A 105,764-nucleotide genomic window follows, 5' to 3' on the forward strand; every position below is an offset into this window, starting at 1 on the left:
TTATAGACTAAACGATTCAATAATCTCATGTCTTGTCCTGCGTTGTTATTTTTTACGACTCTGAGGAAAACGGAAACTATGCAGTTGTCTTTGCAACAGCCGCTGCTGCAATAATAACACCACTTGGAAACGCCAGGGTGGAAAAGTGCAGGCCTTTCTCTGGTAGTTAAGTATTTTCACAGTGTAGTATTAGTAACTTTACCCAAGTAAAGGATCTGAATATTTCTAAGTCAGAGGTGCTCAAACTTTTTCCCTTGGAGGGCCAAAACTGAAACTTAATGGTGGGCCTGCCACTCTGAGATTATCAAAAATAATTAATAATTAGGGTTCCTACTTATTTAAAGAAATACTTTGTTCCTTGGGCCTCACATTGGCCAGAAAATGTTACCTTCATTTATTGTTGGAGGGGGTTTGAATCCATTAGTTTGGGACAGCAGCAGAGACAGGTGCTGAGTGACACAGCGACAACACAGACCACAGCCTCCTCGATGGTGAACAGAGCTTTCTAAATCTATGACGGTGACACACACAGAAGCTTGTGGTTATGACAGAAATACTGGGGCTATGGAGCACAGTGTTCTGTAGAGAGATCACCTGTCATGAGGGCCTCCGAGGAATGCATTGTGAGGGTGGTCCCCAAACTCCTGCTGGAACTCATTGTATCATCTGACCACCAAAAGTGACATCAGCAAGTGCTAAGATAATTCACAATGATCTAATATCTCCATTAAGTTAGAACTGGGACAAATGTAAACCTGCAGGTACTTGATGTTAAATTCTTAGGGAGAAAAAGAAACAAGAGAGTTTGCCAACGAATCTGTTCTCTTTCTCCAGAACCTCATCGCTCACATCGCTGGTCCCCGCTTAAGTGAAACATTCCTCAGTGACAACACAATTGTAAAATGCAGGTACAATAAATTATCCCCAAATCGAAAAATACACATTATCTACCTCCATCAAGCAGACAAACTGGCCATATACCATAGACATGCGTTGAGCATTATGCAAGCTTTACAGTGTTCCATAACAACAGCAGAGGCAGGTCACTCATGTTAACTATGTGCGTTCCTGTCCATTGTGGCGGCTGCAGTTTTTGGAACATGCAGGTCTGTGGGATGACGTGTGGGAATGCAACTGGACTCTCTCACAAGTCACAAATCTAGACATTATTCCCAGGGCCCCCTCCCATTACATAACGTAACATCACTAATCCTTTACTCTTTACTTAGCATCACACGTACAGACTGATGGACCTACTGTTAGCTATGAAATGGAATCAGTTGTTGACAGCTGTGCTGCTTAGAGCAACGTGTTAATACAGGCTGGGGACTGGTTAACATGACAAATAAGTCTGAAATTTTATCGTAGACAAAAACAGGATACATGTGTAGGAGGGCCCTCTGAGACGAGTCTGAGATGGGAACAGAGTAGTATCCATTCTGAGTGCATGAACAAAGGGTTAAAAGCAAAACAAGCATAATGGCTACAAAGAGGGTGAAGATGGGGACAAGTGTTCCACGGACACAAGCGCTCCAGTCACAGACCTAGAACTTAACTTACTTCAGAGACAAAAAATACATTGTGGTTTGAGCAGCACAGTAACTCTGACATTTTCAAAGTCTTGTAGTCCTCACTAGTCCTTTGTCCTCTTAGGTTGTAAACAACATATCTGTCTGGGATTTGGACTGACATTCAGACAAAACAAGACATTTGAAGACATTGCTTGATCTATAGGAAACTGGGATAGGCTCTCTTTAGACCATTGTATGGACCCAAAAATTAATTGAATTACTGATAGAGCCTTAGTGTCTATTATATAGGGATGAATGATGTCCCTAGCTCAATTCTGGCTTTTGACCTTTGCTGAATGCAAAAACACAGAACAAAATGTTAACTCTCCTCCTCTGGAACAAGTTTTAGTGCTCATTTAGCTTTTGTGTACATATGCATGTTTGTTTAATTTAAATACTGTTGGTCCCTACAAGCCATTAAAATTATGTAGTTTTTTCCAACCTTCTAGGTTGCATCCACCTTTTTCTTATACCTGACTTTTTTTTCTGATTCTCAACTGTTCTCTATGTGTGTTTCACCACATTAAATGGTTCAAACGGAAACATTAAGTACAATCAAAGTAAAACAAAAAAATTTTTAAAAAGCAAGAAATATGAAAATCACCATATTAAAAACTCTGTTTAATATTTACTTACTATAAATACATGACAACTTAGGAATGCCAGTTGTGGGGTATTTCAGGTAGCTCAGCGTTCAGAGAAATAGTGACCGTCAGAGCAAAAGATTGAGGTGGGTGGGTTGTTTAATTGGTTGGTTGGTGGGATGGTTGGTGGGTTGGTGGGATGGTTGGTGGGTTGAATGGTGGGTGGGTGGGTTGCTTGGTTGGTGGGTTGGTTTTTCGGTTGTTTGGTGGGTGATTGAATGATTGATTGGTTGGTTGATTGATTGGTTGCTTGCTTGCTTGGTTGGTTGGTTGGTTGGTTGGTTGGTTGGTTGGTTGGTTGGTGGCTTGGTTGGTGGCATGGTTGGTGGCTTGGTTGGTGGCTGGGTGGATTGATTGCTTGGTGACTGGGTGGATTGATTGAATGACTGGTTGGTTGCTTTCTTGCTTGTTTGGTTGATTGGTTGCTTGGTAGGTTGTTTGGTTAGTTGGTTGGCTGGTTGGTTGGTTGGACTTTCTGCTTTGATGACAGCTTTGCACACTTCTGGCATTCTCTCAGTCAGATTCATGAGGGAGACACCTGGAATGGTTTTCAATTAACAGGTGTGCCTTGTCAAGAGTTAATTTGTGTAATTTCTTGCCTTCTTAATGTGTTTGAGACCATCAGTTGTGTTGTGCAGAGCTAGGGTTGGTACACAGTTCAATACAGTGAATAGCCCTATTCGACTACTGTTCTTGTCCATATTATGGCAAGAACCATTCAGCTTAGTAAATAGAAATGACAGTCCATCATCACTTTGAATGTATCTTCAAGTGCAGTCGCGAAAACCATCAAACACATAATGAAACTGGCTCTCATGAGGACCACCCCAGGAAAGGAAGGCCAAGAGTTACCTCTGCTGCAGAGGATAAGTTCATTAGAGTTGCTAGACTCAGAAACCGCAAATTAACAGCACCTCAGATTAGAGCCCACATAAATGCTTCACAGAGTTCAAGTAGCAGACACATCTCAACATCAACTGTTCAGAGGAGACTGCGTGAATCAGGCCTTCATGGTCAAATTGCTGCAAAGAGGCACTACTGAGGAGAGGTGTTTAGGCCAAGAAACACAAGGAATGGACATTAGAACAGTGGAAATCTGAAATTTGGTCTGATGTGTCCAAATTTGAGATTTTTGGGTCCACTCGCTGTGAGAACCACACATGTAGAAACCATCCATGAGCGGATGGTTTCTACATGTGTGGTTCCCACCGTGAGCATGGAGAAGGAGGTGTGATGGTGTGGGGGTGCTTTGCTGATGACACTGTTGGTGATTTATTCAAAATTTAAGGCACACTTAACCAGCATGGCTACCACAGCATTCTTCAGTGACATGCCATCCCATCTGGTTTGTGCTTAGTGGGACTATCATTTGTTTTTCAACAGGACAACGACCCCAAACACATCTCCAGGCTTTGTAATGGCTATCTGACCAAGAAGAAGAGTGATGGAGGGCTGCGTCAGATGACCTGGCCTCCACAATCACCCAACCCATACCCAATTGAGATGGTTTGGGATGAGTTGGACCGTAGAGTGAAGGCAAAGCAGCCAACAAGTGCTCAGCACCTCTGGGAACTCCTTCAAGACTGTTGGGGGATAAATGAAGGACTGGGTCTTTAAGCAACCTAGTGTGTTTCTGCCTTCTTTGAATAGCAATGTAGATGTAAATTAGGAAGGACATGGGATCTAATTTAAGAAGAAGGTCATCCAACAGTACAAACTTGTGGAGCCTAACCACGCCACGCTGACAGGAGGAGGTACTATCTAAACATCAACACAACGGCATCCTGTACTGGGAATCTCCCACCACAAGCCCTCTCTATGTTAGCCTGGTTTCCTCTCCTCCTCCAGTTCCCCCTGCAGTCCAAACCAGGTCAGGGGGGTCAGCGAAGGAGGAAGGTGTCGACGGACAGGCCAGCCCTGCTCGTACCCTCAGGGATTTACATGAAAGTTTCACCCCCCTCTTTCTATTACGGTACCAGCCCTGCTCCACGTTCACTCTCCTCCAGCAATCAACACCTAGAGCTGGGCGGAGTATCCCACGTGGCCTCTGGGATGAAGGCTGACCCTGTGACAACACGCAACAGCTGAGCGAGGTCAGACTGTAAAATCTGAATGTGGAACAGATGGTTGAAATTTGCCCAACCAGAAAATAAGGTAAGGGCTCAGACACACTCATATGAACAGATTCAGTGGCACTCAGAGTGGAATTACAGTTAGGGATGACCCAGAGAGGACTACAGGGGCCCAGTGTGGGGAGGTAGCTGCTGTGATCCCCACCTCTCCCCTCTCTCTGTTGTTTTTCCACTGCAGTCCTCACTCCAAGCATTCACTCACGCCCCAAAGAGCCCGCTGAGCTCCGGGGAGTCGACAGCCACTCAGGGAATCTATGGGAACTTAAAAATACTCACATCAGCAATTGTGCGCTACACATAGTACAGTGCAAACCTGCTCCGTCCGACCCCCACCAGCCTTCTATTTCCGCACTTGGACGTTTCCTTACGCCACTTAATGGCTTTCCCAGACCGCACTCTTGTTTGCCTTTATTTAATCTCTTTTCTCTTCCCCTTTTTATCTGCTTCCTTCTCTTTAACCCAGATTTCTTTCAACAGAAAACATCAGAGAGGGAAGAGGAGGGGAGGACAGATGAATTGTTGATATACTGTCAGTTGTGTTGGATTAATGTTGTTGTGATAAGTCTGGTTTTAGATGACATTGTGTTAAACTGTGCTGTGTTTGGAGCACTACTGCTGAGCCACACGCTGCAACCGACAAGTAGACGCCGTAAAAATGTCAGCTGATGCGAAGCAGTTTTCCTGCGTTAATCAATCTGACAGTCAGTGACATGAATATGTAAGTGTCAACCACTACATCCAGTGACTGGGTCAGGAAATTACAGTAGTTTGGGTCGAGACCTCACTCAGTGGCCCATTCATGACCAGTCAAAAGATCCTTTGTAACTCACTTCCACTCTCAATGCTTTTAAAGCAGTGAGTGAGCACACTCTTAATAGGAGTATGCAGCGTGTTACTGACAAGCATTTAGAGGGGTGGAGGGGACTGCAGAGTAGACACTACCTCACTTAGGTCAGGCAAAAACAACCCCAACCAAAACAACTCTGAGTTATAAAAAGATTGAGCAGTAATACTGGAAAGTGTTATAACATGGCTGATTAAAAAAAAAAAACACACACACACACACACACAGACAAATCAGGTGACTTGATTTAGTCCAAAAAGGGGAAAAAATCAAAGTCTACAGGGTTTAAAGTGTTGGGAAATAGTGAACTACATGTGATCAAAGTAGTAATTTAACTACAATTTGCAGTCGCTTGCTGGTAGTCTAACTGCATTCTTAGGGATTCAAGTGCTTAAATTACTTTTTTACTATTTATCTGTTACTATTTATTACTACAAACAATTTTGGATTAAAGAAAAAAGGATAGGAATTACTTTTTTTTCACCTTTGCTGTAATTAAACCTCATTTGATTAGCCCCGCCCCATTTTCTTTTACCTTCACCCCTGATGTCAGATGTTACAAAACTGATGAGTTAGACAACCGGTCCATTTTTGACACGAGTACTCAAGTCAGTAAAACGGTCTAAAGAGTTGCAAGTTGAATTTTTTATTTTTTTTAAGATTATCTTTGAGCTTTTTAGCCTTTATTTAGACAGGGCAGCTGGACAGGAAATGTGGGGGAGAGAGAGGGGAAGACATGCAGCAAAGGGCAACTGGTTGAATTCAAACCCAGGCTTCTGCTGAGGACTCTGTCTCTGTGTGTGGGGTGCATACTCTACCAGGTGAGATACCAGGGCGCCCCGAGTTTGATATTATTTTCTTGAGTTATAGTAAGATCATTCAAAATCCAGATTTGTCTACAACAAAAATATAACCTCCATTGCAATTTTGTCCTTAGAAGAAGCCCAGTTGGGATTGTTTGTTAGGACAGGTTTAAGTCAGGTTTATGGGTAATCCAGGACACTTGATTGTCAGCTCATCACTGAAAATGTTGGCTGTAATTTTTAATGACTTGAACCTGAATTTGTCATACCTAACGTAAAAATATAAGTTGTCAATAATTCACAAGTATCAGTTTTGCTATTTATTAAATGTTTGGCGAAGTTGTTGCATGTTATTTTAGGAGTTACATTGCTTAGTGAGTAAAGAGAAAGTCAAGTATAAGTCAGCCATTCGTCCCAGAGTTGATGCATGCTTTGTTCTGTGCTGCAGTAGGCAGGTGTAGTCTGATAAAGAAAATAGTTCCTACATGAAACTGCTCACAAGGTCTGTGGATTATCTTGAGAAACTGGGTCATGATTTCTGAAAAGAGACATTGCTGTTGAGTGTTTAGTTAAGTCTGTTTTTCAAATGAATTCAAATGTAAGTATTTAATTCGTCCCAAGAGCTCCTTGTGAACGGTGATAAGGGATAAGAGAATTTCACTACCTGGATCATTGAGGTGTCACATTATTCTTACACAACACTGAAATGCCAGGACCTGGGAAAAGCATTGCATTATGGGTTGATGGTGATTAAAAGAAACTCTCCCGACACCTCAGCAAGAGAGAAAAGAGGATCAAACACAGACCCCCATCTTAGTGAACGTCCACTCCTGTTAAGGCTATGCCCCTAACTTGGTGAGACCAACTGGTGTTGTGGCCCAATCACAAGGTCCGGACTGCAGCCAAGGCAGACGGCCCCAATTCATCTGGCCATGGTTGCCTTGATCTGACCAGACGAGCCAGCCAAGAAAAATACCAGCAGACAATCCTTTTCATGCTTGACTTAAGCTCAAACATTCTCACAATCCTCGCTGCTCTTATTAGAAAGAGCCGAGCATGAGTCTGCACTCGTTAATGCAGTTATTGTTCAGTGATTAAGTCGATTAAGAAAGGGCCCTCCAGTTTGACTAATGTTTACTTGTGGCTCCGACTGCCGTGGCTTAACCAGACAATTGTGCAGTTAGCGGTCACTTTGGGTGAGGGGAAATTCATTTCCTACACATCTAGATAGAAAAGGACACTTCAAAGTGATACGTCTGAGCTTTGACTTTCAACGCTGACACAATGTTGAATGTGAGACCTTTAACTTGGTGTAAAGTGGGACATTATGAGCACCCTGCATCTCCCTCTGCCTGCTTAATTTTCTCTTCCACCGTAATTACCTCTCTTCCTTTTAAGATTTAGGTCGGATAAGGAATGCAGTCTGATCTCACAGGAGCTGAGCTGTCTCCAGCCAAATAACTCGTGACTCTATTGTTAACCGCTTGCCCTTTTGTAGCGCATGAAGCTTTTCCAGCACTCGAGGAGGGCAGCAGAAATAAGATTAGTGGCATTCATATTGTCTGGTTCGGGGGAAACGTGGGGAGATATTGATTGCATTTTTTTGCCAGTGCATTACAGTTGTGTCTATGCTCCTTAAACAATGCACCTGGTGGAAAAATGTAAACCTGTATTTGGCAATAAATGGTGCTCTAATACAGTATATCAGAGGCAGTTAGTTTGTTAGATCAGTGCTGCCCTCCTGTGGCCATCTCAGAAAACAACAAGCCTCACAATAACAAAAGCACAGTGAAAACCAATACTTGTGTCCCCAATTGAAATAAACCTGAATATTTAAAATGTGTTTTGTCTGATGATATTGGTTCAGCTTTTTACCTTTAAAGCAACAATATTTAATTTCCAGGAGAAAGATAGTCTCATCCCTAGATCATCTAATACTGACGGTTTGGGTTTGGCAGCTTGAGTAGGACACCAACCCAGAGCATCAGTATTTGAAAACTGGGCATGAGAATCCACAATCAACTGTCTTCCTCCTCTGTTGATGAGATGTGTCTACCTGGAAATACAGTAGGGGGGGTTGCTTCAAGTCTTATCTCTTGGTGTGCTCTTGCATGTCTCTCCTGTCTCCCTGTCTACTCTCCACGCACTAGTATAGTGCTTCAGTTTACCTAAAATAAAACAGTGAAAACAAAGATTAGTACTTGGTGACACGAACTCAGAAACACACCATGAAAACATGACTTTTAGACAAGTTATGGTTTTTATTTTTTCTCACAAACAAAGTTTGTTTACAAAAAAGGAACGTCAAAAATAAAATTGTACCTATCTATTGCATGTCATGCTGGCAGTTTTAACTACATGCAAAAACAACAATAATAAGAACATTGATAATAATCATTACTGTACAAAAACAATGATGGGGGAAGGTATGAGGCGTGAAACATCATCTCAAAAACAAAAACACTTGTATTGAAAAAATGAGTTCTATAAAAAAGGGTGTTTTTCTTTTCTTTTGCTCCAGACGGAGTCATGTGTTTGTACATGAGACTTAAAACGGGGCACAAGACTCCAAAACCACCCGGGTAGAAAGGTTGTGTGAGACTGCATAGAGGCAGGGGAAAGATTCCCCGCTCTAAAGACAGAGGGGTGAACAAACAGCGAAGGTAAGAAACAAAATGGAAGAGTAAAGATGACAGTGGAGCGTGTGCTTGAAATACACGCACACGCATGCAGTTATCCTATACAAATCGAAGCCCTTACAACATAAAGTCATGCTTCATCGTCAACATGGAAAACGACACAACAAAGAAACTACATGAAATTATTGTTGAACCTTATAACCTCTTCTTTAGATCCCTTACGATTGACTTGCTGTAGAAAGTGAAATCTGAGGTATATGGCTTCATTTCATCTTCAACTACATGAAAGACAATAAAGAGGGATGATTCATGTGTTCACAGAAGGAAAGGTAAAGAATCCCACGGCTAACTTCAACCACAGATATGCCAGGAGCAGGTGGTGTAGACAGAGATGGACACTTCTTTCATGTTTTAAGAATGAGAGGAAGAATAGAGTTGGTCTGCGGAGAGACTGGTGTCAGGGGCTATGGCAGTGGATGCATACATGGTGTTGGTGCGTGGATACAACTTAACATGATATTCTGCGAAGTCAATCGGTGTCCCTTTGGTTTTTTCATCCAGTGCAATAAATTTATTACAAAAAATGAGTGTTATAACATTACGGGTCACTCGTCTACATGAGCAGTGCTTAGAATTTGATGTATGTTGTCGAAGTCGGTGGCATCTGTCGGCATCACATGGGCTGGTATGCGTGTTGTGTGTGTGGAGAAAAGGTTTCCGGTTGGGCTCAGTCAGTGGTGACCTGCGTGACCTGTGCGTCAGCTGTCTGGTTGGTGGACTGAATGAACATTGGTTGGGTCAGCTCCTGTCCTGCTGGCATCGTCACCTGCTGAATCTGATACAACTGCTGTAAAACAGAGAAACAGACAGAGAGGATGATGGTCTCTGTGGAATCTAACTACAAGGTTTAAGATTATAAAATAAACTCTTGGGTTGTTACTAGGTGTTATTTAGATTGTTTCTTAAAAAAAATTGAAAAAATTAAAATCTTTATCTGATTGTATTAGAAATGTCATTCTTTTTTTTTTTTATCTATAATCACATTTTAGTCTAAATCAGATTTGTAACATACTTTGTGTTTTACATCAGATGATATTTGTCTATAACTTATTGTTATTGCTGCTTTCTTTGGCCTAGTGAATGAGGCATTTTTAATACCAATGTGTTTACCTCATGTTAGTCATGTTATATTAATTGTTTTTTTTCCTCAAAGGCCACATGTCAGCTGGTTCACAGCCAGCTATGGGCGTTAAAATGAGAAATGCTAGTAATGCTACCAAGCCAGAAATAATGACATTAAGTCAGATGCCAAATTCAAAATGCCACAGTTACATTTACTGCATTTGTTACCTGTCCATCAGTAAACTGGTTGAACTGCTGCTGTCCTTGCTGCACCTCTGTCTGTGTGATCTGAAAACAAAAGAAGTTACATAAGATTAAAGAGTCAATCATTTTATCATTTTACAACTGGGATGTACAATAAATTTAACAACTGAACAATATAAATACTTTGTTATCAGATCATATGCTTTAATAAAGCTGTTTTTGTTGCTATGGTGATACCTGCTGGGTGTTGGCGAGAGTCTGAATCTGTCCTTGGACTACTTGCGCTCCAGAGACGGGCTGAGCTAGACGAATGTACTGTAGCTGGCCCGTGTTTAGTTGAACCTACACACAGCCAACAGAAGGGGGAGACAGAGTTTGGTTTAGAGCAAAGGTCATTGGAACACAGAGGTCACAGCCATTTTCCTCCTCTGGACAACAACAACGGAAATAAGTCAATTGCCTCTGTTGAATTGTTAACTTTTGTTAACTTTTTAACTTTTAACTTATGATTGCCATCAAAGGATGGATAATTGACTAAAACATGTTTGTGCAATCCCTCCTCTAGTTCCCATCACTTTTTATCCAGCTTGAAACAGTCTCTTACCGGGATTTGCTGGATCTCTCCCGTGTTGGTTATGATCTGCTGCATGACCTGCATGGTCTGGCCTTGGGCTTGAGCTGTCTGAGCTTGACCTTGTGCAGCTTGGACAATCTGTACCTGCTGGCCCTCACTCACCTGCATAGCCACAGGTGCACTCTAAAGGAGATAAAAAGGAGGAGAGAGACAGATGTAACGTATTAGTTGCTGTACCACAGCTGCTACAGGCATGTAGTTTATGATTGACACAAAGCAAAGCACCAGGAAATCACTAATTTCCCTGGAATAAGATTTTAACCAAGAAGCTTATCCTTAAACTTGAAAAGACTGTTAAAAGATCATCAGGCATGTACAAAAGAAGTCGGGACATAAGGTGACGATGCAGGTTTCAGGTCCTCTCTTTCTCTTCCGTCTGTCACACTATCTAGAAATGGCCACCTGATCTCATGCTGCGATCACTCCGACAGACCTCAGTCACCTGAACAGAACAGAGCTCGTAACAAGCACTGGCCTCCGTGGGTACGAGTGTGTGGTTAGTGAACATATAAATGCATGTGTGTTTACCGTGATGGGTGTGCCCTGTGATTGCACCTGCACCTGCTGTAACTGCTGCATTGTGGCACCTTGCAGCATCTGATGGCGGCGACAGAACAGAATGAGAAAATGAGAGAAAGACACACAGTGAGAGAAAGCAGCGACTGCAACAACTTAACACGTGAATGTAAGCGCGTGAAATGTTTGCGCAGAAAAGAGAGCTTCAGTGTTAGAGCAGCGGTGACAAATAAGCAGCAAATGACATTTAATGGTATGTTTATGAATGATAAAGAAGCTGAGGTGCAATGTCAGAAAGAGGTACAAAATAATAATCGTGGACAGGTTTTGGAGAATGTGTGTACATCACAGTGGCATTTACATCAGCTTCAGTAATGTCAACTGTGGTTTCATAAGTGCTTTTGAGAGTTGGTGACCTGAGAGAAAAATGACAGAATTGGTACAACTGCGACAACGAGTGACACTGAAAGCTCTGCACACAGACACACAGATGCATAAATAAAGGGTTGAATTGAGATCTCTGCCCATCATCTGTCCCAATGCTAAATTTCACCATCTTTTCTTTGTCTTTTTTTCCTTCTAGATTCTTAAGCAGGGCTGGCCAAAATAGCCCATGACAAGGTTCGATTTGGCCCGCAAGATGTTAAAAAAAAAAAGTATGCCATTTTAGTGGTTTTTATTTTTTCTGAGCATGGCAGACAGAGTGATGCTTTGAGCAGGAAGTCAGCAAATTAAGAGAACTTAAGGGAATCAAATTTGATTTTGAATCTTAATAATACAATACAAAAATACTGCTTCTGGCCCGTGGTTCACCATTAAGTTTCAGTTTTGTCCCTCCAAGGTAAAAAGTTTAGGCAACCCTATTCTCAAGCATTTCTTGATAACACTTCCCTCCATAGACCAAATCTACTGGCATGCACCTGATGGGTAGTGGCAAACTGACCAGCTCTGTTTTGCACTTGCAAACACTTGTGACTTAAGTACTGACAAGTGGGAAAGGTTCATAGCCATGTGGTAACAACAGAGGGATTGAGATGCTTCCAAGTTATTATTTTATCTCAAAAGCACAAACCAAGTACATTTTTGGGGAGTCAACTTTAAAATGTCCACTTTCTACCTCGAGGTCCACCTTTAAATGTTCCACCTTGTAAATAACCTATGATGGAGTCCACGTAAGGTGAGTGTCAAACTGTGACCTCCCTGCTCTCAGTAGGGACTGCAGCAGCAGCAGCAACGCTAGTGAATCAGGCCAGGTCTAAATGAGTATGACAGCTCAGCTAAAGGCAGTCTGCTGAAGCAGCATGAAGTACCACGGCAGCCCAAGAGTGCAGCTACATGACATGCAGTGGCTGAGCAGGAGAGAGAGCGCTCGGCAGCAAAAGCAGCAGGAGTGAGACAATTAGAAAGAAAGACGACTGAAAGGTGTCCCCTAAATATGCATGTTTGTTATCTTACTGACTGGTGAAAAGACTTTACTAAAGAGAGAAATCGCACTCCCCCCAAAAGTCTGTGAGTGAGTGTGTGTGCAATAAGCAGTGTGTGTTTTTGTATGTGTGCGCTAATGACTTGGTTCCATTAAGAACCAGCTATTGATTTTCAGTTTTTGTTACTGTCAGCTCATTTCTCTTTAACTGGAATGCAAATGACGAGCGAGGATGAGAAACATTAGAAAAAAAACATACACACTTTGATAATCATCCTTTGAATTTTTTCCCCTGTTTTGCTTTGCCCTTCACTTATAAGGCAACACATTAACTGCTTACTTAATGCTTGTAGAATCATTCAGAATCATTATTCACACACTGACACTGTACATGTTATGTGTGTAAATTGTGGAGTCCGTGATTTGCAAAACTGGGACTGATAGCGCGCGGTTACAGAGACTTTCCTTGTGTGTCTGTAAACATTTCATTTTCCATTACAAACCATATTAATTATTACCAGAGAAGGGAATATAAGATTAAATGTTTCCTTTGTAGGGATTCACAGGGAGGGTGTTTGTCTAGTTATGTGCGCTGGGTGTGTTCTGAGGTTCAGTTATTCTTGTCGGCGGGAGAGTGGTTAGCTACTGAATGTGAGCTTAGACTTGTATCAATAAAGTCAGGTGTGATGACCCCGAGTAAATCAGCCTTTCGCAGCATGAAAGGCACTGGGTGGAGTCAAGAATGTGCTGCCTGTAATATTTGGAGAAGGCAATCTTTTCAGAGTGTTACACAGGCTGTATTTCCATCAATGTACTGTATTTTTGTGCACAACTTTAAGTAGGGCATTAGAAAAGGTTGATGTAAACAGCAAAATTCAAAAAAAGCTTTTACACTCGTTTGAGGGGGATTTTGCTTTTACTGAAAAAAAGTTAATGTGCTCAGTGGGATATAGAAACACCTTTTCTGAGTAATTTCTAACATAGCAAACATTTAACTCACTCGCACTGATCAGGTGTTTCTGCTCCTACAAAATAAGAAAAAAAAGGGAAGCAAGAGGAAGAAGTTGTGTAAAACACCAGCCTCTTCCCAGATAACGCCATAAGATTCCCATCTCCAGATGAATTCCCACATTCCCTTGTAGATGTTTTTTCTGTCTTCTTCTTCTTCCTCTTTGGGGTTTGTTGGTGATTGTCAAACAACTTGTTTCTTTCCAGTTTACAACTTCCACTTCCTCTATTCTGTTGCAGCCATGCATAATGTAGCCTTTATCACCGTCTTCTAACTAAAAGGAAATAATTCCTGTTTTATTCTATTTTCTTTTCAAAAAGTTTTCTTCAAATGAATAGATAATTAGATGGAAATTACAGACACACACACACACACACACTGCAAGTTCAGTGTGAACTTCGTCAACTGGTAATTTGTGTTTCTGTGGGGACTGTTAGCTGTAGTCAGGAATTCACTCACTTCTCCACATGGCCTTTATTATTTCCTAAAGATCTCACACACAGTTGTGGTCTCATTTTGTTGTTGCTTCTTTGAATCTTGCTGTGTGTCATTTGCACTCTGTGGGAAACCCTGTGAAAACAAGGCATCAGTAGTACCTGTCCTTGCTGTGGCTGTGCGATGATAATCTGTCCGGGCTGGATGGTCGTGGCCGTCTGTGCGCCGGCCTGCTGGGCCTGCTGTGTGCCCTGCACCTGCACAGCTCCAGGCTGCTGGGCCAGAGTGAAGTAGTACTGCACCGGCTCTGCTGGAGCTACTGACTGACGCATCTCCTCCTGAAGATGACACACGCACACACACATGGAAGAAGGCCTATCAGTCCATTACATCTCCATGAATTATTGTTGCAGGTGTAACGGTAGAGGAGGGTAAGTCTGATAAATAACTGATGGGATGTGGCTGGAGAAGAGTAATGTAATCTGGCCATAAGATCCATTACAAGCACCATACTGGTCAATACCATAGACTGCAGGTCTAGAGGCATGGTAGGCTGAACATGGTGATGTGTTTTACGGGAGAACCACAGGTGAACATCGTTGTTTTCATGCACTGGTCAATTTTGAGATTTGGGGATATTTTGCTGACACAACATGTCGTCTTTCAGACTTGTGCATTGAATATATGCATTTAGGTGTTTATTTTAGTACATAATTCTGTTCTGGACATTTATGTAAACTAGCAGATAATTATTAGATAATGCATCATTTGAACTTTAAACATAAAATATTAAGAAACTTGTAACACATAATTGTCCTAATGATGATCAACGTGAAATTTACATAACAAAAAAACCCCACTATCAAACATCTTTGACCCTACTGTAATATACAGTAGGTATACTGAATCTAATTTTGTGACAGCTATTGATCTATGTGTGTAAATGTTCTTTCTGTCTGTCCTCATCCTGGGTCAGCCACATAACTGCAGCGTCAGAATTTGCAGGTTAGATGCTTGTCGCATGGAGGCTTGAACACAGGTCTAACAATGATCACATATCCAATTATCAGTTAACAGTGACCTGTATAATACTGCTTCATAACTAATGAGCAAGGTTTCATCTTGATGAGGTTTCTCCATCACCAGAAGCGTAAACACCCCTCTCCCAGCTCCATGACAACACAGCTGAGAGTGTAGGATGTTTACATGCCTGGAGACAGTCTACTTGAAAACAAATTTAAATTGCTCACTCCTCCATCTGGTATGGTACATTTATAAGTCAATGTCCTGCTTGAGCAAAACTTCCAACATGATATGATGTTTTCTGTAAGAAAGGGCACTTGACTTTATCCTTCTTGGATTAGTCCCTTGTAGAGGACATGAAGTTGTGCGAGAGTCATCGCTGAGATTACTGTTGGCTGTCAGAGGCAATAAGATGCTGCAAACATCCGACTGAAAGCCCTCGCTGTCCAAACCCCAGCTTCCAGTCAAGGATGTTTACAGCACCTCCGGGTTGCCAACAATAGTAAAGCACCTGGGATTAAGACCCCGAACGATCAGCTCCTTTCATTTGCTAACTGTAAGCAAATTATTTTCCAAACAACACCTTGTGAATCATTTGCTTTCCTGGCAGTGTGTGCTTTCCTACCTGCCGTTTAGGTGGCTTCAGGTCGTCGCGGGGCACAATGTCAATCAGGAAGTCAAACTGGTCAAACTTTGTTATGGCCATGGCAATGTCGTTCCTCTGCAAACACAACAGACACACATGGTCAAATGATGAGGTCAGGCTTTAATTGTGCTAATTCAATATATGCAGGGACCTATATATAACCACGCTTCATGTCCTAAGGTCAACTTTCCCAGAATAGCCACACAAGAGGCTACTGTGGAATTGAAACCAAGTTCCCAGTAGCACTGTAGCAGGTATTTGCTTTCAAAACTGAGCTCAAGGGAAGAGATGATAAGTTTAAAGCTGAATCGACAAGTCAACAAAAAATTTATCACAGACTATTTTAATACTCAATTCATCTTTTGAGTCACTTCTCAAGCAAAAGATACCAAACAGTTGCTTGTTTCATCTTCTCATGTGTGAGGATTTGTTTCTTTCCAGTAGAGGGCGACTGATGGTGGACTTTTAAAGGCTGATATAATGGCAATAGTTTTGAGAAGAAAAAGCTGAATGCAGATTGACTGGCCAATCAGAAAAGAGCAATCTTTGACCTTATTAGAAATCAAATAACTGTGAACTGAACATTTAAGTCAAAATAATAAATACGTAAAAAAATATATTAATCTGTCATATACACAGTCGCAGCCAACGGCCACTATCGGAACCGATAGTTTGTAAAAAGGCCTATCGGTGCTGATTAATCAGCAAAAGCGATAAATCGGTCTTAAAATAATATAGATATTTTTAGGCTATATCATGATATATCCGCCTCTAGTTTCCAGATTAAACAATAGTGAAAACAATCATTAGTTAAAGCTCTAACTATGTTATTTGAGAGTTTAAAAACTTTTTTTCAAACCAACAGTTGCTAAAGACAAATGGATTCATAATAAACAATCACCCTTGCATCACATTCATAGAGCTTGTGTGTGTGTTGGGTGGAAATGAACACGACGCAATGACGTGCTCCAGTCCTCGTCAGCACAGCCTCTGCTGCTTCCTATATCCACAGCAGTGTGCTGTCTCTGTGGAATTTTCCACAGGATATTGGCTGTCAGGACCCCCCACCGTGGCCCTCCCTGCACTACAGGCTATTTATAGTAGCTTGATTAATATCTGGTAACACCAGGTCACATCTACACTTGTTCTATTGATGAGCGTTGCTATGACGACCCCAACTGGCGTGCCCTCTTCACAATAGGCCTCTGCGTGTGTGTGCGTGTATGTGTGAACATGTGGAAATGGAGGTTTTCCCTCACTTAGTCACAAGAAAATCACACATTTGTGTGGTTCAACCGTCACGCATCCCCAATGCATTATCTTTGGTGTAAAATGTAATTAACATGTAAAACCTGCACAGTAAATGAAGTTTCTATTTAAAGCATAAAGTGTAGAGTTCCAACAATGGAGAGTTTCATGGTAAAAAAAAAAAAAAGGACTAAGTCAAGACAACAGCAAAGAGAACACACTTCCAAAGTAGGTCTTCAACACCCCTCTAAGACTGACTGTGATGAGTGAGATAACACTTTTTTCCAGCCTCTTTTTCTACCTGCGTTGGCATACACACACACATATCCATGGGCTAATCTCTCAGAGGTATGTGAATGGATAAAGTGGACTTAAGGGCTTTCATGTTCTGCTCCACAGTTTTCCCTCTCTTGACGTCCAGGTGAGACAAGCTCTTGTCTGATTTTCCCGAACGTTCCCATCAGTACATTCATGTTCTCTGTTTTCCTTTCTCCACTTCACATCATTCCAGAGTCCATCTTATTCAACTTTGGGACAGCAGAGCAGGCAAAATGGCACCGGAGGGAAAAGTGGGTCAGCAGCACCCGCCTAGCTTTGCTTTCAAAGTCAATGGAGGGAGAAAGAACTAAACAGAGGGATAGTCCTCAAGGGGATGCTGGTATGGGGGCCTCTGCTTATGTATTCACACAGACACAGGCACAACAAACAGGCCAATGATGCAAGGGTGTGGGAGAGGAGTCAAAAAGAAAAAGATGGTAGAAATATAAAGAAGGAAGAAAGAGGAGGTGTAATTATTACCATTAACAGATGTGACAATACCAACTAATGGCGCAGAAAGGGAGTAAGGAGAAACGTGATCTGATCAGAGGAGAACGTGTGAAGGAGTGAAAAAAGAACGACAGGAACACTGTTCACACATCTCTTCGAGTGTGTCTGACCTGTAGCGTGCGTCTCTTGTTGTCCTCAGTGTGGATCCACGCTCTGAGGGTAAGCTCTGTGATGAAGATCTGAGCCGCCTTGGCAAACAGGACCGGAGCCTCTGCACTGATCATCTGTGCAGAGGAGATGGAGTTAAATACGCCCACAGACAACAACATCAATCACATATCAGCTATAACGTGAGTCACTCAGGAGTAACAAATGGCCCCATCACATTCAAAAGTGCTGCAAAATGAGCATTTATCTTTAAAAAGACCAGCATTTTATGAGTAAAATTCAAACACATTTCAAGGACTTTAATGGAACGTAAACCAACAATTTCCAGACTCTCGATGCCTTAATTATCACATCTAAACTGACAAATAAGGTTTAAAGTATTTCTTGAACCCATAGCAAACAATGTATGTTGTGTATATTGTTTGTATTTCTTGCAGCTGTTCATGTTAACTTTGGTTGATTGTATGTTTGTATGTATGTACTAGATGCCTGCAAATTCTGGCGCCAATAGACTAACAAATAAGAGGGTGGGATCGTTTCTTTCAAATATTAAAAGTGAGTTATTGTGTAGATGACACACACGATTATGTTGAAAATCTAGCATTTTGAAGGACATCTTTTCTTGTACAAACCTGTTAATAATAATAATGTGCCCAAAACACTACTCAAACAGAGCTATATTGCTTAGTAGGAGAATGTCATCATTATTCACTAAAATACTTGAACGTTATTATTCTTTTCAGTATAATTGTTGGTTACCTTCAAACCTTTGTTTGTTCTCAACAACACCTCTTAATGGCACTCCACTTTTAAATGTAAAGCTGAAATGTACAACATTGACTGTAATGAAACCACAGCGCTCACATGTACACATGCAGTGAAAGCTGCTGTGTCAGGGCTGACAGAAGGGTCTTGTCTTCAGATATGTTAGGGATCTCCTGATCTCTTTACCACTTTAAGCTGCTGCTTAACTAAGGGGATAGTGCTGCTCTTGACACGACACATTCAAGCCACACACACATGTTCCAAGGCTTTCTCTTTAGAGACTATGAACAGTTGAGGCTGATAATCTGTTGCAATAAGAGAAGAAGGGAAAAAGAAACGCCAAATAGTATTGTTTCTTAAACTTAACCAAACAGAGACAGAATTCTAAACAGAAATGGAAAATCAGAAGTAAATTAGCATAAAAATAATACATGCACTGTATCATGATATGTTCCGAACGAGATATGAACCCTGATTTCCTGAGTCATAATAGTCAACCCACTCAGCCACAACGGCTTGCTTCAGATGTGGACTAAGCCGTTTCGTAAGTTGAAATAATGGTCCTGGAGCAACATGAATTATGATGTTCCAGGAACAACACCAAACTCAGAAATACTGGCTTCAGTCAGATTTGTAGTAAATTGAATTTCTCAGTTTTGTAGCAGGAATTGTATTCGAGCTCTGTGGTTCCTTTCACATACTTGCCCCTAATAATAATAATATTTTTTATCAAAATTAACAATTATTTAGGCTGTTCTCTTACCTTGACATCCTCATCCAGCTTCATGATTTTCTTGATTCGAGCCAGAGGTAACTCCTGCACACGAAAATCCTTCTGGAAATAATGGATAGCCGTTGTGTTAGGGACAAACAATAGAACACGATAAAGTTGTCCTTAAGTATTTGCTTGTGTGTGTGTTTGAAACCACATGAAACCAATGAATCTTAAGAGTTAAATAGTGTGTGACAAATGTGTGTGTCTGTTTCAATGGCCATAGCGTACCACAGTCAGGTTCCTGATCTCCTCCATGACTCGAGGCCAGAAGGACTGCAGGGTTTGCTGGGCATCGCTGCCCCCAGCTCCAAACGCATCGGCGGACATCCTCTACTCTGCTGCACCGAGGAATGACAGGGGAGGAGAGAGGTGGAAGCACAAGGTTAGCTTTTAGAAAACACAAATACAAAGATGTGATGTGATGATTCAGACAGGTCAGAGAATACAGTGTCAGTCTGACCCAGGCCTGTGCTGCCCAGAGCGCTTCACGTGTGTCAGAACCACATATTCCATCGCAGCCTATAATTATAATACAGTGAAATCTAAAATAGAGCCCCAGCAGACTTCTATTCTTGTTCTTGTGGGATATTGGCATGTCCACCACCAGACTGGCTACAAACTCCCTGATTATGAATGGCTCTATCACCTTCAGCACATAGCAGCAGCTCGTTTGCAAACACAAGTGTGTCATGTGGAAGTCAGTTGCTGCCAGTGACCCAATACAGTGAGGACAACACTAAAGTTACAGATCTGAGATATGCATGTGTGTTTGTGTCATAGAGAAACAATTTCTTAACAACAGTAATCAAATTTTTTGTGGACGCACACTTCGAATGCACACAGAAAGTTGTACAATGAAGGAAGTCAACTGTAACACACACACGCATGCATGCATGTAGACGTAAAAGCCAGTGCTTCTACAAGGGGTCTGACGGTTTGAAAGAGGATCCAGCAGGTTACTATGGCATGCCAGGAATCTGCTGGGGGAATATTGGCCTGCCTGTCTGAGCATGCAGAGCTCGGAGTGTCTGGATCGCACTCTTTCACTCTCTCCCTTTACTCTCTACCTCGCTGAAAAGATCTGGCAGAAGGGAGAAGAAAAAGAAACATGGAGGAGGGGGGGGAGAACAAGAGATGAGTGTGTGGAGCTACTCAAGAGAGACGGGTTGTGTTTTTGTGTGTGTGTGTGTGTGTGTGTGTGTGTGTGTGTGTGTGTGTGTGTGTGTGTGTGTGTGTGTGTGTGTGTGTGTGTGTGTGTGTGTGTGTGTGTTGTTGAGGGAGGGCTCGTAGTGCCATGTCCAGTTCAGCATTAATCCAGCGCTAAGACAAAGTGCCAAAGGCTTTAACAGGGGGAGGTAAGAGACCGACGGGGCCGCAGTCAGACTGCTGTGCAAACTGGCTATGTGGGTCAAACAAGACAGAAAGACGGAGACGCGGAGAGAGACATGACAGAACAAAGAAAAAGAGTGTTAGGAGAAGGGGGGGTCTCCTCTTTATCTCCTCTTTCTTTTCTCACTCTGGGCCAACAAGCGTGAATGGCTGCAGCTCTGGTCCAGCTGACAGGCAAACACAAAACAAAAGACAGCCTCCAAGTCTAGCCCTCCATCTAGTGTCAGCGTTGTAGGGGATTGTTTTGACTTTGGGACCACATCAGCTCCTTTAGCCGTACCACTTAAGTGCGGTTGTAAATATTTTACACAGATAAATCAGTAATTCAGAAAGCAGGCCTTTAACCCGATTGATTTTTGACAGGAAAGACTGCATCTCTGGCAGTTGTGGAAGTTACTGAATAATATAGAAGAAGCACTGCTGCGTCCTGTTCTGTCATAGGGTTTTGGACAGAGAGTACCCTAAATCAATGAGACAGAATGGCAGCAGGGGGGGTTGGCTTTATATAAATCAATCAGGCCGCTTGTAGCTACGGCATGCCAGGCTAGTGATTGACCTTGACAATGTCTCCCCTTCTCTGTCTGACGCTCCAGTGTCCAGTTGCATTTCAAGGTTGATTGAGATCCTGCAGTCACCAGAACAATCCCAGCATTCCACGGGGCAGAAAGGACTGATGGGAATTGTAGTTTTTCCACCTCTGCCCATCGGGTGAACCAACATCTGGCGTTTTTCGTCACTGCTTCTGTGCAAAACCATGACCATGCAAATAGGGTGAAAAAATAAGAGCAATGAGAGCTTTTTGTTTTTCCAGCTAAACAGCGTTTCAACACCCGTATCAGCACTTGATCTTGTGATCATTTTGAACAAGACAACCTTGTGTATCTCTGTGTGTGTGCTGTCTGCCAGCTTGTGTGGTTCTCTCCTACTGGTAGCCTGATAAGGAGTAATAATTAGGCAATTCACTTGACAGCACTACAGACAACCATCAGGCTAATTACCATGGTAACAACGCAGTTGCCCAGAGGAAACAGAGGAGGAGTTAAAATAGAAAATGATTCAATTGATAAATAAAAAAGATAAGAAAACACGCAGGCCACCCCTCCTTATTCACATGCCCCTTCTTATAACTCCTGCTTTTTCTTTTAAAACACTCGCAGAGGGGGAGCTTGTTATTAAATCACACATACACCCCAACCCCCTCTCTGACCCTGTGACCTTCAATCTAAACATACTGCCACGCACTAACCACAGCAGTAGGAGGAGGGGGGGCGGAGGGGAAGTCAATATATGTGAGAAGAAATGAGAAGGCAAGTGTGGCGAGAGGCAGGCTGAAGCGTGAGAGGGGAAAAAAGAAACAGAACAACGTATGTGTGAGAGACAAGAGAAGGGCTAAGTATCAACACGCCCTTGAGCATTGCTCCTCCGGCTAGCTAACATGTTCTACCTTCAGTACACCAATATTACCATATTTCCCAAGGCTTTGCATCAATGGAAAGTTTGCGTGGGAGCCCTCGGATGTCTTCTGCTGACTTCTGCAACACCTTCTATGGTCTCAGCCTAGACTAGTCAAACAAACACTCTGAGTGGGGCTATCCGCTGCACAGAGAAAATCAATTTTGAAACTCCCCGAAAGCTAATAAATGTCAGCGTTATAAACGTTGTAAAAGGTCTGGAGGTTGATGCAGACAACTACAGAAAGCCAGTGTCAAGATGGCTTATTTTATCTGCAGTGATAAGTCCTATTTGCTTCTGTATAGCTAATCTATAGGAAGCGTTGAAGTGCTACTTAAATGGAAATCTGTACTAAGAATTTGTCAAAGCTCGTTAGTCCAGTTCAAGCCTAGCATTGTAAGTTCCTATAAATAAAGTTTCGACAAATGTTGTAAATGTATTGTGCTTTCATGTGAGCTTCTAGATAATACTGTGCATCATTCTGTTGTAATGATCCTGACAAGCTCATCTGTGCTGTTCTAAGCTGCTATATATGGGGACATTGTGTTTTTTGCGCTATGCATCTCTCCTCTCCTCCTCTTCCCTGCGGTTCAGTTGTCCTTCATCGGGTCATCGAGACAGAGAGATGCCGGTGTTGGGTTTCCTATGAACTCTGCTGCGTGTGAGTCTTTGAGGACAAATGTGATGTCTGTGCTTTGTCGACACTGTCCAACACAGCAACTTGCTCTTCCTCCTTTGAGTGGCTCTACATCTCTCTTCCTGTCTCCTCTCCAGTACTTCCCATCTCTCTCTGTCACTCGTGGGTGTGTGTGCTTCTCTCTTGCTCTGTCTTACTTACTTTCACCTGATCACCCCTCTTCCAACTTCTCCGAGAAAGTCAATGCTGCTCCGCTTGCAGCAGCTGAATCAGCGCTAATTTTGTTCTGCCATCCCCGTACTGCACATATCCTCTCTTGTTCTCCCTCCCTCGTTCTCCCTCCCTCCCTCGCTCGCTCACTGGCACGTCACATCAAGTGGCCACTCACAGCAGCATCAGCGACTCGCTCCAACTCTGACATCACACCACTTTACATGAGCCTTCAATTCCTCTCGAAATAAACCTGATAGCAGCACAGGCAGAAGACCGGAAAAAACAACAAGATAGTATCACTTAGCCATATTCATTTGTACTTTAAGATTGGTAAAAGGGCAAGGAAAGGGCAAAGAGGCAATGGTTCCCGTGTCACTTTCTGCAGAAAGAAATTGCTACAAAAGAGAGTACAATTAATGAATTGGTCTTTGGTTAAAGTGAAATGTTCTGCAGTTAAATGCCCTCTTAATGACCTGATGATCAGTGCAAATTGAGCTTAATTTTGCTGAGTGCAGTTGACAGGTAATGAGGCAGTTTAGGACAACCGGAGGACCTATTTGTGGCAGAGGAGTGAACTTTTCCCTGAGGTGTTTCACTATCACATTGTTGTTTTGCTGAAGAAGAACTCATCTCACCACAGATGTTTCCCTGAAGCAGAGTTGACACTTTACATAGGAACAGATGTGAATTGAGAGGACCTAACCAACACGGAAATAAAGACGCATATATTAAATTAAGGCAAAAAATGTGTTGCAGGTACCATGATCTGCAATGAGTTTGTATCTTTGAACCTCGGTCACAGAGGAACTTAATCTCAAAGCTTGAGGATTGCAGCATCATACCATTTTCAAGGTATACCGTGGTATTAAGGTTGATGATTATCACATCGTGTAAATTTGCTTATATACAGCATTGAATTGTAACCTATCAGTGTTTTTAAAAAAAAATAACATTTCAAATTATATCAGGGTAACACATAATATTTTGCTGAATCATAATTAAGTGTTTGCTCAACCAAAAAAACCCTTCTGTTTCCATTCCACTAAGGGTCATTGTAATGTATATTTTTTGCTACATTACATCGTGATGATCTCATAACTTTGCGGTCCTACACAGCTCAATGATATAATCAGTGCAGCCTTTTACTTGATACATCTGGTTGATTTGATTTATTTATTTATTCACAAAAGAGTGTGAGAAGGCCTTAAACAATACAAAAATTAAATATAAATTGTAAATTAGTACAATCAAAATCCAGATCACTACATTTCTTTTTTATATAAGCATATTTCAGGTAATCCTAGATAGTTTAAATGGTGTTTTTTACAGCTCTCTTTAAATTCAATGACTGCAACGACAGAAACAGATGATTTATTTCTCCCATACTGTGACCTTAAAGTAACTGTCCACATAGTTACTCTTCATGGTTACTAACAGTCAGAGCATTAGGCTGTACAAAGAGCCAGTATGTACCCACATGCAGTGGTTGCCACTTTGTTTCACTATATATGATGAAATCAACCGAAACACATATTTTTTCTCTTGTATATGATATGGTACCAGCTATGTGGTGAGTGTTGCTACACTGATATGTCTTTAGCAAGAGGTCATTTTTCCACATGCTGCTGTGTGAAACTGTCAGTGATGCAGAGTGGGCAGTTCGGCAGGAAGGTCGCTAAAGGTTAAAGTCTGCTGGGTTTTAACTGGCCTCCTAAGCAGAAAAACAAATGCAACTCTGTTTGCAGAACACGCATTAACATAAACCAGGGATATATCATTGGACCACCGAGAAACTGGAGATGTTTAACATTCAGTATGTCAGTTTTATTCTTATTTACTATAACTGTATAGATTGAATAAATACTAGTATACTAGGTAACAAATGTCATACTGATTGGTTTCGAATTATCACCATAAATCAGGTGCGTATTTACAAATTGTAAACTATTAAAGCGCTCACCTCGATGAACCCACTCACAAATACCACACAGAAACAAACTGGCATAGTTACAGCATGCAGGGTTAATGATCTACTCAGGCAAAACAAAAAAAACAAGAAGTTCCCAGCCAGGAATTACAGATTAACTACTGGGACATGCAAAACAATTTCACAGATGTTGGTGCAAATGTTTTGTGATAAAAAAAAAAGAAAGAACAGGGTGATAATGACTGACTGTGACCTGCGATGCAACATCACTTTGGCACGGCTGGACCGAACCGACCAATCAAACGGCCCTGCAAACTTTGCCCTTGGTTCTGCTTCAAGCCAACTCCAGGAAGTGCTAGTCACTGATCTCCCAAGGTCATTCAACAGAGGAGAGAGAGAGAAACCAGAGAGGGAGGAGGGAGAGAGAGAGAGAGATGAAAGAGAGAAGGGGAGGGAGAGGGGGAGGATAGAAAAGGACAGGTTTTTCAACTTTCACTGCAGCACTTAAGTGACCCCAGTGGTTCAAGCTGTGTACTTTCTAAGAAGCTTAATAAAAACATCTGATACTGTACATATTAGCGATGTTTCGTATCCCCCTTTGAGTTTCGCTTCTGCTGTGTCCTCTCATCTCCCTCTACATGTTTCCTTCTCGTTGCTGACAGAGAGACTGCAGGAGCCAATCTCACATTCCTGTGACCTTCATCCAATGCTAGGCCCAGTCTCTGGCGTCAGTGTAGGCAGGGCTAAAGCTACCTGCATATTATATGCAGGAACATAGCTGACACCCCTGGCCGCCCACACTGGCTTTAGTGACAGTTTACACATGTAAAAACACAGGGAGGGGGGGCAAGGGCAAAAGAGTGAACATTCGGCGGTAGTGGTCACCTTAGTGATAAGCGGAAAGCTACGTCAAAGTGTTTAGCGCCTTTCGTTGACTTTTTTCTCCCCCCGGTGTGGCCACGGTATAGTCCGGGGCACAAATGATATTCAAATCGCATGCAGACAGCAGCCAACCCTGGGATTTGGCAGCAAGGGCTTCAACTTAAGAGTTATTTTTAGTCTCCCTCTCTCAATCTCCCGCACTCTCTCTCTCCCTCTTTCCCCAACGGGACTTGGTTTTGTCAAAGGCACCAATGGAAACTTTCAATTAGGGAGCAAGGGAGGGGGAGAGAAAAGGAGTCAGAGGCGAGGGAGAGAAGAGGCGCCCTCCAAAGATTCCATCAGAAGAGATCAGATCAAACTATTAGCCTCCTCTGCCCCTGAAGCTGACAGGCTGACAGTCTGTCCCATCTGGGTGTCTGGCACTGTCGGGGCGGGGGCCTGGGGGGGTCCTGAGGTCACTGCAACCAGCTGCACCTCCGCCCCTGGGGACCCCTGACACCAACAGTGACAACAACACTGAGAGATATTCTCTCGGAGTCCTCCGTTTGCAGCAAATCTCCTTTCAACACGGATGCCATCTTTGCCTCTCAGCTCTGCGTCACTGTCTGGCGCAAGTGTGTAAACAAGGACGTCCGGGGGAAAAGCGGGGGTCCAGGCCAGCTCCGGGAGCCACTGCGGCCACAGGCCCCCCAGGATATCAACACCGCCAAGACAGTGAAGTGCATCTGAGCACAGAGTCTGGCAGCCATGCAAGTGTTGAAGTCTGTGTGCATGGCGGTTCAAAGTCAAAACACAACAAGTGACAGCCAAAGACAGACAGACTTCACTCTGCAGTGTTACTTTGCAAAAAAGCATGAAGAACAATCACAGATTTTTATAAAACCACCGTCCATTCTGTATAAAAGTGTCAACGTGTACTGAAGTGATAACTGAAGGAAATGGATGAGGCAGACGCGCGTGCGCACGCGCACACACACACACACACACACACACACACACACACACACACACTCCAATCCTCCAAGGAGAGTACTACAGGACAGGAGAGGGAGGGGGGACTGAGGACGGCTGTAAAGGACAGACACCGTCACATCACTGCAGAACGTGATGGAGAGACATCAGAAAGTGAACAGAGATGAACAATTTATTCCTAAACTCAAAGCCTAACAAACTTGACAGGTCTTCTCTTCTTTCTGTGTGTGTGTTTCCAGCGGTCGGACTTACCCCTGTGCCCTTCATGGTGAACGGTCTGCCCTGTTGGAGCAGAGCAGAATAGAGGGAAACAGATAGCCCTGTCCAAGTCTCCTTGAGAGCAGCGACGGCGGCAGGAAGAAGAGACACAGAGGTTGACAGAAAAACTCTCTCAAGCTCCTTCACTTCCTCCAGTCCCCCTGATCGTATCAACAGACAAAAGGCACTCTGGCTCCACTGGACGGCTTTAAAAAGGCTCTCAGCCTGGACACACAGAGAAGAGCAAGCCCCCCTTCCTCTACCCCTCCCCCTTCTCTGTATCCACTCTCCCTTTACACATTGCCCCGTCTCCTTCAGCAGCCCCCCAACGTCCTCCTCCTGCCTAAACATACTGCCCCGTCTTTCCTGTTTCTCTTCTGACCAAGTCCCCTCAACTCACTGACCTTCTCCCTTTCTCTGTCTTTTTTCACTCTCTCACCCCTCTCCCCCCTCTCTCGCCAGTGACCCCATGCGTTTGTCTTTGAGCTGACCCCTGGCCCGGGCGAGAGGGAACAGAAAGCCAGCAGCAGCAGCAGCAGGCAACAGCAGGCAAACAGTACAGCGGCACTCCCGACTCACAGACAAAAATCTCTAGCCTCCTTCCCCTTTAACATTCAAGAGTAATCAATCTAGCATGCTACATGATACTCAAACCCCGCCTCACACCCGACTCCCACCTCACTCTGACACTTGCAGCCAATGAGAAGACAAGGTCCCGCTATGCAACTGGATGGTGCACACACCAATCAGCTCTGACACATCCCCCGCTCCTCCCCTTTCCTCCGCCCAACCCCCTTTTACCGACAGCCAACTTCCTGCTCTAAGTTACCTTGAGCTGCAGGATAGGGGTCAGGGAAAAGAAAAGAGGAAGAGAGAGTAGAGAGGAGAATAGGTGAAAAAGAGCAAATAAAGTTGTGGAAAGCTCTTCAGGGAGTGTGCGAGGGCGTGCTATTGGTTGCTTGCCTCGGCATTGTTTGTCCTCAGGCGGTCCCCTGCCTCTCCTGCTGCTGGACGGATGAGAATGGTTCCACGGGCTGCTCTCTGACAACTGCTCTCTGCTTATTTACAATGTCAAACTAAATGTCTCCCTCTGCCCCGCCTCCTCTCTGCCGCTACAGGCTGACAGCACAGTGATGCAGGCAGCCACGCTGGCCCTCACTGGCTGAGGCAAGTGCCAGAATGGATGCCGCATGTTGCATCCACATGATTTAAAGTACAAAAGCATACTAGGCAGACTCGCTGTCTCATACGTGTGCACAGGTATACATGCACATCCACATACACACACACATTTTGTCCTTGCTTTCTCATTGCTCACAGTCACACCACAAACATCCAGCCTCTAACCAGCCTACTTGTTATAATGAGATTCATTGTACTGTTAATATTATGCTAGCAGAGGAAAAAAACAGTCTGCATGCATGATCACCCATTATTCACTTGGAATATGAATTAGTTCAACTTAATTCAACAAATTCTTATGACTCATGGGAACATTTAGTTATGCAACTTACCCTAACCACAACATCAATCCAATGAACCCCAAATTATGGTGTCGATCAAATTTACACACAAACGAATTACTGCACAACAGATCGTTGCAGAGCCTCAGAACAAGGTGAGGAAAAATCAGCTGACTGGTAAGAAGCCACAGAGGGGGGTAAGGAAAGAGTGCATTTGATTCTCCTGCTATTTGTGGATAAACAAGACTTGAGAGATATGGGAGAAAGTGTGTAAACAAAGACATTGTTGTCTTGACCCCAAAAAAGTATGCTCACAGCAGCTTCCACCATTAAAACGTCATCAAAAAAAACGCGTCAGCAATGTCATACAATGCCCTTCTTGTTAACTTACCACTGGTTCAATGTGCATACTTTCTACACAGTAACCTTTACTTTAGCACCAAAGCAGGTCACTGCCACTCATGTGCATAACTTACACAACACCAACTACATCAATAATTCCACATCCTATTTGCAAACTTAATAGGACAGAAAAATAAGATAATAAAGTGTCTAGAAGTGACAGAAACTGAAGGTGTTATTGTAATGACATTCTGGCCAGAGAAGCCTTTAAGCAATCACTTGTGCAAAGGATGGTGGTATGACGTGAAGCTTTATTCTGCATATTACTGCAAATCCCGACTGTAGTGAGGAACACAACAAGCTTAAGTGAGAGAGAAAGAGAGAAAACCTGCCCCATCAATGAAAAATCTAGAGGGGGAGGGGAACCGGAAGGATGGAGAAGGACAGAGAGGAGAGTTGTTACAGGATGGGAGGGGTGGAACAAGTGGAGAGAGGGCGAGCGAACAAGATAGAGACTCAAGAGAAACAAAGCTAAATGTTCCCTTTTCTATTTTTGTGAGGAGCATGGGGACAAGAGCAGGTACTACAGCCATCCTGTTAATGATTAGAGTGGAGCTGCACAAAGATTAATCTCTCCAGCGTGGCTGCCATGCCAGAGCCGTGCTCAGTGTAGATGTATTCTGGCTACCCAAAATGCCTCAGTAATGACACCTGGCAAGGTCACCGTACAAATGAGACCTTCCCATGACCTGTGCCGCCCATAGCAGGGACATGTTTGCTCTCAGTGATGCTGTTTAGAGATAAACATACACCAGCCAGACTATGGGTTTCATAAACAAACAGCACCCGCAGGGAAAGCCAGGCCAAGCCATGCATTCACCCACAAACATGCAAAAACACATGCACACCTGCATGACTTAGGGGTTAGCTGGCTGATTTGCACACTGGTTACGCAGATTAAGCTCCCTAAGGTATGACTGACCCTCATTCAGTCATTTTAAATATAATGTAGCAGCTAGATTAAACACGCACAGAGAACAGTGAAATGAGAACAGAACATTATTACACCTCTGATAGATTAATAAAGCAAACTCAGCTGTAGGAAAGGCTGCAAGCTGTACACAGTATTTGTCTCCAATGCTAACAATGAATAGGACATGCTGAGGCACCTTGGAAATTCTTATATTCACTTGTGGTTATATGGATATATAATATATGATAAGTATTTCCCAATTATTGATGACAAAATCTAACTAATCCAAAAAGTGCAGCGTCAAGTTAGGTGATTTTATTCTGTTCTTATATTGTGGCTAAAACTATTAAATTATTTAAGCACCATATGGTATATACATTAAGTTTAATTAAGAACAGCAGTGTTGCTTACACTGACTTGATTCCGAAAACAAAGACACACTTCATAATTGCATATCGATGTTACAATGCATTTAACCTACACTGGGTGTAAGGGCAACTTTGTGCTTTAAGGCGTTAGCCTTTAATGCGATGTTTCACTTTAACTAGGTCGCTACAGTATGCATTATAAGCCAGTTAGGACGAACAAAGCGGCTAGCAGGAGACAGAAACCAATGCCCCATCCCAGTCACGCAGACGGAAGATTTTAATTATCAGTAAACCTATGGTTGCCCTAAATAAACTTAGTATTAAAACGCAATGTAGTGCGAACTGTGGCATGTCGGCTGCCACACACTGAGGACAAACACAAGAGTTAGCACTACTGGCTAACGTTACGGTGGCCACTGTCACTTCGTGCTAACGTTAGTGAAGTTAACGTTAGCTTGTTGGAGATGCACACTGGCGACTGTAGTGCAACACAGGTGGACATCCGCGGAGTGTGTAATTTTAATTACCACTGGACAACGTGTCCTGCCATCAAATGAAAGTTTGCAAAGCTTTCCAAAGCTAGGAAGAAGCAATCTAACCAATAAAGACAACGTTTGGATCTGTCCTTCAGACCAATCAAACCTCGGACTAGATTCCACCAATCAAGGTTTTTAGGGCTAAGCTCGTTCTGCAACCGACGCCATTCGGGGTCGGTTAGAAATAGCCAGTCCGTCTGACAATCAGTTACATAGGAGCCAACATGGTGGACACCAAACATCAGTTTCCTGACCGCCCGTGATCCCTTCAGCGGGCCACCAATAAGCGCCTCAGAGAGCGGGGAGGGAAATGGCGCCTATGTTCATCTTCCAAAACAATCGTCTATTGGTCAAGAACAGCAAATGAAAAGAAGCGAAGTAATTGCCCCTACTTCCACCCAACACGGGCTCCATTCTTGTAAACGCTCTAGACACACACGATTTTTAATTTCTTACTCACTTTGTTTTACGGGTTCGAAGAGAAGTCCGGCTCAGCGTATTATTTATTTTATTTAGCTAGCAAGGGGAAACAAGATGGCTGCGGCTCGAACCGGAAAGAGTTGAGTGCGTATACGCGATGACGTCGCAGTTACGTTCCCTGAGCACCGGCGTCTCTCCACCGGTTGTCATTAAATTCACTAAATTAAAATGAGATATGGAGAATAATGTGTGGTAAATGTATTAATCCCCCAGTATTATTATAGTGAAACATTAGTGAACTGGTAGAAACTACAGTGACTCACATTTTAATGTGGCAGTGAACGTGAGCCAGTTGAGCAACATACACACTCATGTACAATTGCACTGCATAACACTGATATAAAAAATGAATGCCACTGCTGCTAATTAGCAACAACAGGTTAAACTGACGTGACAGATTTAGAGCCAAAATATTGAAATGTTTTCCTTTGACTTCTACATTAGACCCCATTATTTACAAATGCAGGAGACTCTATAATCAATTAGGATCTGTTCAGTTAAGTTGAAGTTAAATAAATGTGCCACACAGTTAAAGACTTATATTGCAAAAAACAATTAAAGTATTGGCACTTTTACTGCTGGTGATGACAGTGATATGAAGAATTGAAGACATGACAGTTGCAGTAGATACATGTTTTAATGTTTAAGTAAACAGAAAAAAAGAACAGAGTAAAAAGAAAGAATGCAATTTAACGTCAACTAATATTTCTATCCAAGTGTTTCATCAAAAAAAATCTGGAAATCTGTTGATTATTTCCTTCCCACAAGTTCCAGGAGTGTGGAGGTGATTTTGTCCAGGTTGGAGTACCGGGGACGAGGGCCCCTGTCCATCCTGGGTCCTCGTTCCATGAGGAGGGGAGGTGCAGAAGAGTGGGAGTCCAAAAACTCCTCAGCAGCAGGTTGGTAGTCACGAGGGTGCATGGGTTCTTGAAACCTTTCTGGATAACAAGCTGGCTCATCTGGATGAGTAGCAGGTCGCCCAAAAACCTCTAAAAGAAAAACAAACGGTGAGTATGAACTAACTCAATGTCTGGTATGCAGTGTTTTTAAAAAATCAATCCTTTATATAAATATACATTTCACATTTTACCCTCATAACGGCTTCTGTTTGAGTTTGGGTGTCTGGGTTCCCCATGTACAGGATGGTGGTATTCTTGCAGCCGCTCATCAGGTATATACTCATGCTGCTCCCAGCCTCTTTCTCTGTGATCTTCTTGAAAGTAGGGCTGTTCTGGTCGTCTAAGGTCTAAATCTTCTCTGCGTGTTGTCTCATACTGGTATCTGGTAGGCAGCTCTGGATTCGGCTTCAAGTTGTTGTAGTCTTTGGAGATGTCTGCTCTACCGCGGCTGTTTTGCTACAAGAAAAACAAATGTGTCTGTAATTAATTTGTACTGCTTTGCAGGGAATTAAACTACATCTTTCCTGAGAAAGTCTGACCCTGCACAGGGCTACACATACCCCATTTTTGTCTGATTTTTTGGCCTTGAATTCTTTGAGCAGGTCACACAGTTTGTTCTTCAGGAAGTCAGCCTCTTGTGCATTCTCAATTTCAACGTTTTTCTAATAGAGAAAAGTGATGGGTGAAAAAGACATAGTTAAGATCCACCCTGCAATGAATGGTAACATAACTTATAGTACATCACTGCTATGTGCGATCCAGACAAGGATTCATGATCTCACCAGCATGTCAAAGACATCTGCTGACTCAGAGCCTCCTCTTTGGAAGCTTTCAGTATGATGTGGGCTCTAAAAAACACAAACAGCTTTGGCATCACTATAACATATATAGCACATAATGAAAAATATTAGCAGGTTACTTGTTAATTGACTACTTAACTAATTTATCCAATTAATTACCTGTGATTTTGAGTAAATGTCAGGATTTTGTATTCTATGGATTTCAGGTCTCAATGGTGTACCAACTGGTCTTGGACGGCTGCCAAACTTTGGATTTGGAGATCCGTACTCTTTACTGAACCTTTTAAGAAGAAATCAAACACATCAAGAAAAATATTAATAACAATATAACATGTTTCAAAAGTATCAAAAGTAAAAGAAAGATATCTTAACAGTTAAATGACAAGGTATATCGTCACTCACATCTCCTTTGTCGTTTCCATCTCCTCTGCAGTGGCATCAGAGAAGCGACTCTTTCTTTTTCTTTTACCTTGTTCTTCGTCATCAGCGGCCCGTTTCAGGAAGCGCCGGAATGGCTCTGGGATGTCAGGCATGGGCCTGCTAACTTCCACTTGTCTCTGGGAGTTGGGGGGTCCTGGTCTGCTTGGCCCAGGGTTAGCATCTGCCTCCTCTTGATATGGTTCTCTAATTTTGTGGCCATAATCTCTGATTACACTAAACAAATGCTCACGAGAACTGTCACTCTGCATATGTGCGGGGAAGCTCCTCCTCTTGGCCTCTGGTTCACTCGATCCCTGCCTAACTACTCTATCCATACTGTCATGTCTACCAGATTCCCTGTCCAGAGACCAACAGTGGTTATCGCCTTCTGGATATGCCAGCTGTGAGGGCTGATGCTCGGCAGAACGAACTTGCCCACGCCTAACCTCCTCAGAGTAGAACTCCTTCAGCAGATCTCTTTCTGGGTAGGGCTTCCTGTAAGGAGGACCCTCTTCAGGGTAATACTCTTCATGCTGAGCCTGGCCACGGGGCATCTCCGTTTGTGAATCATACCTTGGAGTGCCAACGGGCTCAAGCATGGCTCTTCTTTGTGGATCTTCAACATATTCCTCTTCATACTCCCTAGGATAATCAGGTTCCACATACTCTCGTCTGCACATATCACTTTCCCTGTAATCTGGCCTCCGCAGCTCCTCTCCTAAACGGTCATGGCTGAGAAATTCCTTCCGCTGGTGCATTGGTCTGGCTCGGTTCAACATGTAAGGGTCTTCTGGTTGGAATGGGGGTGCATTTTGCTGCCCTTGGGGATATCTCCCTCGTTGAGAGAACTCATCCTGAAAGTCCATGAGTTTTGGTAGGTTTGATGTCACATTTTGTTTGGCCAAACTCTGAGAGATATTTCGGTCCCTATTTTGCCTCTGCCTAGGGGGAACTAGGAAACAAGAGTAAACATATTTTAGTTACAGAAAATATAACTCAGTATAGACTAATGTGCATATTTTCTGTTAATAGTGCCTTTAAAAGGTGCAAAGGCCCTCAACCTCTTCCTACGTGCTGTGACTCCTAAACTGTTCAACTGCAGGTGATATTTGGCCCTCAAGTATTCTTTCTGATTTACAGCAGAGGTCATTTCATCATTTGTTGACAAAAATTTCAAATACAGCTTGTATGAGCATTTTTTAAAGGTCACATTAGATTCCCTGAACAGTACTTCATGCTCCCAAACACTGAATTATACAGTTTGTGGGACTAAATGAAATAATTTGTCATCATGTGTGAGTTTGTGGAAGAAATTCATAGTTATTATTAGTAAGGCGAGGCCGTTAAATCAGATAAATTAATCGATAATAGCTCACTCCAGATACACTGGTATTGATATCTATGCTGAGTTTATTAAGTGTATAATGACCTACTCTGTACATGCCTTGTGTCAAAAGAATTTAAAGGCATTCTTAACAATAATAAGGTAAAAAAAAAAAGTATAACTGATGAATGATCATTAATATCCACCTCGAAATGCAAATGTGAAGTACATCATCACATTTTTGCAAGGACCATCCTTTAGTATTTATGGTGAAACTCTGGTCCTGACATTTCTTCACATTTATCTATGGTCAGAAATGCTAGAGATGTGATGCTATGTGAGAACACAAACCTCACCTATATCTTAACCATTGTCCATTACTACACAGAATTCACAGTATGAACGTACCTCTTGAGATGTTTGATCTGCCTTCTATTCCCTTTTTCGCCATCAGCTGAAACACAAAAAAACATCAACAACGCAAATTACTCACAATATTATTTTGTTATGATTTTAAAAGTATATATATATATAGTTTATAATATGTGTGGTTGTTAAAATCTGTTATTTCCCACCACTGGAGTTCCTCGTCCATCTTGTCTCTCTATTATCTCTGCTCTGGCTCGGATGATCTTCCCTCCTTGGGTGATAATGTTTTGTTTATCCCAGGTCACCAAGTCTGGTCGTTTCAGTTCCTACATACACATAAAAAGGTAAGGCCTTCTCACTTCATTTCACCTTCTAAATCAAAAAGCAAAGCAGGAACTCAAAAAAGTTTGACTAGAGTTTTCTGAAAATGGTCACAATGCTTACCACATATTTCTGCCGATGTTTGCGTCCAATCACATGACGGACCATTTCTGTTAGGATTGTAGTCTGATGACATAGCCTACATGTATATCTGGGGCCATCTTGTGGATTAATACAAGGCAATTCTTCCAAATAGCTCAAACCTAAGAACAAAAAACAAAACAAAAACAGAAATAATTAAATAAGAATCAACTTAACATGGAAAAAATGGTTCAAAAAATTGGTATCAAGTTAACCACCAATGATGGGCTCCTCAAATTTCATGTAATCGAGATAATGTATGATGTCCTCAAACATTGGTACGTTGCGCTGTCTGACAGCAAGCCCTGAGAAAACAAAACACTGGTAGTTAGCATTGCAACAGAAAGTTAAAGTATTATATGTACAGTGCATAGTATTACCCATGGATTGAATGAATTCATTAATTTCCTTAATATGCACTTGATGTCACAACCATCTCCCTCACGCCTTAATAGTGCATGATCCCATATTTAATGCATATAACAGGCCAAGTGTAATAAGCAAAGACCATTTTCTGTAACTGCTGCAGACGGGTTGAATTCCTCAGAAATCTGGCCACAATAAATGAGTTCCCATATATGTCGTTATGTATGATCTCCAACGATTCACCATTGCACGCTCCCGTCCTCGAATTCTGCTCTACTTACTTCAGCAGAGAAGTCATCTCTTTCAAACAAACGTGGGGTGCAATCTTCTGTATCTCATGATTCTTTGGTGTTGCTGTGTAGATATCTTAGGGTGAAGAAATGTTGACCAAGATGATTTTACGGTATATGAACATTACCTTGAAAAATAAGTAACAACTGATGAGGCGTTACGGCCTTGGACTCCTGTGACATCTTATGACAAACGCAGCAAAATTCTGATGTTGTCTTGATTACTAACAATTGAGGAAAAACACATTTTCCAACCATACAAAAAAAAAAAAAAGAAAAATAGTTGCAAAAAATGCATGTTCACTCCAAGTATGAGCTTGCCACAACTGTCTGCTCAGTTTCAACAAACAGAAAGCCACCTTTCTGTATTTGAGCATACACCACAATCTTCAACAGGTAAAACTGGAACATGCTTCCCCAGGCTGCACATTAGCATAAGTGCACAGGGATTGTAGGGATACATTTTTGTGGCTGTTTCTTTTATATAGACGCAAATAACGTGACGCAACAAAATGTCAGATCAAACAATCAGCTTGTTTGATGTGAAGGGTTGCACAACACATTGCTGATATTTCTTGAACGCATTGGCTTCTCTGGGTTGAACTGCAGAGATTTTGGTGAGTGATGGTGCACTTGATTTGTCATCTTGTCCATCTTCAGTCTGACATTGCCTCGACTCCAACCAATTTCGATGTAGGAATAGGGTTGGATTATTCCAAGCCAATCATTAGACACCAATGTGCCCGCCTGAAAAGAATGTCTTTTTAAGTCCACACAGATGGTTTTTCAGCAATTTAAGATTGGAGAAGAGCAAAGCAGCTATGATGACGGGCAATATTGACAAGACATAGACAGCCTTGGTAGCAGTTTCCATCTTGTCTAAAGTGGTTGCAACCGTTTTCCTTGGTTCCGGCTCACAGCTTGACAATGCTTGACAGTCCAACCAGTGGCGCTGTTTGGCTAATCGTTACTCCCCCTGTGGTGCTTCTTGGATTGATTGTTTTTCACTGAGAAAGCGTTGTTTCATGTCACGATGTCAGACGTATCAGTAAACTCACTTAAGTAGAAGGATTCAAAACTCTGGACCCAGGTTACGATGTTCCAGCAATTTTTGTGGCTGTAGGGATTTATGTAGCTGCCAAATTTGACTGCAAAGAAATTTGGTGCTGCCTTGTAGGCACCAGTGAGCCTGTGCTGCCCAGTTCCGTGCAAGTGCCACCCATTTCAATTAACTCAAAAGGACACCAACAGGTCTCAAGTCAATCTCTTAGAGGAAGACTATCGGTGATGATTGTAGCAAACTTGTGTAAATGTTTAACTGTCCACAAACTGTCCAAGTACAGACTGGTGGAACAGAGCCCCTAACGTATTTCATCAAGAGACTGCACCCCTATGAAAATGAGGTGCTTCCTCTGAGCCAGCCAGTTGTGCCCCCAGACTCCCAACTGAAAACCCAGACTACAAAGCAGAAGAAGCCCAGCTCACAGTGCGCTGAGCACAGCTCACCTGCTATCCAAGTTCCTGATGCCAATGCATCTGAGGCTGCATCCAGTCCAGGTGGTAGCTATATAATCGTTCTCCCGCTGGTAAATGAGTGCACGTGTCAGTCCAAATGGAGGTAATTTCCTCCTAGACAATCAGTGACTGATCACTATACTAGAAGTTTCTCATCCAACACTTTAAGTTAATGTTACGCAATTTTCGTTGCAGAAGCCCAGTGCACATTATGTGATTACAAGACCCGAACTAACAAACTTTCAGCATGCCATAAAAGGTATGCTTATCCATCAGTCAATGAGATCTCTTGTCCCAGAGATATTTTCCCCAGCAAGCTTCAACTGCAGAGAGCAATCATCTCATTCCCCAAGACAAGGTGCACAGTGAAATGTCTACCCTCCACCATAAACAAGGTATAAACACAACAGGCCATCAATGGAGCTGACTATCAGTTCCAGTTAATTACACTCTGACTAGCTTAAGGCTGTTTCAATACCCAGAATGTTGTGCCAGTTCTGGCACTTAATTTATCATGAGACCTGCATCAGTCTGGAAATCAGATGTGCTGGATTTGGACAGCTGTTAACCATTTTGACTATTATTAACGGATCACAACCATTGATCTAAACATGACCTAGACTGAAACATTAAAACCAGGCAACAGATAAGAGCGACCTCTGTTACCTTTGTGTGCGGACTGAACGAGCTGCCAGAAAAGACAGCAAATATACTCAAGGCCAGAGTAGAACAAAATGACAAGGCTGAGGATGACGTCTACTTACCCGCAGCAACCAAGGCATCCTCTTTCTGCCAGGAACAAAGGGAGAGCAATAAAAATTGAGTCAGTCAGTGCTGGGTAAACAGGATACTGGTTAGAGTTCACCACTGCTACAAACAGAGAAAGAGTTATATCATGGAAAAATATTTTTCACACATAATGGTTAACCAGAACCACAGCTCACTTGAGATGCAGCAGAGGTGAGCATCCTTACCGATTATAAATGAGTTTTGTTCATAATAAGTGCATAAGGAAATAAGGTAGTTAAGTAAAAAGGAATGTGTGCGTCTGCAAGTATTTTTAACAGAACTGCATCTATGAAGCCGCTATCCTGGAAAAAGGTTATATTAACTGTTAAAGACCAGATTTAATGTGAAAATGAATCTGTATGCAGAGAAGCCGTATCCAGTTTTCTTCAAGACAACCAAAATGACCAAAAGAGGAAGCAACTTTTGCTTGTGTGCATTATTTCAATGGTCGTGTAGGCAGTGCACTCTGCCAATACTGAAAAGGACTTAAGTGCTACACAGCATGAACAAGGTATCAGTATCTGTAATGCTCAGTTGTCTGATTATTCTCCGTGCTGATGTATTCTGTCGGTGGATCTCCAGTACAACAAGGATACCCGCTTGAAAGGTGTCTTCATTTGATGACCTGCATGTCTTGAGTCGATGAGGTTTAAAAGCACCACTCTCACACTGTTTACTACTGCACTGTGAAACACTTGTTGGCAGCCAGCTACTTATCATCATGGATTTTACAGGCTGCTCTGATGATTTTCCTTGGCATCTCCCGCTTGAAAAATGGAGACAGGGTGACGAAATTGATCTAGTTGAAGAAGAGGAAACTACTGTTTATCCTTGAATGATGACAAAGCTCATTTGATGTCACCGCAACCTGCTTGGAGGCAGTCACGCTCTGACCCAACTATGGATATGGTCTTTCTCAGACACGCCTCAAACTCAACTCAGCAGTTTTATACTGGCAACAGTCATGCAGATCAGCTGGGCATGGTTTGACTCAGCTCGTCTAAAAGGGCCAATGAAAAAGCCCTTCAGGTCTTCCTGTACTGAGTTTCCAGCAGTAAACACTGTATAGACAGTTGTCCAGAAATCTTAAAAGGCTTTGAGGTGACAAATTTCCAAAAGGAGTTGGAAACATTTCTCTGCAGACACAGATAATTTCCAGAACATGTTTAAGATAAAGACTTTCTCAGTATGAGAAAACCACTCAGAGGACTTGCAAAAATAAGAAGATCTCTCACGAAATAGTGTTTCACTGGACAACTAAGGTCGCTTCAACAGATTCGTCAATTGGAGACTTAAGCTTTACTCAAATCATTCCAATGATCTCCAGTATCCAGGATTTCTGGTTGTCGTGTACAAAACCATCAACAACCATTCTGGAAGTAGTCATGGCTATAACCTGTGCTGTTGTAGCCTTGAATCCCAATACTTGACTGATGAGGACCAAGAAAAATGCAAGTTCAGGAACGGATGATGGCCTCCAGAAAACACACGGCCTCTTCGGAATCGAAATAATCAAAACCTGCTGTTCTTGCAATCAAGTTTGCTCCATCATAATCAATTACATATGATGATATGAAACAATGAGGCAAATATGTATCAAGTCATGTAGGTCAGTCGGACCTAAATGTGTTAAAATGTTGTCTTCTTGTGTGCCGTAAACTTAGTCCGTCCCTGTCCAGCAACATTTCCTGCACAGGGTCATGTGTCAACAGGAACAGGGATCAATATTCAGGGAAATATGTACCTTTTTACATTTCAGGGAAAATGCCAGCGCAGCTGTGTTGTGAATGAAAGCAGTAACATTGCAAGCACATGAAGGGTTACGTCCCTTTGAAGAAAGATGCTTTGACTCGGATCAAATTAAGCACTCACAACTCTACTGATGACGTATTTGAATCCGATGTCCAGTCTACTTCTGTCCAGTTCAGCATCCAACGCTCTTCTGATGTTCCTTTTTAATGTATCGAATGCATGTTTTTGAGCCATGTAGATCACGAAAGAACATTAAAACTTGTTGAATATTAAATACATTTCAAGAACACTGCCACAAAACAGCTCCTCACTCGCCATGTTCCTGGAAATAACAAGACGTCTTCCACCACGTACACGTATAGCCGGCCTTGCCCCATCTTCTTCCTCCATTTGAGTGTTATGGCAGTTGGGATCCATTCATTTTGAATTACCCCCATCTGCTGGACTGTCCCTTTTCCTATCTATCCCAGGATTGCCATGGCATGTGTGAAAAGGAGCAACACGGAAGTGAACGTAGCTGCACGTCAGAATAGTGATAAATCACTAGCGGTGCCTGAAAGGTTACCCCAGTACCTAACCAGGAACTGTGTGTGAAAGAGGCAATAGTCTTAATGATGACCAAAGACAAAGGTTGGTAAGCCTTCATTTTCCCTGTGACTGAACACTTTACAGTCATTCAGTTGTGATGGCCAGGATCCAAAATTCAGATGTTGTGAATGACTTCAACAATAGCAAAATATCACTTTGAGATGCTCCTTGTTTCCTGCTTTGAGTTTTTTTCTCTAAGTTGTAGAAAACCTGTGACTGAACAAAAAGGAAATAAACACAAATTATGGTAAAAACACTCGTTAGACAGTAAAGTGCTTAACTACCTTTACCAATAACTTTTAAGTCTATAACTGAGCATAAGTTGTAGACACACAACTTTCATAGACTGTTGATCCTCCTCCATCAGTTAATAATGCTGTGTACCTTTATATGTCCTGGTGAAGTCAGGTGTATCTTGAACAAGGTATCGCCTCTTATGGATTTTTCACAGACCTGGATTAAAAGAGAAAACATGCATCTATCAATATCCTACCCAAGTACGATGTGTTACCAGCTTATTAGGTAAGTTGCACATAATTAAAGTAGTCTTTTTATTTGTTGCTGTACACGGGATGGCAACATGTTAGTGTAACGCAGTTCTAGCAGACAGCATCACAAACCACAAGTAAACTACAGCCTCGGCAAAACTAACGTTAATTATAACCCGTATGAAGAGGAGGGTTTATTTGGCTTATTTCAGGCCGGCTGTGTTATACTGTATTTGATAGCTGTAGACAGAAGTTAATTTCAGCCCATGTGATAACCACACTACATTTCTATCTTGCACCTTGCAGACGTCAACTTCATTAGCTAAGCTAGCTGAGTGCATGTACGCTAACGGTAGCTAGTTTACCGTGCATTCGATGAAGTCAGCCTCTTCGTCGTACGGTGTTTCGAGAGCGTCCATTGCTGGTTGGATGTTAAACGACTTGCGTTACCGGTAATGTTGCAAGACACCACTCGTAGCTTCGCTTAGCTTCGCGACGTTTAGCAAGCTAGCAGAAACAGGGGGAAGATACCGAAGCTACCAAACTTGTGTGAAACGGCAAAGTTAGGCTCGCAATTCGCGCGGTGTTGTCTTGCTCACACTATCGAATTAGCCTATGCGTAGTTTATATTGCATATATTGTAAGGACTTCAGCTATTTCTGTTTACGCCCGACGGCATTATTAAAACAACAAATCATGTGGGCACTTCCTGTACGTTCGCTCATCTCTTCCTTGGACACTCGCATGAGCGGGGTCGTCATGGTAACCAGCAATCAATGTCAAAGAACCAACACGGTATTAAAAACGAGCGCACCCCACAGGAAACACGGAAGACTCGATTAAACCTGATGGGCGTCCGTTTACGCCCCCTGTCGGCCAGGATGTTAGTTGCAATAAGACTTCATGGCACACACTGAGGACAGGACTGCAATGGGTTGTACTTTTTTCTGTTTATTTGGTTCTAAGAAGAGTTTGCTCAGTATGTACAAAAACAAACAGCTTAAGTCTGGCTTTGGAAACTGGGGCGCCTATCAAGCTGTGTGAGGCATCTGCACAGCATGGTGTAGACTTAAGGATCAATCTATGGAGCAGTATGGTACAGTAAACAAGACAACGCACTCCATTGCTCAATATTTCAGTACAGTGGGTGCAGCATCACTGAAAAGTAGTGCCTCAGTAATTTGTCGCAAGCCATGTTGACATGGATACAAATATAAGCACTTACAGGTATAACGCCCATTATATTTACATGCAAATTTGACTATGTACACACACACACACACACCCTCTCACAAAGAGGTTTTACGTAAACAATAATTACATATTTTTGATGCGCTTTCAGGGACATGGCTTACTACTCAGCTTTAGAGTATGGTTTCTGAATGGTTTCACAGGTTCTCTTGAGAAGGCCATATCACACTGCATAAAAAAAACAAATGCTGCAATGATCTATAACCAAGAGTTAGACAGATACAGTTACAGGAATGGTAAAATAAAGTCATGACAGCAATCTAAAATACAGAAAATTATTATGAATGATCATACTAAGGGGATACACTCTGGTGCATAATCTTAAGTCACTATAAATACAAAAATATCACACCAGTATCACCCATACCACTTTAAAACTGATGTGCAGGGGCCAAAGCATGAGAGGCCTGTGTATGGTTGTTGTAAACCTTGATTTACAATGTACTGACAACATACAGCACACTAAGATGAGCACGCAGACAAGAAAAAGAAGACATTTTCTGTTAATAAACGCCATGTGGATAAATAAACTGTTGAGGACAGAATGAGAACCAGAGGTCACCATACAGGGGAACACAGACACTTTCCAAAATCAGGTATGGTAATTGTCATTGATCAAATATCTAAGAGATGGGTTGAGATGTTTCAGTAGCAGGAGGGTAAGGTGTCTGATCAGGAGGTTATACTTGAGTCAGTTTGAAGACTTGTAGAGTCCTCCTGGTAGATTGTTCAGCCGTGAACGCAACTCCTTCCGCACCTGGGTCACCCTCGCCAGTTTGCGTTTGTATTCCTGAAAAAGTCCACAGCAGAAAAAGACCATCAGAACTCAGAGATCCGAAAGTCTGAAGGAGTTTTTTTCTAAAGTCTCAACAGCAGTTTAGAGGAACACAGTAAAAAGTTGTAAGCAATGTGATTAAATAATCTAATCCATTGGTATGAAGACCACATAAAAATGAAAATAAGCTCATGTCACTAATGCATTAACTGTATCGCTTTGTACATTACAGGCTGCAGTGTTAGTTAAATGTCTAACTGAAGTTTAATAACACAATTTTAGTTTCAGTTTTAATTTGGCCCAACACTACCATGAAAACGTGGTCTCATCTGAAACCACCACATATATGTAAAAGGTTGTGTGAGCCTGTTAAATACATATTTTTGGCTGTTAAGCTTACAACCCATTTGTCCTCTTTTTAACTACTAAATGTGTGATGACATTTAGAAAAAAAAAATGAAACCTCAGGTTTATGCTGCCTGCTTTTACTTCCACTTCCATCTGTGAAACACACTAATGGCTGCTGCCAAGAAATACAACTTTTCTTCCTCTAATAGTTTTAAAGAATGTATTAAGCAAAGGGGGTTCATGTCTTTAGCTTTATTTGACTCTTTGTAGTAAATAAAACCAATCACTCAAATGTTTCATCTTCGCTCTGGCTTTGCTGCACACATGTGCTTATTGTACTGACCATGTTTGCCAAACAGCTGATGCAAGTAAGTGTGTTGTGCAAGAACACATTTCCTTGGGCCACAGGAAGCTACCGATACATCACATCGTGTCATCAATACTGACAAAAACCTCCTCAATGAGTTTTGGTTACAGGGGAAATAATCTTGCTTTATACTCAGACTCCTAAAACCTGACTTCTCTTTTCTTGGCTTTGGATTGACATGTATTAGTTTTCCTATTTCTGAGCAAACCTACAACTGCTATTGGACTGAGCTTATTTTAACCTCGAGTGTGAAGCCAGCGTTTACTTTGTGTCAATACTACAACTAAAAAAAAAAAAAGGAATACCATCATTGAAGACCATCTCTGAAATTGAAAATTTGCACACCAGGAGCTGCAAGTTACAGCAAAATAAAACCACTCACAAAATCAGTTTTATTTTTTATTTTCAGTTTGTTTTTGTTTTTTTATTACAAAAGACTGAGTGAATATACAAATATGAAATACTTTTTCCTCTTGGTGTCCTGTGGATAAAGGCTGGACAGTTAAAAAGAATGTCCATGATAAAACAACAACAACAAAAAATCTGTAGTGAAGTTTTTCAAGATCAAATATTTTGGTCCATACTTACCTTGTTGGAAGTAAGTCCACATTGAGTGAAGACTGAACTGAGTTAAATGACAAAGGCTAAAAGGACAAGCATTTCCCAGTGACAGGGGAAAATCTTACTTGGATTTCAATCAAGAATCTTTCTGCTCATTGTTTTGCAAAACTGAAATCTAAAGTCTGATTTAGCAACAAAACAGGCACTCTACAGAAGTAAGCAACATGCTGAAATACATGAAAAGTAATGTTATATCAAAAAGGTTGACAGACAAGAAGTGTGAGCACACATACACAGACGGATGAACACAGAGAATCAATAATGGTGACTCAAAGGTGACGCAGACACAGATAAACAATCAGTAATTAAAAGAAAGAAAAAGTGATTTACGCACTTCGAGTTTCTGCTCGTTCTGGGTCAGGCCGTCCTTCTGACTTTGCAGGAAGACTGTTAGTGTGCGTGTGAGCTGCCTCCTATCGTCAATCTCTGCCGCCAAGCGGCCACTGTAGTCTGCTAGCAGCATGCAGGCCTCTTCCACCAGCCGGGAGAGCCGCTCCCCTGACTCCTTATCTAAAGTACGAAGCGGACAGAGAGCAGGGCATAATGCTTAAACATAACCAGTCAAGGGGGGTCAACTGGAGGTCATTCATCTATAAATCAATACTGGTACAATGTAAATAGATACTGTATAATCACTGGCAAATCAAACATTGTTCCCTGTGGTAGATGGAGACATTATTATCTGTGTAGTTTGAGACAGTTTCAGTCGAGCTCAAGGGCACCTCAGTTTTTTGGAGTTAAGGCAAGGGCGCTGTGCTTTGAAGCCTTTTAATGTGTAAAGTGTCAAATTATATTAAATATACCATTTTCCAAACAAAGATCATTAAAGTTTAGTGAACTATCTCTGAATCTCTAGAAGAATCATTCACCGTTTACACAGCAGTCACCTCTAATGAATGTATGGGTATTTATGTGTGTGGGGTCTCATTTGATTCTTCTCTCAAACCAATCACATTGCAGCCCACGCAATTAAAAAAAATATATTAAAAAAATAATACATAAATGTGAACCCTGGTCTCCTGTATTGAATAGCAGTGTTTCTACTCAGCACCCCACTCTGCTACCCATGAAAACAATTACTGTACTTGATGAACTAATAAGTACGTGCGTTAGTGCGCTTGTGTGTGTATACATTTAGTATACAATTGCGTGCTGTGCCCTGCCTCCTACCTGTGATCCTATGAAGCAGTGACGTGTCCTGCACCTCAGCAGGAAGGGAGGAGATGCGCTGACGCAGCACTGAGTCGCCAGAGGCTGCATTTTCCAGCTCCTGAAGAGCTCGGATTAACTCTGCTGTCTGAGGGAGAGAGAGAGTGATAAGCAGGGATGAGAGGTGAGCAGAGCAAAGGCAGGAGAGGGGTAAAGGAAGAAGGCAGAGGATAGTTAGAATGAGTTTGCGTCAAACATGACAAATATTGGAGAGGTGGCACAGACAGGAAGTATTGCAACACATCCAGCGGCAGCTGTATCAACTTTAATAAAGTATCAGTAAATTACCTCTATGTGGCTAAGAGTTCACCTTGTAAGTATGATTACACTATTTGTCTATGTCAGCACCTGTGGGGGCTCAGCTGGGGAACTCTGGGTAGCAAAGTCCTCATCATCTGGTTGGATCTCCTCATATGTCCTCTTCTTAGTCTTCTTTTCGCCATCTAGGATTTAAAAGAAAAGACAGAAAACGTCACAATGGCGCAAATTCTATTTAAAGGGGCTCTGTGTAGCGTTCAGAAAACCCATTTAATTAATGCATCACAAAATTCTCAGAATAATACATGGATCTTGATGAAAAAAAAGCAGGCGCACTTAGATGGATGGTGATGAGTGAGTACAAAAGGGGACTGTTGGGCCTTGGCTGAGGTATGAGCACTACTTACAGCCTGTGCTGATACATGTTAGTGTTGAGTGAATTTACCTAGGACTTGTGAGAGCTGATCGAGCAGGTTGTTTTCGTACACAGCTCTCTCCTGCCAGATGGACAAAACCCGACCCAACTGTTTCTTACAGCCCTCCTCGCCATCTCTGGACAGACAAAAACTGCTTTGTAACATCACCTTAATATTAAATCGTTTTGAAGGATTATCAGCAGCCTTACAATACTGGCAGGGTGATGTGAATCACATTTTAATACCCTGTTTTTAGTGTTTCTAAAATCACCCTTTGAGGAATCTGTCTACAATTTCTTACATTCATTTTACAATCAAAATTGTATATCAATACATAAAAAATGTCATTATTTAAAAACCAGACAAACAATAAACAAACACATTACCCACTCTTACTCTAACCCACTACTAACTCAACAATACATCTTCTGGAGTCATTTACAGCAATGTAGACAATATAGACGTACTAATGATTTGTAATATGAAGTCTGACCTGTATACATGTTTGAATGCATCAACAATGACCGGTGCAAAGTCCTGGGTGAACTCTGGTCCTTTCTTCTTGCTGTTCTGAATGACGTCATTGGCCAAGTAAAGGAAGGTCAGCTTGCGTGATACCTGAGCTGCATGCAATCAAACGTACATATACACATATTACACCGAGGCATTTGGTTATGATTTACAAGACTGAAATTTAAGCTGAGCACCACAGTGGTAGGAAAAGCACAACAGGTGTGTTTTAAATCACAGGTTAATCATTTTAAGATAATAACTAATGATTCATCAATTAACTTACGAAAACTTAAATGTACTAAAAGTATTACAGATTTGATTCTTCCTCTGAGAAGTGGTTTCAAGGAAAAACAAAAGCAATTTGTAAATGCATTTCCATGTTGTTCGCCCCAAGTCAGACCATTTTGTTTGTAAGCAAACTCCCTCACAGCTATCTTATTAAGAATGAGGCTATTCAGAAGCATTCAGTCATACACCCTAGTTTATTATTCACTACAGTTACATCTGAGCCCACAGGGGTTTGGGAGTTAAGGAATATAATTTCTCAAGTCATTATTTACTTTCTTCTCTCTAATCACTCAGCTTGTTTTGTATGTCTTTTTCCATTTGGGTTTCATCCACAAACATGCACCTCCTACAGTCACATCCTACAAGTGATAATGCATATGTCTTTGTTGTTTTTGGACTGGTCACAGTCAACACTGAGCTCACCATAAAGCTCCAGAGAAATATGTTCCATCTCTTTCCCCACAGTCATTCACACCTAAGACTAGCTCCTAAAATACAACATCCACTTGAGATATCATTAGGTTGTTCAAGAGCCCCCTGAGGAAAGGTGTGCCAGTATTAGCCACAACTCATACTGGCACACCAAAAAATATTCACAACAGCTCAATTATACTGTAACTATGATTTAATGTGGATTGGTCTGCTTACAGTAATCAATTTTAAGATAGTTGCGTATATCTTCCAACTGTCATGCTTTGAATGGCACCTTAGTACACAAATGTGTTACAAATCCACAGGCCAGCACAGTGAAAGACTCTTTTAACGTGTGACATGTTTTTTGATTTAGAAAACTATTATTAAACACATATCCAATTAACATTGCAATTCACTGATCGCACTGTGTTTATTATTCAATCTCGGGGAAAAAAATGTATGTTGCTGTCATGGTGCTACCTACCCGTTTGATGGAGTTAAATATTTACAAGCCAACATATATCATTGATTACTTATTCTTAACTAAATATGTCTGTGCCTGAAAGAAAAACATAATTGAGAAACCACTTTTGACCTGGGTAAAGTGTCTTTGTATCCCACAAGATATTCAGTCCCTCCAAGCAGCTTCAAACAGCAGAAACTATATTACCTAACTAGCATGTGTAACACTGGCCAACTGCTCACATTGGAGGTTACTTTATTTCAAATCCTGATCCAGGATTGTCCGCTATCCCACGTGCCCCGCCTATTTCTGGTATTCAGTGTTGTTTAAGAGGAAAGTGTTTTAAGTACAAAATCGCTGAAGGTGAACTTCTCAGCAGTCTATCAGGAAAGAAAGTCGATGTCAGGTGAACTAAAACCTGCAAAAGCTGTTTTTTTTGGCCACTTGGGGGAAGGAGAAACAAACACTGTGAACCAAACATGGACACATTACCACCTTTTAAGCTGATATGGCAAATTTGGTAGTAAACAGTTGCTCAGTGCAGATCCAGCATATACAGAGCAACATTATCATTCATTCGAGGTTGTGTCCACCTGTTGAATGCATGTCCACTATACAATCTCTTCCAGCTCTGTTTTTAGTGTAGGCCAGTTCCTGAGGGGAAGATCGGGTTCTTTAGCTGCAAAACCTCAGCTGTGTTCACTAGCTAGCCATTAACTCTGTCTGTTGTTTGGTGCTGAGAGGGTAAAGTGAAGGGGGGTTTTGTAGTTCTCGCTGAAGACAGACGCATGATGCACTTTAAAACAACTCTGTGAGATGAACACAAATAGTGAAGTCGCAGGCCGGACGGCTGAACAACGACCTGAAAATTGCTTTGAAGCTGAGTAAACCTGAGCAGAGCTGCAGGTGATAGGTTCGAATGACCCGCTTTCACACTTGTATACATATTTTCACATGGTCATTTTGGTGTATAAATATCTCGATTATAGCCGCTTTAAAGCTGCATTAGTTGATTTATTGGCCACTTGGGGGCAGTAGATGTAAACATAGTTGTAATCACGTTTTAGAGCAGTTATGTCAAACATGTTAACTTATAGTTACAGAGCTCACAGATGGGGAGCTACTTGCTCTGTTTTTGTCTCCACCGACAGTGATAAATACTACAACAGCCTTATATCAGCGCTTAACTATTGACTAGACAGCTGTTATTTTGTTTACTAAGGCGTACATTATCTTAGATCTTAGATAATGTAAGATCTTAGAAATGTATAAATCCTAGGGTCAATTTACAGAGTAATGATATTGGTCAAAACATGGCTAACACATAAATAGACGAACCTAGAGCACACTAGTGGCTTCAGGGCAACAATGCTTACCAATAACTTGTATTACTCGAAAGTTGGCTAGCTTTAGCATGGCTTTGCTAACAACAGCTCACAATCGATCTACTCCAACATTGGCTAAGATAGTTTGTACAGTAACAGCTAACTTTAAGGCTTTAGCCGGAGTTAGCCAGCTCCTGTAGCCAATGGCTAACGTTACAGGTCACTTGTTTGTGACTTGTACAATCATGTTAGCGGTCTTTAATTGTGGGTAAACTAGCTAGCTCACGTCAAACTTACCTTTTTTCAGTTCGTTGAACCAAACATTAACAATGGTCTTCGAGTGTTTTCTGTGATGAATGAGCCACAACGACAACGTCTGCACACTTTGCTGAGAGTTGCTAAGCTCGGACAGTTTCTTTTCTAAAGCCGCCTCAGAGAAAGCTGACATCTTGACGAGATTTAGGAGGAGTACGAGACCCTGGGAGAGGCAGCTTTAAGGTTTCTCCCAGATGTGTTGTCTACAGCAAGTTAGCAAGTCACTAGGGGAAATGTAGCCATCTAGAATAAATGTCAAACGCTACCGTTCCTATGAAAAGACCGGGTGTTTAAGCTAACTAGCTACCGCCGTCCTCCCAGTAGCGTGGGGCGGCTGCCTTGCTGCTTTAGCTCGGGGCGGACCAAGGCAACCTGCATGAGGGGCTTCCGTACGGCAGCTGTGTTGCGTTCACGTCACATGGAATTTACAGATTTAAATATGAAAAAAACTACCTGACCACCATCTGTAACTAACGTCAAGCAATAGCTCTGGTATATCAGATATTTCAAGTATATCACATTCATTTTTAAGTTCAGTTGAACGCAAGCAAATAAATAAATGCATAATAATGTGGCAACTGTGTGTGCACATCTATGGTCCCCTCTCATATCCGAAGAACTTAACTTTTATAACCAAGAGACTATATATCCCTTTTCACCCTCAATGCCCCCTCAGGTGTCATGCAATAAGCGATTACTAATGTAGTCAATGGGTTTAGTGAAGGAGGATAGGATAGCTATATTCAACCTCCCACATGTAAACTAAAATATGTTTACAAAAATCAACTTACTATATCAAATGCTCCCAAATACATTCCTTGTTTATAGCAACATAATATAACTGTTGAATGATGGTAAATTAACCTCACACTGTATAGCAATTGTGTAATGGTCTGAACAAATCTTGTTTATGAAGGCATTAATGGGGGGTCCAGGTTTGGTCAAAGGCTGTGTTAACAGGTGAAGAGGTGCTGTTGAGCTCGGAGACTTTATACAGCAGACTCCAAACACATCACAGTAAGCAGTTGTGGAAGAAGTTGAAATGTTTTACTAAAGTAACAATATCACAGTGTGAAAATGCTGTTACAAGATAAAGCCCTGGATTGCAACAAGATAAAAAAAAATAGTCAGGACTTCAGGGCTGTACTTGTTAGCTTTGTTACAGGACAGTTGACAATTTCATCATTAAGTACATAATGAGCGCACGTAAAGCACAGCATGGCTTTTGACACTTCAATCTGAGTAGGTCCAATCAGCAACACACCTGAGAACCAGGTTAATCTGTAACAATGCATCATAGATCAAGGGTTGATCATATGTTTATGTTAAATCAATGTAGCTATAGCATTTAAGTAAACATAGAAGTACAATAATTCACTCTGAAATGTAATACAGTTGAAGTATAAAGCAACATAAAATGAATGTAATTACTCAGTTACTCCAAATAACAAAAGAAATCAATATCTGATCTCATGTCATTCATACATCATAGTCAACATAAATATACTATCTTCAGTGGTAGACAAAAGAGGTCAAAATCAAGCCAGTAAACATTTGACCTTGTTTCACGACAAGGACATTTTATTTCAAAAGTTGATAAAAATGTGTTCAGGCACAAACCTAAAGTGAGCCGTCACTTATTTAATACATTTTTTGGAGTTATTCAGGCACAGCTTGTACGTAACATAATGGTCCAAAAGAAACAGAAAATGTAAGTGTAGGTAGTTAAATATATTTTGTGACAGCTGCACAGCCTGAGTAAGATTTCAAACTTTCTCTCTTGTTGTTCTGAAGCAATACAATTTACAAAAAAGAAAAAAAAGGACAAAAAAAAATCACTGAAAAACTGCCAACTGTTATACAAAGTCTGAGGTCTGTTTGTCAACCTCACTTGGTTATGATGCATATGAAACTTAGAAATATATGAACGAAATTCTAGTATTGTACATTTCATTTTATATCATCTCATTATCCCCACTTCTTGCTTGAGTCACTTTTACAATTCTCAGCACTAGCTTTTGTTTTTGTAACCAGATGATGCAACAGCTACACTTACACACACTGTATGTCCAAGTGCATCCCAGCAAATATGACAAAATAAAGGCTCATTTCAGTGCAATGGTCCAAAATCTCATCCGTTTTTAAATGTTTGTGAAAGGGAAGGCAATATCAGTCTCTTGTAAAATCAATATGTCATATAAAGAATGTTGAAACTACCAGTCCAAACTGACAAAGCTGCATTAAGGGTACGAACAGTGGCCAAGAAAGTTGTATCATTACAAGCAAAACATCGCTCCAGTAGGAGATTCCCATTTCTGACAAAAAACAGACCCGTTTGTTTTCACAAAAAGCCACAGCTTGGTTTAGAACCCATGCTGTACCATCTGAGTGTGATTTCATTAAAATGGAGACACCGGTTCCTTGAGCAGAAATGTGGTCTCAGTGAGGTGTGGCAATACATTCAGATTAGAACAGGCACGCATAAATGGAGTTGTTCAATCTAAACAAACCAGCAATTCTGAAATTAAGATTAGCGTGAGCTCCATATCACAGCTGGATGAGGAAATTGCTGGTCAGGATTTTCCACAGGTCCAGTATTGTGGTTGGGGTCAGACATCACTCCTTGACCTACTTGCATGGCTTGCTGGGCCGTAGGTTGCATCATATAACTTTGTGGAGCTGTCTGGACATGACCAATGCTGAACCCCATGTATGTTTGCCATGGTCTCTGTTCATACTGAAGAAACTGTACTCTCGGCACTGGTGCAATGTTGCCACTGTGAGAAAGGGAACCTCCTACATGAGGATGCATGTTGACCCAAGAAGCTCCTACATGTGGAGCTAATTCTCCAGACGAACCATGCTGCCCCACACTGCCTGTCACAAGACTTGTGTGATTTTGTGCCATGTACTGATCTTGGGGCTGTTGTTGGCAATAATACTGCATAGCATCTGAGCTCATCTCACTCTGTCTCTCCACTCTTGACTCTGCAGCTCTTGTGTCAACTCTATTCTGTGAAGTTGAACTGTACCACTGCTCAGTGCAACCCTCCCCACGTCCATAGGAAGAGTTATACGCTGGCCAGTCCTGAATGTGGGAAACAGCAGGCGACAGCCAGTTATTTTGTGTCTGTGGACCTTCAAACGTCTCACTTGATCTTTCTTGAGAACCGCACTCTCTGTTGTCATTGTTTTCCCCGTAAATCCTTGGGTCATTTGTCCAAGTTCGGGATTCAGACTGGTTGAAATACTCATTGTCATTGAAATAACCATCCGCCTTTTGATAATAACAAGCACAGTTTCTCTCTGGTCCCATGTATTGACCAGCTTCGGCATCTCCACTATAGAGGTCTTGCTGAAGTTCTTCTGACGTGAGTTCTGCGAGGTTATCTGCAGTGTCCCTGTCAAACTCACACTCCTCTGCCTGAGACTCTGGTGGGGGGGTGAGATCTGAGTCGGATGGAGGCAAGTATCCGGATGCCACAGGCAGGCTGTCCACGGTGAAAGACGTCCTCTCCAGCAGCACTGAACCTTTGGTAATAGGCAGGCTTACCTTGAACACTGTATTTTTAGGTTTCCTCTTCTTCCTCCTCTTTGATGTAATGTTCATCACTACGGCACACTTCTCTGGCATTCCTTGATTTGAAGTCTTGACCACAGTTAGTCCTTAAAGAAAAGTGTAAATTGGACCCACAGAGCGTGAAAGGAAATCAGAAAAATATTCAATTACTTGAGAAAAAACATGTTTTCAACCCCTTTAAGTGTACTGTTGCTTCCAAAGACACACACACCTTTGGGAGCCATTCTCGTCTTTTGGATATTAGTATGTGTCCATCCATTACACAGCATCTTTATGCCTTAAAAAGATGAAAAACAATACAAGGGGTATACAAAGAAAAAAATACAAACATGCATAAGTCAACTGAGGTGAAAGAATAAGTAATGAGTTCAAATAACTGGTTGAATGGTTGAATGCTGGAAAAGAATCACTGAAATGTTTGAACAAAGATACAATGAAGGAGTTAAGGGGTATGAAGAGAAAAACAAAGAATAAAGTTAAAAAAGGGTGAACAGATTGTTTCAAACTTCAGAACTTGTGGAGCATCATTAGATGCACAGCGACAAGTATTACACAGAGAAAACAACCACTGTAACGTGAAAGGCGAGAGTTAATTACGCGTCATACTTACATCACGAATCACTCCTCTCGAGCAGAGATTTGGAACTAAAGATGTGAATGCTTTTAAGGCCAAACAAGAAAACAGTGGCTGGACATGCATCTGTACTTACACCAGTGGTAACTTTTGCCAGTCAGTTGGATACAGAGTAATTCTGGTGCGTTTACCACCTGGAAACATTACACGATAAACATGACAGATGAGTACAAGTGAACTTTAGACCTTTGTGGTAAAGAAAATAAGAGTCATAAGGCAAAGATAAAAGTGAATATGATACCTTCAGCTCTCCTCTGCCCTCATCTTGCTCCACTTCCCTGGCCAGTGATTGGAGAAGCTGACAATTATCATTAATGTCTGCCGTTATTACGTCCACCTGCTCAGGATGAGTTTCCATCTAAACACAGATGTTTTCAGTTCACTTATAGTTCAACCTAGCATGTTCTCTAAAGACTTTGAATGGAAAAGGATTTGCGGTCTTGTACATATTAATGATCCACAACAAACTGACCAAGTAGTTCATGAGATGGGATGAACTGGTCAGGTGATCAATGATGTCCTTTTTGTTGGACCTGATGCGGCAGCAGTGACATAAGAAACAGTATGTGTGGCCAGCTTCGCTTCTGCACTCGACCACACGGAAAAGACCTGTTGCAAAAACATATAAGCGGCAATGGTTTCAATCGAGCAATCGAGTTTTTGGAAAATACAATAATTCACTTTCTACCAAAATTTAAAAACCATCATGTCACGTACATGTGTGTGCAGCCAATAATCAAATCTCTTATCATCTTTTTTCATTACTAAATAACTGCAGCTTTTTGCGTACAGGTTGTCAGGTCTGCAAAAGTCTGATAACATGATCAATACCACTCTCACACATGAGGGTGGTATCGATCTTCTCATCAGACAAAAAGTGAAAAAATGTATTTCCTAAAATGGTTAACTTTCCTTTAAAATTATCCATACCCATGTTGTTCATATAATTTTAGTATTTTCTGAACAGCTTCAATGCATTTCAACAATATGAGTGGAAGCATCTTCCTACAACCTACTGTAACTGTGTACTTACTTAAATACAGCTGACATTTGTGCTTACCAATAAGAGGCTTGCCTCCTGTATAGTCATCAAGAGGGCTGTTGCTGTTCTCAGACAGCAAAGGAGGTTCAGGTGACACCTGGGCATCGTCCGACAGTGACGTAGACGTGTTGTTTAACCAGCCTTCTGAGATCAGCGATGGGGGCTTGTTTGTATCTTCTGAGCTGCTGATGCTCGTCCTGGATGATCTCTGTTGGTTCCGGGCAAGCAATACAATCCTACTTGATTGGACGGGAGACTGCTCCGGCTCCAGCTCTGAATGGCTCCCAGGTTTACCCTGTCCATCTCTTAAGATATTTATCAGATATACTGCTGAAGTGTTAGAGAGAGAAAGAGAGCCAATTGGAGTTTTTTTTAAAAAAAAGGAATATGTACAAATGGAAATAATGCCACAAAAAACAAAGAGAGTGACAGACATAGGCAACTGGGAAGACCGAGATTGGGATTAAAGGACATCGTAGAGGTTAAGACCACTGTTCCAAACAAGTGAATAGCCACTGACCATCGTTCTCACTGCATGTAGCCATCCTCTGGTAGACGGCATCTTCAACCTCTAACAACTTAATATGAAGGTGCAAAAAGATGAGTACTCATAACCAAAACACTCAAACACAAAACACATGCACAGTCAAAACAACATACATGGACATCTCCTGGTCCCTCAGTTCCCTCAAGTATCTTGGCTTTCTCCATCAGTGGCCAGGCCAGCTTAGAAAGGTCAGAGTTCTCCTTCCAATCAGACACTAAGTGGGGGTGCCAGATTTTCTGTCAAGCAAAACAGACCACCTGTCAAGGAACTAAATCAGAGCCGCAGATGAACTTGCCATCATGACTTCCTCTACAGTGCTACTTACAATGTAGTTGTATCTGTGGAGGCTTCCCATGATGTGGTTTCGGATGTCAGCTTTACTGACTCGACACGCACACACCTCACACAGGTAAAGTGCTTCTCTGTGTGTACCTGCTTTCACACATTCTATTAAACTGCCCAGACCTGAATATATTTAAAATGACAAATTATTTCAATACACACACACGACACACACACATACATACACGACTGAGAACATATATCCAAAACAGGGATTTGTCGCAACATACCAATAATGGGTTGTAGTCTGTTCTTGTTGTTCAGATACACCTTCAGTGAATCCAACAGCTGGCTTTGAGTAGAAACCCCTAAGAACAGAGAATGCATCAGACAAACATAATTACAAAAAATGGTGTAAGCATGGTAGCACACATGCAGAAAGTCAAAGACGTACCCTTTAGTGCCTCTACCGGCTGCATGATGCAGTTGTAGAATCACCACCTGCACACAGTTGAAGTGATGAAGTGAACACTGAGTAATGAAGAAAAAGCACATTTCATGGAAACATACAGTTTTTTATGTCATGTGACCTAATGCTGTAATAAGTTATTCTGTGCCCAGCACTTGTCACGTAGGTAGTAAGTGTTTCATTATGTATGCCACGGCTCTGTTGACTCTGAAACTGTTGATGTACAGTGTATAAAGACTGACTATGAGGATGGAAACTTCGCTCATAGCCAACACGCCTCTGTGTGGTGGTAGAAGTATAGTGCCCACACAAGTGAAGCTGAATTAAATACCAGAAAAACAACTTCTTATTTGTTAGACTTTCTTCAATCTTCACTTGTGATGAATAAAAAGGGCAGAACTTGATCAGCCCAAAAACATGACAAATCTTCCTCCATTTACCGGATAGAACCAGTTTGTTCATGTGACATATGGGAGGGCAGCTCTGAGCACATCTTCAAGGTCCTTCTAATCATGACTACCGCAGAGAGTGCAACAAATACACCAAGAGTTGGACACAAGTGAAGGTCATCGTGAACCCTCATGTTTCCTGATGAAGACGCTCAAGCTTACGCTTACAAATCTAATAAAATGATCAAAGAAAGAGTCCAGATAATATCCAGTATAAAACTGCTAGTATGCAACATACTTCACACTTTGTGCCTTTGCAAAGTGAATTAAGATCATTTCAATTTATGTTACACTCATTACTGTTTGTTACCAGTGTTATCATTCACAGTGAGAAACTTCTCAGTACCTTTAGTCCATGTTGTGTGCATATATGGCTATATACAGCAAACTAACATACTCCAGGATATGGTTTATATGTCTCTTGGACAGCATTAAGATTTATACCTCAGAGAGGTAGACTCCCACACATTCTTTTACAGAGACAGACGCTGATCCTTGTGTGTTTCTTCTCTGCAGTGGGGGAGGATGTAGTTTTGGTCAAACCTGGGATGGTGTAAGAGATGAAAACATATTCTGTTTAGGGCTGCACAATTAACTGCAAAATAATCCAAAATCGCAATACAGCTATGTACAATATCCAAATCACAAGAAGCTGAAATGTTTTGATAAAGAAGCAATGTGTGACAAAACAGCATTATAATGAAGTACTGTAGTGCCGCAGAGATGTTCTGGCCTACACATGTTGTTCTCCATGTAAGAAAACATGTTTGTTTTGTACAGACCCCAACAAATGTCACATCATCATGATTTGAAAAGTTTTTCAGTGAAAATGAAAATTGTGATAGAAAAAGGATCAATCCCACTAATCGTTGATTATATTTTAATCGCAATGTCTGTCAAAAATAATCACAATAAATAACTGTGCAGCCCTAATTCTGTTCTTATGGATCATTTAATGAGAAATTACTCATCTTGATTCACCTATCTAGTATGAAAATGTGTTACTACTTCAAATTATTGTGAGCTTTGGGTCAAAAATGTTTTTACGTAGTTTGTTCAGTGTTTCAGGTATATTTAAATAAAACATCCAGACTCTAAATTGGATTAACCACCAGATGGAGCTGCAATATCATCACACTGTTTGGACAGCACCCATGTTCTCCCTGCAATGAGGCTCTGAAAGGGATTTTTAAAGTTTTTTAAATCTAAGAAAAACAGCAATGAAACCCTGAGTCAACATGTTTTTAGCTGATGGCTTAATCATTGTGGTTTCATGCACCAGTGTAAATTTAAAGGGTAAAATTAAAACTGTTCCTCAATCTCAGCAACCATAACTGAGGTGCAGTGAAACAACCAAATAAAAAAAGATAATTAACGTTACGCCACTATCTGGCTGACCAGCTCTAGCTAACGTAAAGACAGGACTTTAAACCAGGAAACAACCACAAGTTGAATTACCAGAAGCTTTTTCGACACATGTTGGAAAAGCTTTGTTTGTCTCCTGTCAGCTAAAAACATTAGTTAGCTGGTCGCGTCTTTCAGTTAGCTGATGTTTGCCGTCAATTAACGTTAACTTTGTAAGAAATTGCTAATTATTACATTTCAGTCGTTATCTATCACTTTAAACAAACGTGAGCTCGACTTTAATGTGATTTTATTTATTTATTTATTTCTTGGCACAGCCGACCTCTTATCATAAATAGTGACGGTACAAGTTAATGTGACCAAACTGTTCAGCTCGTGTTTGATTAAAAGTAGCTAAACAACAGATGCGTTCACTTACCTTTAAAAAGTGAGTGTCCCTCCTGTTTGTCTCTGAGGTCCACTGATACCGAAACACCTTCAACAAAGACGAGACGAAGTTACTTCCACTGATTGATTGACTTCCTGTAGAGCCAAGAGAAGTGAGAGAGAGTTCAGTCTGCTCTCTGACCAATCAGACAACAGGGTGTCTGTGTGAACCTGTGTGCTATCTTTGTGAGGACCAATTTCAGATCCAAAGCATTCATAGTGAGGGTAATGTCTGCAGTGGAAGGCAGTTTAAAGTTTAAAGAGGCTGAGAAACTCAAAACATTCATGCAATGTCAGAAGTCATCTTTCACATGTGTGTAGAACTTGTGTTTGCAGGGCCTTTAGGTGACATGATCGTCTCTCAACAGTGTTTCTTGACTCTGATTTAAGTTGAAGCCATCAGGCCTGTTTCACTCCAGCTCACTGTCATCGATATTTGCACTCAAATTGCGACTTTATATAGCTTATTCTCTAAATATAAGTCTACACTCATAATCGACTCTATATAAAGGGGATCGTTTACAGACCCTCAGGTTGTAGCCTGCATTCTCATGTTAAAACAATGCAGGCCATGGTATTCATCCTACAACACTAAATTTGAGTTTGTCAAATATGCAAACAATGTTCCTGTAACTATAACTACAGCTGTCACACACGTAATGGAGTATAAAGTACAATATTTCACTGTGAGATGTGATTGAGTCAAAAAAAAAAAGTGTTCCTGTCACCATGAAGGGTGACTAAGTATTTTAATAAGGTGTAAATATTCTTTTTAATTCTATTATACAAGTTCAATTTAAAGTGTCACATCTAATGCAATGTTTTCCTGTGACTTGTGAGAAATTAAATAGTTTTGAATCCAGTAATCAATGTACGGTAGAGAACATATCAGGATGTGAGAGGAGGGAAGATTCCCAAGCTGTAAGGGTCAGAAAGTCACATGAGGGGCACTTCTCTTTGCCTGAGGTGGATACAGGAAGGTAGATAGGATGACAAATAAAACATCAGTGGGTCACTGTCCTGGGAAAGGCATGATCAACACAAACATCAGGGGCTCATTGTTTTGAGAAGAAATGATTAAAAACTGTCATAAAAGTACGTAACCCCTATTCTGTTGTATTTAAGTCGGAAACATTTGGAAGACTGCAGAGAACACTTCGGGTCTTCTCTCCAAGGAGAATTTCCCTTACAGACTCCTAAATTAAATTGATGCAGGCTTATACAAAAGCCATATGTTTTAATTCAATTATTACAGTTAAGGGGAACTTAACTACATAAACATAATGTGTTTTTCAGCTGAGAACCCTTTTCGGTAGGGAGAAAGGAATGCCCTGTGTCATTCACACCTGTACCAGGATCCGTTATCTGTGGCTAGAAAACAAGAAGGCCAGAGAAGATAGTACAAATACAACATTCAAGGATGTGGGAAGAACATATGAAGACAATGTAAAACATAGTAATGATCTAAGAGTTTAATCATTTCACATACAAGAGGCTAGTAATATAATTTTCCATTACAAGTGTAGAAGAATTTCTCCCAGAAATAAAAGCCATGCATTTGTCTGGCCTTGATGCGTATGACCTCAAAGCGCCAGCAAATACCACCCATGTGGAGGAGGATAGACACAACTTGATGAACTGACATTGAAACAAAGCATGTCCCAGAAACGCTCTTCTCCCTCCCTCTTCTCCGTCACAAAGACAAAGAGGGAAGGCCAATGTTGTAGAAATACAAGTTCCTTTCCAGCCAAGAAACACATTGTACCTGGTTGATGTGAAAGCCTTATACTTCAGACAAATCTTCGCTTCGATGAATAAAGAAATAACTCAGTGAGCTGCAGTTTTCCTTACTTACTGCAAGTTTAGTGCAAAACATGTCTGATCAGAGGAGATTTTAGTAGAACATTTGGCACAGTTTGACATCTCAGCACTACATACATGTTTTTTTAAAACAACAAAGGTCCTCCAGGATCACACCACCTGGAGAAAACTCCCAGGTCAGCATTATTTATCCTTCAATACAATCAGGGGAGTCTGGTCGGAGGCCCATCTTTCTTCACATCCAGGCGTACGACAATAAAACATACCAACTGCCTTCAGCTTAAAAGACACACATTTAAACATTCCTCCATGGTCATAAATTTCTCCAACACTGGTTGATCGCACACTGATAGTGGTGGAATGTAAGAACACGTAAAAACAAGTAATTAAGTACTGAGCTTGGGTACAAACTTGAGGTATCTTTGCTTTTCATTCACTTAACCTGTTGTTTTTTTTAATGTTGTGGCTGATCAGTGTGCTGTACTTGCTTTTATTAAGAGCTTCCTGCAAAGAAAATGCATGAATGTGTTTCTGGTCTATTTTTTAACCACAGCAGATACTTTCATATTCCTGCTAAATGAGGAACCGTGAAGCTATGCATCATTCTACTATTGCAAAAAGGCTGACATTGTCTGAGGGCAGGGTGCAAGAAAAATATAAAGGGCATCAAAATGACATCCTGTCCATTATAGCTGGTTCCTGCGTCTTTGTCTTTAGGAGACTGGAGGCTGGAGGTTGCAGCAGGGTTTACGGGAGCGGTATTGGAGGCTGGTTCAATGCTGGATGTGCGATTGTGCCCTCGTCCAGTAAATTTGTAACCACATGGTCAGGGTCTATCCATTACTAGCATTGATTGAATATCACGGTCTTCCCTGTGATGATTAAAACTAAGGGATGTATAGGAATGAGGAGGTAGTCTACTGCTGAAGTTTACATCAGAATCAATCAATGGTGCGTCAATCAGCCTGCGAGACTGAAAGACTAAGTGTGCTCTGGATATCAAGGCCAACTTTCTCAGGTTATGCATCTGTCTACCACAGGGAAGTGAAAGTTAGACACCTATTAGACACTCTCAATTTTCAAGGAACTTTATTTAAAAGAATAATATATGAAGATGAAACAATTACAAAAATCACAGTAGATGACTGGAATTAACAAATCTTCACAACTGATGTAACACAGCAGAACTCATACATGTACACCATCGTGTGTATGTGAACACACACAATAAAAGATAATGAAACAAGTTGCCCCCTTTATTAGTGAGGATTATTTTACACCTTAAAAAAACATATAGCAACGGAATAGCATATATCAATAAAATAAGAATAGCAGAGCTAATCTTTCCCTTTGGTTACAGGTGTAAAAGGAAAAATGTGATTGTAACGAGTAAAACAAGTAACACTTGAATATTTATTGTTTTCAAGATGTAAAAATGTAACAGAAATTGAAAAAAGGAACAATATCTATCAACAATATCTCATATTTTTGGTACAAAAAAAGAAGTAGTTCTCTTGGCTCAGTCTCCAGATTTTGTTCTTTAGCTGCTCTTATACGCCCTGATGAGGCGACGGGGTCAGGGATCATGGAAGGGTGTATGCTCTGTCACCATCCAGATAAAATACTCAAAGCAGAAGTGCGTTTATATTCACACATAAAAACACACTTAGTTCATATTTATACCTCCAGGATGAACAGCAGGAGGGCTGAGATAAACTCTGGGATTGTACCGTGTTATTATGTTGTTGCCATTTTGCATTAGGGCCATTCTGTTGAGTCTGTAGTTGTTCAGGTCAACTAATGTTTGTGAACGTCAGCTGGATTGGTTAATGGAATGGCGCTCGAGTAGGCAGCCTCATTTGCTCCTGTGCCAACTTCAGGAACAGCACCTGTCCATGAAGAGTACTGGTGCTGCTGCTGCTGGTGCTGCTGCTGCATTAACAGCTGCATTACCTGCTGCTGGATTTGATGCTGCTGTTGGAATAGCTGCTGCAACTCAAGTGTCACACATTCTGGGCTTATTGGAGTTGCTAAGTGTCCAAAGCGGTTTGCTTCCTGCGCTGGGTAAATCTGGCTCTGGTATAAAACATTTGGTGTGTACCCTTGATGATGGTATAAACTCTCAGTGACAGGAGGGGTGTCTGGTGTTGAGTAGCCTGCAACATAAGAAGGAAACACTGAAACCTGTCCATTTGTGATGTAAGCCATTTGGCTGTATGGACCATACCCTCCTGAAGCTGCCAGTGCGTCACTAGGATTTGCTGTTGCAACTGTGGACAAACTGTGAGCGACTGGATGGTCAGCATGGTCCTGTACAATACAGCTGCCTGAAAACTCCTTGCGTTTGGGGTCCCATCTGGGGGTTATGATGGCGTTAATGGGCAACTGACGATCCACAGTGTTTACAGTCTCTGGCTGTGGCATCTGAACTGGGTTCGGGTTGGAGACCAAACTGCGGGTGGTAGTAGCCTTTATCTGGCTTACATTTTCAAACTGAGCAGTGACACTTTGCTGTGTGTGACTGGGGTCCACAGTGGCAGGCATCATGGTACCCACTGCCTTGGCTTCAGTGGCTCCGAGAAAAAGGTTGCCCGTCTCTAAACAGCCCTCAACAAATGAGCTTTCAGTGGAGAACGCAGAGGTGGTAGTAGGGTTAATGAGTTGGCTCTCATTGTTCGAGACCACAGGAGCCGCTGCTGAACAAATCCTCTCTGATGACTCGGAGGAGAGTGGATTATTTTTCATTGTAATTTTAATCAACTGCTGCTTTGCATCCCATCTGTTTTGTTTTTTTTTCATTCTAGATTTAGACTGCACAGACTCTGAATCCCATCCTGTTTCCATGCCACTTTCAAATGAATTGCCAGCACAGGAGGTTGTCGTCCCAGTATTATCTGGACCTGACTTGCAAGGGGACACATCCTTCTCAGACTTCACCTTTTTCATCAGAGCAATTAAGTCCTCAAACTGTACCTGGTCCACATTGGATACATCTTGTTCGATAGATATGGGTACGCCGTCTTTGTCCTTAGAGCACAGGATGGTGGGGGTTGCAGCAGGGTTAACAGGAGTGGACTTGGAGGCTGGTTCGATGCTGGGCTGCAGTGAGCTGCATGTGCGTTTGGCTGGTAAATGGTCCTCGATTTGGGGGCTGTTGGAGACAGGTCTGACTGGTGTTTCAAGAGATGTGTCAGCTAGTCTTTTCCTGGTTGGAAAGCATTCATCTCTGGTAGACACAGACAGGGTTTGATTAGTTTTAGGACTAACACTAGAGGAAGATGGGGACTCTGAGCGCCCGTCTTCCTGATTCACTTGCAACTCAGGGGTAGACCTCTGTCTCTGAGAGGCGGGTTGCCTGGGATCTGGTTGCACGCAAGAGTAACTGCAGGTCTCTTGTAAACTGTGACGTGTGCCAGCACCAGGAGGTGGAGAGACGACAGAATCAGCCTCTGAGTAGACAGTGGTGACATCCAGATGACTTGAGCCTTTTCTTAGTTTGACATAATCCAAATCTCGACCCCGCGCAGTCTCTTCAAAATGATGTTTTTCTGTTTTTTGTCTCTTTTCTAAAAAGGCACAAGAGAGAGGAAATAAATGAGCACAAGAAAAGCTTAAACTTATTACAGCTTAGAGAAAGGAAAAGATGCACAAATTAAAGCAGATCTTTCATTAGACATGAATATATGTGCATGTATGTATATACTTCTAATTCTTTTCTGAATTAGTATTAAAAAAAACATTACTAGAGGGTGCTGTGAAAAAAAAAACATAATACCATTGTCACATCTTTGGTCTGTCTCAAGTGTCTTTGTTGACTGCATCTCTGTGGAAAGAGATTCCTCTCGACTCTGCCGCTCCTCAGGCTGCTGGTCTGTGCAACAGAAAGGAAAACCCATCGCTCATACTCATGTTCTGCCTGTACAGGTCAATTTAGTTATACGAAGGAGAACTAAATGACCCTGTTACTGGGCCAATGAGAGTCACCATTTTGTTGCGGGATACTGATGGATGGACAGAAGACGCTCCGGTTCAATTCTCTCTCGATGTCTTGCACCATTTTTAAAGCTAAAAGCAAACAGCACAGTTGAAACTTTGACATACTCCCGTGGATCATCATAACCTCTGTAGACCAATGGATAATTAGTTCATTGATACCTTCACTGAATGGAGCTGCCAGAACATGTTCATACAAGTCCCGTCTCAGCAGTATAACCTTTGTGAAACACAAACAGGGAAACAATTTCCACTTTGTGCATTGACTATTTTTTCAGCAAATAAATCACAATTGTGAAATATTAATTAACAATTCCATAACACCATAAATGGCACAATCTCTTTCAAAAAGACAATAAACATGTTTAAATACATCATGACCCATATCTTGCCCACATTACCCAAGAAAATTTGAGATAACATGCATCATACATGAACCTAATTAGTTACCTGCGCATCCATCTTTTTGAAACGCTCCCGCTTTGCGATCATTGAGATGACCCCCTTTAGAATTACAAGTTTATTTTCGTCAGTCAGGTCATCATTACACCAAAACTCCATATGCTGAGGGTACTTCCTCAGCTGTAAGACATGTATGTCATGTTATTAAAAAAAAAAGAAAAGAGGTGAGAAATGGTGGCAAATATTGGGAGCAAACTACTTTTGTTGTTTTATTGAGATGCCACTCACCACATAATTGTCCTGGTGAATTCGGCTGACCATGTGTTGACAGATGTGATTGTGGGAGAGCCTCAACCTGCAGCTCTCGCACAAGAAGAATGGGGACCGAGAAATCCCTCGACACTCCCACACAGAGTCCAGACCTGATGAGGACACACCGTCTTTAACACACTGTATGCTTTTATGAAATGAAATTAAAGGAGTAAAGAGGGTTTGCTTTGTAAGTATGGACACACCCACCTATGATTTCTGCATTGTTCAGTCCCTCCACTGTCAAGTATGTGGACAAATGACTGGTGCCCTGAATTCTTTCCCCTGTGACGGACATACAAAAGAACAAATCAGTGTTTTAAATGGCTGTAAAGGAAATTCTCCTTCCAAGTTTGAGAGTTGCTAATTCTCTGAAGAATTACAGACTCAGTGTGATGAATCAGATCGCTTTGATACATGCGGCATAGAGAAAAGACCCAGATTGTTTTGACATATATAACCTCAGATGAACAACAGGACAACAGTGCTGAATCAATCAGTCACACATTCAAGCGGTGATCATGTCTTCTCCAGGACAATGGCCCTTTATTACCTCTAACCCTAACCCTATGTTACCTAAGAGAGTGACTCTCATCCGACTTCCTCACAGAGAATCATACAGACATCAAATCTATACAGCAACTTCTAAATTTCTAAACAACCACCACAGACTCATATATGCACCTACACCTACCTTTCAAGATCCCTGCTAATTCCTGTGATGCACTGTGGTGTCTGGGTTCTGGGCTGCATCCCGAACGTTTTGGTGCATCTTCTGTATTCTCACTGGGTCTGGATTGGTTCTGCTGTTCTTTATTCACTGCAGCAGAAGTGAGCAGGTCTGTTTCAAAGACATTTGCAGGTGATGTCTTCTGAGTGTCCTGTAATTCTGGGTCACTTCTCTCTTGGCATAGGTCAGGGATTTGGGCAAATCCACCTGACTCTGAGTCAGTCGCAGGAGGATCCGCATAACTCTGAGGTGTCTCCATGTTGACTGCTGGGAGGGAGGGATGCGAGAGATGGTGGATTGTGTAAATGAGTGTTGATGTAGAAGGAGGAGGAAAAGGTACAAACGATAGCAAGACACTGGAAGACACAACAGCTGAGAGGGAAGGCTCCTTGTTTACCTGGACTCTCAGTAGCAGGGGTGAAATCAACCGTAGCCTGGGGCTCCACTGCACACTCCATTGCTTCCTGTTTATTACTGACTAAAAAGAGAGGAGATCGTATTAGTCCAGCTGGAAATATGATAATTAAGATCTTCTGTCAGGGAATGTGATGAGATGACCAGGGTTGCCAGGTTAGTAGTTTTCCAGCAGAATTGTTGTGGGGACCTTATTCTTCTCTGAGGATGGCTTGTGTATTCAGTCATGGCAATAAATCAATATTTTTGAATTTGTATTATTACCGTATTAATAAAGCAAAATACTACCTAGAATTTTTGAAAAACTACAAATTGCACCTTTAGTTCAGCAAATACAAAACCTGTTAACACAAATACGTATTGTGTATATAATAAAACAGTTGTGAATTAACAGGATGAGGTGCATCAGTTAAAATAAGGTAAACTAAAATACTAAAAGTAAATACATATCCAATATATACATGTATTCACTATAAGGATATGAATAAAATACATTAAATTCACCAAAGATTAAAAGAGGGGAACCATCACCAAGAGAGGAGTTCAGATAAAGCTCACGCCGACACAGCTGCAGTGCACTAATGAGTATTTGGATCGACGACATCTTAGTCCATCCAAGAAGCCTTGATAAGAATACAGCAGAACTCACTCACACAGGTGCAGCTGTGAAAGACATCAAAACGCACCCAAGGACAAATGCTCTTATTAGCTAGAGGCCACAAAACACACCAAAGGGAGCTCAAAGCATATCCCTGGTAAGGAGACAGTCCTGATAGATGGTAGCTTAGATAAGGGCACATAATTAGAATATAAATAAAAGGAGAACAGTTTGTGCAGAAGGGCAGATCATTTTTTTCCGCAGGCTTTTGTCTGTGTGTTCTCATGTTTTACTGCTGGCACTTAAGCATTACTGCACTCAGCTTTTGAAGACTCCTGGTGATAATTTTTGGGTGACTTTTGAAACTGTTTTGAACCGTTTGAACAAACAAAGAACAAGAAGTCGTTACACAACAGTTACTTTGTAGATATTACAATATATTGGACTGGACTAAACAGTATATGGTTTTTGGAAAGGGCATATTCTGAGCTCCCGTATTGGGCTGGTTTTGTCACACAGTCCTGGCAACCCTGGTGACGATACACAGACATACCTGCTACATCTGCGCCGTGAACTATAGGAGTAGCGATGAGGTCTGGTAGATCTGGTTGATTTTTATTATTAGAGGTGGGAAGCGGGTCTGAAATCCGGTCATCAGCTTCTGTCTCTGAGATCTTCAAGCTCCGGGCTCTGTCTGACTGACCCGCAGCAAGACTTCTATCCTCAGTTTCTGAACGGAGAACAGCATTATGTTAACAACTGTAGCATGGACTCAACAGTCTGGAACAATATGTGTAAGCATAAGGGTTCTCACCTGGACTCTGGACCAATAGTGTATGGAGCTGTTTGTCCTGCTCTGATTGGTTATCAGTAGAAACAGACATCCCTGTAATTGACAAAAAAGACAAAATTGCTGTAATTGGTATGATGCAATTCCATACTTCTGTTTTTCATTCACAGGTCAGCAACACTTCATAATAACCATCATTAATAAATGGTTATGTATAGTTAATTAAACTTTAGTTAATAGTTATATCACTGTTACAACTATGCAATGCTTTGTAATCTAATTATTGATAAGGATAAAATATATCATGCTTGTTTATGCCATGTATATGCTCATTAAGTTTGCCAATATCATGTGCTTAAATCTATTAACATCTTGTGCTGAAATTCCCCTGTGTTTAAGCAACACCTCACATCCTGTTCTTTTAGGAAGTGACTCACTCAAGGCTCGAGTGTAAAACAGGAAGTTAGGAAGCGAGACGCTCTAACTGTAGTATCTGTGACAAGAGGAACGTTAATGTTGATATAAATGTCAGGAGTTGTTTTTGTCTGATAAGAGGATATAGATACTTGACCTTTAACTGCCCCCTGAAAGAGGAGCAGCGCTCCCATGTTAGCTTGACCTATAACTGATCCCTGAAAGAGGAACAGCGCTCCCATGTAAAATGTTAACACCCATTTGCTTAATAAAAAGAGAGGAGACGGACGGAACGGGCAGAGCGTTTTGGGGATATGTAACTCTGCACGTCTCCTGACGCTCTCCTTGCATGTAAGAAATTGAACGCCTTGTATGACTCTCTTTGTGTGTGTTTCTAATAATGTTCTAGGTGATTGAACCTGACAATTATCACCAGTATTTATTAACCATTTACAAAGTATTATAAACATAAGTTGCATTTTCACAAACAATGAAATGCTTTATAAATGGTTTATAAAACATTTCATTGTTTGTTAACAGTGAAATAACTATGAACTAAAGTTTAATCAACTGTAAATCTACAATTTATTAATGATGGTTATTACTAAGTCTTACCCACAGGTTCTCACGACATCAAAAAGACGTATTATACGTTTCTCTTGTTGTCAAAACTATTAAGCCAGAAATTATTATTAATTATTATTAATATAATATATTTCAGCCAGGGCAACAACATGTCCAGAGACAACAAAATACACTCAGGAATGTAAGGGTAAAATGTGTTTCTATGTGGACATAAAATGCAGACACATTTCAAACTTGCTGCAGAGAGCTGACACTTGGATTTACCATCATCTGGGCTTGAAACTTCACATTGACTGGTGGAGGCGACTTGCAGTCTCAAACCCTCTGCACTGTTGGTTGAGGCCCGCGATTCTCTTTTTCTCAACATTGCTTTCAGTCTGCCTAGAGCTGGGAATAAAAAGAGAGAATTAACACCAAGACAATGACCATATTTTCTTGCAAAGTTTTAGTGATTCTCTTCAATTTTAAAATATAATCATAATTAAAATTCTATAATTTTTACATTGCATCTAGTAGTTACTCAGCACAGAATATTGTCAAAGTTTTCCTTCAAAAAAATATTTTGATTGTGTTGTTTAGATAAAATGTATGAGAATATAGGCTGCTAACCACTGCACCACGGTGCTGCCAAGAACTACATTTACCTTCATTATCTGGAAGAGTGGCCAGCTTGTTGTACTCATCAATCTTTACTTCTATTCTCTAGCAGAAAGAAAGACATACAATGATAATTAAAAATCAGATGCCATCTCAGTTCACAGCTCATGTGAACATCTTTTCTGTCACAAGTCTGCAGTTCTTTCTGTTATTAATCAATCCTGATTCCTTTGGATATTTGATCATTCCTTAAAGACAGATTGAGTAAGATTTCTCAGTTAGGGTTTGCAAACACAAGATTCAAAGTCGGCCCCTCCTCCCCAGCTCAACAACACCAGAAGCACACGCCCCCTGACACAGCCAAGTGTACCACCAGCAGCCCTTATAACCTGCATGCTGTTATTGGCTGTGGACTTCACACCCACTTTACAAAGGCTGGTGACCAGAAACATGAACAGCAACCTCATTTTTTTGGGAGCCGGGACTTGAAAAGGTGTGGATTCACTGTTCTAGGTGGAAAATCATACCCATTCTGCATTTATCGGTTTCATTTACATAAACAACTAACGACAAATTGTATGTTTGATGGCAAACCTCCTACAAAAGAAAATGCGTTGTTTCTTGTGTAGTGGAAAAATGCTGCACATGGGACATCCTTTAAGTGACTGACTCCTGTCGTGGCAACTGAAAATCACTTGTCTAGAGCAGATGAGAGTTGGTCAAAACACCCCCTTCAGGATGATCTCCTTAACAGAGTTCCTTTATGTTAGTTCTCACGGGACATTATACCATATACAATACATGAATACATCAATTCATACTCTGCAACCAGATGGCTGTCACAGGACAGAACTCATGCCGGAAGCCCACAGACACAAGATTTCACCCTACACACATATTAATGTTGCACCTATATTTATTAGGTTTCATATGCAAAAAAAAAACATATCAAAATAATAAGGGGACATAAGAGAATTTCCCTCACAGACATTAAGTGATGATTGAGAGGGATTTTATTTTTGTATTGTTGTAGAGGATGTATACAACAAGTGTATATGTTGAAGCCAAAACTCTCAGAAGGATGACACAGAGGGGAGGTTTGTAGAAAGTGGGTTCTGTTTATTCCTGGACTGACCAAGCATTTATATACCTCAAACTCTGTTTACACAGTTGTGTAGTGATGTCATGGACCATCACCAAAATGTCTCGATGATCTTTACCTCATTGTTCCATATCTTTCCTAATATTCATGTAACTTCCAGTAATCCTTCCAGAGCTTGTGTGCGTGTGTGCGTATTTGCTCATGCATGCATGTTGATGGTTGAAGCGTCCACTAGCAAGTGTTTGAATAAAGAAAGACTACTCTCTCCTGTGGTCGGTGGTCTGTTCACAAGAAATTGCTATGACATCTTGCTTCAATTATAATCTATATGTCCAGGATAAATCAGCCCACATATGTATTGGAGGAAACTTGTTGAATTTGTGTGTTATGGACAGTAACTGGTAGATTTCACTGGAAGACAACAATTATTTCTTCTGTCATTTTTGGATTGATAATAAGTAAATTCTATCATTGACAGGGAGAGACAGAGAATTGTGTAAACCCACTGACATTTGGGAAGAGCACAACAAAAATAAATGCTATGCAGTCATATTGATGTAGTGCTGCTGCAAGCAATAAAGATGGGAAAAAAATCTGAAATATTGTGTCATCTACTGTGTGATTACCAATTCTCATCTGCACTAAATACAAACTGATATAACAGTTTTACACTACATTTTTAATTTGAATAGTTTTTGTAGAAATCCAGCAAAACGTTGTTTTTGCCTTGAGAAAAATTCCTCTCATTGTTTTTAACAAAAGGGTTATTCACAGTTCACTTTACTGGATTTGTCTACATGTTGTATCATTATCATTATCATCACCATTAAAGCAGATTAAACAACCACACACAGACTGTCAATTCTGGGTCATTTTGAATGGTCACCTGCATGCACTGGTCCTTCTCGTCTTCAGCCAAGCAGGCCACAATCTTGTCGAAATTGCTCATCAACTCCGCTGGCTTGTTAGTCCACGCAGGGGACTTCATTTTCTAGTAAGAACATTGAAAGCACACAGTTAACGTCTGCAATAAAGCCTTGCTTTACAAGCTTCCAACTCTGTCTACAACAAGACTTCTCAAGCACGCACCACATAGTTATACTGGTGGGTGTAGCCGTTGAAGTGAATGGACCCGGAAGAGCGCAACTTGACTGAGCACAACTGACAGTAGACTTGCTGCTTTCCCTCAGATGTCACTCCTATCATCTGGTTTAAGCCTATTAAGACAAATACAACAACCCCGGATTAGAATTAAAGAGAAACCAATTCATAGAGACTTACTGAGTGATTGTCCCTATGTAATTCATAATCATACGTACCGACTCTAGAAAGTCCTTCACTTGGCTTTGTCTTACTTGCAGAGTGATGAGATGGCTCTGTGGTTAGACACTTGTTTCCAGACCTGACAGACTTGGAGGGATGTGATGGCCCTGTGTGTTGATTCTTGCCGTCAGACCTAACAGACATCGCAGTCGGGTGTGGAGCTGCAGGTGCATTACTCTTTGGTGCAACGTCAGCATTTGGCCCCAGTGAATTCTTCCTCAGTGCAGTCTTTGGAGAGGCTCCAGTATTTTCATATGTCAATGTCACCATGGATTGAGACGCAGCTGGATGTTGGGACGCAGTTTCAGAGCCTTTAGAGGTGTTATCAACTTTGGAGGTTGAACAGGAATTGGGTTTGGGTGCTGTCCGTTTGGTGTGGGTTGAAGTGGCACATTTGGAGGCATTTTCTCTAGATATGGAGGTGGTGGGGGTGGTTGTGGTTGTGGTACAGCTGGAGGTGGTGGCTCTAAGACTGGAGTTGGGTGCTCTTGATTTGGTGGTGTTGGACGTAGAACTGGTTGGCCTGGCTGGACATTTGGAGATGATCGATGTGGACTTGTTTGAGGTGGTTACAGCAGAACATGTGTTTGAAATGATTTCAGCTTTTACGTCCTTTCCTGTGGGTTCAGGATGCAAACAGGTTGTGTGTGCCCCACTTGTGGACACATGCAGGTTTGATGAGTCTTTACTACTTCTGGAAACAGTCATGGTGGTGATAGCGTTGTCAGCTGACTCAGACACTTTAATCTGGTTCATTTTGTCATCTTCCTTTGATTTAGGGGTGGCTTGAGTTGTTTTGGAGGAGGTTTCAGTCATTGGAACTACAGCTGTAGTAACTGAGGACAGCTTTGCCACAGAGTCTTCTGAATCACCATCGATCTCCATGGCAATCACCTTTGAAATGAAACATCCATATTTAAGTAGACTGCTCAATGTTTAGCTGCCAAAGAATGATGCAACTAAACAGTTACTGTCGATCAAATGTTTGACCACGTTAAAGTAACATTATGTAACTTTTTCACTTAAAATGACAACTTCAGAATGGGAGGAGCTCCTTAAATTCAGCATCTGTATGACAAATGCTGATGATTGACTCACCTGGTAGTCATCTTTGACAGATTGGGCTTTAGGTTGAGCATGAAGGGTGACTGAGGTAGAAGGGAGTTCACGGCAACTGGAATTATCTGCAATCAGTGTCTTCATGGCTGTGTGGACAAATAAACAGAATAAAGAATAACTGTACAGTAAAAAAAACAGTGAGAACACACAAGCTTTCCAAAAATGACTCAAAATGACTGAAAGATGTAACCCTACCTGAGTTAAAGTTTTGTTTTGAGATTTCATTGTAAATCTCTTCATCCAGATCAAACACCTGGGGTCAAGACATAAATAACAATCAATAAATCATTATCGAATGTTTTTCCTCAGGTGTTTTACTTAGACCTTTTCTCTAACATGATCCAGGATTGACCAAAGTTAAATGATTTCATTTTTATCTTAATTTATGAAATAACAGTTAGAACCATGTCCACAGATATAAGAACCATGACCAAACCTGAGCTTCTCCATATCCATTATCCTGTTCAAACAAAGCAGCAGAACGTCTTACGTCCTTCCCCAAGTGCTTAACTGCTGCAGGTGGGACTTTCTGTGACCCCTAATGTCAAAAACATGCACAGGAGAAAGCATTACTTCGACAAAGCATTTGATGTATATGTACAGAAAATACTATAGACAGCAGAGAGAGTTCAGAAGGAGGGGTTTTGGAGAAAGAGCGTTAAGCGTTGTAACTCTTACACACCAGTACAAAACACACCATAATTATACCCTTGTTTACTGTTATAATTTAATCTGTCGATGTGGACAACCGATCATTAGTAGGACCAGCACGCTAGTAGCATAGCAACATAATAGCCTCTCATTTGTTGTGTATTGACGGTTGGGAGACTGCTTCAAGGTGCCGTCACCTTCAGGATTGGCGAGGGTTAAAGTTTGCAACATTATGTCACACATACGGGCCATGAAATTGTCATGTCTTGACTTCTTATTCTTTGTTTGTTCAAAAAGGTTTTTCAGAGTTTCAAAAAGTCACCAATAAAAAGGAAACAATCTCCAGGAGTCCTCCAAAGCTGAGTGCAGTAATGTTTGATTGTCGACAATTAAAACATGAGATCTCACAGACTCTCACAGACAGAATTCTCAATACAAAATATTCTGCTTATATTCACTAAGATAGGGGTTGGGCACCACGTTTTTTTCTAACTCTAAGTCTCCTCCATGATATGTTCCACTGCCCTACTGACTGCATTTCTTTTAAAAATAATAAAAGTGTGGTATATTTGGTTACATGATTTCACTCTTACATTTGTGGTTATATTTCACTTCAAGTTAACACAATTCAGTAGTTTAATCATCAGTTCGATCAATAGGTGCATGTTCAATCAACTAGTGCAGAGCAATACATGTTTTAACCATTTATTTATGATTCATTCACATTTTGATTAGATTCTTTAACATCTCAGTACTTGTTGCCAGTTGTCATTAACCACTAACTACTTACTTATGGTTATATGGTGATATTACACTACAGAATGACCATCCCACACCATATGTACAACCCTGTGACTAAACACTGCAACGCCTGATTTGGTCTGGAAGGGGCCTTAGGCATTCTCAGTTAGCCAAATTGAGTGGGTATTGAGGAAGAATATACACATTTGGAGTGACGTCTGGGAAGAGCCCAGACATAAATGGTGATTCCTGTCTGTCTCTTAAACCCTGCAGATACACATTTGCATAACACCAACTAGTTAATCAAAGGACGTCTAGACCCGGTTTGATCACTATGTTTCACATACCTCCCCCAGCCCCTGCTGTTTACACTCTCCAAAGTGCAAGATAGATGTGTAAAACACAAATCCTACTATTTAACATGTACTCACAATCAGAAACAGCTTCTGGTGGTCAGCTCCAGTAATATGGCTGATGATGTCCTTCTCTAGGATCTTCAGAGAGCAGCACGCGCAGAAGTAGATTGGGTCATGCTCATAACAATGGCATTCAAGAAGTACATCTAAGCCTAAAGGAAATACAATTAATATTAAGGTGTTAATCTCCCCTCTGGCTCGAAATGTTCTTATTCACAGAAATGATTTAGTTTGAAAATGAATGTATAGATGAAAAAAAAAAAGGAATCAAAATATAAAAAGTGCATTCTGCTTTCCATTTCCTCTTTGACTTTACACTTTAATGTTTGGAGTTGGACTCTCCAGATAGTTGTTACCCACAAAAAATGAATTAAAAAAGAGAAATGAAATGATTGGGTCACATTTGTGAGTCATGAACATGCCAGTTTGGTTAAATCTCCATAATTTTGTACTGACCAATCACAGGCTCTCTGTTCTTCATCTGGATATACTGCCACAGTTGAGCTGCTTGTTGGGGGCTCACGGTAGAAGGCACTGTAAGAATACCACAGACTGTGTTATAGTTACAAAAACACTGAGAAAAACCTTCCACAAACTTAAATATGGCATTCACGTACCTTCACCCTTTGCATTATCGGGACTTGGTTTGCCACTCTTTCGCTTATCTGCCGTGGTCACACTTGGCAGGTTTTGGGGTTCTTTGCAAGATGTGTCTTGTTTGGAGTTGAGCCGCTGCCTTTTATGGCCAATTTCTTTCTCCACATCGTCATTAGAACATGTGTCGTCCTGTGATTTTTCAAACATGCTGCTTGGCCTCTTTCTTTCCTTTTCTTTCTTCACCTGTATAGGCTCTTCTATCTTCTCCTCCTTTATCACTACAGGCTCTTCTATCTTCTCCTCCTTTATCACCAGGTTAGTCTCCCTAACTGCATTCTTTGTCTCCTCTGAACCAGTTTTTGAAAACACCTCTGTTCTCCTCTCTGATTCTTTTCCACTTGGTGAGGGAGGCGTCTTGTGGTCTCCCTTTCCTGCATTTTTTCCACTTCCTACACTGTGCGTACTGGTCATCTCACTGTTGTTTGTAGGGTTCTGACTGGTCTGTTTCACAGATCGCTGCATCATCTGGCTGTTTTCCTTACTGTTGTCTCTCATATGGCCTTTGTCCTTGTCTTTGAAAAGTTTTCTGGGCACTGAGAAACATAGAGATTTTCAAAACATGCGTTTAATTTGAATTATCTGCAATGCTTTATCAAGTATCCACTCAGTATGCAACAATACAAAAGCAAAAAGACATCCAAATGAAGCAAATAATGGCTTAGGTGAAAAAGTAAGTTGTAGTGGATTTACAGGCAGTCAAATGTTCTCCCATAGTATTTTTCTTAGCCGCTACACCAAGTTACAAAAAAGAAAAATAAACAACAACAACAAAAATCAACATAAACATCTACTAGAAAATTGACTTACACAGCTTCTTTTGAGGTATTATTGGAGGTTTAAGCCTATCATTCCCACTTCTCTTCTTTGCAGACCACAGGATGGGTACCGCTGGATCAAAATAGCAGAAGAATTGTCAAGGAACCAATTCAATGCCAATGTGAAATATTAAGTAATTCACTGCAATACACATAATTACCTATCTCGTAGGAGCAGGGCTCCCAGATGGGCCTGTCCAATTTTATTACCTTTGAAGGCAGAAAACATTGAAACATAAGCAAAAAAGCAAGATTAGAAATGTTACATGAAGCTACACAGTCAACTCTCACACATGGGACTCAAGTAACTGCCACTATTCACACTGTTGTCACAACAACTCACAAAGAAGAATTGGCTTTCTGAGGCTTATTCTTACACTTGCGCAAGTGGGCACAACAGAAAGATGTACCAGACAGTACAACATATCATCTGTGTCACTAAACATGCAGCTGCGTCTTTGACAAGGAGAATGTCGTCATTGTTTAAGGTTAAAATTAGGGTAAAAGCAATGGCAAGGTTTTCAAAAAGTCCCAACAGCAATTATAATTGTATTACAATCAAGGTACAACAAAGATAGAATTGTATTAGATCGTGCCAAAAGTTAGAAACGTTTGATTGATGTATTAGAAGCTGTTTCTGGATTATACTGAGAATTCTGGCCTGACTAGATGACCAGTATTGACCTTCGAATGAATGTGTTATTCTGCTTTGGGGTCTGAGATAAACAATAGATTGGGAAATACGACTGACATCACACTTGATAAGAAAACACACACATAACCGCATGGACACTCCAAATCAACACGTAGGGCCAAGTCAACCAGGATAAACACACACACACACACACACACACATGCATGAGCATACACGCACTCCCTCACACAAGACTCGGGAGTTATTGGAAAGTACATAAAGTCAGTCCAGGAATAAACAGAACCCACTTTCTACAAACCTTGCCTCTGTGTCGTCTTTCTGAGAGTTTCGGCTTCAACAGATACTATTGTTGTATACATTCTCTACAACAGTAGTAGATGACTACCTTTTCTAAGACTTATACTGAACTTACTGACTATCTATAAAGGACACTCACAGTTGGAGTCACACATCAGGGATGAAACAGCTGGTCTTCAGGTCAAAAGGTGTTTATTCACAAAACAGGCCACAAACACCATGAGTTACCCCAGGGTAAACACTCTGTCTGATCGTTCAGCTTATATACTTTAGGTCCAGGTGGGTTTCCACGCCCCTGGACCTTCCCTCTTTCATTATGATGTACCTGGCCTTGCCACTATTATTCGCTATTATTCAGTAGGTTTGCGTGACAGCGCCTCAGACATAATCAATAAGAAAAATATAATAAATTCAAACTAAATAGTTCAGCTCAAAACTCTTCTCCCCTTCTTCTAGACTTGCTTTCTAGTTTATTACAATTTAGTTTGTTTACTAGACAAAATTATCTTCTGGGATCCACTGTCTGGGAAGAATGTATTGTTCTCCTTTTACTTTTCATGCACTGCTTGTTGAAGTAGATACTTGCTCAACATCTGCATTCTCCTGAGAGCTTAGATTTTTTAATGTCCCCTTCCTCCTGACCACCTGACTCCTGTGAAGGTGTGAAGGTACATGAAGCTATATAAATGGTACTGAAATTAAAATTCTGGTAAAGAATACCTGTACATGTGATACGCAGTGAATCCGTGCTGCCTGTTTGGCCAAGTCCAATAAGGTCTCTGCATCAGTGCTTGAATTCAGCGAGCCTGGGTGGAAACGGTCCTGCACACACACAAAGCATAACAGAAGTTTTTGTTTGTTGTTTCAAGCATACTCATTACACAAAGCCACAATTGGCACACCTGAATTCAGGTGATGACATTATTTCACAATATACCCATGGTAATGCAGTTTTGACAAATCAGTCCCTTAGAAGGCGTTCTTAAAAACCTCCAAAACCACATTCCAGGTACCTAAATCTCTATTGACATGTGGACAAGAGGCCAGAACATAGAGGAAAATATTTGTTTTCAAAAATAGCCTAGTTTGTGACATTCCTATTGTAGTGACTGAAATCTGTCCTTATAGTTGGGGTCTGAAGGTACACTCACATGCATATCACCATGTATGTAGAGAGAGAAAGCAGCTGTCCTCAAATGAGCAATTGGAGAGTACCTGATGGCCGCACTGGGAGAATTAACACCGTACAAGGAATGTTCAATGTTTAAGATAGAACTGTACTTCCTCGATATGTATATAATAAAGAGTTAAAGTGACATCAGGAGAACACGCAGGCCCACAGGAGGGTGGGGGCCTGAGTGAGACTCCTGAGTTTTAAAAAATACATCCTGACATGGACAATCCACCGGTATGATGTTATTATAAAAGCTAATGGTGGAAAACTGTATTGATCATGGTAAATGAATCATGGGGCGACCCCAGAACCAAAGGTATATAAACTGAGTGATCAGAATAGTGCTTCAGTTCCTCCCGGGAGAGCTCACTGCATGTATCTGTTGCGTTTAATAAAAGACCTTGACCTGAAGACCAGCTGTTTCATCCTTATTGTCAAGACTCCCACTGTGAGTGTGTTTTATAGTCAAACAGTATAGATAAGTGTTAAATTGAGACAAGTAGTTATCCACTACACTATTCTTATGTGTGTGTTTTTTAGCAACTACAGCTGATAAACAGTATTGACAGAAGCATCTTCAGATAGATAAAAGAGAATAAACTGTATTGAGCACATAATATAATATCTGGCATTTGGTGGTGACACATAATAGAATGGCACTTTATCACTTCAGTATATGGGGAACAAATCAGGAATAATCAGTATACTTTGAAGTGCTGCAAACTTACTGACAGTAGTTTTTTGTATCATGTATTGTGAATTAAACAGCAGTCACGGTATTTATTATAAATCATGCATGTAAAAAAAAGTTGAACAACAAATTTAATAATAACAAATTTGCAACAAAAAAACTGACCGTCTTAATTAGACACTGCATTTTTAACACTTGATGAAAGATGAACTGAAGACCAGGTTGACAGAAATCTCTCTTCCCACCATAGCTTCATAAATTCATCAAAATGTTTTCCATCAATCAAACTTTTCTAAAGTATTACATAGAATAGAATATTCATGTACATATATATATATATATATATATATATATATATATATATATATATATATATATATATATATATATATATATATTTGAATATTGATATTTATTTCAGACAGAGAGATATCATCACATCATTAAGCTAGCTAATGTTAGCCAACTTCTTTGCTGTTACACAGAATCATTCAAAGCAAAGTTGAACTTTTATAATGCTACTAAAAAAGCTAATAGGTTTTAGCCATGGACCTATTACTACTGGACACAGCCTTGCAGGCGGAGCCCCATTCATTCCATACAAGTTTAAAATTCCAGTCCATCCTCAGCGCAACCAAACTGAAAGCTGCCCAGTGGCACATGAAGCCAAAAACGCTCGACTTGTATCAAGCCGGGGCTCTTCTGCATAGCTTCCACATTGTGCAGCCCGCTGAGCATGCGAATATTGAACCTAATGGCTCAAATTATGATAGTGAAACGAGTCATTTCGCAGGGGTTGTGACGCTCAATATAATGTATCCACCATTTCACAGACCCTGTTTTCACAATGTTAGCTTAAGGGCTAATTTCCAGCGCCCGGGAGTTCAATACTAACGCTAATGTTGCTAACCTACTATGATGTACAGCTGAGAAAAGCAGTAAATGTTCAAATTTGAGAAGCTGGACAGGCAAATGAAAATAAGTACATGGGAAACTTGAGAGGTTATCACAATTATTGACAATAACCTTCTGTCAATCAATTAGCTAGAGCTGCAGCTCTAACTGACATTAGCTTAGCTACTAGACAAAAGATGATATGATAATTGATGAAACAGATGATTTTTCACTCACCTGGGACGAACCTGGCTGGTAACAACTTTTGGTTAAACTTTTTGCTCACTATCTTTAACTGAAAAAAGGAGGGACTTTAACTTAACATGGTTACTGTTGCTACCTTTAGAATCAAGTCAGTTAAAATGTTGTCTTAATATACACTTAGAGAAGTTCTCCAGGGTAGGTCGTCATAATGTCTTAACATTAAAATGAAACAAAAAAATATTGCTGTCATAAATATATTTATATATATATTGCTGTCATACTTTTGTATTATATCAACTGTTACTTTTCATTCGTGGTGATGCTACTTGTGATGCATAGTGTGTGTGATAAGTATAAGTGATGAGTATTATGAAGTTTAATGAGCAATTATAAATATGTTCCTTCAAATGCATTTGGAAGTAGATATACGGAGCAATCAGTAGGTCCTACTCCCATTTTGAGTATAGTTCTGCCCTTATCTCCAAGAAGACATAAAAAAAAATAACCAATGCATTAACTAACCGTTAAACAGCTTGCAGACACAGTGCTTTGTGCGTTTTATCAAAATGAATTTTTCCTAACATGCCTGACTGTTGTGGTTTGCCTGCATTTGGACACTACAGGCACAGAGCTCAGGCACAATGATAATAGCATAACAGTCTCCATTGATGGAAAAATCATGCACTGAGATGTGTTAGGAATAAAAATACTCACTATAAATTTTGCAACATGTTCCCGACTGAACTTGTGTGCATAACATTCCTGGTTTGACAGCCTCCTCTCACAGAGCAAACACAGAAATGCCACTTGTGTGTCTACTGCGGACGGATGCCGTTTGACGCACACATCGTACATGACCTGGAATTTTTCACCTGCAATTATGAGTTGAACAGTTAAAAACAGCAAGTTCTCTTCTGATTTCTGGTAAGACTTGTTCCTTCTCCAGTGGTGCTCACCAAGCAGAGGAAATCTCTCGTTTTGTTCTAGTTTGCTGTATGTTTCACGCCGTGGAACTGCAAAGACATAGAAATTGACAAACAGATCAGATGGCAAGGCAAAGCCTGTGTATTATCTAATTTAAGATGAAATCATTTTATCACGAACCTTCACGCTTTAAGAGAGTGTGGTGTAGTTGAAGACTCTCCATCACTGCAGACAAAATCAAGAATGAGACATAAAACTACATGAAACCGCTATTTTTAAATGTTGCTTGAGTGGCAAGAATGACCAAAACGAGTAATGTCAGTGGTCACAAGTTTGACCTCATGAAAAAAATTGCTATGTGAAGAAAAAGTACAGCTGCAAGGAAGAACTGCAACTTCTGTCAGTGTATTAATTAGTGGCACTGAACAAAACAATTTCCCTTTCTGTCCATGACACAGGGTCAAATTAGTTTTTAAGACCAACGCCTACCTTTACGGTAATTAGTCTGAAGGCTCCAAAACATATTGAATGGCATATCAAGTATCTGAGAAAGGAAATATTCTTAATTAGTAACAACTAAAAATTGTTTAGTCTACAGAAAATTAGTGCATTCTGTTACATTAACACATTTTACTGTGCTACTGTTAGTTATTGCTTTTGAGACTGAACTATCAGTTTGCATATTTAAATTATTTTTGTATATTTCTACAATGATGTGAGGATCTTAGTAAGAAAACACTGAATTGTCATTTTACCTTCAGCATCATGTGATCTGGTCCTCTTTGCCTCTCCTCTTCCCATGCTGCTGCCTGCAAGACTTTCACGTCCAGATGTTTCTCCCAAGCGAAAGGGAGCCGCCAGGGATTCTGGTACAGCTAAGAGTGCGAGACAAAAGATGGTTATCAGTGGGGGGGTCTGTATATGACTGTGTTCTGCCTGGGCACTGCATGAATCATTATTTTTGTACAGTAACTGGAATCTGAAACAGAAGTTGTGACAAACCAGGATTATTATTATTATTATTATTATTATTATTATTATTATTAATAATAATAATAATAATAATAATAATAATAATAATAATAATAAATTGTGTAGTTACGAGTGACTTTTTAGGTCAATCTGTTATATAAAAAAAGAACATGTATATAAAACTAAAGAAAATAAGAGCACATACATGTCATTTCCTATTCCTCACATACATTAGTGGCACCTCTGGCACCCACACACAGCTGCACTGGCGCCACACACAAACCTTATACAGAAATAACTTAAACAAAAGCTCACCAATGAGTGAATGAGATGTTTTGTGGACTCAAAGTGTAGTTTGAGAGAAGACTCTGAGAAACAGTCCTCACAAGCAAAGCACACATACATAGGTTCGAGCTGACCCTGAGTGCTGACACAGGCCACAACCATGGGCACACCTGAACAAACAAAATGAGAATGAAATATATTTTGTCTTACACATTACAAAACACAACGATAACAAGTAGGTCAGCTCACCAATAACTGGTTCATTTTTCTTCAAGCCCTCTTTGACGTACGCGTCTAAGCCCAGACTGAGTGACTTTCCTAACATTTAAAGAAAAGGTGAAGAGAAAGAGCTGAAATTACATCAGACATGAACATTAACCTAAACTTTGTGTCCAAAACACAAGAAACTCATGATGTTAGAAGATTAACACAGGCCCATTTTTGGAAAATGATTTCAATGCTAAAGAAAATGTAAGATGTTGAGACTGTATTCATGAGTAATGTTTGAATGGAAAGCTCACTTTTAAAGATAAAACAGTTCTATGACATTAAAAAATGTAATTATATGGTACAACGTTTAAAAACCAACTGTTTTTCTGTATTGTTTGGAACTAAGAAAAGTGTACCTTTTCGCTCATAACGGTCAGCTCCGGTATCTGGAACAAAAGGAGAACATAATCTTATTTAAATGAGCTTTACAACACACAATAATCTGAGAAATGAGAGAAAAGTGAAGGTACCTCTGACAAAGAATTTCTCCACCATCTGGGGAAGAATATGGGAACAAATTTTACATAAGGTCATATTTTGTAGCATATCATGAATAATCACAAAATCCTTCAATTTAAGACTTTTTGTCTGTGGATATGAGACTGTATCATACCTTTTTGTGTTTCCCCTCTGACACGTGTTGATAATACCATAATATAGAGGCAAAGGTTTCATTGCAGTCCTGCCACAAGAGTGAAACAAAAGAGAAGTGAAACAAAGCTCACTGTATTAAACAATGCACTAATATCCAGGCTATTACAGTGATTTTTTATGGGATATTATAATTTATTACCTGACAACGTATTTTGTATGATAATGCTGCAGACCTTGCCACAGACCCTGCTGCAGTCCCTGCTGCAGACCTTCCTGCAGGCCCAGATGCAGACACAGATGCAGACACAGACGCAGACACAGATGTAGTCCTTGCTGCAGGCCCTGATGCAGGCCCTGATGTAGTCCCGGATGTAGTCCTTGCTGCAGGCCCTGTTGCAGGCCCTGATGCAGACACTGATGTAGTCCTTGCTGCAGGCCCTGATGCAGACCCTGATGCAGACCCTGATGCAGACACTGATGCAGACACTGATGCAGACACTGATGTAGTCCTTGCTGCAGGCCCTGATGCAGACCCTGATGCAGACCCTGATGCAGACACTGATGCAGACACTGATGCAGACCTTGCTGACTGAGTACAATGCTCTGCGCAAAAAAACAAAACAAAACATGTTATTATTAAATATCTGACAACTTTCTATTTCAACAGTTAGAAAGAGAGGAGAATTTCCCTTACAGGAAATAAGTTATCAGTCTGGCACACTCCAACTAGCTGACAGTGACATAATACATACCCAGCTTTTTCCCTGGTGTGATGCTTACAATCAAGCTGCTCTCCTTCTTTTCCTTTGTGATGGACTCCAGTTCCTTTAAAGCTACAAGCCACCATAAGCTCAATTAGTAAAACATCATATATCTGAGGAATATGAATACAACCGAGTCATGAAAAAAAACACCAACCTTCTGCATAACAAGTGAAATTCACTGATCTGAATTTGTCAGGCTCCAGCCTCACTTGCTGTAACACAAAGTCATAAAGTTTCACATTAATACGAATAAAAGCATCAGTTTGGGGAAACTGCAGTAAACTTTGTGTGGACTATATTACCTTCATATCAGTGTTTGCAGTGCCATGAATTTCCACTGTCTGCTTTGCAAAACAAAGCATCATGGAGGGTAAGGACTTGTTGTAATCCTTGTAGCATTCTTTTGACATCAAAGTTGAGGGGTGCCACGCTCTCTGTACAGATCAAAACTGATGTGAATTACACAGATACACCACAGGGAGACAAACAGTACTGATTTCAGTTGTTTTAGAGTCATTACTCAATGTCAAAATTAGGAAACACCACGCATTATTTTTATCATTTCATTTCATAAATATTTAAAATTTTAAAAGGGGTCAGTTGGGCCGGCAACTTCAGCAGTAAATGGCACAAGTTGCATATAACTTCCAAATGGTCGGTGCAACGTACTGACAAGACCTTCACTCCCTCCCCAGAGAAATGAGTAACTGATGTGGATAGCAGGGGAGCAACCTGGAGTGCGGGGGAGCTGGCTCTTATCAGAAGAGTGATGGTCTGTGAAAGCACAGCCTGTTGTACATTCCAGCTTCAAATAGGTTCCTCTCCATAAGGCAAGAGGAATCCTTCTAGTCTTCTAGTAACAGGACAGAGTGACCCAGCCCGATGTTCTTCTGTAGTCTCTGTGTGATAAGGGCTAATGATTCAGTCTAACTGTTCACCTCTATTCTCCTCAGTAAAGCTTCACTAAATGCTTCTGTAAAAGACTTCTACTGTCACGATTTAAACCAGCTCTCAAGATGTCCTTCACACAGCTACTTACAAAGTAACAAAAGATGTGGTCAAAGCTCAGGACATGTTTGATGATCATGTGGGTGGCGAAAGTTAGGTTGCAGAGCGTGCAGAGGTAGTATCTCTTCTCAGTCGGTCCCACGCAAATGCATTCAATCAGGTGCCGCATGCCTGCAAGACCACGATCAGAGAAGAGAGGAAACGGGAGGAAATTTTAGATGGAAAAAAACAAAACTGAGGTGGCCACCAATGCCTGTTCAAGTATGAATTAATTGCATGGATTGGATCCTTGGATCAATTCATTTTGTTTAATTGGTATGATATGTCATTCTATAAGGAAACATCTCTGCAGACAAAACACATTTTCCTTTTTTTCATCCCCGTGTGTTCTCCATAATAAAAGGAACTGTAGGGACATCAACAGGTTATTTTAGTTGAATTTACAGACCCAGAAGTGGATGCTTCCTGCTGCTGTCTTTTTGGTATGACTGTATCACCGTTCTCTTGGGCTTCACAGCTAGAGTGAAAAAAAAAGAGAAAAAGATTACACCGATGATGAAGGTAAGCGGCCTGAGAACTGAGTATCTTCCTTTTTTTCTGGACATGGTTTCCTAGCTAAGACTCAGTCATCACCTTTTTGGGGCACAAGAACAAGACAAGGCAAGAATTCTTCCTCTAAGGCACATGGTGGTAACAGAGCTATAGAAGCACCACAGTAAATAAACGTTAATGCTAATAATTTTACTTCCACAAACTCACTGAGTCCCGACTTATTCTTCTGCAGAGTCCTGAGAAAACTGTGCACACACCTTCAATTAGCTTCAGGAGATCGTCATTTTCACTGAGTGCGCGCATCACTGGGGAGAAGGATCAGATCGTTTACATAAACATACAATTTAACAAACTCTCAAACAAATATTACATAAAGAAGCTACACAGAGAATCATATACCTTCAGAGTAGGTACTTCTTTCGAACTTTTCCAACAGGTTTTTAGGTAAATCCAATATCTGCAAAACAGATAACATCTCATACAGTTTATAAAGGCTTTCATTACAATCATTTAATTTATTGTCAATACAAGAATTGCAGCAAAGACTCTAACCGTAAAAACAATAGTAAGACACGAGAAGGACTGTGCCCAGCTGAGGACAATTCTGTATCTCAGATTTATCATGTTACACTCTCAGTGGCCTCAACCTGGGTCTCCTTTTGGCTCCGTTTTGGTCTCAACCAACTCATGAGGGAAATATCTGGGACCAGATGTATGAACGATGTGTACGCACAGAAACCATGCATACGCCTTTTCCCACATAAACTGGCATTTAAGAGGAAGAATGTGGGATAAGTGCACCACATATTTTAGATCGTGCACGTGAAATGACGAGGTCGGCATGAGATAGAAGGTGGGGATCGTAACATTAGAGCAAAACGTTAGGTTGCGATGGAAATCTGAAAATAAAGAGTTCTTGACAAAGAGATTGTCTTCGTGACACAAGCCTTTGCAAAGGGATCAGTTCAGCATCTCATCAATACTGACTGACGTGGAATATCAAGTGTTGGGAGGGTGAGGGTGATACAAACAACATAAGCCATGTCGAGGTCAGACAAATGTCAAAGTAAAATCATACAGATGGTTTCGAAAGATTAGGTCAAACAACTGTTATAAAAACAGAAAGTTTTGTTTTAACCAAACAGACAGTGACTGTTTTTCTGAGTCTACACAGCATTCAGTGAAATGTCTCCCAGAGGCACATTTAGAAACTTCATTTTAAATTATTCATGACATTTTATTTACAATGGAGCAATAAAATCCCTGTTACGATAAGTAACAATATGAGCTCTATAGATTAATTAGACAGATCATCCTCCTGACATTTAATAATGATGATTGAGATATCACCATGATGATGGTTACAGCTTCATGTGCGGGCACTACAATAGCCACAGCTATGACTGCTGTTCTGCTGCTGTTGAACGTAGCTGATGAAACAAAGCCGGTTAAATTCAACTGTGCTTTTTATTTTCGAGTGTTGTGGGTGACTGACTAGTCTTGTGACTTATGTGGTTGCAGAGTATATATGGTATAATGGGCTGTGAAAACTAACATAACGGTAACTCAGTTATGGAGTTCATCCTGAAGGGGGATTGGGTAACCTCTTCTGTGTATATGTGTTCTGAAAATGGTTGATGTATGACGCACAACAATGGTTGCAGTGTATAGGAGGTTTATGTTTAACCTGAGGTGGATGTGGAGATGATGGGAATGTTGTATTAAGTGAGTTCACAGGCATGAGTGACTCTTGCTTGCGAGCAATAAAGATCTTCTAGAAAATAAATATTGTGTCAAACTTGGTGTTTTGACCAACTCTCATCTGCACTAGACAAGTGACTGATAGCCTACGACACTACAACAACAGTTAAATTGTGGGCTGGAAAACTGAAATAACAAGCTGAAAGACAAAATGAAGCTCCATAGAGCTGAGGGGGAACTGCAGAGTTCAGTGATAATTGTTTTGGGTTTTCAATACAAGCAGCCCCTTTCACATTTAACTTTCCAATTTAACTTTTCAATATGCATTTACGCTTATGGCTGCAGGCCTCCAGCTACAAACCTGTAGTCGTCCGGGCCCGGTTTCTTTTACTTCCTTCTGGAGCTCACTCCACAGAATGAATCTCATATCCATGCTGGGGACCCAGGAGTAAGTCAGCACATTGGGGTTTGTGTAGTTCTAAAATAAGAAATATAAATTAAATTGTGTTTCTAAATTTTTAAAACTTTGGGTCATTTTTTATGATATTCGGCACTTACAAAGTAGTTGCTGCAATGGTCACTAGTAGAGAGGTGGTGTTTGAGCCTCTCTGGGGGACACTTTTCCTCACAGACATGGCACAGGTAAAAAAAGATGCCTGTGTCTGTACTGAAACAGAAAGTCAGCAGAGACAAGCCTGGAAAAAAGTACATTCAAAATAGATGATTATTTTCAGCAGCACTATAATATAGCAGTACTAGTACAATAATGCTAAAGTCCATGACCATCTGATGTCTGACACATTGCTTTAAAAAGGAACAGTTCAACCCAGAAAGTCGGGTGAAGTTTCATAGTCCACAAAACATTTCTGGAATGCAAAACAGCGTTGCAGCATTTTCCTGGCAACTGAAGTAGATGGGGACTTGTCTCAAAACGTAAAAAACAACTGAACAAAACCAAAACAAAATGGCCCATACAGATCCAACAGAGGCACTTGTTGCCGTCTTTCATTTCTCTATGTTGTGTGTGACCGTCTCTTTGAATTTGGGATCTCTGAGATCTAGAGACTTAGATTATGTCAGATGAGCTGCAAATACTGTTTTGCTGCGAAGCATCAGATGAGTTATGTGGGCTACCAGACTTAACCCGACTTTCCATCTGCAAGGGGTGAGTAGAGAATGACTGAATTCTCATATTGGGTGAACTGTTCCTTTAAAAAGGTGCACTATGTAGTTTTGGGGAATATATCTGGCAGACCCTGCCACCTTTCCAGCTTCAAACTGTGTTCTGTGGACCTTATTTTCCTCTGAGAACAACTTGTTTATTCAATTATGGAAAAAAATAATATTTCTGAGTTTGTTACACTTGGACAGTTATTTTGGCTGATCTGTGTTTTGTTGTGCTTGTATGTGATTCAGAGGTGCTGTGGAGTTGCTGGGCGTGGTTTCCAAAGGTCAAACCTGAACTGTGATGCTTCACCTAAACCCTTTTCATGCCTTTTTTGTAATAATGAATCTGTACAGCATGTCATGTGCAGGTAAAGACACTTTACTAACCGACAATGGGTCGTGTGTGTTGTTTGGCTAACAGCTCCGTCACAACAATGGAGGGAACGATGCCTGTAGAGCAAACATAATAAAAGAAAGAATGATGACATTAGAGCTACTTAGGAGGGCCCAAGTTATTTCAATCTTAAACTCCAAACAGGTGGAGTTATGTACATTGGCAAAAAGAGAGTGACATTCACGTTTGTTAATAACTTTGTACGCCATTATCGGTATATACCCTGAATCTGTCAACAAACCAGGCTATACACTGCGTTGTCACACCACTATACAGTATTTATGCTTCAGTAATAGCAACATGCAACAAACTGCAATGGAAACAAATAAATAAATTACAACAAGCAATAAAGTTTGCTCTGTGAAGAGAAAAAAACATAAGGTCTGCATGGAGCGATTAGGAGACTGTAACGTTCCCCAGATGATAACATGAAACAAACTTGAACGCCATATCGTCATTGTGATGGAAATTTTGCACTCACATATCGAGACATATAAAGAGGTGGAAGACTTCAATTTACATAACTGTTTTTCTACCTAAGTTTAGGAAAGTGAGTAAACTACTGAATGTTCCACTCACCCCCCCTGACCTGTATCTTTATGTGTAGAGGGCATGACCCAGCAGCTGTTGCACAGACAGCTCTCTGCACAGAGAGACAAATAAATACCAAGCCTCCCTGCTTAGAAGTTGAGTTCTCCCTCCGTAACAATCCTGTATTGTTGCTTTGTGATTGCTCCTCTTGTACAAGAATAAACTTTGTTAAACTTTGAGCTGGCTCCGATCTCCTTCCTTTTGATCCAAACTGTTAAAATAATTACTTGATTAATTATTTTAACAGTCATTACATTTCCCCCCGTTCTATTGTGCTCTTTCAATTAAGTCATATCCGTTGGAGTCTGCAACGGATAGTCTGATGTTGCAAACTCCTATATTCACACATAATAATTGCACAAATGGGCGCAGATTTTGGTGAGTCTTTCCTTAAGATATCACACAGTTTTACACTCGGTTGTAGTTTCCTGCATGACAGGGGTTTCAGACTATCCGATGAGCACTTCTTTTGAAGCACACAGAAGCCTTAAAAAAAGGTCCCTTGTGGAAGTGCTATGGACCCATTTTTTCAATCACTGGGTCTGCATTAGTTTGTCCTCATGTTGACACACAAGTACACACAAGAATATAAGAGCATGTGAGGTGTCTGCTGTTAGATGCAGCATATTTATACAAATGGTTTGTATTAGGAGAATATATTGGAATGTTAGTTGCTGTTTGGGCCTTCCTGACTTGGAGGTTATTTGGTTAGGGGTACCAGGATGTTGAAATGATGGTGCTGCTGTCAAGATAACAGATACCAGCTTTTAGGTCAACAGAGTCATGAAGGTCCTGGGTCAGAGGTGAAGAGGCGCCTCTCTTCTTATCTGTCCCTCTTTTGATGTGAACCATATGTGGTAACTAAGTTTTTGACCAAAACAAGCTTGGTATATGAGGAGCTGTCTGCATATTTTCGTCAGAGTTTCATTACTCGGCTGGAGGCTCTCCAAGTAACGTGTTACTTGATTACGATACTGAACTTATTGTAATTAATTTGTTATACAACTAAGACAGTGTCGGCTGAGTTTTTCTTCAAACATCTTCAACTGCATCGCCACTGAATATACGACAAAAGCAAGTGACCCGATACACATTCCTGCCAGTGGATCAAGAAGTAACGTCAATGAGGGTTGGGGTTCAATAGCATTCTATCAAACCCAGTATCAATCCACTTCAGATCCAACTGAAATATCATTAAAGCCCAACTCCAGCCATTGTTTCTTGCTTTTTTCGATCAAAGATCTTTCTGAAACAGGAATGGGGGCGAGGTTGATACCAAACCAAAGAACGTCACATGTGCAGTATTTTCCCACGACAACAACCTCACTGCTAAACCTTCCCTCTGCTCCAATCACCAACACCTCTGAGGAGCCACGCTACTCTTTCAACCACATACACTTGAGCTGATGGCTCCCATTTTGGGAGACAATGCCAGTGCTTCTACGGCTTCTCAGAAGGTCATCTCGGTGCACCTGCCTTGAGCTTGAAGGGTGACGTATGACTCCTGGATTCTAGTATAGTCTATGCCATTGTTGCATTTTAGCAACTACTTTAAGTCATTTGTCAATTGTTTGGGTGGCAATATCAATAATAATTAATATAATATAATAATAATAATTAGGAAATGACTCATATAAAAGAGCCGATTCAGGGTTAAATTTGCCAAATACTCTTATAGTTTGATCCCAGCCTAACACTGACTTGAAACATAAATTTTGTTTTGTAGTAGAAATGTATGTGCACAATGTCAGTTGTATTTACACTTACTCCTATATACATGTTTTATTTTATGGACGATGTATCCATCAGTTGATATGACATTCATCAGCTTACAACTATGTATCCCCAAGTCAGTATAGTGTTGAGCGACGTGTTCCTGTGCTACACACACTCCACCAGGCAGGCTGCATCCTGTTGTCCAGAGAGGAGGGAAGTATTCAGATCCATTATGCCATTTATGGAGTTGAGCAATACCATGAGTGGGACAGAGGTCTTATAAAAACACATGGCTTTTTTGGACAGAAGAGCAGCCAAAACCCAGTCCACAAATATGTTTTTGTTAGCCTTGGCCTAACCTCTTAAAGGAATGTGCTGTCCCATGAGAAGGACGATAACCTATTGGTGGAATCAGAGCCAGAAGGAGGAGTTTCATAGGGTGGTACTCGCAGACCAACCCAAGCCTTTATCCTTTGTAATAAAGATTGTGACTGCAACCCACTTCTGCCCTGATGATTTCTTGACCACCACAGTTTAAAAGCACCTTTAGAAAAAACAATGAGATGGCAGCATGCTTACCATGATCCTTGAAATTATCTAAACAGGTAAGAAAAGAAAAAAGAATTAATCAACTTAATGGACAAATAAACTGAGTAAGAAATGTGTCCTCATGCAGGACATACACACACAAAATTAAATGTGGATAACAAACCTTTCTGGAAGACTTCTGTCATTTTCTGTTGGTAAAGTACAAAGGAGACATGTTGAAGTGCTTTGTTAATACTGAGGCTCATGTAGCAACAGAAATATGGTGACCGAGTCAAACACAGGACTGGTCTTTTCACTCTGGTCTAGGGTGTCGAGGTTTAACTCTCAGTATACATTTCAGCCTTTTTCCTTGTGCCGTTCATGAGGCTGAGAAACACTTTCAACTAGCCATCAACACAAGATCGCACTTTGCATTCAGGTTGGTAATTTTAACTGGAGTGACCCTCTGGCTAGGCATCTCTCTATGTAGAGTTTGCAGGTTCTGCGTGTGTTCACATCCTTTCAAATTTAATAACCCAAGACACTTTAAGTTGACCATGCATGTGCCATTTCTGGTTAAAGCAAACAGGAAAATTGAATTCATCACCGAAACCCTTGTTTTAATTTTGGTTGGTTGGTTCAGAGTGAGAACTTCGTACCTTTTCCAGCAAATACACAGAGTATAATCAGGCTGAGTGTACATGAAGTTTATAATGCCCACCTTTTGATGTGGCCCCGAGCGCACATGTTTCTCGAATTGAGATATGGTTTTAAAGGTGGTGAGGCAGACCTAAAACAAGAAAAAACAGAAAAGAGGTGCTTTAGAAACACAGAAAATGAATAAGGATGAAATGATGAGTGAATCTGAGCCAAATCTTGTTCCAGTCCTCATTTGACATGGGTGGAGGTTTTTTCTTTGCTACTACACAACAGGAAAGTTCAACCGCTTTTTTAAAATTATTTTGATAGCAACAGCATATCAAGTAGGCACATCGCAATAGCAAGAATTGCTAGGGAGGCAGGTTGGTAGGTTTAAGGGCTTTGTTTTACAGCGTCGAGTTTTGTGCAAGATGTACCTTCTCCAGAGTAGGCCAAAAGCATGCTTGCCCCGCCTCGAAGTGGGGTCATGTTCGTGTCACAAGTCATCTTGCAACCACGGCCGACACTGTCTTAGTTGTATAACAAATTTATTACAATAAGTTCAGTATCGTAATCAAGTAACAGGTTACTTTGAGAGCCTCCAGCCGAATAATGAAACTCTGACGAAAATATGCAAACAGCTCCTTATATACCGAGCTTGTTTTGGTCAAAAACTTAGTTATAACATATGGTTCACATTAAAAGAGGGACAGAAAATAAGAGAGGCGCCTCTTCTAGGGTGCCCCACCATATTGCTCTTCACCTCTGACCCATGGCCTCCATGACTGTTGATCTAAAATCTGGTATATGTTATCTTGACAGCAGCACCATCATGTCAGCACTCTGGTACCCCTAACCAAATAACCTCCAAGTCAGGAAGGCCCAAACAGCAACTAACATTCCAATATATTCTCCTAATACAAACCATTTGTATAAATATGCTGCATCTAACAGCAGACACCTCACCAGAGTGTGTTGGGAGACTACTGCTGCAATCAATTGGAAGTCAGAAGTCGATATTTCTTAGTCTGTATTCCCAACTCCCAGTCTAAATGTGTCCCATGTTTGTATGGCAAGTCTGTGAACTTCACAACTACAAATTTTTATTACAAAGCTGTTGTTACTGCACGTTTCACAACACAAACACTACATAAATTAAAAGGTAATTGTTCACTCTGTGCAATGCCATACTGCTGTGATGTCATCAGAGTCAGGCTTTGTGGATTTTGCCCGAGTAAGTGACTTGAAATTCCAACTTGGATGACTGCTCCTTTGCACTTTTCCGTGTCAAAGGTTGTATTTCTTCTGAGTTCTGAGCGCAATTAATTGCTACAGAGCCCCTAAAAGGACATGGGGGGGGAAAAAAAAAACTTAAACGTTTCTCATGCTCATGAGAAATGTTTAAGTTTTTTTTTTGGAGACAGCGCACAGAGCGCACTGGAGACAGGGCAGTCTCCACACACACACACACACACACACACACACACTCTGCCTTCTCCAGTCAGCTCATCTGGATCATCCTCACCACCTGCGAATATGGATTGTGTGATTTATGAAAGCTTGTAAATAAAGTCAGTGACAGCTCTCACAGAATCATTACACTCCATATGCTCATTGTGAGTCCTAATCATGATGCAGGCCGAGTTCACCGTAACTTCACTTCAGTGAAATCAAATCAAACTTCCATTTTCAAACGATATCCCAGGCTGAGGGATACCACCGATTGTCACGCACAAGTTTGCTAACTGCAAAACGGACTGGAAGTTTACTAAAACTGTTCATGAATTCCTTTCATCTAATCAACCCAGGTATTCAATAAAGCTCGCTCAAGGAGAACAGGCTCAACAGTACATGTAGTAGCACAGTGTAATGCCACGCCAGTTCTGAAGGACACTTCCTGGCCTGTGTCTATTTAACCCTAATGAAGAAGATCCATGTAAAGCTATCCCTGAACACCAAATAGATCTTAACCCTCTGTGTGGAGCACACTCAATGGAAACGTTCTAACCTAATTCACGTTGTAATTGATGAGAGCATAGGGAATTTGGTCTCATGCCAGCCCATCTCTCATATGAGATACAGTGAAGACTATAATCTAGAAGAAGAGGAATGGGACCCCGGTTGCATAGGAGATAGCTCACCTCATCTCCCCAATTGCCAATACAACTATTCCTCCTCTCTACTACCTATGAGATACAGTTTCGGGAAGGGAGAGATACCTCTACACCCAGATGCATGTTACCCGTGTATGACCTTAGTGTAATTCTACCTTCAGGGTGAGCAGAGAAGAAGATACGTCGACAAATTTATGACTATGAACTTATGAGACTGATAAAAAGAAATTCCTTGACAAAAACCAATACAGCTGTTTTAACTTACTGCTGGTGAAAACCCAACAAGTTCTTATTTTGCAACTTCTTGATAAAAGTTTTTAAATAACTAGGTAACAAAAGACTTTGCTTGTGAAGAGTTTATTTTAACTTATTTATATTTTAATTAGTGGAGTTTTTTTAGGCTCCTTTGACCACCCTGTTTGCATATAGATGCAAATATAGATTTGCATATAGGAGTCACGTTGTAAGAAAATTTAGTCACTGAGTCCAAAAGCTTGAACAGGAGTCAGTAAACAACCAAACAAAGATCTAACGCTAGAGATCATCCTTGAGCAGAGGCAAGGGCTACCACTTGTAGGCCCACCTGTTATGACTGGACCAATATTAAACACAGTGCTATGTAACAATGGACCAAGCAAACTACATCCACTGATGAAGGCCAGGAGATGTGCCTGAAAGCCATTAAAACACTGCACCAACACTACAGATTGCATGTCTAGCAAATTATCTGTAAAGATTAAAACACTACAACAAGACTTTTGCTGCTAAGAACAACCTGGTTATCTGCCTTGTTTATTATCGAAGCCACTATTCATTTTCCTGTTTATCGTATCTGTATTTTTTTGAGTCCGATAAAATAAATGAATTTAAAAATCACACTACTTTGGCTCTGATGCCACATCCTTTCTATGTCTGTAGCCATCACTCAGTGTCCTGCCCACAGCACTACCTGATTGGTAACACATCACAAGTAATAGCCTATCAACACTGATTATCAACATAATCTGAAAATGATGAAATTAATGTAGAGGAGTGGACGTATAAAGTAGTAGAAAATGGAAATGCGTGTGTACGGATGTTATTGACATGCGTCTGTCATGAACAGCTTTGAATGTTGTGAGGTATCTGTGCAACAACACATTCTGAGCTATGATTTAACTGTGACATGTTGCTTCTCTTGTGGGGGTGTGACTATATATGGTATGCCATTATACTGATGTACTCGCTCTAACATGTGATCACCCACAGGCTGACTCATACAGATAGTCACGTAGTCACACCCTATACATACACACCCCAGACATACATAGACATGATAACAGGAACCACCCTTAAATACAGAAGGTGACAAACAACCTTATCTGTGCAAAACACACTCACGCTATAGGGAAGTTACTCAAAGACGCTCATGACAACATATAACTGCTCAACGTTAGACACGCAGACAGGGAGCCAATCAGAGAACTGATCACTCGCGGCACACGCGGCCAACATACACATCGTTGGCCAATCAGGGATAGGCACAAGCAACACACACACATCAGTAGGCGTAGCTGAGGACAGGCTTAAAACACGGAAACCCCTAGACACGAGCCAGTTCTGTTCTGGTGACTGTGGCTGTTGTATGCATTGTACTGAACAGATCTCCGCGCTCTGCAGACTGCGTAATAAAATACTTATGCTTTACTCCAACTCTCTGGCTGGTTCTTTGCTGCATCAACGGACTCGGTGAGGCGGTGTTCAGGCCGTGCTCAACAGGGGTTAAGGAATGTGGCTGATGTTGAGAAGATCTGTGAGAAGATCTGTGAGAAGACACAGAGTCGTTAATCAGCTCTGTGTTTACGGTTAACTAAAGGATGAGGCCCCTACAAGGATACTAAACTGAGTTCGGCTCTCACGCCCATTGCTCGGAGCTGGCTTAACGTATACATTCCCATATAAGGACTGAGAGACAATCAGGTCAACTTTAGGTTGCAAGCCCCAAGGAGTGACATCAGCAGTTACGTTACTTACAGAAGATGAGCTATTGGTGGAATCAGAGCCAGTAGGAGAAGTCTCATAGGACTTTACTCATATTAAAGGGGGTTCTTTGAGCTCAACACTAATGTCTGCATGCTCATAATCACAATGCTAAGATATTGATGTTGAGTAGGTATAATGTTACCTATGTTCATTGTCTTAGTTTCACTCAATTAGCATGACCAAAAAAAACCTTGACTGTGGTCCCAATAGTCAAAAAAACATACATCCTGTCTGTTCCACAACACTTTTCCTTGACCTTGATGGAAAACCTCATGAAGTCAAGGAAAGATGTGAATGAAAATTCATGAGGAAAGATAAACGCGGTGCTCCATCATCTCCATCAAGAATTCTGCGACAGCATTTCCTTTCCTTTCATAAAGAATGCTCAGGTGTACCCTATGCTAACGGAGATAAGAAGGAACCCTTGTAGCACCTTTTCTAGCATCCAGAGAATTCAACCAGCTCTTACACCTTTTAGATACCTCTGGGTCATTTCACTGGCTTAGGACCCTTCCGAAGCAGAAAAAGACTTTTCAACCAAAGCCCTTCAGTAGTGGCTTGCATTCTTAGATACAATTTAAAACAGGGTAGAGATGGGGTGGCCAAAAGTAGGTCTGACATTGAAACTCATTATCCCAACTAGAGTACAACTACAATATTCTCAAAATCTTGCTATATAGATGGGAAGCTTATGTGACTTACAAAGCTAACCCAACTTATTCACCTTAATTTCATCACAGGTTACTATATGCTTTTATTTCTTTGTTAATTTTCAAAGCACTCAATAATTCCTCAAGCCATTACTCAACCAATCACACCATTTCTGTCAAAACTGCTCACGTCTCTAAATGATCAATGTTATACCATCGGATCTATTTTTCCATATCGAATACAATAGTGTTACGCATTTCTGAAAGCAGAGCAGACATGAGGCTACTTGTGTCTTGGTCAGACATGGTCTCTCATGCAAATGGTTTGCCCTGACACAGATGCCGGTCCTGTGCGTTTGATCAACTGTACATCAGTTGCTACATTCCCACAACAAGTAGCTTTCGCTGCGCCACAACGCTCTTCCAAATTCCCATGACCTCCAGCACCCAGGACCTGGCAAGGCTCAGCATTGGTGGCCCCTGGAGACGAGATAAAGATTCAAGACATACGTGTGCACAGTAAACTAAACAGCGTCAAGAAACAATTAAGAACACAATATTAAAACACCAACTGTTCAAATCTGTGTTCATGCAAAAAAAAAAGAAAAGTCAAAAGCAATGACAACAAAAGTATCAGCAAATGGTATGGCAGCAGATACTTCTGTATCTTTTGCCAGATGGCAGCAGGTAGAACAGACTGTGGCTTGGATGGGTGTAGTCTTTAAGTACCCTTTGGACCCTGTGCAGACATCTCACTTCACTGATGTCACAGATGCTCTGTAGATGGCATCAGTGATGTTCTAGGCGGTTGGATCACCAGCTGGAGAGCCTTCCTATCCTGGGTTGTGCACAAACCATGTCAGTCTGTGAAGTTTCCAGTCAGGATGCTTTCTATTGCTCCTCTGTAAAAGCTAACCAGAATCTTGCTCTGGAATTTTGCATTCCTAAGTTTCTGTAGGAAGTAGAGCCTTTTCTGTGCTTTTTTAACCAAGGTGGTGATGTGCGATGACCAAGATGGATTCTCAGAGATGGTAATTCCAAGAAACAATCAGTTCCTTGGTTTTGCTGATGTTGAGCAGTAGATTGTTATCTGTGCACCACTGCAAGATTGTTGATTTCCTCCTGGTACGAACTCTCATTGTTGTTTATAATAGGGCAGATTATTGTGAAATATGCGGATGACACCACCGAGTTCTCCTGATGTCTAGGAGTGCAGTCACGGGTGTTCAATGTGAACAGGAGGGGCTGAGCACCAACGCAGAGGAGGTGTGACTGCCAATCTGTACTCTCAGGGATCTGCTTGTGAGGAAGTTCAATATCCAGTTGCAGAGTGTTGTACTCAAGCCCAGTGGTTAGTTTTCCAATCAGCTTCATGACTGAGATTGTGTTAAATGTTGAGCTGAAGTCAACAAACAACAGATGTAGCAACTGATGTAGCTGTTCTTATTCTCCAGGGGAAAAAAATAAACGAAACGTGTACTTGCAGCACTTTCCACACAGATTTCCAGATGTACAAAATTCCACAGAGGGTGAGAATGAACACAATGCGTACCATGCACACAGTCTTTTCAGATTAATGTAATGTTGCAAGTTGGCAGAAAAAGGGTGATTGCACAGTGATGCGCGAGCTTTTAACCTTTTCTACTGTCTTCTGTAAAATGTTTGTCTGTATGCATTATGATAATTATAATGATTATGATCTTTATGTAAATAAACAAATAAATACATGACCTTTATATAAATAACGATTATTTTCCTGTATGATTGGGGAGTAATACATTCAGGTGTAAAGGGCACTATTTCAGGGCTGAAGCCATGCGTAATGGCTGTGCCACATGACAATAGCTGCTTGGGCGTTGCTAGAGGACATTGCCAATGCTCAATTTAAGACAGTTTTCAGGGACCGTACTGATTTTTAGGCCCATGCTGATGATCGCACATCAAGCAGAGGGAGCGCGGCGATCCTGTCTCCTCCTACAGTAACTCACACACTATCACTGTGCACAGAGAAGCTCTCTTTGGCCTCTCGTTTAAAATCAGACCACTTTTTTTTAAACCCTATTAAAGTCTGTGGCTCTGAACTCAGTGTTCACTGCTTCGGTCACTTTCTACCATTTCACCTGCTTCATTTTGTTGCTAATGCCAGACCGTAAGCCTCATCATTACTTCAAGTTCACAGTCCATAAAATTACACTTCTTCTTCAACTACTTCTTAAGTTACTTTCGCCACTTCTTCTCAATCCAAACAAATTCTGGCCCCTTATTTGCACGTACACACACATATGCTTACACACACACACACACACACACACGTACAATTTCAGGATGATTGAGATGTATAAGGAAAAGATGGGAACAGACGTACGTGGGGTTTTACAAATCTGACAAAAAGACTGTATGCATGTTTCCTGTTTTGTGTGTACACATATTTCGACAACTGAATAATCAGAGTTTTATACATTTGGCCCCAGGTGTGTGAAGTTGGGTGACATCTTCGACCAACACTTCATGAAAAAGTAGCCTCTTCAATGTAGGCTGGAATTGGGAAAAAGGCTCAAAGAAGATCACTGGAGATGTGCAGAGTCTGGTGCAAAGGAGTTTACTGGCTTCTTCAAGACAGCAACAACAACAAGCATGAATTGATCCTGGGATCGAACTGACTAGGTGCCTTCTGCGCTCCTGCATTTATGCTGATGGAGATCTCGAGGAGTCTACCTATTTCCTAAAATCCTACCCCTGGGGACGCTCCTTCCATTGGTAGACCGTCCTAAAATCGCCCAATGCCTGACTCCATCAGCTTCGTACATGGTCAATGATGGGGGTGCTCAGCCTCAGTCGCACCTCATCCACTTTATTCTCCTGCTACTGGACATTAGCCAGAAGAAGGCTTGGTAGAGGGACAGCTCTTGGTCCAAGTTGGGTCAGCTTAGCTCTGATGCCACCTCTTTTTCCTCACTTCCTGGGGCAGTCACAGCGCTTTCAGTGACATTTTGTCCTGCTGGTCTGGCTGGCCATTTGGCAGATGTCCCTGGTCTGCTGCACTCAGTCCAACCCCCACACTTCCTTTTCCGATGTTGGTAAGTGCATTTCTATTGTAGGTAAATTGTGCTTCAGTAGAAGGCATGGAAAAAATCCAAAAAATCCCAAAAAAAAAAAAAAAAAAAAAAAAAAAAAAAAAAAAATCCAAAAGATCAAATTTTTTTTAAAAAAAATCAAAAAATTAGAACAATATATCAACAATGTATTGAGGATTGAAGGAGCTCCTGGCTGCCACACCTGCATGTGCCGCCATCATCATAGCAACCCAGTTGTTTTCTATGAGTCTGGTTGTCAAACATAGAGTTGGGTTGGTTGGATGTTTCCAGTTCTTCTCCATCATATTTCAGTGCAGATGTTCGTCGTGCTAGGTGGGCTGATACTGGTTCTTAGTGGCTTTGAGCTTTCTGTTTTGGAACTGGATTGGCACCAGGGTAAAACAGAAAAACACACAACAACAAAAAACACACTTTCCAACAACAATTGGCTTCAGCTAATATTGACAGTTACAAGAGCAGAAAAAAAGGGGCATCCCACCAACTTTTACATGTGAAATTGAGTTTACACGGACAAGCATGTGAAAACAGCTGTATAAATGTATTCTGTGGCTCTGGGGGAGCTTGCTGAAAAAAAGTGGTGTTGAGGTTACAAAAGGATCCTGCTGCAGGAACCATGAGGATGCTTAAGCTCCAATAGTACTTTTACTCATATCCACACATATAGAGTATTTATCAACCTCACTAAGACTTGATATTGTGTTTGTAGCCATGCTAGCAGGGCAGCTCGTGGATGGCAATGTCAGTCTGCAGGTTGATCCACTACTTTGGTCCACAGTGAAATATCTCCACAAATGTTTGATGAATTACCATTGAATCTGTGCAAACAGTAATGTTACACGCCATCAGGTCAAAATTTAAATGCCATTTCAAGGTGCAATATGTGACTTTTGTAGTCCTGTTGAATTCATACTCAAAACAAATAGGGGGCAGCATATCACCAGAATATCACCAGAATAACCACTAACTGTAGCTACCATTAGCTAGTTAGCTGTGCAGCTAGCAGTCCAGACTGGGAGCATGGAGCACTGGGGAAGTGTTAATTTTAGTAGATATCTATGCAAAACAATACACACTGTAGATGTCACGGTTTCAAAACTTATTTCTTCACTTATTCTTCTTGATAATTTGAGTTCATCTTTGAATGTTTTCAACTAAAATTCTTACATATTGCACCTTTAAGACCAAATACCTGCAAAAATAAATTACATTGCCATCATCCTCAGCTGTACTTTGTTTAAAGCGCTAATAAGCAAACATTTGCATGCCAACATGCTAAACTAAGATTAACATTGTAAGCAACACAGCTTGTAAATATTTGCATGTTAGCATTTAGGTCCAATTCGTACCGATTCAGAGCTGCTTGCATGGCTGTCAAGTCTTTTTCCTTGAATTTGTCATCCATCTAGATCTCATAGTACAGTGGTGACCAAGACCAAGAAGTCAAAATTAGTATTCATCAGTTTTTTTCAGTGTCCATGTTTCAAGTTGATTCTCTGGGATTCCATGATTTAATAGCCTTACAACCCAGAATTTATCTATCAATATATATCATTTCAGATGCCAATATTCAAGTATCAAATATGGATTTTAATATCCTTTTTTTCATTTTTGTGCAAATACAGCGATAAACCTGAGCAGGTCCCAGAACCACACTGAATTTAGTCTCTCTGTGTTTCACCTTATGTACTCAGTGGGGCTCCTCTCAACGCGTTGAGCCCACACCCATTTTTAAAAAGAAATCAAAATATGACTCGGAAACAATGGTGTCATCCGGGGTATTTCCAGTCAGTAAAATTCTCCCCGGCAGGCAGGGGTATGTATGAGAGCAGGCCCCAGATTGAAAAACATCCGAGTAGCGACATGCCTAAAAGCTGCTGTGTTGGACTTTTCATGTCAAACATTAAAAATTCAAAAGATTTAGATTTTATTTACTTCTCCCAAAGAACAAAGGACACTAAAACAAGAGATCTGTGGTTTTATGTCTTCCGAAGAGAGAATAAAAATGGTAAACCGTGAGACCTGTCCAGTCAATATGTGCCCGCCTGTGGCAAAAACCTCGTCACAGGTAAGTTAATGACTTTACTGAGTAAATTACATGTGTGCCGATAGTGTCTGTAGATCTCAACCAATCAAAAAAGAACCTTTGAAAAGTTGAAACTACAGTTCTTACAGTGAAAAAATGAAGCCCTACTATAAAACACCTAATTTTAGAATGGAGCTTGGTTTACAAGTCTTAATACTCGACAGGCAAACAGGAGCAGTAGGTATTTTAATGTTAATACACATAAATTGAGCTGACCTTGAGATAATGGATGACAGAAAAATTATCTGAACATTCAATAAGGTAATTCTGTGCATCAGGTTTGGTCACTTTGATGGAGACGGACGAAAAGACACTCATCTCTTTCATTTTTCTTCTACGTAGATCGACTACAACATAACATGACCTAATAGCTAAAAAGTCCACACTGTATTCTCATTTTATGCTATTAAATTAGCAGACCCCAGAATTTGCATTTACTGCCAGTCAAATTAGAGGGCCAATTTTCACCCAAAAAGGTGAAAAAAAAAACATGTCTGGACATGTAAACGTCCCCTCAGCAGACACCGTTATTTCTGAACGTCACACTTCCTCTTTGTGATTTGTTTTGGGACTGCACGTTATAGCACGTGAGCCCCCTGCCAACGGAGGCGTTACACCACCCTGTTTATCGACACTGTCAGGAGGGTTGTGTGTGTTCCGATTAGGCCACTTTTATCGGACAAAGGCCAGCAGCAAGACTTCAGTTGCATGAAATCATGTCTGCCTTATCTCCAACACTTCAAAAGCAGCCGAATACCGCGGGAAAACTGAAGACCTGGGTAGACTTGAAGTATTTTCATGCAAATGCAGTCTTGGCGCATGAAAGTGGCATAAACCAGAGCACAGACACAGAATTGAAACTGAAAGCCACGGATAATAACAGCCATCCAAACAATTCAAACTAGTTGATGACTCGTTTCGATTCTCGTTATCTCTCCTCCCCACACACACACACACACGCGATTCACCCACCTGGCAGCCAAAACAGTCGTCATCCATGGTCAAAAACTTTTTTTTAAAAATGCAAAACTCCAGACAGGAACTTAATGTGTTGTCATCCTGAGGATAAAAAAGGCGCAATAAAAGCGTCTCCGTCGAGCTTGAACCGACGCTTAAATGAAGTGGACAGGAGTGTGTTTGCTCCTGTCCATCATGGTGCCCCAGTGTCGACGAGCAGCAGCTGTGCGCCTCTTAAAGAGCTGTGATGGACCGACTGACTCCTCCTCCCTCCTCTCAGCTCGTGTGTGTGTGTGTGTGTGCTGCCAGTGATGGAGGAAGTCTTCAGATCACTCCAGTAAAAGTACTGATGGCACACTTTATATAAATATTAATACTATTACAGCTTTTATTTTGCCAAAGCTCATATGATACTGCACAATAAATAAATATTTAGAAGTCATTTTTAACCCATATTTTTCAACTAAATGATTTAATATACTTTTATCCAGATTTTTCAACATTTTCCTTGTACATTTATTGTGTGATTTAAAATATACCTGCTCACTCCAGTGAATTTTATGTGCCAAAATGCTTATTCTGCCCATTTTGATCTGCCTTAATTTGCATGTTTTATTTAAAATATTATATAATTTACGCTTTAGATAGTTAATTAGACAGCAGTATTGAATAGTCTTCAGATTTTATCTCAATATAGGTCCAATAGGCAGAATTTACCCGTTGGCACATAACGTCCACTGGTGTGGCAAAACAAAAAGAACTAAAGTATCACTAGCATTGAAAAATATTGTTTCACCTGTCTGGTTTTCTGAGAATACATTTAACAGTTATTCCTGAATCACTTTGTATACTGTTGATGCACTACAGTGGACGTGTAACTCTTTGAAAATAACAAATACTGAAAATAATGCAGGAAAATATCCCCTGTGACTGTTATACTATATATATTATTTTATTAGATAACTATTTTTGGTCTAATAATGTAAAATCAGGGTTTTTACTATTGTAGTATGTTGAGATGAAGCTTATGTAGAGTAAAATTAAAATAACTAGTTACTGATAATGATTGTTGTATTTGCCAAATGATAATCAAATGTGAAGGAATCATGATTAGTGGTGTTGTTTCTGGGCTGTCTTCATCAAAGGTGTCGGCGTGTAGTTTGGTGATAAAAGAATCTGCGGGGGCAAAGCTGGGTGGAACGATTTATTGATTGATTAAATGATTATTTTTATTGAAACAGATTTCAAGCCTGCGTCCGAACGAGAGTGGCCACACCCAGTGTTCCCAATATCTGGCAAAGTTCTGCCTAAAGCTTTGCCTTCTGCTCTACCAGAAATCCTCTCGAGCCTTCGATCTAGGAAATCTACAAGTAACCACCTAACTTTCTCTGTCTGCACGTGCCTTTTTAAAGTCCTTTTGCCCGCACCTACCTACTTCTTCTAATTGGTCACTTTGGTGGATTGAGGGTCCATCTATCCAATAGGCGAAAGAGGAGTTGATCTGCCTCCGATCCCTCTGGAATAGCTCATCTTCTGTAAGTTACCTAACTCTGCTGATGTCACTTCTTGGGGCTTGCAACCTAAAGTTGACCAGACTGTCTCTCTGTCCTTATATGGAAATGTATACGTTGAGCCAGCTCCGAACATCTGGCTTGAGAGCCAAACTTGGTTAAGTACCTTGTATGGGCCAACGTACTCTAGCTAGCCTTTAATGCACACACAGAGCTGATTAATGACTCCGGGACTCCCCAAAAGGCCGCCACATTCCTTAACCCACGCAAGAAGAAGCAACCTGTCCCATGCTGACAAGACCTTCACTCCCTCCCCAGAGAAATTATTAATTCTCCTTTCGTAAACACTCCCCCTGATGTGGATAGCGGGGGAGCAAGCTGGAGTGTGGGGGAGTTAGAGAGGTATATAATGCACTTCTTGTCAAAGTGACAGGTCTATTGTTCTCTATTGTTTTCGTTGGACGTCATGGGTGTCCCCCCCCCGTTTAGTCAATGACATGAACCTATGGTTGCGTCCGAAATTCCATACTATACACTACATACTCAATATGTGTACTATCGTTCAACATATTTTTGAGTGAATAACAGTAGTATGTATCTTTTCCGATGCACTGCTTAGCGCGGAAGTGACGCGCTTCCTGAGAGCCTCTTGCCGGTTGGATTGGAGACGCATAACCGTGGTAACCCGTGCCCCCAGTGTTTTCAACCTCAAGACCGCTGTCCGCTCACCCACACCACATTCGAAGAGCTTCATTCCAGCACCATGAGGAGATTAGAAACACTACAATCTGTGTATGGGGTAAAAGTGATAGTTATGAGGGAGCATAGATGGAATGAGATGAAAAAGAGCGATGCGAACGTGATAAAGTTCCTCAGGCATGTTGAGCACGGTCCAAACACCGCCTCACCGAGTCCGTTGATGCAGCAAAGAATCAGTCAGAGAGTTGAAGTAAAGCATAAGAAATTTATTACACAGTCTGCAGAGCGTGGAGATCTGTTCAGTACAATACATGCAACTGCACCCGTCACCAGAACAGAACTGACTCCTGTCTAGGGGTTTCCGTGTCTTAAGCCTGTCCTTAGCTACGCCTACCAATGTGGGTGTGTTGCTTTTGCCTATCCCTAATTGGCCAATGATGTGTATGCGGGCCTCAT

At 41.0% G+C, this 105,764-nt stretch overlaps 5 protein-coding genes across 17 annotated transcripts; all 5 read right to left on the bottom strand.

The window, feature by feature from the left end:
- Positions 1-8,235: 8,235 nt before the first annotated feature.
- On the bottom strand, positions 8,236-31,342 carry nfyc (nuclear transcription factor Y, gamma). Of its 7 annotated transcripts, none has more exons than XM_073462869.1 (11): positions 31,242-31,342; positions 19,598-19,707; positions 19,358-19,426; positions 17,832-17,945; positions 15,625-15,720; positions 14,138-14,314; positions 11,122-11,190; positions 10,564-10,716; positions 10,197-10,301; positions 9,984-10,043; positions 8,236-9,480 (listed from the first exon to the last, which is right to left on the bottom strand). In XM_073462869.1, the coding sequence occupies exons 2-11, from the start codon at positions 19,694-19,696 to the stop codon at positions 9,361-9,363; spliced, it is 1,062 nt and encodes a 353-aa protein (XP_073318970.1). In that variant the 5' UTR covers positions 19,697-19,707; positions 31,242-31,342; the 3' UTR covers positions 8,236-9,360. The 7 variants fall into 7 exon arrangements, with proteins under 7 accessions (XP_073318970.1, XP_073318966.1, XP_073318968.1 ...); XM_073462865.1 differs by having other exon boundaries at positions 19,358-19,429; XM_073462867.1 differs by lacking the exon at positions 31,242-31,342 and adding an exon at positions 28,063-28,153 and having other exon boundaries at positions 19,358-19,429.
- Positions 31,343-31,879: 537 nt separating this feature from the next.
- On the bottom strand, positions 31,880-42,057 carry LOC140993539 (uncharacterized). Of its 3 annotated transcripts, XM_073463012.1 has the most exons (13): positions 41,689-42,057; positions 41,220-41,288; positions 38,471-38,495; positions 35,754-35,840; positions 35,518-35,657; positions 35,280-35,399; positions 35,113-35,158; positions 33,363-34,332; positions 33,120-33,240; positions 32,943-33,008; positions 32,721-32,822; positions 32,352-32,616; positions 31,880-32,250 (listed from the first exon to the last, which is right to left on the bottom strand). In XM_073463012.1, exons 1-13 carry the CDS (start codon positions 41,740-41,742, stop codon positions 32,012-32,014), a joined length of 2,304 nt encoding a protein of 767 aa, XP_073319113.1. In that variant the 5' UTR covers positions 41,743-42,057; the 3' UTR covers positions 31,880-32,011. The 3 variants fall into 3 exon arrangements, with proteins under 3 accessions (XP_073319113.1, XP_073319114.1, XP_073319115.1); XM_073463013.1 differs by lacking the exon at positions 38,471-38,495 and having other exon boundaries at positions 41,689-42,052; XM_073463014.1 differs by lacking the exons at positions 35,754-35,840; positions 38,471-38,495; positions 41,689-42,057 and having other exon boundaries at positions 41,220-41,248.
- Positions 42,058-42,258: 201 nt separating this feature from the next.
- On the bottom strand, positions 42,259-50,249 carry LOC140993389 (regulation of nuclear pre-mRNA domain-containing protein 1A-like). The gene is made up of 7 exons (XM_073462810.1): positions 49,869-50,249; positions 47,062-47,191; positions 46,598-46,704; positions 46,243-46,337; positions 45,856-45,982; positions 45,020-45,195; positions 42,259-43,364 (listed from the first exon to the last, which is right to left on the bottom strand). Exons 1-7 carry the CDS (start codon positions 50,017-50,019, stop codon positions 43,266-43,268), a joined length of 885 nt encoding a protein of 294 aa, XP_073318911.1. The 5' UTR covers positions 50,020-50,249; the 3' UTR covers positions 42,259-43,265.
- A 1,186-nt stretch (positions 50,250-51,435) lies between these two features.
- On the bottom strand, positions 51,436-58,770 carry LOC140994023 (uncharacterized). 3 transcript variants are annotated; one of them, XM_073463591.1, is made up of 13 exons: positions 58,673-58,770; positions 57,334-57,432; positions 56,426-56,472; positions 56,262-56,339; positions 56,015-56,154; positions 55,803-55,925; positions 55,663-55,720; positions 55,161-55,472; positions 54,573-54,709; positions 54,342-54,458; positions 54,177-54,234; positions 53,678-53,743; positions 51,436-53,552 (listed from the first exon to the last, which is right to left on the bottom strand). In XM_073463591.1, exons 3-13 carry the CDS (start codon positions 56,448-56,450, stop codon positions 52,417-52,419), a joined length of 2,250 nt encoding a protein of 749 aa, XP_073319692.1. In that variant the 5' UTR covers positions 56,451-56,472; positions 57,334-57,432; positions 58,673-58,770; the 3' UTR covers positions 51,436-52,416. The 3 variants fall into 3 exon arrangements, with proteins under 3 accessions (XP_073319692.1, XP_073319693.1, XP_073319694.1); XM_073463592.1 differs by lacking the exon at positions 57,334-57,432 and having other exon boundaries at positions 52,319-53,552; positions 58,673-58,742; XM_073463593.1 differs by lacking the exons at positions 57,334-57,432; positions 58,673-58,770 and adding an exon at positions 57,236-57,255 and having other exon boundaries at positions 52,319-53,552.
- Positions 58,771-61,573: 2,803 nt separating this feature from the next.
- LOC140993714 (uncharacterized) lies at positions 61,574-103,300 on the bottom strand. 3 transcript variants are annotated; one of them, XM_073463230.1, is made up of 50 exons: positions 103,114-103,300; positions 92,260-92,328; positions 91,723-91,747; positions 91,590-91,607; positions 88,697-88,759; positions 87,701-87,837; positions 87,504-87,620; positions 85,841-85,898; positions 85,699-85,746; positions 85,338-85,406; positions 84,921-85,060; positions 84,184-84,315; positions 84,036-84,093; positions 83,870-83,950; positions 83,317-83,720; positions 83,137-83,205; positions 82,994-83,018; positions 82,880-82,909; positions 82,503-82,571; positions 82,284-82,423; positions 81,752-81,871; positions 81,486-81,540; positions 81,177-81,221; positions 81,029-81,085; positions 80,787-80,944; positions 77,830-77,931; positions 76,319-76,367; positions 76,150-76,230; positions 75,303-75,875; positions 75,142-75,219; positions 74,701-74,837; positions 73,314-73,415; positions 73,073-73,130; positions 72,857-72,963; positions 71,755-72,652; positions 71,525-71,652; positions 71,322-71,426; positions 69,381-69,438; positions 69,001-69,123; positions 67,762-67,833; positions 67,501-67,677; positions 66,333-66,413; positions 65,900-66,199; positions 65,416-65,490; positions 65,185-65,318; positions 64,945-65,076; positions 64,657-64,714; positions 64,486-64,566; positions 64,277-64,372; positions 61,574-64,067 (listed from the first exon to the last, which is right to left on the bottom strand). In XM_073463230.1, the coding sequence occupies exons 1-50, from the start codon at positions 103,138-103,140 to the stop codon at positions 62,299-62,301; spliced, it is 7,788 nt and encodes a 2,595-aa protein (XP_073319331.1). In that variant the 5' UTR covers positions 103,141-103,300; the 3' UTR covers positions 61,574-62,298. The 3 variants fall into 3 exon arrangements, with proteins under 3 accessions (XP_073319331.1, XP_073319332.1, XP_073319333.1); XM_073463231.1 differs by having other exon boundaries at positions 64,945-64,998; positions 65,900-66,202; XM_073463232.1 differs by having other exon boundaries at positions 65,900-66,202; positions 103,114-103,275.
- Between the last annotated feature and the right edge of the window lie 2,464 nt (positions 103,301-105,764).

Source organism: Pagrus major, chromosome 3 (assembly GCF_040436345.1).
Source record: "Pagrus major chromosome 3, Pma_NU_1.0".
NCBI lineage: Eukaryota > Metazoa > Chordata > Actinopteri > Spariformes > Sparidae > Pagrus > Pagrus major.

Coding starts and splice junctions, on each gene's coding strand:
- LOC140993714 (XM_073463232.1), bottom strand. CDS start 103,140: ATGGATGACGACTGTTTTGGCTGCCAG. Junction 85,061..85,337: donor CAGGAAGCATCCACTTCTGG/GTCTGTAAATTC, acceptor GTGGTCTTGCAG/GCATGCGGCACCTGATTGAA. Junction 77,932..80,786: donor AACATGTTGCAAAATTTATA/GTGAGTATTTTT, acceptor GTGTGTGTGCAG/GACCGTTTCCACCCAGGCTC.
- LOC140993539 (XM_073463012.1), bottom strand. CDS start 41,742: ATGGACGCTCTCGAAACACCGTACGACGAAGAGGCTGACTTCATCGAA. Junction 35,841..38,470: donor GGATGCCTTGGTTGCTGCGG/GTAAGTAGACGT, acceptor TTGTTTTCTCAG/GGCTTGCTGTCAGACAGCGC. Junction 35,400..35,517: donor AACATCGGCAGAAATATGTG/GTAAGCATTGTG, acceptor ATGTGTATGTAG/GAACTGAAACGACCAGACTT.
- LOC140994023 (XM_073463591.1), bottom strand. CDS start 56,450: ATGCAGCCGGTAGAGGCACTAAAGG. Junction 56,155..56,261: donor CAGACTACAACCCATTATTG/GTATGTTGCGAC, acceptor AAATATATTCAG/GTCTGGGCAGTTTAATAGAA. Junction 55,473..55,662: donor TACATGCAGTGAGAACGATG/GTCAGTGGCTAT, acceptor CTAACACTTCAG/CAGTATATCTGATAAATATC.
- LOC140993389 (XM_073462810.1), bottom strand. CDS start 50,019: ATGTCAGCTTTCTCTGAGGCGGCTTTAGAAAAGAAACTGTCCGAGCTT. Junction 46,338..46,597: donor TCAGCTCTCACAAGTCCTAG/GTAAATTCACTC, acceptor TTTAAATCCTAG/ATGGCGAAAAGAAGACTAAG. Junction 45,983..46,242: donor CCCCAGCTGAGCCCCCACAG/GTGCTGACATAG, acceptor TCTCTCCCTCAG/ACAGCAGAGTTAATCCGAGC.
- nfyc (XM_073462865.1), bottom strand. CDS start 19,696: ATGTCCGCCGATGCGTTTGGAGCTGGGGGCAGCGATGCCCAGCAAACC. Junction 15,721..17,831: donor ACAAGAGACGCACGCTACAG/GTCAGACACACT, acceptor TTGTGTTTGCAG/AGGAACGACATTGCCATGGC. Junction 10,717..11,121: donor CACAGGGCACACCCATCACG/GTAAACACACAT, acceptor TATCTCCTTTAG/AGTGCACCTGTGGCTATGCA.